Raw genomic sequence first — 144,179 nt, forward strand, 5'->3', positions numbered from 1 at the left:
CCAAAGGAGGGGGCGGGAGACCGGGCTAAACCAAACACCGCCCGCCGTCCCCCGAACCAGCAGCGGCGTTCCGCAGGCTTCCCACCCTCGGGCGCCGCCAGAAAGAGAAAGCGGGAGGGCGCGGAGCGCGGCGGCCGCAGCCGCGCGTCCTGACAGCCGGGCTCGCGCGCGGGGAGCGTCCCGCGGCCGGGGCTCGGCGCGGAGGGTCGGCCGCCGTCCCGGGCGCGCGCGGAGATCGCCCCGCCGCCCTCCCCACCCCCGTGGGTTTTGTTCACCCTGCTGTCATCTGTTTTTTAGACTTTTTTTTTTTTTTTCGTCTAACATGGTGAAGAAAGGAGCGAAGGGGACGGCAAAGTAACTCCTGGGGGCGCGCAGACCGCCGGCGACCGGACAGCACCGCCGCCACCGAGCAGCTCCTGCCGCTGCGGCCGCCCGCCCGCCGTCCCGCGGGGGCTGCAGGGGCGCACGGCGGGCCCGGACCCGGACCCGGACCCGGACCCGGACCCCGACCCGGACGGGAGCGAGGAGAGGCAGCGGCCCTTCCGAGGAGTTATGGATGGTGGCGCATCCACGTCCGGCCAGATCCGCGCACAGAGGGAGCTGAGCCGCGGCCGCCACCTCCAGCTGTCCCCTCGCCGCGCCCCGGGTCTCACCCGTCCAGTATGTTCCTTCTGATAAGACCATTCCCAGCGCCGAGAGCTTCAGTACAATGTGGAAATGGATACTGACACATTGTGCCTCAGCCTCTCCCCACCTGCCCGGCGGCTGCTGCTGCTGCTTCTTGCTGCTGCTCTTGGTGTCCTCCGTCCCCGTCACCTGCCAAGCCCTGGGTCAGGACATGGTGCCGCCCGAGGCCACCAACTCCTCCGCCTCCTCGCCCCCCAGTGCGGGCCGGCACGTGCGGAGCTACAACCACCTGCAAGGCGACGTCCGCTGGAGAAAGCTCTTCTCCTTCACCAAGTACTTTCTCAAGATCGAGAAGAACGGGAAGGTCAGCGGGACCAAGAAGGAGAACTGCCCGTACAGTAAGTACCGCGGGCCGCCGCCTCCGGGCGGCCGCGCACCCCCCCACCTCGCGGGGAAATCTGTTCCAGATGTGGCCGGCTAAATATTTACGTCCCCAACCCCTGTAAAATGATTAAGTGGGATACTTTCACACTAAATCAGCCCCCCGCCCCGCGTGCACATTGCGCGGCAGCCCCCCCCCGCGGGCGCCCCCTCCACCAGCCCCCCCAGTCACCCCACCCGCCCCGTCTCTGGGCTTGTCACTCGCGGCCCCGAGAGCGGTGGCTGCGCGCCGACGCCCCTCTCCGTCTCGGTCCCCTTCCCCTCCCTGCTGGAAGCGGCTGCAGTAAACACATTGTTTCTTTTCCCGGCGATCTCATTAAGCGTTTTGGAGACGGGTTCCCCAGCTGACGGGCAGGACCCGCTGTCCGTTCGAGAGCTATACGGGAACTTTATTTCAGAGAGAAGCCCGTTCCACTCGCTCCCGCCCCCGGCCCTTTACCCACCACCTCTCTGAGATGGGAGCGAACGCATTTTTCTGGTTTTGATTTTTTATTTTTGTTTTGCGGGGAGGGGGTGGTGCGCCCCGCCTTTGGCTTGAGCGAGCGCGGTGGCGGAGCGGGGAGCTGGGAGCTGGGAGCTGGGAGCTGGGAGCTGGGAGCTGGCTTTCCCCGCGCAGCGCCGCGCGCCGCGGGCCTGCCTCCGCCCGCCGGTAACGGCCCGCGCCCGGGGACGCTCCTCCCGGAGGCGCTCGCCTCGCCCAGCCCTCGCCGCCGCCGCAACATCTGGGGCTGGGCGCGCGGACCTCACACACACCCCGCTGTCACCCTGCCACTTTCAAAGTAAAAGTCAGCCTGTTTCCAAGGCTGCCCCTCGTGCCCCAGGGCGAGGGTTTCTCCGGGTGCAAATGCTGCCCTGGGTGTCTGCGTTTCTTCCCTGTTCCCCTTCTCTCTCCCCTTCTCCAGCTCTGGTTCCCCTCCCTCCCCTCTCCCTCTCCCCCTCTCCCCCCCTGGCAGGGGTGTGGGCCGGGAGGGGAGGGGAGGGGAGGGAGAGCTAGCAGAGGAGGGTGGATACTATGTCTCCCCTTGGATCAGCCCAGTAAAGCAGATCACCCTGTTGGCTTCCTTTCCTAGTTACTTTCTAGCGCTGAGACTGACTCATCCTCTGCTGAGGGCTCTTTGAAAGGCTCCGAGGCTCCCTAATGGCACACTGGGGACAGCAGACAGGGACGTTGGAACATCTTTAATGACCATTTAGCATTTATCTCAATGGCACTTTCAGATCCCCCTTTAAAGGGGCCTTTCTGTGTCAGTTGTTTGGGAATGGGGAACATTCTTTGCCAGCTCTCTGAAATACGGGGGGTCGTAGATTTCAAGATGCCTTGGCCCAGAAAGTATCTGGTTCGAATGGGAAAGGTGGTCAACCAGAAGCCAGCATTTTTCTTTTTACATGAAGATTGACAAGAATGAAGACTTGGTCTTCTTGTTTGGGGGTTCACATACATTCAACATTAAACTTCTGTCCCCTCAGCTGCTGCTTCCATTTACTAAAATTAGCAACATGTTTACAAGTAATTATATTCGAAGAAGGATTTTAAAGTATTCTATTCTATGTTTAATGCTAAGGATGGTAAAAGTCCATTATCTATATGTGGGGGTTTTTCCATTCTGATTTATAGAAAGTGGCTAGCACAACATCATTTATGATAAAGATTTTTTTTGTTACCTGAATTCATTAGATGCTATATAGAGATGTTATGGTTGGTTAAAAATGCAATACTTTCCTTCACTTCTAAAACAGCAGTTGTGGTGTCATCCAGGTAGGACAGTGGGGAAGAAATGGTCCAAACACTAACTGAAGAGGGAGCTGAGAGGTTAAAATAAATAATAAATAATAGCCATGGACTGAAATTCTTCTTTGTATTTTTAGTTCATGGAGATAACTCAAAGAAATGTCATACAATCTTAGAGTGCTACCTTGGGCAAACTTTCTTTCTTTTTTTTTGACACTAACTTGATTTTGCCGTTGCTATATTTTAAGTGTCTTTATGATGTGAGGCAGGGACCAATCCACACTAGTTTATGTATGCAACTTAAATTACTATTTTCTGAAATAATGATAGCTGTGTGATTCATGGCTTAGTAAAAATGATTTCCAGGGTACAAAGTGAATTCTATTTTTACCGTTAAGAATTATCTTCAAAGAGAAAAGTATACAACTTTCATTGCATAGAAACAAACGAGTGCGGAAAATGTTCATCCTAACTGTCCAAGTACAGTAACATCTCTTCCAGATGATAAAGCCCACTAATAGTTCTTGTTAAAATTGCTGCATCTTACATAGTCACGCAGTCTTAATCAGTGGTTGCGAGTGAAAGGGGGCGGGTCTTCCTGGGTTAAATAAAGCCGTAAATAACTTAGGCTTCCCAAGAACATCTGTATGAAGACACAGCCCGGGAAGAGCGGAGGTTGAAAAAGCCTTCATTTCGCATGTGGCCAGGTAATCAGAGCGCTGCTGCAAGCTCCAGCTGGACTGGGTCAGCTGAACTGCATGGTATCATTAAGATATTGTCTAAATGTTGCATAATTACATGTGATCAAACTTTTGCAATGCCTACGGGGTAACCAGCCAGCCAGCCCACCAAATGGTAGCCTGTTAAATATTAGGGTATCTAACCTCTGAAGAGTGTCAGTTCCTTGTCCAAAAACCACATTTCAGTAACATTTTCCTAAACAAGTTATTAATTATTCTCAACACTCAAAGCTGTTCTTTTGAGGTTTGCTTATTTGAAGCTTAATTTTCTTTGTTACTCTTGACCCTCCTGTTACTGCTGCTAAAATACAGTAACAGCTTATCTAAGAGGTTACATGTTTGCGATGTCCTGGGTAATTAAACAACTGTTTTACTGGCTTTTGGCCAGCAAAATGCTAACAAAAGGGAAGTAAGGAAATCACCCTTAAGCGTTGCAAAATCATTTTTAGCTTCTACCTCCAAAGCTGGTTCCCAGAAGTTGGATGCTTCTAAAAATATTACATGTGCTAAAGAAGCTCTTCTCAATTTGAGTGATGATTAAAATTTTTCTTTTTTGTCGGGGGGGAGGGGGTCTTCTTAGCCATTACAGGATAGTAGGATAAAGGAGAGCAGAGATGAATTACGTCTCTCTGTTAGAAGTCTGAGAAAGCTTGAATAATTTAGAATAGCTGTGGTGTATCTATCACTAGACATGCTCAGGCTCATTTAGGTTTGTTTTATCAGTCTTTACATCTAGAGCTTTGCCCTTGAAACATTACCACTCGGCTCCAGTTCTGGCCTCCTAGAAAGGCTGGATACAGCTGTTAGGCACCCCTGCAACTGGGGCTGCTGGACTTATTTCTGGACGTAAGTGAAACAGCTGTGGCCTTCTCCCATGGTTGTCACTTGTGGAAAGGGGAGTCTAGTGCAAAGAAAATGTATCCCTAGACTTGAGACAGTGAAGGATGGATATTCTCAAAATGGAATATGAGTCCTTTTGGGAAAGGAGTATGGGATACAATGAAGAAATCAGTATGTACTGACTATGTAGTACATGCCCTATTTCTTTAAATATATATCTCATTAGCATTCATAATAGTCCTATGATTTAGATATAACCATCCACATTTTTTGAATAGGGGGAAACTAAGCCTGAAAAAAAAGTAAATAACCGAAGGTCACCAACTAGAAACTGGCAGGGCTGGGATTCAAGACTATGTATCTATTGGGTTATATCGCTCCTTGTTTTTTCTGCCTCTCTGCTACTGGCAACACTGACAGCAATATATTAAAATGAGATACCCCAAAACCCCAAAAAGCAAATTATCCAAAAACATAATAGCTTCTTGGCTATGAGTCCCTACCGTTCTTCAGAATGAAACTGGAACAGTAGTAAAATGAGGGTGGAACAGAAATGAGCTACGTCAAAGGTATGACTGCAGGTGGCTGTGTGGTATCAGGCTCCGTTAGGGCATCCTCCAGCTGAAATACCTTTGGTGATACTATGTTTGGAAATATAATTGCTTCTGGTACACAAAATGTACATCCATCAATCTGGCTCATTTAAACAGAGGGCATTAGAAATACATGACTATTTAGGAAAGCTCCACAAATGTCATTGTATATAGTAATTGTTTACAGCTGAGGGCCAAATGTTTAATTGCTTCCATGTGTAATAAAATAATTTGATTGTAAATACCAGTGTAAAACTGGGCTGTTGCAGAAACTTCTGGTATATGACTCTAAATGAAAAAATCTTAGAGACCTAAAGATAGATAGATGATAGATAGATGATGATGATAGATAGATGATAGATGATACATAGATAGATAGATAGATAGATAGATAGATAGATAGATAGATGATAGATAGATAGATGATAGATAGATAGATGATAGATATAAAAAGCTTTAAAATGAGTCTGCAAATTAAAAAGGCACTTTACCACATACAAATGAAAGATTGTTGTCTAGGATTAAAGGTTTGTATTATTACTTTTTAATCAAGATGAGAGCTAATTGTAGGAAGTTCAATAAAGTGAGAAGATAATTGTTGAGGAAAATAGGGACTCGAATATCATCTCCTAAAAATAATACAGCAGTTTCCTGGGAAGAAAGCCAGTTACAACTGAAGGCTTCCACTGGTGTCTTAACTTGTGGTTGTTTCTAGAGTTTGGCTGCATGATTTATAACCAGCAGCATTTAATCACAAGCACCCAGGATTTATGAAGGTGGAAGGCACTGTATTTAATGTTTACGTGACACTGGTCCTGTTACCTTTACTGCATTCCTACCATATGGACCCTCCACTTTGATGGGTTTATCATAAATCCATTAAAAATGCGCAATTACAGAGAGTTTCCTCTTCATAAACCTGATTTATAACCATCTACCAGAAATAAAAAATTTAAAAAACCACAAGAAAACAGCAGAAATCACACGCCAATACTGGAGTAGGAGTATTCAGAGACACCATTCTCTAGGTCTTGGATAGGTAATCTATGACCCAAAAGTATGGACCACTCTTTCCAAACAGGTTTTACAAAATTACGTCCAAGCAAAGAATTTCAAAGAAGCATCATGTCTTATAGAAGGAAGGAAACCCCACTGTATGCTTATTTCTTATACATTTTTACTATCCAGTTCAGAGCAAAAAAGTCTTATTCCAGTTCATTTTTTTAGTGCTTAATGAACTTATAGTAGAACATGAATGAGCACTTTAAATTCCTGCACAATTACCTTAATGTTCAGAGGCAAACCTCATTTATTATCCCGAAGTCTGACTTTCCGCAAGCCAAAATGTTGGAAAAAGAGTTGACAGCTCATTTGAAATGGAGCTAATGTTCCTCCCATTTATGAGCTGCCTATGAATATCTATATCTCTCCTAAGCCTTAAACGTCTATATGCTTATCCAAAATTGCAGGACAAATGATAGTCCTTTATTATGCTTCAGAAGGAAGATGAATGCATGTGTATTAGTTCAAAGCGATTTTAATCTCTCTTAACATTAATTTTGCGAACTTTGCAATGAAGAGCAATTCGGATGACGTTTTTAGTATTACTGTTCCAACATTTGTCAGCATTAATCGTTGATGTTTGCTTAATGCAAGTCAGTAAAACATCAGCATTGCCCTCCCAGAAATCAGAGTTCTTTTTTAATTTTCCAATACGATGGTGCATGAGATTCATGTTTATATAATTTTAATACAGTTTTATTTGCCTGGAAAAGTAATGAGCCTCATTTTGTCTCAGGTCCTTTATGCAGAAGTAGCTCAGTTTTTCTTGGTATAGTGCAACGATTTAAGGTCATCTGCATTTGCCTTTTGGCCAGTGGTGTGTTTGTCACTTGGGTTTGCAGACGAGAAATGTTTATTTTTCATACTTGGCACTCTTCTTTTTTCAGTGCCTGTTACCTTTACTGTCTGTCAGTCAGTCTAACAAGTGATGGCCTAGAAATGTACCTTTAATATTCATGAAAGAAAATATAGCTGCATGTTGGGAAGCCACCGGTGACACTCTGATGCTGAATTAATAAATACAGAATGTTGATGCTCTGCAGAATCAGCTTAAAACCAAGCGTTTAATTAGTACGGATTTTACACAAATAGAAAGTTTCAAGATCTCTAAAAGGGAGCCAGGTCACCCACAAAATAGCGGTCTCCAAGGCTCCCTGGCTTTTAAATCAGGTCGGTTGTGTTCTTTCTTTGAACGTTGTGTTCTAATTGGCACAATAAATCACAGGCGACACACAGAGTAGATTCCCATGGAAGGTGGGCAACTGGACAGTGACTGTTTACGGCTGCCAACACGTGCATCCAATTACCATCTGATAGGTCCACAGGGCCGGCCCTGAAGCACTGCCTCGTTTTATAGCTCGCCTAATAATTCTTCACCCTAAATCTGTCCAGCTTCACCTATATCTAATCTGTCAGTATGTGTGTTATCATTAATGAGGAATTTTCGAATGGCTGGCATGCTTCCTACAATGAGTCATGACATGGAGATATTAATGAATCGTTTAGGTCATCAGAGTAGGCGAGGTGAAGTATTAAGTCACTATAGCCTCGGCTTCAAGTAATTGTCAGTGAAACATAACCAAATCATTAAACTACAGCCGTAACTTCATCACGAACAGTGCGGTTTAACTGCCACTTACACCCAAATAGTAACAGTTAACTACAAGATTAAGAACTTTCTTTAAAAAGGTATTTTTCTATAATCATTTTCTTCCAAGGACCTTGAGTTTACATGCGTTAACTGAAAAACATCCATGTTAGTTCAGGCTTCACTTTTTTTAATGTGTATTATTTATTTATTTACTTTTAAATCCTCACAAGAGGATATGGTTTTCATTGATTCTAGAGAGAGAGGAAGGGAGAGAGAGAGAAACATGTATGTGAGAGAGAAACATCAGCTAGTTGCCTCCCCTACGCACCCCGACCGGGGATGAACTCCCAACCTGGGTATGTGCCCTGACCCGGAATCGAACCCACGACCCCTTGGTGCATGGAACAACGCTCTAACCAACCGAGCCACACTGGCCAGGTCCCTCCTTGACCTTTGTTGATGCATGGCCCTGTTTGAGGATAACATGACATATTCATAGTTTTTATAACTCAAGACCCATCAACTTCTTTCTGATAGTTCTGTCCCGAGGCAGTTTTACTTCTGCAATATCGTCCATCTGTGACAGCCCTGCCTCCGAGGCATCGGGATTCCTGATATTTGTCACCACTTCACCACTCCTTCGCCTTCCCCTTTTCTTTCCCCTTCCCCCTTCCCCCGGCTCCTAAACCCCTTACACACCACTGAGGCCAGGGGAGGTCACCATTCTCATTGCTTAGCACCCCGCGTTACCCTAGAGCCAGCAGCGTACACGTGTCCGGGTGTGTAGCCTCCAAAACACATGGTGAATATTCAATGCATGAAAGTCTTCAGCGACGTAAATTCAATAGACTCCAACGGGAGCCTTGCCTCATTTTGAATCGCCAGCGAACTGTCCCTTCCCCCGGCACGCAGGCCAGTGTCCTCCAGCTTCGCCCTCTAGGGAAGCCGGCCAACCACGGATGAGCCCCGCCGAGGACGATGCTGCCTGGTTCCTGCCGTCACTCTGCGGTCACTCCGGGTTAAATATCCCGTCCCGGGAGCTCTCCCTGCAGGCCCTTCCTACCTCTCTTTCAGATGTTTCGGGACATGCAACACTTACCAGCCACCTGGTCAAAAATGTCCTTATCTTTCCCCTCTGTCTGGCTCCTGTAAGAGAGAGAAAGTGGAGATGACTGAGGAAACCAAGTCACCGTTCCTCTTCTGGTTTAGTCACAGAAGACGAATGCCAACGGAGAGGTCTTTGTGTTTCCCTCTTCCAGAATTTCACAGATTGTAAAGCGTCTCTCTACCACCCCGCCAGAGTGGCTTTTTAACCTAAAACCCATGTGCTCATTAACAGCGGTCATCAAAGGAGCGCCCTGTAAATAGACAGGCCTGTACGCTCGGGCGGCCACACACGGCCGTGTGAGCCCTGTGTCGGAAAGGCACCGAGGACCAGCTAAGCGCCTGCCTGTGTCACCCCTCTCAAGGGAGAACCCTGAATTATTTTTATTATATGATTGCCAAACTGTTTTTATTATATGCAGAAGCTTACTGTTTACATATGTAAAACTGGCTGCTACCGTAATAATAATTATTAAAAGCCAAGCTGCTGTTTACCATTGGTTTCAAATTATATAGAGATATGTCGATCTATTTCCAAAGCCTACATAGTTTTGATTTATTGATAGAATTATTAAAAGTTAATATTCTGAGACACAGAGAACATGGTCACACATGGATGCTAAATTACATACTATTTACGATGTCTAGGGAGATGTATGTACAATGCTCTCAATAACAGTCACCACCACTGCAGTAAATCAGATGTTGAGGGCATGTTTGGGATATCTCTGTGGGAAGATATGATTCCACAAATATGGGAAAAAAGTGCTGGGGATGTCAGTGAGGTTCTGGTACAAAGCGTGATGACCAGCACTGCAGAAGTGCTGTAAAGCCGAGCAGGAGCCACGGGAAGGCAGGACACTAGGAGGTCGGAGGCACAGGGAGGGCAGAGGAGGCCGCCGCACTGGGACGCGGGAGGAGGGAAAGCGACAGGACAGCAAGGGGTGAGGGAAACGTCCGGAGCCCTGGCCTTTGCCTGGCTGTTGAATGCGCCCCAGCGAGGCCCTGTGATGGGAGGGGCATCGGGGAAGCAGCCCAGGCGGTGTCAGCGGCAGGCTCCCAGCTCCCGCTGGAGGGCCGGGCGGGGTGGTCCCCTTCCATCCAGGGGGATCACGGGTCCGGGCCTGGCTTGAAAGCGGGCTTCGGAGACACAGAAGCGGGTGCAGCTGGGGCTGGGGCAAGTTGTCACCAGTAAAACAAGGATACTCACAACACCCGCCTCTTTCCTGCGTGGTAAAGGGTGAACGGGGTCTTTCATTCACTCAGCAGAAACGTGTGGGGTGCCTGCTTCATGGCAGATACCGTGTGACCCTTACATGCAGTGCCGGAAACAATGCTGGGGTTGCTCCCACGGAGCTTTCTGCCACAGGGTCAAAATAAACAAGTGAGCCCGCCCGGCTGTGGCTCGGCAGTTGAGCATCAGCCTAGGATCCAGGAGACCACGGTTCGATTCCCGGTCAGGGCACAGGCCCGGGTTGCGGGCTCCATCCCCAGCAGGGGGCGGCCGATCAGTGACCCTCTCATCATTGTATGTTTCTCTCTCTCCCTCTCCCTTTCTGTCTCTGAAATCAATTAAAAAACATATTTAAAAAATAAATAAGTAAACAAAAGGATATATGATGAAATTTGGGATCAGTGCCATGGAGAAACAGGTAGAGTACTCTAACAAAAAACTGGGAACTCTTCCAACCTCGTGGCTAGAGAAGCCTTTGGGGGGTGGGAGGGGAGGGGGAGCCACACGGGGTGAGCTCGATGCCTCCCCTAAAAGTACAGAAAAGGCAGACGGGGCCTGGGGCTGGGTGAGAAGTTTGAAGTCAGAGTTAATGCGTCTAATAGCTTAGTGGTGCCCGGTGCATAATAGGCCCCGGTAAGTGGATGCCGTAAAAAAAAAAAGTAACTTTGAAGGGGAGGCATCGGAAAAGCAACGGGGTGACTTGGTGAGGTGGGAATTGAAAATCCTGGAACTGAGGAGAGCTGCAGGAATGAGGAACACACCGGCATTTCTTTAGAAAGGGAACTAGTAGAGCATCTGAAATTATTTAAGATTTGGAATTGTAGTGTTTATAATGTTCTGAAGTTTGGGGGAGAGAGAAGTCTGGCTCGTTCAGAGCCCAGTGGAGGATGTTTGAAAATTGAAAGTAACCTGAGGAGAGAGTGAAGAACTGAAAATAAAGAAGATAAGGAATGTGTCCAAGGCCACGACTCTACAGGGGAACAAAGAAAGACAGCGAGACAGAAATAAGAGCAAAGCGGTAACTGCGGAGGCTGGGAGAAGCCGGACTGTTGCATAAAAGGCAGAAGGAAAAGTGATTCCATTTTAAAATATTTCAGAACAAATCTAACATTTCACGTTAGGACATGGTTTCGAAGCAGGACTGTCGGGGTTGCTCGGCTTTCGGTGGGTGCCGCAGCTGAGTGTCCTGTTTCTCACCCCATGGCTGCCACCCTTCTGGCCGGTGCCCTCCCTGGGGGTGCGGTCCAGAGAATTTCACGGGAGCCGGGAGAGAGTCTAAGGCCGTTTCCACTAAACGCCCAAGAAGCAGGGCTGGAAAGCGACAACCTGCGAGGGAGGGACGGGCGACGGCCTTGGGGAGGGTCCCGTGAGGATAGGGGACCTCAGCTAGACACAGACTCGGAGGAAGAGGGGAGGAAGACGACCCTAAAAGAAAGCCCAGGAGCTTGCATGGGGTTTTCTGGAAACAAGAGGCAGGCCAACGGGGTGGAGAGGAATTTCCAAACTAGTGGGTAGCCGATGAAACAAAAAGCAAAACAAACTGAAACGTGCTATCACGTGGGTGCCAGGCATGTAAATAGCCTTCGGTTTGACGATTTAACTTTTTTTTGCTAAAATATTACATTAACACGATTTTCACTTAAAATCCGCCTTTATTTATTTTACTTTTTGAAGTAAAGAATAAACAAAGAGAAAGCAGAGGAATACTGGAAAGGGGTATAAACTACAGTACAATTGACGTGAGCTAAATATATTAAAATTGCAGCCTGATCGGCAAACACAAAAACAAAAAACCCCAGAATGCACGGAAAAGGAGTTCTTCTGATATACACCAAAGATCATCACCTTTACCATTCCTGATTTGCTCAACGGTCATAACGTAAACATTTAAGAGTTTCTGCTGCAGGAGTTACACACACACACACACACACCCAGGTCACTGGAAAGAGGCCTGTCATTGCCCAGCAGGTTCCCAAAAGAACCACTGAGGCATCAGTTACCTGCTCCAGTTGTGTAGTTTTTCTTGTCATTCTTATTGGAAAGGGTCTCACTTGGTTTAGGTGAGTAGAGAAAAAAACACGGTGGACTTCATCTTGCAAAAGAGTGTACTTAAGTATTTATTTGTAAAACAAACTAGGAGCAGGATACGGGCAGCCTGTATGCAACTGCATCCACTGTCCAGACCTCAGGCTTCGGAGCCAAACTTCTCGAGTAGACTCTGGGTTCGAAAACTGCGTGGCTTTGGCCAGGTTACTCCCTCGGTCTTGATCTCTGGGACTGTTATGCGAGGGTGATAATATCACCCCCCCTCGATCATTGTTGGGAAGATGGGTTTGTAAGTTTACACATGAGGCTATAGAGTCCCCAGTACTGGTCCTGGCACCTGCTAGGAGCGCAGAAGTGTTAGCTCTCTTCCTGTTTTAGGCTGTGACTACTGTGTTGTTTTTAATTATACAGTTTGCTGAGAAGATATCTAAGTCATGGGATAATACGACATTTAGACGGAAAATTGATATTCTATCGCCTTACTTTACTTCATAGTTTATAAAACACTTTCATGTTTTCATCAATTGTTTGTCAGAGAAAAATCTGTGAAATGGGTAGAATAATCACTGTGACCGCCATGCTATATGCAGATGAGAGAAGCGAGTTTAACAGTCATGGTGCAGACTACAGTTACACAGTCAGCATGCGCGAGTCAGGATTCACACCGAGGACAGTCTCAGCTGGCCCGAACCGCTGTCCTGGGTGCCCGGGACAGTCTCAGGGGGCACCTCTTCTTCTAGCATATTATTAATAGCTCCCTGTTCCATCTCAAAGTGTCCCATTACAAAATCACCCCTGTCTCGGCCAGTCTGGTCTACATGAGGCACAAATCTGCATAAGCCAGTTTCCCATTAAATACCTGAACGTCTTCCCAATGTCCTCAGAATAAGACGACATTGTTTTGCCTGTGATGTGAGGCCCTCAGGATTTGTTCTCCATCGACCCCCTCCTGCCTCATTTCTGTGACTCTCCCCATGACAGACACACGGAGCTGATTTTAGGTCCAGAACATGCATGTCCCCTCATGTGCAGCATTTGCACACACAACTGGGTCTGGCTGGAGTGACGTTCCTGCCCTTGCAGCCCCCAGCACTCCTTCCTTTCAGGCGTCGGTTAGATGTCACCTCTAGAAAGCCTTTCTGTTCACTCCACTGTCCCACAGACCCTGCGCACCCCAACACCTGTATCTAATCGTTCAGTGTGATCTCACGCTTGATGAATTTACTCATGTGGTTTCCTCATATACAGAAAGTGTGTTGAGGTGAGGGCCGGATGTCTCACATTGGCCTTCGCATGCAGGCCCTTAATTCAGTGTCCCGTGTATAATGGCCCCTCTCTATGTATTTATCAGGTGAATTGCTCTTTATCACTGCCTGTCCTTGGCCCAAGTCACCTAGACCCTCTTTGGCTTAGTTATCTGGTCTGGAAAGTGTGTTTAATACACTACCTACCTGAAAAAATACATGGTTGAAGTAAATTACCTCTTAAAAACGTCACTGGGTTCTAAGTTCTACAATTTTGAGCACTTAGAAAATAAGTTAAGGCCATAGTTAGTGAAATGAGCTAAGTACTTAATTTCATACCCTCTCGTGAATGGAAATATTGTGTAATCCTTGACATGGACCGTTTCCCATATTTCTCTAACTTGCCTAAGGTTACTATTGGCTCTCTTCAGTGGAGATAAATGAGGACTTGACTCCATTTTAAAATTGATGCTGGCTGTGAGTTATTTATGGTCTCAGAGTTATATTTAGGTTCTGCGGTAATTTGGTAACAATTAAGAAATGAGCGATTCTTGGTAATTAGTTGAGAAAATAATGGGCTGTAGAGAGTGGGATTCGGTCATAGTCTCGGCTGTGTCGAAACATTTGCTGTGCGCTCCCAGGCAGGTCTTTACTGTTTCTTGCCCTCAGAGACTTAATCTTGGAAATGAGTGTATTGAACTAAATTATAATTAATTTTTCTGTTCAATATACTCATATTCTAGATTAGGGACTGGATTCCAGGAGCATACCTTTCAGGGGGTAATGAATATAATATGCTGAATAACAGCTACCCAGAGATATCAGGTCCTAATCCCTGGAGCCTGCGAATGTTACTTCATGTGATAACATTTGTGCAGATGTGATCAAATAAGGATCCTGGCATGAGGAGGTTATCCTGCGTGATCCGGGTGGGCCCTACATGCTATCACTTGTTCTTATTATAAGAGAGACAGAGAAAGATTAAACACGGAGAGGCAGAAAGGGACTTGATAGTGGAAGCGGAGAAAGAGAGATTTATAGATGCAATGCTTTGGCTTTTAAGACACATGCAGGAGCCACGAGCCACAGAATGGGGCTGTAAAAGGTGCAGGAGCCACGAGCCACGGGATGGGGCTGTAAAAGGTGCAGGAGCCACGAGCCACGGGATGGGGCTGTAGAAGGTGCAGGAGCCACGAGCCACGGGACGGGGCTGTAGAAGGTGCAGGAGCCACGAGCCACGGGACGGGTCTGTAGGAGGTACAGGCACCACGAGCCACAGAATGGGTCTGTAGAAGGTGCAGGGGCCACGAGCCACGGGATGGGGCTGTAGACAGTGCAGGGGCCACGAGCCACGGGATGGGGCTATAGAAGGTGCAGGGGCCACGAGCCACGGGATGGGGCTGTAGGAGGTGCAGGAGCCACGAGCCACGGGATGGGGCGGTAGAAGGTGCAGGGGCCACGAGCCATGGGATGGGGCTGTGGGAGGTGCAGGAGCCACGAGCCATGGGATGGGGCTATAGGAGATGGTGGACAGAAACAGATTTTCCCTCTAGAGCCAATGGAAGGAATATGGCCCTATTGTCGCTTTGATGTGGGCCCAGTGAAACTGATATTGGGCTTCTGGCTTCCAGAGCTGCGAGGGAATACATTTCTATTGCTTTAAGATACCAACTTTGTGGTCATTTGTTATAGCTGCCACAGGGAACTAATACAGACTTTGATACTCAAAGTGGGGTGCTGTTGTAACAGATACCTAAAAAGGTAGAAGTGGCTTTGGACTTGGATAATGGGCATAGGCTAGGAGGGTTTTGGGGCACATGATAGCAAGGCCTAGATTGCCTTCAGCGGGCTTCTGGTAGAGACAGGGACACTGAAGGCACTCTGGGGAGGGCTCAGAAGGAAGCGAAGAACACAGTAGAGAAAGCCTATGTTGTCTTACAGAATACGTATATCTTCATAAACACAATGTTGGTAGAAATGTAAATATTAAAGCACTTCTGGCGAGAGGAAATAGGGAGCATGTTATTGGAAACTCAAGGACAGGCGATCCGTATCATAATGTGTCAGACACTTAATTGAACTGTGCCTCACAGTTACGTGGAAAGCAGAACTTGGAAGTGATGAACTTTGAAATTTAGCTGATGAGATGTCCAGGGAAAATGTTGAAGGTGAAGCCCAGTTTCTTCTTGCTGCTTGTAGTAAAATGTGAGAGGAAAGAGGTAAAGTGAAGAAAGAAGTATTAAACAAAAAGAATCAGCACTTGATGATTTGGGAAATTCGCAGCCTATCCAGATTGCAAAAGAGGCTAAATTAGATTTACTATTAGGAATGTGTGCTCTGAAGAAAAGGCCAAGGATGTGGCTGGACGGCCTTATGCTGGAGCTGCTGAGAGTAGGCATGTGAGGACGGGTTCCCTCTGCCACCTAAACAAAAGCTAGAAGTAGAAATTGTCCAAGAGGGATCTCCGGAGGACCCTCCTGTCTACCGACATGAATGCCTGTGATAAAAACAGGAGACCCACAAAGTTTTTAGAATGTTAGATCAGCAAAAACACTGCCAGCTTGGACTGAAAGAGACAGAGTTAGGACAAAATGAAAGAAAGCTGTTAGAATCCCAAAATTCTATAGACAGGAAATAGGCTGATAAAACTCTTCAGCTGCAGACACATGGAGCTTTCAAGCTAAAGGGAGGGTCATCGTGACCGCAGAGCTTTGGGCACAGAGGACAGAACCACAGGTGCAGAAGCAGAGGATCTAACATATTCCCAGAGGCAGGACCCTCGAGCCGCAGAGGACTACGCCCAGGCCTTAGAACGTCACTGAGACTGTCCTGCTGGACTCTGACGTTGGTTAGGACTGGTGAGGCTTTTCTTCCCTCCGTTTTTCCCTTTCTGTAATGGGAATATCTATAATTGTTGTCCTGTGCCTATCCCGCCATTGTGTTTTGTAAAAGATGCCCTATTTGCTAGTTTTACAGATCCATAATAGACATTTTGCTAAGATGGATCACCCCTACCTGATCTACACTATTTAGATGATGAGACTTGGGTTTTTTGAGGTGATATTTAAATGAGATTTTGGACTGGACCTTATGCTATCATGTGTGGTACCTTCTGGGGATAGAGTGAATGTAGTTTACACACGGGATGGATGTGAATTTGGGGGTCCAGAAGGCAACTGTATTATGATGAGTAATGGAGAGCCAAAGATATGAAGTCCTAATCCCCAGAACCTGTAAATGTTACATAGTAAATTTATACTATATAAAACATTATATAGTCAACGTTTGCTTTTGTAATAAATTAAGGATCTTGAGATAAGGAGATTATCCTGGATTATACAAATGGGACCTAAAGAATGCCACAAATATCTTTTATAAGATAGAGGCAGTGGAAGACGAGACATAGAGGCAGAAGACACTGGGCGATTTGATGATGGAACCAGAGAGAGAGAGATTTGAAGATGCTATATTGTTGGTTTTGAGGATAGACGAAGAGTGGTGAGTCAAGGAGTGTGGCCCAAGAGGCAGAGACCGGTTTCTCCCCTAGAAACCCCAATATCGTGATTTCAGCCCAATGAAAATGATACCGGACTTCTGTCTTCCAGAACATAAAAGAATAAATTTCCATTGTTTTAAGCCACCAACTTTGTGGTAATTTGTTACAGCAGCCCCAGGAAACTAATACTGTAACCTATGACAGCTTTATGTGGCCCAAATTAAGGGTATTTGGGCCCTTCACTGGACAAAAAGAGTATCTTAGCATAGAAAGCACGAAGCAGGGAGGAAGTTCAGACACTTCATGCATCTGTTGCTCACTGTGTGGTGGAGACAGGTCCCTGAGCTTCTGAGTCTTCATCTGATGAGTGAAGATTGGACTAACTCATGTAGAAATATCTAGCAATGTATCAGGCTCATAATGGAACTTCAATTTTAGCTTAGTCTAAACAGTTAAGTTTAAATGACTACCTGTAAAACATTGTTTAAAAGTATAGTGCACTTGCACATGGTACCTTGACTGCCTGGCACGCCAAGAAAAAGGAATGACTCTGTGCAGAACCTGGCTGGATAGGTGGTCTGTTTTTCACTGGGTCATAAATTCAACCTGACTAAGGGCGTGTCTCTTCCTTCTCAACGGTCCAAGAGCCACTCCCCTGAGGTTGCATGCTAAACCCGTAAGAACCTTTCCAACTAAAGAGAACCCTTTACGGTTAAGGGTGATGGCAGCTCTATTTACTACATGGATCATTAGTACAATGAAAGGTGAGCGTCCTTTCTGAAGCATTTCAGTGTTTAGATATGTTGAAGTTGGTGGGCATTTGCTGCTTTCTTTGAAATCCTGTGAGCATCTACCCTCTTTCACGATGGGTAAAATTCACATAGCATCCTGTTTCAGCTTCTTGCATCTAAGAATGTTTCCATAATAGTGCAACTCTCTCAAAATTTATTATCATGGCTATTTTTGTCACTTGAATTTTTAAGGTCTGGAAAAAAGCATGGTTCTAAACCTGGCACTTCCTCCCACAGAGAATTAAGTTTCTCACACTAATAGGGGCCATGAGGTTGTAGACAGTAGATGAACGTCTTGCATTGTGGTAGGGTAATGGGGCTTTTTCCAAGCCGAGGTAGACAGTGACATCTCCTAATTTAGTGCTACGAGCTCACTCTTTTTTCTCTTTAACATTTGCTGCTAACTGAGTGCTGGGGCTGTACTAATTTGAGAAGAGAGGTGTTGGTGGTGGTACTGGGGAAGGTGGGTGCAGTCAGGAGCAGGGCTCTGCTGCAAGGGCCCAGGTTAAAAGATCTGACCCAGGAGTAGCTTGTGCACAGTGAGTGAACTAGAGATCGGGATCAATCCACCAGCCCTGGAGGCATCCAGAGATTCCCACTTCTGTTCTCTGAGACCAGGCAAATCACATGGGTCCATGCAACTCCACAGAAGGCTTTCGAAACTGTCAGCAACAGAATGGCTACTGAGACAGTTGTGAGTTCCTGTTTGCGATCCAGTCCCTACCCATTTCTCCAAACAAAAATCAGATTCCTCTAATAAGGACTTAGAAAAGAGGTTTGAAGCAAACAGAAAAAGAGGCCAGATTTGAAATAGCTGATAATACACGATGCCAGGTATTTCTCAAACTTGGGCCTATGGACGAAATGATCAGAATAACTAGGGTGTTTGCTCAAAATACAAATTGCAAGAGTCCCATTCCAGGAATACTGCCCAGGGGAAGAGGGGCGGGTAAGGGATGCCTGCGAGAAATCTGAACTTCAGTAAACACTCCAAGAATTTCTTAATCCCAACAAACCTCTAAGAAACAATAAAATTAAGGGTGACACTAAGTGAAGTGTGGATGTGATGGGATGAAAGGCCGAAGGTGTCTCGAGCTCCAGATACTCTGAAAAACTGGGCAGAATGAATCTCTGACACAGAGTCCATGTCTACAGATTTTCCATTTCTCACATATTCTGGCAAAGGAGAAACTGCCAGGATATTTTATAAAGAGGAAGTCATTTTTAAAGTTAAAACACATGCTAATATTTAAATACCCCCTGGTTGGTGGGAGATGCTCCAATGAATCTGAGATTAGGACAGTTTTCAAGTCACTGTTGTAAACGGGCTCCATCTGGGGGAAGGGCGGGAGATGCGGCCCCCCAAGCCCGGTGCGAGTCCCTTGCAGAGCCCTCCACGCTGGCTGCTTATGAGGCAGGGCTGGGATGCTACACCGAATGACAATGGTGTAAACAAATTGTGGAGATTCAGGGCTCCTCCCTACTTCTTTTTTTTGAAAAAGCCACAGGAATCTGTATATAAACGCCTCGAATCCCAAGAGTGTTGGCAGGAACCTGGGCCTCCAAGTGATCACTCAAGTTTGTGGCTCGGCTTCCGCAGCTGGAAGGAAGCCTGGAAGAGGGAATATCGATGAGATTCCATAGTTTCCTTGGGAAGAGTCCTTTGAACCCAAGCAGCTCCTTAATGTCTCATCTGCTATCAAGAGGAATTCCTCTTCGCTGTGGGAAGTTCTTCCTTTCCGCTGGGGAAATCATTTTTGTTTCAGTTCCTGTAAATGACCCTTTTTCAGGTACTGGGATCAGCCCTACAGTAAAGCTGTGACCATGTCCACCCGTGGTGTTCCCCGAGTATGCAAACTAGAGGCTCCCCCCTGGTGTCAGGGACATTTCTTCATACCTGCAGAAGACATCTCAGCCCATATAACTCAGGGAATGTCTCCTGCAAAGGCACAGAGAATATGAATCTGGAAATGTTCATGGAAATTGAAAACCCTTAGCACACCTCTGATGCATCTTTTCCTCTCTCCCTCTCTCTCTCCCTCTCTCTCTATGTGTATGTACTATGTATACATATAAACATATATGTGTAAACGTATATATATTAACAGATATATTTATTTCTTCTTTGTATTGAAGGTTTCAAAGTCATTTAAGCTGACCCGAATCTGTTGGGCTGAGCTTAGCGGTGTGTAAGCGCTGTGGTTGCCCGTAATTTATCCGTCTGACACGGTTCTTGTACTGGCCAACCTAACGTGGTGTGATGGGGTTTTTCACCATCCAAAAGGACTTCACGGGGTTTGAAATTATTTGTTTGATCCTGTTGTGCTATACGAGGCATCTGGCCAGGGGCATTTTGCCCTAATGCTTTGTGCTCCAAAGAATACATCTAATTATTTCAACTATTAAGAAATGTGAAATTGAACACTACTGATTTTGTCCACCAGAAAAATGCCATCCATCAATTGTCATATTATTTTTCCGTTTGGTGACAGTGATTATAGAGTAAAAGCATGCTGTTCTGGACTCTCCTGCCATCCCATGGCCTTCCTTAGAGAATGACCCTTTAATTGAATTAACAAAGTTTTCAACTAGGAACAGTGACATTTGCTGATGCAGTGGAACTGGATACTAAGAAGAGAAAATTTAGAACTTGGAATAAGTTATATTATTAAATTCATTCTTATTTCATATTAAAACAAATGAAGCATTCAGTAATTTCCCCACAATCTCTTAGATTGACTACATAAAAATCCTTGTTTTTCTCTGTTGATCATGGACATGTTTTGAGGGAGTTCAGTTTTAATCAGCATGTGGATTACCCATGTGCCATTGTTGATCATTTTAGATTTTGGCAGAATCCTTTGAATAAACAGGTAAAGTTTATTTATTTATTATTTATATATAATGAGGATTGTTTTAGGCAGCTGAGTGATTGATTTAAACATGGAGCTCCTGATCTCCAGCTCCATGGCTTTAGACACTGTTTCAGCGCTGTTTTTAGAATTGGATAAAATAATAATAACAAGCTAATGGTACTGAATGCTTAGTTACTTCTAAATACTTCATGTGTGTGCTCCTTTCATCTTCAGGCAACCCTAGGATATGAATACTAGTGTCATCCCAACTTATAGATGGAAGTCTGAAGCCGCTAAGAGACTAACCGAACTGAAGTCTCCCAGTTACTAAGTGGCAGAGCTAGGAGTTGAACCCGGGGAGAGTGTCTTTCATGCCCATGCACATAAATCACTAGGATATTGTGCCCTTCAATAAGAGAAAAAATGCAGAAGGTCTCATTTGAAATCCTTTAGTCAAGCAAAGGCAAACAGCACGTCAGCAAATTAAACAGTATAGCTGGAAGAGCCTTAGGTACTATTCTATGCTTTCCCCACTTAATTTTGCCTACAGAAAGACCAAAGAATATCACTTCTTGCCATTTACAAATTTGTATTTGAAGCTGCAAAAACCTGGCTCCTGATCTTTTGTCTTGATAGTCCTTCCAATGACTAAACACACACACACGAAAAAAAATATGTGCTTTTCCAGTAGTAACCTCTTTAAAGAATGAAAACCTGGACTGTTTAAAAAAGTTTCACATCAATATTTTCAGCTTAAAATTACTTGTCATTTATTTAATATCAAAGATGCTTCATTTGACCTAATCACATATTGAGGAGAAAATACTTCCGTTTTCTTTCAGTTTGGGAAATATTTGTCTTGATGCCAAACTGCCCAAAGACAGGCTCATTCACCAAGAAAGCGACGTTTTAAGAGAGTTTGCTTAGAATTGGCGATCTTTTTCCTTTTACTTAATGTCCCCATGGTTCCCAAGTTCAAGACCTGAAGCATTCTCTTCACTAAATTCATTCATATTAAACTCCAACATCTACATGGAGCCATTTTTAAGCCCAAAGGAGAACTTTAAAATGATCCAAATATCTAATCAAAGGTTTATTTTCTCCTCTTAGCAAATGTCTTTCCTAATGAATTTCAACCCAGCTATCCTAGAACCAGCTCTTGGCATACCTCATGCTAATGGCAGATTTGCTTTCTACTTTTGAAGGCAAATTGATATTCACAAATCATATGTCACAAGCCACTAAAAGTGTCAGAATCCCACAGCAGGCCCATGGTGGCTTGTTAATCTCCCCTGTTTAAAGGAAACAGACTAATTCACTTAAATATAATGAAAGCCATGCCTACTCCAGCCCAGTCCCTCAAAGAGCGTCAGCCCAGGCAGGTCCTGCCTTCTTTCCTCACCTCCTTTCTGGGCTCTGACAATTAAACGTGAACCTAAGAAGCAATGGTTTCCTTAATGTCGCCACGTCTGAGCTCTTTCAGATGTCACATATGGATAAACGTAGGCGGCTTTCCTATTTGCATTGAAAATAAAGACAAGGAGCTGTCCCTGCCCACCTTTCACCACTGTGCTCAACAGAGCATGAAAGACAAGCGGGGATGTCCCGTGGAGGGGCCAGATGGGCACTTAACCGTCAGCCCCCCCCATTCGAACCGCTTCCAGGAGGGGGAGGGAGGGAAAAAGAAAATAGCACAAAATGGGAAATAATTGAAAGGGAAGTGAGAGTGAACTTTTACACGGGTCGGCTAAAGCACAGACACATGATCGCGACGGAAGAGCAGTTTTCAAAGGATCAAATCAAAGACGATTGGTATAATAGGAACAGGAGGAAGAAAAAATTATCTGAATTCTGTGCACCCAGAAATTGTCCAACTGTGATAAATTGTTCCCAAGCTACGTTATTTTTAACGTTTCTCATGTTGATGTTTATTTTTGTACTTTGAAGGGCCAAACCTCCTCTGGCTTCTTTGCCTAACCCCCCACTCGCTCTGGGCTGATGGAGCCTGCAGTGAGGGTCCCCCTCTAACACTGATGAAGCCTGCAATGAGGGTCCCCCTCTAACACTGATGGAGCCTGCAGTGAGGGTCCCCCTCTAACACTGATGGAGCCTGCAGTGAGGGTCCCCCTCTAACACTGATGGAGCCTGCAGTGAGGGTCTCCCTCTAACACTGATGGAGCCTGCAGTGAGGGTCTCCCTCTAACACTGATGGAGCCTGCAGTGAGGGTCCCCCTCTAACACTGATGGAGCCTGCAATGAGGGTCCTCCTTTAACACTGATGGAGCCTGCAGTGAGGGTCCCCCTCTAACACTGATGGAGCCTGCAGTGAGGGTCCCCCTCTAACACTGATGGAGCCTGCAGTGAGGGTCCTCCTTTAACACTGATGGAGCCTGCAATGAGGGTCTCCCTCTAACACTGATGGAGCCTGCAGTGAGGGTCCTCCTTTAACACTGATGGAGCCTGCAATGAGGGTCCCCCTCTAACACTGATGGAGCCTGCAGTGAGGGTCCTCCTTTAACACTGATGGAGCCTGCAATGAGGGTCTCCCTCTAACACTGATGGAGCCTGCAATGAGGGTCCCCCTCTAACACTGATGGAGCCTGCAATGAGGGTCCCCCTCTAACACTGATGGAGCCTGCAGTGAGGGCCCCCCTCTAACACTGATGGAGCCTGCAATGAGGGTCCCCCTCTAACACTGATGGAGCCTGCAATGAGGGTCCCCCTCTAACACTGATGGAGCCTGCAATGAGGGTCCCCCTCTAACACTGATGGAGCCTGCAATGAGGGTCCCCCTCTAACACTGATGGAGCCTGCAATGAGGGTCTCCCTCTAACACTGATGGAGCCTGCAATGAGGGTCTCCCTCTAACACTGATGGAGCCTGCAATGAGGGTCTCCCTCTAACACTGATGGAGCCTGCAGTGAGGGTCCCCCTCTAACACTGATGGAGCCTGCAATGAGGGTCCCCCTCTAACACTGATGGAGCCTGCAATGAGGGTCTCCCTCTAACACTGATGGAGCCTGCAGTGAGGGTCCCCCTCTAACACTGATGGAGCTTGCAGTGAGGGTCCCCTCTAACACTGTGGGGTTGTCCTCTGTAATGGCCTGGACTCGCGGTGGCCTCCGCGCCCAAGGTCACCACCGCGAGGGAGGGAGCCCTTCCCATCCAACACCTTAGTGACAAGGCGGAGAGCCTGGCCTGGGATGAGACAGGCTTTCCCTGCTCACAAAGGTCTTAATCAGGGGTTAGAGGCATCAGAGTGAAAATCTGAGAGTCAGGATACTTAGGGGGGACACAACGTTCGCCGCACGCACACTGTACGTGTTAGTCATGGCTCAGTGCGGTGGGGCTTTTATGGAGCAAGAAGGGGGTTTTGAGTTTCCTTCTAAATGTGTTTTTAAGTAGCATTACAGAATCAGGATTTACGAAGAAAGGAGACAAGAACAAAAGGAAAGTTCTTCCCTTGGCAAATTATTTGAGAACTGAATTGACCACCAGGAAAGGGCATAAAAAGACCACAGTGAGATGACTGACGGAGGAGCTCCCGGTGCGGCAAAGTCTGGACCCTACGGGACAACCTGCCACAGCCTGTCGACAGCTCCTCCTGGGGCAGAAAGTCTGTGTGGAGGTTATAGGTACGGAAGGAGCTTTCCAGGGTCATTCAAGTCACCTCCACTCCTCCCCACAAACCACACTCCTTGTCTCTTGAGCTGTCTCCCACCCACACCCACACCGATATTTGACAATAACCATCACAACTGGAGTGTCTGTACTACTCAGTAATCAGTTCTAGTGTTTGGATATAGCATCCAGATATCAGTATATTTAAATTTTTTTACTTAACCCTTTGATTAGCTCATTTTAGCTCATTTTGTACTGGCTTCTCCTCATGAAAAATGAATACAAATAACCTACTTAAAAATCTTAACACTTTTCATTTATTTCTGTCTTAATTATTTCATTAATACCATATAGTTTTCAGTGTACAGGCTCTTTATCTTTTTTGTTAAATTTATTCCTAAGCATTTTATTGGTTTTGATGCTGATGTTAACAGGATTGTTTTCTTTCTTTTTCAGATAGTTGTTAGTGTATAGAAACACAACTGGTTCTGTATGTTGGTTCTGTATCCTACCACTTTACATTTCCCACATTAAAACCATCTACAGAAAACCATCCACAGATACTATATTCCTGTATTTCTACCTTAATTTCCTTGAATCAAAAGGATGCACATTATGATTGAATTCATTTGGATACCTTATTTGGTTTACTGGCTACTTTTACATACAGGATCATATTTTATTTCACAACAGCTCTCTCAGTTAGGCAGGGTAAGTGGTAATATCTTCATTACATATGTGAAAATACTAATGATATTGCATTTAAATGGGAATCCTTTCCTCTGATTTATAATTAATAATATTTCTGCTGTGCTACTACGTATCTCCTAGATCAGGGTTTCTTAGCCCGGCATTCTTGACATTTTGGATCAAGGAGAATTCTTTGTTGTGAGAGGCTGCCCTGAGCATTTGGGGATGTTTAGCAGGATCCCTGGTCTAGACGTCACTAGATGCCAGTAACACCTCTCTCCCAGTTGTGACAACAAAAAAATGTATCATCATAGGCCACGGGGTAAGTGATTGACAATCTAGTCATATCTGGAGAATAAGCATCTTACATTTCCGTTAGGTATTACGAAATTCCCTAAATGTAAGATGTGTCTTCCTATGAGTATACATGGGATTGTGGAGTTGTCACCCTTTTAATAGATAACAAGGGAGCCTGTCCACTCACAGAAGACATAATTTATTTCCTCCCCTTAATACTTCTGCGGTCTTTAGTTCCCCATCAGGAAGCAGCTTTACATCTGTCCTGTAGGAAATTACAGTAAGAAATGTTCATTGGATTTTCTTTACTTCTTTCAAGTTTAAATCGCAAGAGCAGAAAATGTAACTTAAATGAGTTTGGAAGGCTCCTAGCCACCTAGGCCATGGTCTACAGCCAAGGTCTGAGCTTGAGTCTCTCTCTTTTCCGCGCCCTAAGCCCTGAGCTTCTGAAACGTGCAGAGAGTTCCAGAAAGGATTTCAAACACGAGGGGAGGGCGCTCATGCCCAGGTGCTAAGGTGCTGCCTCCTGGCCCCCAAGCCGGGCTGTCGGAACTGGTAACGCCCGGGTGTGAAAGAGCTAGGGAGACAATCAGGAAGGAAAAATTTATCTGTGGAAACCAAGAAGATAACCGATGAGAACAAAAGGAATAATGAAGATTTCCAACAGACCCAGACTGTTTTCAAAATTAGGAGTGGCGTCAAGAGGGTATGTAGACAGTAACACTCCACTTTCTAGGTTAGTAGTAAATTTTCTCATGACAAAGAATAAATGCCAGGTTGCCAAAAAGTGCTATCTTCATATTGTAAAGAGGGTCTTGTTAATCAATGAAGAAAGATTTGTCAATAACCTTGTCGGAAAGTCACATTTAAAGTGGGCAAATCCTTCACACTCTATTTTCACTTTTCCTACAAACTTATCTTTTTTGGTAATTGTTGGGTTCATAAGACAATTTATAGGAAACTTGCTCAGTTCAAATTCTCACAGGAAATTTATAGTGGTCAAGTTTTATTTGAAATGTCTTTAAACCTTCCAATTTATATTTTTTAAAATTGCTATTGATTTTGAGAATACCCAGTGGCTGAATCTTACTGGGTCACTGTAAGTAGTAATTTTATTTCCTTATAAAAAATTAAATACCCATTTTATTACTACTATTTATCTAAGTTTCCTGATGACATCCACAATTAGATAGTAAAAGAAAATTATGTTTGAGATTCATCGGTTATTTTAATACAAGTTTTCACTTGAAGAGCCATTATCTTCTGCATTACAAATTGAAAATTATTAATAGTGCATGAAATGATGGCCATTTAGAGGTCTGAGCAAGTGAAACAAAACTTTTTTATACTGTGTCATTTTTGGTAAATTATATTCATCTGTCATTTTCCCCCAGAATGAACTCCAGGGAAACTGGTATTGTCGTAGAAAACTGAAAAAGTTACAGAGCACACTTACTGGGAAACGCAGTCATCATTTAACAAATATTAATTGAGAACCTACTGCGTAACCAGCCCTCTGAAATACTTTGTGGACAGCAAAATTCGTCACTCGCACACGGAACTCACAGTCTATAACCAGAGATAGACACCTAAGCCCATAATCATAATGAACAGAAAGAACAGGGCCGTGGCGGCACATAAGGGGGAAGCGTGTGGGGCCACACTCAGACAGCAGTGACGTCAATTCAAGGTTCTCTAGGGGGACCCCTCTGCAGCAGTGGAGAAAGAACGTACAGAATATCTCCAAGGGATCGGGGACACTGTGGGCAGAGGGAGCGTAGCGCATATAAGGCAGATTCTCATATCTAGGGAAGTAAAAGACACTTTACTTGGTATTTATTCTCTAGTATAGTGATTTTTAACTGGTATGCTGCAAAAAAATTAAAAATATGCAATACCTATTTAGTCAGGGACTGGCCTCTTTTCCCTTAGACTGTCCCATAAAATAAGGACAATGGCACAACAATAGCCGTGTGGTATGAGTGCCCTGTCTTGAGCCACAGATGTACAGGTCATAGAATAGAGTTGCATCTAATTGGTCCTGTCGTAAAATAAGGTTGCGTCTGTTTGGTTAAGTCTTGGTGCCAGAAATCCTTGTACACGAGTATAGGCACCTGAATTTTTAAAAAAACTCACTTTGGAGCAAAAAGGGTAGGTAATGTCTATTACTGTTTTTTTATTTTTTGCAAACCAATCAAGATTATGCCAATTTTTTGGTCAGATCAGCAAAAATGCACTTTTGGGAGTGCCACAGAATTTCAGTAATTAGTTGGTGGGCCATGAGGTGGAAAGGTTGAAAATCGCTGCTCTAGCACATAGCATCCGTTGGTGCTCGGAGAGGCCTCCGTAGGCCGGAAGATACGGCAGGATGCGTGAAGGACCAGCTACCGCGAGTGTGTCGGTGCCGTCCAATTGGAGGAAATATGAAAACAGCTTCTGTGCGCTGTGCTGTTACAGAAGCTTTACATATGTCTGGGCTCATTCTGTCAAAAATATTATGCAACAAGGTGATATTTTTTCCACTTTAAAGAAGAATTGAGGGGTAATTTGTCAAAGTCGACAGTGCCAGTGAGTAGCAGAGCCTTCTTGAATCTAATCGTTGCAGAATGCCGTCCCTTTTCTGTGTGCGTTACCTGGGGTAGCAAGAGTTTTGAGAGAGTATAGTCTCGTCAAGGGGCCTTGGGGAATGGAGGCAGAGGCATAAAGTCACGAGGTTTGTTTAGACAGAACAAATACCGGTCCACCTTTCTAGTAAAGGGAGCAGCTGAGAGAGCGGGAGGAGGTGGCTGTGTGTGTGTGTGTGTGTGTGTTTGAGAGACTTTCCTGCAAATGCACATGAAGGGAATGAAAAATGGTATCCAGATACTTAGGAAATGGAAACTACAAAACTGCTAAGCAAATGAACCAAAATCAGTGAAAAATTTCAAGTAAACTTACAGAAACTATCGAACGCAGAATTATTGAGTGCGATGTAATGATGCGTTTGTGAGGCACAAAGAATCTGTAGAAGCCTAACGTTCCTAAGTCCTGCCAGACCGTGCATGACAGGCGTCTCTCTCCTCCTTGGCTCAGCTCCTAAGCGGAGCTATTATCTGGAGAGATAATTCCAGATGCTCTGACCCCTTCCAAGTTCTTATTTGAGGATCAGTCATCTGGAGGGGAACTCTTACTCTCCACTGGGTTTCCAGAATGATGCAGCCCGCTTTGCTCTCCCAGTTCGCACTGCGGGTCATCTCCATGCGCCCGGTAGTTCTTGGAGACTGTCAGAATTCTCAAATCTATGACATTACCCTCGGGGAGGAGAGGGATGGGTGGACCCCTCGAGTGGCCTTCAGATGCTTCTGCATTAAAATAGAAGTCTCTCATGAGTGTCTGAAAAATCTCAGCTGTTATTTCTCCAACGTAAAAATTTTTTAACGCAGAAAGCAATAAACTACAAGTAAAAAGGCCCCAAGAGCTTCTGTGGGACAGCAGAAGCCATTTTTAGCTGAACTAGCAAACTCGGTGATGGTCATCATTCCAGTCAAGATTTCAACACTGAAGGGTAATCTTGACAAAGAGCTGCAAGGCAATGCTTTCCACTTAAAAGTTTTATTATTGCTTGAAAGTACATGGAGTGCCTTTCACATAGACATTTCGGGGCACTCTGGTCTGGGTTTTATATTGGGTCAATGAGATAACTAGGACATTTATTCAGAAAAAATTCGAAGTCTAAGTTATAAAACTGAGGAATTCGCCCATGCTTTCATCAGCAGAAGGCCTCCTTAGAAGATTCAAATCTTCAGATACCACTAAGACAATATTTTCTAGTCATGCCCTTGATGTTTTTTGAAAATCAGTCAGTTGAGGATGGAGTAGCTAAGGTGTCTTGCTACTTTTAGTGGTAATGATAATGATTGTTATCATGTGCTGCAAACATTTATTTAAGTACCTGTAGACTTGACATAAAGAGGCATAAGGTTCCAGTCCCCAAGCTTAAGAGTCTTTCAATCTAAATTGAGAGACAAGGCTGATAGCATCATGATAAGGGTCTATAAAAATTCCTAATTATTGAATACAAATGGAATGGTATATAAAATCAATACAGAGGCAGGCAAGAGACGTTCTTTGAAGGAATTATACAAATTAGAGAAGTGGCTGAGATTGCACAGAATTCAGGGTAGTGGCCACGGACTAGAAATGTGGCTAGTACGGTCAGGGATCAAGGACCAGATGGGTGTGGCAGAATGAATGGTCGCCTCCAAGAAGAGAGAGTGGGAAATTGGCAAGAAAAGCTAAAGGGGCCAGAAAGTTCAAGTAACACATTAAATATTTCACACTTCCAAACTATTTTTCTTGATAGAGTATATTTTAAACAATTAAATGAAATCTGTTTCGATTAAAGATGATTCTTATGTGGTTAAGATAATATGGTTTTATAGTGGAATGGTGAATCGTAACATTTGGACTTCAGAATTCTCCAGGTGTGTCTTGAGAAATGACACCTCATGAAGTCATGATACGTCATCATGAGCTCAAACATTGGATGAACACTGGTAGATGCAAAGCTTGTTGTGGTTTTCAGGAGTGTGAGGATTGGAATGATCTGAAAGAGCAACTTTTAGGGTTCCTAAAAGGGTACAGATATTCCAAGCAGGTGATTCGGCTCAGGAAGATGGCATCTTCTAAACAATCACAAGGCTGAACAAAGATCACATATTTTCATGATGAAGTCAGGTTTTCCAGTCCCATCAAATGAGACCACCATTGCCTAGCAGCACAAGCCACCTTGGCCTCTAAAGGGCCTTCTGCCGATGCTATTGTCTTGGTCCCTACTGAGAAGTCCAAGGAACACTTTCCCATCCAATTCAGTCTGTAGGATTGGCCCAAAAGATATTTACATAATTCCAACCTCCTCTCTCCCATAATGTGGAAGGTTTTGTGATTTCCCAGGAAAGCTCTACGATGACAAATGGTAGGTAGAATAATCCAGGGTTAGTTCCCTAGGAGATCCAGAACCACGTCACTGTTTTGGATATGTATATGATTTTTGCAATGCTATCTTCCCAGTGTGCGCCAGCATCATTTTTCCTTGCAAAAGCCCTCATGTGAAAATGTGCAAGTTCAGACCATTCCTAATAGCAGCAAGAAAACCCTCAGAAAATCACTAGAACATTAACTAAATTTAAGTACCCTGTGAGGAACTATGGATGATTCTAGAGAAGTGCACAGCGGTACCCAACGTTACAAGACTTGGCTTCTTGTTCAGAGGCTCTCACTGGGATACAGACTGCACAGGATGGCCTGCTGAAAGGCTGGGGCCTTTGTGCACTCTGAGGCCTGGAGGTCCGGGGCTGTGTGTATTGCATCACCCTGAAGACAAATGTACCACAAAAGAAGAGAGTCTTTCTTTGGGAAAATCATTCTGAAATCTTGTATTTTGGTAGGCTAATCCTATTAATTCTATCATTTCCATTTTTTTCCCTTTGGTTTTCAAAATAGATATATCAATCTAAGATACAATGTACTCACTTTGAGTGTTGTCATGGGTAGAGCATGTACCGTTCAAACTGATGTGTGGAGATAATATGCAACACATGGTTTCTTATGTCTATATGTCTGGCTTTAATCACCAATTCTTCATGAAATGTTGCAATCCTGGGGTGAGCTCGCTAGCTGTGAGATTCTTCTGGGGTGCAGGCTGGGCTGTGGATCATAGGTGGGACTGCATTACGAGGCTACTGAGGTTAATCACGCCTGAGGGTTTCCAGCCCAGTCCACATCTGTTGACACTCTGTGCGCACTACATAAACAATCTGGGGGGACGGAGCCTTTATTAGCAGAGCAAGAAAGCAGCTAGCTGTCTGTGCTCTATAAGGTCCGTTTGTTTTTTAGAGCTTCTGACTCAGCCCTTCTGTGTGCTTAATGTACGCGTAGTCAAACATCTGCTTACTAAGCCAAATAACTAAGAACTGAGAGGTCAAAACATTGAATGTAGATGCTCCACGGAACAGAACAGTTCCGATTTTAAGTTCCTGTGCCCCAGGATGGCAGTCCTGTGCATCTCTGTGTCTACCCAGAGCTTGAGAGAGCCTGTGTCAGGCTGGCTGGGAGTCCTTCTAGCCTGCAGAGGTTCTTTGCAGAAGTCAGCCAGCAAGCACAGGTTAAAGCTCGCCTTTGAGCTTGGGTGCCTTATCCATTGAAGCTTTTGCCGTGAGAAGCCTCCTGATTCTCAGTGAGTCACAAGACTCTGATCTGCAGCACTCTTTCAGTCTCAGACAAAAGAAGGGTGGACACACCCCGGGGCCCAGGGGTCTAAGGGGACCTGGCAGTGCCTTTGCCTTCCCTCCATGGAGCTCCTGACTCTGAAGCCACCCAGCCTCTGAAACACCAGCTCCATGCGTCCTCACCAGGCTCTGCCTCGTCCTCACGTGAGTTAGTGGTGCGGTGAGTTGTGGAGGAGACTGAGGGAAACGCACAGGTCCCACGGGGCCTCCTCAGCACCTCCCTGGTGGAAGAGATTAGAAAGCTGTGGGGTCCCGACACCTCGCGTGTGGAAAGGCACTGTACTTGGCCAGAGAGAGAAAAAGAGAAGCCTGTATTCACCAAGACACTGAGAAAGCAGGAGAATTCTGCTCCGGGTTGTCATCCTGTCATTAAACTCCTGGAACGGCCTCAGCCTTTAACAGGGTAAGAGACCTCAGGCAGGTTACTGAACCTCTGGGGAAGGGGGTATTTCTCAGTCAAATAAATGCTAACAGCGTCTCACTCTTACAGCTGTTAGCTGGTTAAATGGCTTCAGACGTGTCTCCTGGTTAAGTGTTCAGCAGAATTTCACCTGGAAATTCTCAACTGCATCCTCTGCTCTGATATCACATTCACTGTTAGTCATTTACATACAGGGTTGGGGGAAAGTAGATTTATAGTTGTAAGCAAAATGCATTTATTTTATTTTTTTTTCATAAATATACCTTTATTGATTTCAGAGAGAGGAAGGGGGAGAGAGAGAGAGAGAAAGAGATAGAAACATCAGTGATGAGACAGTCACTGATCAGCTGCCCCCCGCACGCCCCCAACTGGGGTTCGAGCCCGCAACCCGGGCCTGTGCCCTGACCGGGAATCGAACCCCGATCGCCTGGATCCTAGGTGGACGCTCAACAGCAGAGCCACGCCCGGCCAGGCAAAATGCATTTATTCTTATATTATTGTTTATTAATTATTGTATTATTTTCCATGCGAACAACTGTAAACCTACTTTTGCCCCACCTGTATAGATCAGTTTTTATATCTGTAAACCAAGGAGAAAAGAAACGCACACAGACTACAAGATTGTCTCGTTTCCGCCCTACCCCAGCCCGGGCGAGCTATGCGACTGTGCAATTACTTGATCTTTTGGGGTTCAGGTTCCTTCAGCTGCTAAACGAGGAGGTTGAGGTAGATTATTTCTTTGGCCCCTTTCAGGCCTAACATCCAATTTACTTCAACTCGAGTTTTGTTGGTGCCAACCAAGCCAAAACCACTCACCATGCTCCCAAATTACATTAGACTATATTCTTTATTTTGTTTTAATTTTCCAGTTACAGTTGACATTCAATATTTTAATAATTTCAGGTGTAGAGCATAGTGGTTAGACATTTATATAACTACTTAGAATGTTTTTCAATAAAACCTTAGGAAATTACAGGCAGTGTGAGTGATCTAAATGGCATCCCTCACCTACACATGCATTTTTTTTCTTTTTTTGGTAACAACTTATTTTTCTAAAAGTTTTGGCAGTGGGAGCAGGAAGAAGTGAAACATTAGATTTCTAAAAGTCAAATATATTGCGGGGAAAGGGCTGGAAGGTCACCTGCTTAGTCTGAAGCGTGCCAGTCTTTTCTCTCTCACCTCATCTTTGCTTCTCCAGAGAAGCAGTTGGGAAATAGTGCATCGGTCTGATAAGGCTCGCCTGCCCTCCTAACAACTAAAACCATCCTGGACACCTTTCCACGCACACTCCCTCCATTAAAGTATCAGAGGATTTTAGAACAGCTTTTTAAAACAGCGGAGAAATTAATGCTTTTCTTGAGAAGCACTTTTCACAAGAGGCGCTTGACTGAGAAACGGTCGATAGTGCTGTGGAAGATCCTTACCCCGGATAAAGACGTGGAGCATGTCTGCCTGGAGAAACTATCCCTGGGACACAGATATTAGAAAGGGAACAGACACCAACTCCGCCGCATTTGGCTGCCAGGAAAGAGCTCGTTCTGTTTACGTTATTACTCCAAAGAGACAAGATGAGATTGCCATCATCCAAATGTTGTCCAGTGTTTTCCAACTCAGTTCCTGAACTGAAGTAAGAGATTGCCAAAAATCATGTTTACAACACTGAATGCATTGTGTAATAAAGTGTTAGGTAGATCAGCTAATAAAATTAGCTATTTTAGACTTAAATCTAAGTTGAATTTGGGTCTAATTCTCTCCCCCAAAGAGAGTTGACTTTTCGATAAACTGAAACGTACCCAACTTTTTGTTGATATTAGGGGCTAAGATCTCTTTGCCAGATATTGCCCTTGGGAACCACTCCCTTTCAGTGGAAAAAGTTGGCCAATCTCAAATGAATTGCTAATGGTCATTATCTCATTGATTTTGATTCTCAAATTTGTTAAAACTAAGTTGGCAAGGAGTATTCTTTATGGTCCCTATTGGCTGACCTATGGACTCTGAGCTGGAAGGGAGTTGGTGAAAGTTTAGGAACGAACTGAAATTCAATCCTTAGATTTCCATCATTGATTTCCTAGGGGAAATTGTAACAACTTCACCTCCCACCCTTTCCTGACACTGAGAGTTGTATGATCAGCATTCCCTTGTTAAAGCATTAGTGGATCAAGCCTCTTGGGAAATGCAATGATGTGTTTTGAATAGTTGGCCCAAAGTACCACTTAAGACAATTTATCTCAATTTATTCTACTTACAAAATGCAGATTAGGAAAACTGAATCATGATGCTGTAATATAAATGCATCCTACACCCAAAATATCTATGTAGAGGCATATATAAGAAGTCTTTTATGGTAAATTGTAGTTACTGTTATTATTTTAGTGTTGGCTAGAGTATTGCAGAAAAAAGGGGCCACTGACTCTCCTTGTTTTCCTGATACCTTTGTACACTAACACCTCATCAGTCATGCTTTGTTTTAGTTTAGGAATCTGAGGTGCTGGTTAGCTCTCTGCTTTCTCAGTAAATGGTACCATTTTCAAGTAGATTGTAAATATAGAGATCTATAGGATATGTTCACACTTTCGAGTTCTCAACAAGCTTCCTCTTACACTGCAGTCTACTCCTATCAGATCCTTATACGTTGCCTCTCTTTCGGTTCAAACTTTCATCATGTCCACAACAAAGTCTATTATCCCAAGTAGAAAGGGAATACACTTTGACTTTTCTAAAAATAACCCCTTTGGAAGATTATCTGTAATATTAGGTTAGGGCCACGTACATCAGAGTGTGTGTGTGTTTTACGATTAGGCCTTTGAAGAGTCCAGGCGACAGTGGCTACGCTTCCCAACTCAATCATCTTCTTTCCTACCCCATTTTTTCAACTATTAAGTACAAGTAAAGTGCATGTTCTTGAAAATCTTGTTTTCTTTCTCATGCCATTGAGGCCATAGGGCTGCACTGTATGGACACACAACTCGGAGGCTGGGTACATTCAAGGGGGATGAAGTTACTGCCTTGTTAAGACCCAAGTTGACATCCACACTGCCCAGCCAGATAGAAAGCCTAATGAATGGAAGAGGGAGCTGGTATTGCCATGGTGGTGAGTCACGAAAGCTAATAAAACCAAGCTCCACATCTGGGAGTGAGGCTTTAAGGAGCAGGAAGGAATGTGCACTAATTATCAGATTGTTACTGTGTTGCATGTGTTTTGGAGAGGAGATAGTGTGACTCGGCAGGCCGCAGCTCACCCAGTAGCCTGGGTTTTATCCATCACAGATTTAGTAGGAAACGGCAGCTGCCTTATAACTTTTCTAATGGAACGAATTTCCATCCAGGGCCTGGTGGGGCAACCGGACATCCTACCACTCTCAGACATCTCAACAGTTATATGAAGACTGGGGTCTGTGGGACACCTTCTTTCCAGGATGGAAAGATCAGATCTACGCATTCGGTGATGTTTACGGCTCTGCTGTGACAATAAACAATATCTGAGGGCTCTTAAGGTCCTCAGATGCAATTAGATTTAAGAGCAAATTGATTATTTGACTTAAAAAAAAAGCCAATGTAATTGTGCTTCAGTGTGAGGTAGTTGGAGAGTCAGGGATACATTACATATAACATAATACAGATTATATTATATTTCTATTGAATAAACACTTCTAATTAAAAATATGCCTTCATCTTAGCTGATCCGAGGAATACCAATAATTACAATATTAAGGCAACATGTATTCTAAGCAAAAATATTTTAGTAAGAACGGAGAACATAGACATTCAACAAGTTACCCATTCTTTAATTTCTACTTAAGAGTTTTACTTGGGAAGGAGATGCAAACGTTACTAGAGATGCAGTTTAAGAGCCTGTTGTGTCCCCCGTTGAGAGGTCTATTTCTTTGTATTCTCCTAAGGAGAAGCTTTTAACTTTCAAAAGGTCAGGTAGCGCCCCCCCCTCCCCCCGATTCGCCTCCACCGGGAACGAACCCCAGAGCAGGGCAGCTCCTTGGTCGCCATCTCACGCTATGCTTTGCTTTATTGCCCAGTTCCATCGCTGTCTGAGAGGCAAAAATAGAAGAAAAAGCCTTCAGATTGTTTGTGAAATGAGTACATTTGTTACAATCTCATTTTCATTTCAGAAATAGAACCGTATGACCCAGCTGGAGAAATGAGAGGTGCTTTTTCAAGCTAAGCTGCATTCTAGCAACTAAAGCAGAGCCTTTTCTTCACGATAAATTACTGAGCTTCTCCCCATGACGACTTAGTAGACAATTCACTTCATCGTAAAGCTGATAGGAAGAGCCTGGAGAGACTAAAAATGTCCTTATTTCCCAGCTTCTTTTGCTGAAAAAATTTTCAGATACATCCAATCTGATGAACACAATCTTCCAATTTGGAAGGTGTCTAAGAAACTCTCATTAGGATATGTGAATAGTACCCTCAGAATTTCTTTTATTTCTACACAATTACTAAATGACTTGAGACAGCTTACAACAAAATACAAATGCGAAACAAAACCCCTAAAATAAGGAAAGAAGAATAGGGATCATATAATAAGGGCTTAGTTGCAATAGTTTTATTTGAAACTATACCAGGGTTTGCTAGTAAGCATAATATTAACCTCTAAGTTTACTGAACTGTAAAGAAAAAATAATAGAATGAAGCGTATAGTTCTCAACAAGAAAACAAAGCCAAAAAGGAAAAACTAACAACAATAGAGAGCTCAGCTGGTCAATAAAGATACATCTTGGTGCTGGATCTTTTGTGGCTACTGAAGAGGGAGGGTGGATTACAGACGGTATCGACCAGACACTGTTCTAAGTACTTTACCTGCATAATTTAATTCATAGTCATCGTAAGACCTCTATCAAATGAGTAGCATTATCTCCATAAGAAAGCTGAGAACACTGAAGCTATGTGATTTCATTCCACCTACGTATTCTACTATGTCATATTAAGGCAGTTTTCATTTTAAAACATTTTTGCTAAGACAGCCTCTCTCATCCATTCTTATGACAAGTATAGGACATAATATTAAGAAGCCTGAAAGTTTATTTTTAATAGTAACAAAACAACTCTTAGCATTTATTGAGCACATATTATACATTAACTCACTTAAACTTCAAAAAAATCCTTGTTAAATACTATTAATATCCCTATTTAACTGATGAGAAAAATGTGTCACAGAGAGATCAACTTGCCCTGGTCCCCAGAATTACAGAATCTGGAAGCTTCCCAAGGTAATGTCCATACCATGTACTCCTGGTGATCTAAGTTAGCACAGGGGTGGGTCTTAAAACACCTGGTTAGATAGACTCAGGCTTAGATTGCTGATCTGAAAGATCAGTATCTCAGCTCTGTAGGAGTGAAGCAGAGCTTGCGAAATGCATGGTTGATATTTTACTCCCCAAATTCAAGGGCCTGGCTTGCACCCTTGTCCAGGTAAGGGCAATGCCACCTCTGCATTGGTGTTGCGTCTGGAGGCAGGAAGGGTGAGGCATGAGTCCCCTCTGCAGCAGCATTTGCGCTGTGTGTACAAGCCGCTCTTTACCGAACCCCCGAGTTCCTACAGTAGATTCAGTGCCCCCGGCCTCGTGCATCAGCAGAGCCCCTCAGAGCCCTGGCCTGCTGCCTGGGTTCATGGCATGGTGTGATCCCTGTCATCCGTCCTGATGTGCCCGGTGCCGAACGACCGTCACCCACCCACATCAGGGCATCCACAGATGTGCTTCTCTTGTGTGGACTAAAATTCTAGTTAATGTTCAGCCTGCCTTAGCCTGAGATGGGATCACTACCAACAGAATAATTTATTTATTCCACAAATACCCACTAGTTTCTGAATTTACCATTGAATTCAAATTAAAACAGTTCCTAGTGATTGGAAAATTCACACTTTAAATCTTATCTACAAAGTGGAAATTTACTAAGTCCAATTCAGTACCTCTAAATACCAAACTACTAACAGTAGCAAAGTATCAATAGAAATGTCAGTACAGAAATGAGTCCTTGGTAACTGGAAGCCTTCCTCCCTTCCTTGAGAGGGTAAGGTTCCCACAATGAGGGGCCTGGACATCACGCGCTCCGTCCTTCAGAAGGAAAACGCACGTAGCGTGTGTCCCTGCTCAGTTAGGCACCACAGTTACTGGGGACCATCTAACTTGTTTTACTTATAGTTATCAAAGCCTCGGAGCTCTTTCTGTCTCTACATACTTGCAAAACCACTTAACTTTAAAAACAAATTAGATCTTATCAAATGGGATCATTCCAAGTGCATGGCCTGTCTTACAGCAAGCACAGCCTCAAAGCGCCAAGGGCCTGAGGACGGACACCTAGGTTGCTTCCGTATTTTGGCTGCTGTAGTAATGGTGAAATGGTCAGGGGCGTGCATATACCGTTTCGAATTAGTGTTTTCCTGTGCTTTGGATAAAGACCCTGAAGTGGAATTGCTGGGTTGTATGGTAGTTCTATTTTTGGTTTTTTGAGGAATCTCCATACTGTTTTCCATAGTGGCCGCACCAGGCTGCAGTCCCGCCGACCGTGCACGAGGGTTCCCTTTCCCCGCATCCTCGCCAACACTTAGTATTTGTTGACTTTTTGATAACAGCCATTGTGACTGGGGAGAAGTGCTATCTCATTGTGGTTTTGATTTACATTTGCCTGATGATTGGTGACGTTAAGCATCTTCTCATACGTCTGCTGGCCATCTGTATGTATGTCCATCAATAGATGAATGGATAAAGAAGATGTGATCATATATGTGTGTGTGTGTGTGTGTGTGTATCACAGCAATAAAAAGAATGAAATCTTGCCATTTGTGACAACATGGATGGACCTTAAGGATATTATGCTAAATGAAATAAATCAGGCAGAGAAAGACAAATACCATATGGTTCCATTTATATGTAGAATCTAAAACAAACAAACAAAACAAAACAGAAACAGACTCATAGAAACAGAGACCAAAGGGACGGTTACCAGAAGGGAGGGGGCGAAGGGATGAGTGAGGAGAGGAAGGGGAATACAGTCAGTAATGTGATACATTTACATGGTAACAAATGACTAAAATTAGTGGCATGATCACACTGTAAGGTATAAAAGTGTTGAATCACTATGTTGTTCACCTGAAACTAATGTAAATTGCATACCAACTATACTTAAGTTAAAAAATACATTTTAAGTCCTGGCCAGTATGGCTCAATTGGTAGGAATGTTGTCCTGTGCACCAAAAGGTGGCAGGTTCGATTCCCGGACAGGGCACATTCCTAGGGTGCAAGTTCCATCCCCGGTCAGGGCTCATGAGGGAAGCAACCGATAGATGTTTCTCTCTCACACTGATCTCTCTCCTCTCTCTCTCTCTCTCATTAGATGATAAATTAAACCACTCTTTTCTATAAGAATATTGATAGATACTGTCCTATCTTTAAGGTATGCCTTGTGCAGCTGATTAGTATATTTTAATTAGATAAAAAAGCTCGTATCATAGATGATTCTCTTCTCTCAAAACAGAGAGAGTAAGAGGCTTAAGCATGGTGTAAACTGTATGCACTGGTTTTTACTAATTTAACAATATCAGAGTAAGTAATCTAACCCGAGTAAGGTTGCCAGATAAAATACAGGACTCCCAGCTGAACCTGGATTTGAGATAAACATCAAGTGTTTTTTAGTATAAATGTGTCCAAAATATTGCATGGTATATTTATACACCAAAAAAAAGCCATTCGTTGTTTATCTGAAATTCAGATTTAGTTGGAGATTCTGTATTTTTATTCACCGGATCTTGCAACCTACTCCTGAGAACCTCCAGAGATCATGGGAAGGAAGGCAGGAAGGATCACTCCCACCTTAGCTCACATGGGAGTGATGGAAATTTGTGCTGAATTTTCTTTACAACTCAAGAGGATAAGGGGAACACAGAACGCACAGTTACTGTCAGAATGATTATAAAGTCCAGATCCCATGTTAAGTACCTGCTATGATCTAAATGTTCCCCCCAGATTCACACCTTGAAATCCTAACACCCAACGGCGATAGTATTAGTAGGTGGGACCTTTGGGATGTGACTAGGTCAGGAGGCTGGCACCCTCATGCAAGGGGTTAGTGCCCTTATAAAAGCAACTCCACAGAGCTCCGTAACCCCTTCCACATGTGAGGACACGAGAAGTCTGTGACCCAGAAGAGGGCTCTCGCCTGACCATGACCTCAGCTTCCAGCCTCCAGAACTGTGAGCAACACATTTCTGCTGTTTATAAGCCACCCAGTCAGTGGCATTTGGTAGAGTAGCCCAGCAGACCCAGACAGTGCCCTTTCTGTTCTCAATCCTGCTTCAATCATGGCAGGACTGTCCCATTGGTACGTTTCATTACTCTTAGCTTTGCTTAATACTTATAGCATACTTCATCCGACTCTTGCATCCTACTATTTGTTTCATAAAAGAAAGTTACATTTTTAGTAACTCACTGCCGGCCCACCATTAAATGTACAACTCTTCAAAACATTTAGGACATTTCATCAAAGAGATGCTGCAAGTCTCCCCATGCCTTATGAACCACTCATCCACGGAACGGCTAGAAGGCAGTAGGATCCTTGGGGTCTTCTGTTAATGGTCCTCATATTTATAAAATATTTTCACTCAGCCAGGTTCTATTTGTACTTTTACCAAATTATGACAGTCTTAAGAAAAATGACATGTTGCAGAATGACTGTATGGAAGACCCCTGTATTTAACGCAATAAAAGTAGATTATGGCTCCAACATAAATAAAGTCAGATTACACAGACACAAAAAATAACTGTTTTATATAAGGAAAATGGAGAAAAGGAAGGAAATTGTTTTTCTACAGGAACATTAAAAGCCTTGAGCCAGAACCCAAGGTCCCATCCCAGTACAGTGGAAGCCTGTGACAAAGACATGAGCCGGGTCTGATTGAAAATTACTGACGGAGCACGTTCTAAGTGCTAGGCCTTTTGCTCCCTACAAAGCTAGTCACCGCCCTGAAACCAAGTACAATATATTCACGTAGCCAGCAAAATAAGGATATGGTATAAAAAGTATATAAACAGAAAAACAGAAAACAAAGGAGGGATTCTCAACGAGAGAAGGAAGGTTTGCCATGGGTGAGCCACCGGACGGAGCGTTCCTTCGAGTCTTTGAAGGGAGACTGGAGAGAGCACTGTTATGACTGGTCGGACCCAGACGTATTATGACACAGGCCTAACCTCAGCATGCAGGGGGGAGAATTAACTCATCCACTTATTCATTTGCCATCATGTTTTACAAATATTTATTATAGACTATATGCTGGGCCCTCTTCTGGGCTCTCAGAAAATACAATCTTCAGTTTTATTTTACTTATTTTTCCCCAGTGTGTCTTCAAATACTCTCATTTTCTCATTCTATCATTTGTTATTCTTCAATAAAACAAACAATACGTATCAGTATTTCCCAACTTTTTGGCATTTGAAGATCACGTTTGAGGCTGAGATATTTTGGAGACTCTCACGTGGAATTGTTATACTTACATAGTGATTAAATCTAGTATGAATGCTCTTTAAAATTTATCATTTCATCATGAGAAAATATCCACATGTGTTTGAAAATAGTATATATGCATGAGATAAGATGCTTACTCGGGTGATAGCCAGGGAGTAATGTAACCATCGGTCCTTTAGGCGTCCGAGGCACAGACTGGAAGTCCATGAGCAACAGGAAAAGAGGCCAACAAATAACTGTATGTACTGATGTGGCCTCTACCAGGGGAGTTAGGAGGAGCATACAAGTGCTTTCATCCAAATTCAAAAAGTTATTTTTCAAATGGAATCCTTTGAAAGTCCAAAAACTTCCTTTCCTTTCCTGACCCCTAGAAACCACTGACCCAGTACATACCATAAAATCAGAAGAATGTTGAAACTTACTGTTAGTATCAGCAAATGTTTCACAGAAAATCATCTTGAAAGAAAACTTGTACTCTCTCAATTCTAAGTATTGAAAATACAAAATATTTGTAACTGGAAGCAGGACTGGGTCAGGAGTTAGTAAAAAGTAAATAAAACCCTAATTTTGGTTTTTTAAAAAAACACATTTAACATTTGCCCAAATTATAACTGTTTAAATCTGACATTTTTACTGTGTGGGTGTTTTTTTAAATTTTTTTTCAATTACAGTTGACATTCAATATTATTTTGTATCAGTTTCAGGCACACAGCAGAGCGGTTAGACAATCGTACACTTTACAAAGTGTCCCCCCCCGATATTTCCAGTGTCCACCTGGCACCATACGGGGTTATCACGGCATTATTGACTATATTCCCTTTACATCCCCATGACTATCTTGTTTTCAATTTGGCAAGCAAAAAGCATTCATTTAATCTTTTTACATTTTTCAATATATCCTGCAGTTTTATACCAACCTAATCAGAAGTACAAGTGCTCCAAATGCTACTTTGCTGGCAGTCTGTCTTTAATTGAACCTAGAGGCATCGCTACCTGCATGCGTCCCGGTGAGGCCGCGGAGCTGTGGTCAGGCCTCAGAACCGGCCTCGGTCAGCAGCCTGCACCGAGGGACCTGCCTCCGCCCGGAGCCGAGCCCTCTCTCGTGTTCTCAGCCTCACCTGTCCTTCTCTGTGGATGGGTGTCCCTTTGTTTGCTCTCTGCCGAGGTTTCTGACGGAACCCTTGTCCTCTGGGCTTGCCCTCGCGGCCTCTGCGTCTGCCTCCAGCTCTGTCCATCTCTCTGGTTCCTTAACCACAGCCTTGCCCCGGCCTGTCTGCTTGCAGCAGGATTTTTTACTCTCAGGGTAAAAAGTGACATCCTCACGTTTGCAGGCATCCTGCTGTAGGGAGAAACGGTCCCCAACCCAAGTCGCTAAAATACCTCAAAGTGTGGAATGGACCTTTTTAAAATGTAGATGAACTTTAATGGGGGCGAGGTTATAAAGAATTTCATAGGATCTTCATTTCCTTTGCTGTGGAGGCCCCTGCGCTCCCTTCTCCTGCCTGGGTTTTACTAGAGTGCTTGACCTGAAGCTGGCAGTCAGTAAATACTTGGAATAATGGATTCTGGTTTTCCATAAAACCTTTCGTAACTTTCCTAATCCAAAATCCCTGTCCCTTGAACTGCTATTGAATTTATCGTTTACGTATTTAGCAATATATACGTATATTATCGACGGATTTGCAGCATCTATATCTAACCTTTGTTAACTTTTCACAGATGTTTTGCCCCTTCACAGAATGCGCCTAGTACATTGTCCAGTGAATCTCAGCAGCTGAATTAAGAGCAAGGTCTAGATGCTAGAGGGTGGCTGCTACTTCTCTGTACCCTGCAGCAGATAATAACATATGCAGGACCTGCCAAGTGGCCACTGATTTGTCTATGGTGCATGTGAAGATCAGACTCAAGACTAAAATAATATAATTTCACATAGGAGACAAATAATGAAGGAGCAACTGGCGGCATGGACTGAAAATATAAATTCACTAACTTCCAAATAGGATAAAAGTCACAAATATTAGAGGTACAGCGGGGTTACTAAGGGACATATACCTAGTTTTTAAAGTTTATGTTAAAAAAGAATGTTGCCTTCCCTGCTTGCCTCCAACATCACCAAATGCTATTTCTGCAAAGCCGACTGGAGTAGTTAGAATATAGAAATAAGAATAGCTCTTATTTGTTGAACACTTTCCATGCATTAAGTAAGTTATTCCTTATATAAACCTTATGAAACAGGATTGTTTGCTATCGCCCAAAATAACAAAAGGCAGACCTGGGCCCGGGTCTATCTGATTTCAAACTCAGTGATCAATCCGCTGTCCCACGATTTTTCCCCAGTCGCTTTAGGTTATTTTCAGGAATGTTTCTGTTCTTACATTTAGGTCCTAAAACAGCTTTGCTGAGCAACCCTGGCAGGTCCCTAGTTGATTTAGGTCTTCAAATAATGGTGTGAAATCCTTCCAAGATGATTCCCTTGTAACAGCGGTGGCCAACAATGTGGACATTTACAGACTGATTGATTTTTTGGCCAATGTCCTGAGTTTCACAGTCACCTACTTGTAAACTCTAAGTTTTATGTACTTATTTTCTAATGATGGGGTGGTGGGGTGTAGGAATAGCTCAGGTCTTTTTCTATCTAAATACGTAAAATAATAAACTATATTATGTTGGTCTTTAACTGTATTCAGTAAATCAGATCCATGACCTAATAAAGTAGAACCAAGCACTTTATTTTAAATTCTTGCTCCTTTTTAAGAATTCCTTAAAAAGCTAAACTTTATTTAGCCCACATTTCATTACATATACCAAATTTCCAAGGTTACATGTTCAATGAATCTGCATAATATAAATAGGAAAGCAAATTCTGTTATAAAAACATGTAGTATAATATTTCTTACTATTTCACCAAGAACTTGGGTGCAGACTTTTACTCTGGGACCTAGTGACCAGACAGCCCCCAGAGATGCTCAAAAATAGGAACAAAGGAAGAATTTGTGAGAGCAGATTTCTCTCTTATTAGATGGACAGTGTTTTTCAGATGATCATATAAATCCATCCTTAATTTGGGGTGCTTCTCATGCTAATTTCTAGGATTTATATGGAAAGTGGGTTTTTCCCCTCTTGGGCTGATTGTATCTTTTTCTTCCACATTTGGGGGGGGGGGGCAGAGTGAGGGGAGGCGTAAAGGAGAATGCACCTGTCCTAATTCTCTCTCCTCTGTCTTTCTGAGTTTACCCAAAGTGATAGATTCTTAATCCTAGAAAGAGGGTTGGCTGTGTCTCAGAAACAGCTGTCCCACTGCAGCCTAAACGCTCAGAAGGCGCTGTCCCTCAGAATCCCCTGTGGACACTGTCCACGCATCAGCTAAGAGCCACGGGCCAGTGACTTCTTACACTAGTGTCAGAATCATGAGCAGCTCAGCGAGCCCGCTGGCAAAGGACAGTACCTGTAGCATCGTGATAGACGCACTGGGCTGTCCTGGGAGCACCACTGCTCTGAAAGCCTGCGGACACCGTGTTCTTCCACTTGCAGACATTTATCACGTCTCATAATATTCTGATATTGGGTCACCGCTGAGCGCTTGTAAGGAGTTTTAAAGGGGGCATCGGGAAGCTGACAAGGCGGGCACGTCCTGGGTACAAGGGTCGATGTCCAAGGTCCATGACTCTTGCTCAGGTCAGTGACTCTCAGCGCCTCCTGGAGGCCCTGGGAGAGAAGCCTGCTCCTCGGTGGCCTCCACCCCGCCTCCCCAGGCCGTGCAGACGCGTCTCCGGCCCTGCCCGCTCCCGCCCTGTGGGGCTCACCGGCTGTCTCGCTGCCCACATTCCTGTTTTGCTGTGACTGCTCCTGAGCCGTCCAGAGGGGGAGGCCGGCGTGAGGAGGGAGAGCTCCCACCCAGGTGGGGCGGCCGGCTCAGTCCCCTCGCCTGCCTCCCAGGAATTCTCCCTCCTGACCGAGTCCTGTCCCGTCCACCAAGCAGGGGGGGAGGGACCCACCGTGAGGGAGAAGCACAGGGCTGCGCCTTATTCCAAAGACGTCCCTGAGAATGGAGGCCTGAGGCCTCAGAGGCAAGAGATGGGGTGATAGGAGCCTAAACAGAAGGGGGGCGGATGGCCTGAAGTGCTGGTCCTTCGTCCAAGATAATGAGGAGACCATGGGGGGGGGGTCCAGCCAAAAGTGAGAAGGTGAGGAGAGGAAGAGCACAGAGCAGAGAGCAAGATGTTGGAGATAGGGGTCAAATGGCCAGAGGGAAGCTTTGAGATAAGAGGCACCATTCAGAGACCTTCAAAGTGGAGACAGTAAATAAGTGGCAGTTTCTCAGATGGGCCTCACAGGTTACTGTGTCCCATCTAGGGTGCTGATAGGAGGTTATCACTGCGTTTTAGGTAATTAGCAGATACACAATATGGAAAATTCTCCGTAGGAAAGAACATGGCCCATTTGTATAAAGGGGTAATTTCTCTCCTGGGATGCCTGGCGCCAATTATGTTCATTTCGCGTTTTGTGTTTTGTTTTCCTCAACCTTGCATTTCTTTCAGTATTATTATTTGTACGTTTAAAAATTAAGCATCGATAAAGTTTTAATAGGTGTGACGTTTTTGAAGGGTGAGTGAATTTACACTTGTGTTACTAGATTCTTAAATGATTTAACTGCCCTAATCACTGTACAACACTTAGAACCTGAGATGCACAGGCTTCAGATAAAAATGAGCACGTTTTAAAAATGTTCTTTGTGCTTGGATTTTAATTCCTGTTTTGAGACGTTAGATATTTGGGAGATGTTTTAAAAACACCCGCTTTAAATCATATTCATTGTCTGCTTTGATCACTGTTAGAAAAGAAAATAGCAAAAGGAAAGGGGCCTTTAGACATTAAATATACTTGGTCCCAAATGAACAGGAAATTAGAGTCACGGACCTGACTTTCCATGAACATAGATCCACATTCTGACATTCGCAACGTGCTTAAAATTCATCTTTAAGTAGCTGGCGAGGTGATCTGGACCTAAATACAGTTCACTTTTCTACATTAATTCTCTCCGTTATCTTCTTACATTTCTTGCTGAAAAACAACAAAACGTCTCTATTGTCTTTGATACTTGAAACAGCACATGGGTCACAAGTGGCTAATGAAATGCAAGAGCTTTAACGCAGCTGTCCGGGCATCTCCGATAAGTACAGTTAGGGATACACGTCCCATTGTGATCCAAAGCTGGGGGAGGCTTTTGTTACCATTTAGCTTCTTCCAAATAAATGTTTCTTTGAACTTGTACCGCAATGAGCGAAGGCAGGGGGAAAGCTTCGCTGATCTTTTCAGCACATCAAAGCCTTAGGAAGCTAATGCCCTGGACAGATGCCTTTGTCAATCTGAAGGGATCTGTGCCCCCTCTTCCTATGGAGACACGGATTCTCGCCTCCAAATGGCAAGCGGGGCTTCTGTCACTGAGGGAATTCCAGGAGAGCTACACAGATCTTCATAATTTCCACGTCTTTTAGTGTCCCTCAGCTCTGGTTAAGTCATCTTTTCTGAAAATTGGATTCAGAAAAAATGTTCTAAATACTCATTGTAGAAAACATAGATGTTTATAATGAAGAAGAAAAAATCACCAAGAAAGCCAACACTCAGAAATAATCAGTTTTAAATTACCTTTCTCCTTTCTGATATATACCATATGCGACATATAAGATTTATGTTGAATTGCAGCTTTAGAATTGTGATGATCTAGTATCCTATTTAAGGCTTACATTATTAGCAATTTATTAAATAATGTTTTTTCTAACATTTTTATGGTGGAAATATAGCAATGATATGTTACAATAATCATTTACTTAAAACATACTTTTAGTTGGACATTGAGGTTTTTTTCAGTTTGTCAATATTACATATAATGATTTCTGTGTACTTTTTAATACATAAATCTGTTTTTAGCATCTCTCTTTCCTTGGCGTAGATTTCGAAAAGTGAATTATTTGGTTAAAGGATGTAAAAGTTTTAAGGCTATTCTAGCAAGCTGCTTACTTGCTTTAAAAATGTTACAATTTACAGTCTATCAGCAATTTACCAAACCCGTACCAATGCTGGTTATTATTGGTTCTTTTCATCTTAGCTAATTTAATAAGCAAAATGTTGTTCTATTTTAATTTGGATTTCTTTTACTAATTAAAGGGTTGAATATTTTGTTTGCCTAAAATGGTACATTTCTTCCCTTGTATTTTTCTCCTTTGCCCAATTTTCTGTTGAGTTTTAGTTTTTTTTCTTTTTTCATTGATTTATGTACTGGGGTTACCTTATCAAAATTGTAGTATAAAATGTCCTCTTTTAAAATACTTTCCTTTTGTTTATTTATTATGTATTTTGATATACTAACATGATTTTTATATTCAAACCTATAATTTTCACTTTGAGAGTATGTCCTTGTGTTTTGTTTTCTCCGACCCTGAGACTGGTTATTTCCCTGGAATTTTACTTCTGATTTATATTTTGGTGTTATTTTTTTAAGGGTAATGTTTTCATCAACTTGGAGTTTATTAACGATTGGATGAAAGAATCCAAACACACAAAAAAAGAGACCTGGAGACTTCTCCAATCTAGTGGCGCTTGCGCAAGGGAAGGTGTGGTAGGGCATCTCTTCCCCTCATTACGATGCATGAGTGGCGCTTGGCGAGTGACCATTGTTGCACATGATCACTGTCATTTTGTGACCCACAGACTCCCACCTGTAGGCCTAAGTCCTTGTAACTGATGGTTAGAAAAAAAGACAAACTGTCCAGATTGTGAACTTGTTCACACTGTTACCCTACTTCACGTTGCAGTTAAATTCTGAACCGGGCACTATGTGAGAGAGATTAAATTAAACCAAATACAATATTACATCTTTACAAATCCTCTCGCATTAATGGGGGGGAAATGTTCAAGTGAGAATGAGTTAGAGAGAGAGACAGAGAAAGTCCTTCTGGGCTCCAGGGTTTTCCTCATGCTCGGGTCTGGTCCCCCCGCCCAGCCTGTGTGAGCACTGTCCCCTGAGCCGCCCTGGGGTTTACGACAGTGTGTCATTTCCCAGCACACTGAGCAATGTCTGGCACCAGCTCTCTCGTGCTCTGCTCACGACCATCTCAGAGAGAAGCGACTTTGCATAGTGTCATTTCTCTAGGCCTCGTAGAAAGAATATTAGGCTGGGATTGAAGAACCCCAGGCAAGCCGGCAGCTGCATAAAGCAGGGAGGTTCATTCAGCCATTCTGCACCCCCCGAATCGCTGGCACCTTTAATAGGCCCCCTAAAGGCGCCCCTGCTGATGAGCGTCCAGGGTCATCGGATACGCAGGTCATCCTGCGATTGGGAAGTGACCAGAGTCCTCTTGGCAGTGGGGCGACAAGGCGGCAGGCATTTCTCCGTAGGAAGCACGTCGGCGTTGGCCTGTACTGAGTCTTGTAGAAGAGGCCGACGCGTGTTCCAAACACGCTTGAGGAAAGGGCTCGAGGAAGCGGTGTTTATCCAGTGGGCTCCCCCCTAGAGGGCAGGGCCGGTGGAAGGTGGAAGACCCGAAGGCGAGGCCGTCGGGGCAGGCAGGGCACGTGGACCCTCACGCAGAAAGGCGACTTGGGGCAGCAGAGTCCAAGACGGCGGGGGCTCGCTGAGGCCGACGCCGGGGATGCGTCTGGAATCATGTTTACCGGTGCCAGGAAGCGGGGGGCCATTCCCAACTGTGGGAGCAGAAGGGATGAGCAGCGCCCGAGGCAGCTGTGGCCACTTGCTTCTGGGGAGGCAGAGAGTGGGGCGCCCTGGAGTTTGGGGATGGGAGGGGAAGCTCTGGGGAAGGAAGCCAGACCTCAAGCACAGGGGCCTCGCCTTCCCCCGCCAGCCCTGCTCCCCACCCCAGACTACAAATGCGGGGACCGTGGCACCCGGACACCCACCACGTGCTGCTCAGCCAGGCAGTCCCAGCATCTTCTCCTTCAGTCACGCTGAAGGGGCAGCTGCCGAGAACGCGAAGATCAGGGTGCAGCGAGAGAAAGCTGCCCCTTCGACGGTTAGTGAGCTATGGGGGGCCCTGAAAACAGTGAGGTGCAGCACAGCTGGTGATTAGTGTGGGAGCTCAGGGAGGGGTTTGGACCGTGACTGAGCTCTTTCAACTTCACCTTCCTCTTTAGTATGATGGGTTTACAAGGGGGCCGTCGAGGTAGTGACCACACTGTGCTTAGCTCGGGGTCCAGTCCAGAGCGATAGCCCATAAATTGGAGCTACTGTTAGCCGCCTACACTTTATCATATTCATATACCCATTTCCTCTCTCCGCCTCTGCGAAGCGACCTCATGGCGAGACATCGCTTTTGTGTTCCTTGTCTAGGTCTATGTCCTAGTACCTAGCACGGTGCTTTGAACATACGCAGGTAGCCGGGTTCCTTGGTGTGTTTTCTGCTAAAGTTAAACCACTCCAGCTATGCGAGAGTTCCGTGCACCTGGCCATAGGTGCCCACTGCTCCATCGACGGCTTGCTTCTATAATAAACTATACAAGTACGGTGAATATTTTGTCTACAGTGATTTTAATCCTGACTTAGGTCCAACTAGTTCTAATTTTTTGTAGGCCACTCTGTTAATTAAATTTTACTAAAATATAATAAAATAGTAGAGGGGCACTATGTAAGTCCAAATGCATAGACCGTCACAGTAAGCCCAGGAGCGCACGCTTCCTAGAGGGGGCCAGCGACCAGAGCAGTGGGCTCTGCCCCAGAGCCTTTCAGTCTGTGGACTGATTTCCTCCCCTCCCCTCCCCCTCCACTCCCCCTCCCCCTCCCCCTCCCCCTCCCCTTCCCCCTCCCCTTCCCCTCTCCCCTTCCCCTCTCCCCCTCCTTTCTCCCCCTCCTCTCTTCCCTCCTTCCTACCCTCCGGCCCTTCTTTCTGCTCCTGTTCCTTCCTGTTCTACTAACTAGAAACCTACTGCTTGGCACATGCTGAATATATTTCCTCCCTTCCTTGAACCAAGTATGTACCGAATAAACTGGAATTACTTCAACTCTTGCCTTTCCAAGCCTGGCCCCAGGACCCGCACCACGGAGCTCAGGGGGAGCCTGCCATTCCGAGGCTGAGACCCCCTCGGTGCCTCGCAGGGAGCCCGAGAGGCTCCACCTGAGCCCCCCTGGGGAAGACACGGGTCCACCCCCTGGAGGGCAGTACGCAGGTGCATCGCCAGCATCGCCATGTATTTCGAGCGTGATAAAGTTCTTTTAAGAGCCACCCACAGATGCCCAAGCGATGACGTGCTTAGTCCCTTCAACGGGACAGCAGCAAAGTGAACCCAGGTCACACAGAGACAGCCCCTGTGGGATTAGGCCACAGGCAGTTCCATGGCCCTGCAAGGCGCAGAGCCGGGCGCGGGTCCTACACTGTAATGCTGGCTCTTGTTCATAGATCACAGACTTGTGAAGCGGCGAAAGGCTCTGACGGTCACCTCTGGGGCAATCTCCTTGTTTCAGAGGTGACGAAGGGGACTCTGAGAGGTTAACTGGCTCTTCCGCGTGCGTATAGCTCGCCGTTTGTGAAGCCAAAGCTGGGCTGCTCACCAGGAGCACAGAGAGATGCTAAACACACCCCTGTAGTGTCCTCAGCAAAACGGAGTTCCTACGTGCGCTTTACACATGTGGAGGGCTTTAATACTGTCAGTTGTTGTTTCCTAAGAGGAGGGAGCTAGAAACAGAGACATCTGTCATTTTTCTTCTTCAGTCACTTTTATTCAGCTGCACTATCGTCAGAACACGGCCTAGGAGCCTCCAGCTCGAGCCCAAAAGCGTGCACATGTACATCAACCAATCACTAAGGATCGCGTAACCATGGCATTCAGGGCCCCATTTCACATTCCTTTTAGCATGATGCTAGCATGATTCTCATTCTTGGTGGTCTTTGGTTATGTGCATTACAACAGCGTGGCTGTTGACTGCTTTTAATTCTCAGCTCCACATGTCTGTTGTGTGCAAAATGGGATCAGCAGCATTGGGTCACAGACTCAGCGATACAAGGCGATGAAAACTGAGCTGGTGGATCTTCATTCATCTAAGAAGCTGGCGACGCTTTTCCAAGACAGGAACCCTAATTGCACATACAACACCCTCAATACAACTTGCTCACATGTCTTCGGAATGACCTTTGAAGGGATGTTTTAAATGTCAATGATTTTTTTTTTTTTTTAGAAAACACTGAACCAAACATGGAAATCACATGAGAAAAATTTCTAAATCTCCAAGTAAGGCCACGTTTTCAATTTCCTCTTCTGTTTCTCTTTCTCTTACTTATCGGTGCAGTTATTTAATAAACACTGAAATCACATAAAGTGAGTAGGCAAGCACTTGCATGTTGGTGGATATAATACAAGCTGTTTCTTAGACTGAGTCGCAGTTGCTGAGCAAAGCTCCAAGATGAAAAAGGTAGTGAAGCCAAGTCCTTGCAGAGTGACCCCAGCAACAAAGAAGCACCTAAAATAAGTGCATATTTTTCTTTAAGGGATAGCTAATCTTACTTAACTTCTACAAATTTAAATCTAGCTCCCAAATACATTTTTCAGAATCACTTCCCATTCTCCCCTCTCTGGTTACTTTTAGCTCCAGTGTACAGATGATGCCATAACCAGTTGTCATAATTTTACCAGCCATAACTGACTATGGTGAGTTACCCACAAGCTCACTTTTAATTATGAAGAAAGTAAATGCAAAAGGCAGTTGCTGAGGTTGGATTAGGGTCTGAAATAAAAGATCTAGTATTTTTTTTCTATTTTAAACTAAATAGGCAATAATCTTAGCAAAAAACAAAGAAACCCACGATGTCTGATGAATTGAGCTAGTAACCATAATCTATAATTTAAACAATTTAAATTATAAATTTGGTTTTCCTAAGGGATAGGCCAGATTATATACTATTTATATAGAGTATGTGTTTTTTTCTACCATAACAACAGTACAACAACCATAAAAAAAAACAGTAGCATTTAATACACTTTAATTTTTAACATTCACATAAAATGTATATGCAGCTATTTAGCAAGTGTAATATTACCACTTGGACTTACTCTATCTATCTCATCTGATAACATCCCCTTTTCCCCCATTGTAATAAAAGAACGGCTCTCAATTATTGCCAGTAATATTAGTGGCATACTCATGTTTATATCTCAAATATGCTTTTAATTTTCTGAAGCAGAGGCAAATTGCTGGTGATATCTTAACGTTTTGAGGTAGTTAATGCCAAAGGCTTGGACCTGATTTTAGAATGAATATTTCCCAGATGTGTGGCAGGGTGAAAGGTGGACCGGCTGACAGAAACCAACTTCCTATCCGTGTTAGACTCACCTGGGAGAATGCTAAGTAAGGATTAATTAGGCAATGCGACCCTGTAAGCAGTCAGCCTCACAGCTCCCAGAGATAAAAGCTGGGGATCAGCTCAGTTGTAACATAAGCCATATGTTGAGAAAGAGAAGTATTAGCTACCACTGTGTCCTTGCACTTTACCAGGTTCTTTCAGCCAACTTTCTTTTGAAAATTCAATACTTTGGGAAATGCTGAAAAGCTACTCACTTAAGGATTAAAGAACTTAGTCTTTGAATACGTATCAGATAGATATTGAAGTAGCAGAAATATATGCCAAAATATTTAGCTCATGAGGATGTGCTTATAAATATAAAGGGACAGCTTAAGAAATGACAAGAAGACACAGTTCTTAATGTGGCTTATCCCAGACAAGCCTTGTGCTGGCAAATCCCTTGGGGACACAAGGCTCTGAAACTCCACGTCTCTGTAGGACGCCAGGCTACCTGTCTTAGGAAGGGGAACTGGTGAAAATTCACAGTTGTCTGTTCAGATTCAGTAGAGACTGAAGATGCTTTGGAGCAAGATCTTGCCAATTATGCATTCTTAAGGGCTGGGCGCTTTAGCGTGGCAAGATTTTACCACCTAAAACAGCTATTTTTTTATTGGACACTAGACGGGTAATCATGCCAGAACTACTTAGAAAGTCTGAGCCCTAAATGTCAAAGAGAATGTTTCCGATACGGTGCATGCCCATTTTCTGATATTTTTTATTTAAATTATCACGTGGATACGAGCGGCACTTTGAATTGGAGGTACTGTCAGAGAAGACAATGATGTCAAGATAGGAGCCTACGATCAACATATGTCAGCCAACTGAGAAGAGATCTGATTCAACAAACACAGCAAAAACCAGAACTGGTGAAGTCAAAAGAAATCAGAGATGTACCTCTTTGCCAACCGTAACAGCAAAATCTTTATCAGTAATATCAAGTCTTCAGATATGTCAAGGTATTCTGGATTGGTGTCTACGTGAAATAATCTGCCCTACACGGCTTCCTCTTTGTCAGACTTTTTAAAAGTATTTGTTAACATGTGCGAGATTGTCAGGTTATGATAGGGGTAAGGGGAATGTACAGTGTCTGGGAAAGTATCTTGCAAAGAAAAAGCTGATTATATACTTTTTTAGCTTACGATAAATTTGCCAGAAAATTTTGTCTACCGAAAGAGTTTCGTGTGTCAGAATTTGGCTTCATTTTCAAAGTCAGAGCTCTCTCTGACTTCCCAGTGTGCTTGCCTTACACAGTAGTTAGCTAGCAAGGGCGACTGAGAGAAGAAAACGGCCAGATTCCCAGGAGCAGTGCGTCCTCGCGCCACAGGGGTGCCAGGATTCTGGGGGGTGACTGAAGGGGGAGGAAGAACGAAGCGAAAGCAGTCGTCAAGTCCAGCCATGGAACAGCACAGTGCGCGTCCCTTGAAGTTCTGAGTGTGAAAATGCCTCCGGAGCTCTCCTTTTGGACTCCGAGTTGGTGTAACGGAGTAAGACATGTGGCACAGGCCTGTGCAGTTAGATCACCAGCCTCCCACCTCAGACGTAATCACTAGCGGCTGTTTTAGTCAACTGGCAGGTTAGAGGAACAATAAAACAGAGGAGCTGACGGCCACGAAAGAGGCCGGGCGTGAAACGGCCTCACTCTCCAGTAGCTTTTAAGTCTCGACATAAAGAAGAGAGTTTGTCATCCTGTCCTACTCAGAGTGTTGCCTGAGAGAGCAGAGGGCCACAGGGCTGCCTCCTGGCCGCAGGCATGGAGACAGGATCTCCCAGCAGGGCAGGAAGCCCCCAAGCCCTGGGGATGGGAAGGCCCGGGTTCCAGGTCAGCAGGCAGTTGAGCTGCTGGAGCGTCGCGCCAGAGCGCAGGGCCTCGGCGGCCCGCACCGCGTCTCCTGGGCGCAGGACACCCGGGGCACCCGCTGACATACTGGACTTGGTGGGGAGGGGGCTTTTTTTCTTTAACCTTTTAAAGCGGGTTCTTATGACCGGCACACCTATGTATAAAAAGGGAACAAAGTGGCCCTGGAGTTCTGTTGTGGTTGAAGCAAGTGGGATTTCGTAGGAAAAGACTGAGCAGAATAATTCTGGATTTCAGCTTGGGACTCTGATTTATTCCTATAACACGCAAGTCACAGTGGCTCTTTTTATGCTCAGTCGGTGGCTTTCGCATAATGCGAGTTGCACTGGGCCGCGTGTGGTAAGCAGTCCTTGGGGCAAGTGTTCCTAACGCTGAGTTGAAAACACATGCACAAAATAACGTGAGGCGTCGGTCTGCAGGCGAGAGGTGGTGCTGGGGATGGAAGGCCAACAGGGCACGGGGGTGGGGGTGTGCTCCTGGCTTCTGATGTCACCCCGCCGAGCCCCTGGCAGAGCTGGCACATCCAGAGCGCCTGCCAATGGAGACGAGCCTTCCTTTGCGCGTTCCAGAGGAAAATCCACCTGCCAAAGCTGAGAGAGGGACTTAGCACATTGCTTTCTTCAGGTACACTAATAATTTTTGTCCCGTGATTGTACATTGGTTACCTGCTAGGTGCGGGTACAACAAATGTGGTCCCAACGGAGAAATGGAAGAGTCATGCTTTCAATGAACTAGGGGCGAGCTGTCTCTTCCCACCTCCAGCCAAATTCTCCCTGCTCTTTCTTTGCCATGGGTCTCACTTCTGCCAAGTGCTCAAAGATCAGGCTTTTGAAAGAATCTGAAATCTGCATACTGGACATTTTTCCTTGGCATGAAAATATAACTAGGTCTCGTACCAATGCATAAGGAAGTAAGTTTGGCTACACGGTAGCCGTAAGCTGTCCGTAAGTAAAAACTGCTTAATAGACTCCTGTCTCTGAGTCCCATTGCCATGGTCTACCATAGTTTAATCAAACTTTTTAAACTTTTTAAGGGCATGTCTATTTTTATTTAGTCCTTTGTGATTATGGTTTTTTAGTATTTTAAATAGTTTTTCTAACCAATTTGTTTGTATAAGACATATGTGCATGTTTCTGTGTATGTATCTGTTCAATAACAGTGACTATGAAATGAATACTGTATTATGGATCCTGATTTCTGAGTCTGTTTTTGTAAAATATGGAAACTCCAAGTATATTCCCTTTTAAAATTATATGATGATACTACATTTGACATCTATTTGGACACCATTTATAAAGATCCTTATATGAAAACAAATAAACTGGATTTACTTTGAATCTTACCCAAGAATAATCTACACTGAAATATTTCAGTGTTTGTACTAATTAAATTATATTACAATCACAGGTTTTTTCTGACCTTCTAGAGTCAGTAGTCGAGAAGGAAACATTTGAAATAGCAATTAAATGAAACTCCTGAATGTTGCTCCTTCATCTTTATAGATATTTCTATTAATTTATTAATCTGACTTCATAAAAAGCCAACCACTTCACTGAGAATTGTCGCTGCCATTTTTTAAATTGAATTTATTGGGGTGACATCGGTTAATAAAATTATATAGGTTTCAGGAGTATAGTTCTATAATCCATCATCTGTATATTGCATTGTGTGTAAAGGAGGGATAACTGGTGATGGAGGAGACTTGGCTTGGGGTGGTGTTTTTGCCATTTTGATATCAATTTGACAAATTATTTTTGAATTTTTATGGTCCTTTCTATCTTTTCCCCTTTCTCATACCGATACACCCAAATTTTAATCACCATAAATTATTGTGACTTAATCATTTTACCTCAGATGAACTGAATTATTTGACAATTCAAGCTAATCAGAATTGAGCATGTCCGTTCAAGTTCCTTTGTGCAGCTGGTTATATGAATTAAATTATATTGAAAGACTATTTCCTTTGGGAGAAATGCTTTCAGATTTTGACAAACAGATGTAAATGGAAACATTTCTTCCAACTCTAAGTAGAGTTTTATCCACTAAGGTAACATTACAAAGAAGTCTAAGATAATTTTTCTTTGTCACTCCCTCTCTTTCCAAATTTTAAAGGCTTTAACAATTTGGGGGGGACACTGAATTGAGTATAAGGAGACATTTGCAGTTAGCATGGCCCATGTGTGTTTTAATGGGAGCTACACGAACTCAAGTACGTCCAGGAACTTTCTCTCTCGGTTTCCTCGCTGCCCACCTCTGGGGTTTGCTTCTCGCGTTTCTCTCTCTCTTGCGGCCTGGATGCCAGAAGCACCGACACCCACGAGAACTCCAGTCCACAGGAGGTATAACCTGCCTTCTGCTCTTAAATGCTGGCCTTTCAGCACGTTTTACTCAGAACAGTTTACTAAGCATGAACCAAGACTAGTGTGGAATGATGTTTGTCTGAAGCATATACATATCTCTCCACTTATTTGTCTCAGCGTTTTTAAAGCTCTCCTAACTGTTCCTAACACTAAGTGATTATTTGAGGCCGCCACCTACATATAATGGTCCCTTATCCATCAGTTTTCCCTTTCAAAACTGGATCAGAGAGAGATTTTCTCTTAAAGCGTTTGTGCCCTTTCTCAAGAGCTTACTATTTTAAACCCATTTAAGCACTGGTTTTTAAATAAGACGTAATATTGACATCATTCCTGGTCTTTGTTCACCATGGGAAAACAGATATAGTATGTCAGATAGAATTCATCTTGTCTAGTGATATCTTTAAAGATAGCTTATCAACTCAAGAAGTAATGAAACAACAAAAATGTTCACTGAGAGTTAAAGCACGGTAGCCTTCCATTTCCCCTGCACAATTACAGAGAACACTAAAGGAGCGATGCTGGGTCTCATATCAACCAGAGGTTGCTTCTCAGCGAAGGAGTGACACCCTCCTTCCACCCACACGTGGTTAAGGGAATAGCATCTAGGAAAATCTCTTCCTAGCCCACTGTTGCTTTTCATGTTTTCTGTGCTCGAAGGTCTGACTCTTATATGGAGTTTTAATCTTTGTTTTTGTACAGCCTCAAAGTACAATCTTTAAATACCAGAAAAAAACTTCACACTAGTTTCTATGGAAGTATCCTCTCCGACGTACTCTGCAAACATTGGCTGTGTGATTTACTAGTGACTGGAAGTCAGTGTGATCCTGTCTTCTTCCAGTGCCAACCTCAGAGATCCGTTTTCTTTGCCAGCTGTGTGCTGTGGCGATGGGAGAGCAGAGCACCTCCGTGAACTTTAGGGATAAAGAATCACTCCCACCTTGGTGTTTGGCCAAAGAAGGGCTGTCTTCAGTCCAGAGGACCATGATCTTCATGAGTGTCTTGTTTAAACTTCCCTTTCCCAGCAGAAGGCAGAATTTCTTATTTCAGTATCATGAGTTACAGAAACATAGAGTTTTAAATATGGCAACTTAATCAGTGTTTCACTTTGGCAAGTATATAGGTTACTTGTCTTTTGCACAATTAAATAAAAATACACATACCAATAGTAGTATTGATATTTCTTACAAAGTAGTATAATTACCCGCTCTCTAAGTAACTATGGAAAGAATCTTCGAAAGAGGTAAGAAGCTGATTATATGTTATTCCATGCCTTGTTGGAAGCTTGAGATTCACAATATACATGCGCAGAGGGAGCTTGGAGCTTGCCCCTAAGGCTCGATATACATTAAGTATTTGGAACTCCTTAGGGCTGTTCATGCTTAGCTAACGTGCGAACACTTCGATGCTCTACTGGCCCACTTTATTCTTTTCATTAAATTGAGGAGAAAAGACACTCTGTATTATATTTGGTTATCCTAAAGAAGTTCATAAGAACTTGAGTAAACGTGGTAGACATTCCATAGGAATAGATTTAAGGCAATTATCTGTATTGAGGCGATGATCATTTAGGGAAAGATGCCAAGGAGTAATTCCCCTGACCCTTTATGTTGGCTTTTGGACTTCCAAAGGGGGGGTGGGGGCAAGAGCTTTATAAAACTTTATATACAAATATATTTTCTGATATAAGTTTATCTTTTAAAAAAAAAAACATTTTCAGTAATTACTCTCTGCCTCGCTTCTGACCTTATTACCATTAAAATGAATTGTGCTGGGTTTTTCTAAGTGTATATTCGCCCTCCCATTCTAACCTCTCCTGTTTCATGCCGTTTCTCACCATTATCCCACTGTAAAATGGGATCCAGAGTCACTTATCTTGGGTCACAGCAGATGACTCAAACATGTATGTATTTCCAATATTTTTTCTCCTGGTGACTGGTAGCTGGGAGTGGGGTAGAGTTCCTATCTCCAAGGCATACAAGTTTTTCTAGGGCTTCATTTCATGCAAAATGAGACATACAATCTTTTCTCATTTTGCAAGTTAATTAAATTTATATCAGCACTTACAGTGGACAATTCTCAAGAATTTCAAATAAATTCTCATCTTCAGAAACATGTAATTTATGTCTCATTGTGAATACAATCTAAGAACACAGAAGGTAATGTTTCCAACATGGCACTGTTATAATATTGACAATTATCTATGTCCTAACAGTTAAACGGATTTTTTAAAAAAATCTCTGCTGGTGAGGAAAAAATAAGAAGAAAATGTTGAGTTTACTAAATCTGTTGACCTAGCAGGGTGTCATGAAGAGACACATGAGACGACCATATGCAAACATTTGTTGACCAATGATCCACAGTGAAGAGCCCAGAGTCACATTTCATTTACAATGACAGTGCTGTAGGATATTAATCTTTAACACACTTTAACAATTAATTTACAGCAGAGGAATATTGTTCATAGATTGTGTTGTTAGTTTCTGATACTCTTAATGTTAGATCAATGTTAAATTACAATACTGGTCAATTAAAATAGCCTTTAAATTGAGACAAGTTTCGGAATTTGGCACTGTGCACATCAATAAAGCCAACTTAATCACTGCATTTATTCTGTGACTTGAAGGACCAGGTGAGAATGTAAAAGGTCATTTTGGTCTTTCGCATATTGGGGAAGATATTCCTTCTTATAGAGAAATAATAAGGGTAGTGTGAACGCAGGTCCTCTTTCCACGGCTATCTGAGAGGCTGGCTGACAGAGACTGAGGGGCTCTGTTGCATTATGCTGCGCAGGCAGCCAGAGCCCCTAACGGTCCCAGGCAGGCCAGACAGACATTAACGAGTAGCCCACCCTGGTGTCTTCCTTTCAAAGGCGGTGAGGTCATTCCCGAGCAAGTATATGCCTTTAACTCTGGGTGGAGGGTAGGCGATCAAGTGAATCCCTACTGATTTTGTAGCAATGTCTTGGCCTGAGAATAGTTTTAAGGGGGCCTTACAGACCTGTAATTCGTAGTGTCGGCACAATTAGTCCTATAAGAATGTCTATAACATACTTAGAGTAGCTGAAGGAACTTAAGTTTCCACACTCTTATTACGGAGAAGACAATAAAGATTCTGATAATAATCTTAGAGCAATCTGAAAAACTGACTATAGACAACAACGTAGTATATCTGTAAACAAATTCCAAATCCACGTATCACAATTATGCAGATGTTAAAAGTCCCATATTTATCAAAAACAAGCAGAAGAAAAACCCAGTACTGCTTTCCACATTCTTTACAAATTTTTCTTTGATGTTAAGCTGCTCTGATCACTGTGTCTATTCCTGTCGGTGGCTCTGCTTCTCTGCACAGGTTTTTGTCAATACTTTTTTATATCAAAGGCCTGCTCTATCTCTGAGTCATAGTGTATAGGGCAGTGTGCGGTCCCTGGACCAGCAGAATCATCGTTGCCTGGGAAACTGCTGGAGAGTCTAATTCTCTGGCACCTTCCAGATGATTCTTACACATGCTCAAGTTTGGGAACCACTCATATGAAAGACTGACGAAGTCGCCAGCCATCCTGATTCAGCAGATGGTAAACACCTATGTGGTGTCCAGGACTGAGATTCTGTGCGACCCTGTGAGCAACAGGCAGCTAGCCCCAAGGAACCTAAGACTCGGGGAGTAAAACTGACTTATCCAAGGGGACACAGCTAGTTAAGTAGCAGAGCCGAGATGTTAAATCCAGTTCTCTCTTAGAGCAACCACTTACTTCCTTCTCATTCCCACCCAAGCTCCTCCATAAATTTCATCACAAAAAATGAGACTTTGCTGTTTCCTTTAAAAATCTGTATGTGAGGTTACCAGGTTCATTGTGTGGTGGTGGTAGTGGTGTGTATATGTGAGAGAGAGAGAGAGAGAGAGAGAGAAGACGGAGACAGACAAACATGGGGCAGCAGGGTGGACAGAAATGAGACAGGAAAATAAAGAGATAATACAGTAATTCCTTAGGTACATTTTGACACTCTTTCAAGACAGTTAAGCTAGATCTGGATGCAATGTTTGAAACTGTCGAATGGAGCAAATAGGCAGTCCCATATAGGTGTGTGTGGTGGGGGGGAGTCCTTAAGCTTAGAGATATACACATAGTTCTCTTACCCCAAAGCTCTGTCACCCCTCAGCCAGGTGCTTTCCTTCCCCAGCCTTCAAAAGCCCATTTTCCTTCCTTTTTGCATGCACCACTTATGGAATATTTTTCTGGGCACGTGACCCATGAATTCGGTGACAGTTTTCTACTCCATAATCTCCATATTTTTTGAGCTCTTATAATTGTCAAGCAAGCAAGCAAACAAACCAACCAAAACCCAGCACCAGATGCTTGTTAAAGGCGACAAAGCAGATTTTGTTCAGACTACTGCAGGAAGGGCCAGAGACTGCGGTAGTAACAGGGCTCAACTCCAACTAAGAAAGAGTGGCTCACATTTTTGAGGGAGAACAGATAGGGAACCAGGGGGGGCTACAGGGAATTGACAAAGGTGGGACAAAAGAGACTAGAGGCTCTGTGGAAATGAAAAACTACAGAATAAGGTAAGTCAAGAATGATGGGATATAGTTTGGCAAGGTGGGTTGGGACAATGCACAATCTGCTGGTTGGCGGCATTGAATTTTCTTTAGTAAAGGCTCAGCATGAGGGCTGGGGGACCGTTAGGGACACAGCCCAGTGCACATGGAAGCCAGGCTAAAGGTTGGTCCAGTCTCTAAGCACAATGTCAGGAAGGTCCTCTGAGCTGCGTGGGAGTCCAACAGGTCACATAATTTTTTGAGGCTTCATTTAATTTAGTTCTGTTTCACACTAAAGAAAGGTGAAAAGATTTGTTATTTTAAATATTTCTAATTGGTATGATGGAAATTGTTTAGATATTGAAAACTGTATTTTTTTCTGGACATATAAACCCAGAATCTATTGAACTTGATAAATGTAAAGTAGTATTGTACTGTCAAGAGCCATGAATGAAATCATGTTTTTAACAAGTTCAAGGGTGTAAATGAACTAACTACCAGCTGAAAAAGTAATTATTGGTTAATTTTTTCAATACCAGTGTTAATGAAGCAAAATATACTCCACTTGATCATTTGCAAATTATCTATTATAATTTTTACAACAGGAAAAATTACTACATTTATTTTATCTTAGACATGAAAGATAAAACTAATAGAGATTGTGCTAGACATAAAGCTAGATATTTTTGTTTCCCCTGGAATTTTAACATCACATTTGTGTAGATGTTCACTCTCTGAATATACCTGAAAACCTATAAAAAAAAATTAGGGTTTCTACACAAAGCCTCGTGTCCTGTATTCAGAAAGAATGTACTAAAATGTGCCCAGATTTGGACTCAGTTCTAACAAGATTACATATTAATGTGTCAGCCCTGAGAGCTTCCACTTTCACAGCAAAGTCATCAGACCGAATTTTGATGCCTCTGAGTCATCAAGGAAAACATTACATTTTGATAAGCATCTCTATATGTGAACAAAGAAGTGAGTGAACTTGAAGACTGAAGCTCCAAATTATTTTTAATAAAGCCTACGAGCTGTAATACTTTAGTGACCTAAAAAATTAACCTCTATAAAAGTTAATCCCTTTGGGTTGACAAAAACTCTATGCTTCTCTAAAATACTTTTGAAATGTAAAAATCAAGTGTTTGCTAGAAATGGAGAAAAGTATTTTCAAAAGGTAAAACTATCTTCGTCATTGCTTTTGTCATATTGCAATTTTCAACTTTATTAAACAAAGCCTGATGTAGTGGAAAGAGAATGGGCTTTGGATCCAAACACCAAATCTACTCTACTCCAGTGTGTGTGTGTTCTCCAATTCACTTAGTTTCTCCAAGGCTCAGCGTCAACATTTTAAGGACATCATATTTACCTGATATAGTTTGTGAATAGTAAATGAGACATGAAAATATATGATACACGAGAGTCACTCTATATCAGTTATTGGTTTTTGTGCTAAGACTGTCTTTAAATTCAATTTACTCCAAATGGTGCTTTTCTTAACTGAGAATGTTGCCTTGACTAGAGGCCTCACATCCCAGATGGCCTTCCTGATCCATGTTTGAGAACCCCTTTCCCACAGTTTTAATAATAAATAGCTGCAGAGCCATAAGCCTATTATTTAGAAAATTTAAAGGAGTTTCAGATTTATAATAATTTTCCTAGAAGTAATTTAAAAATACTTATATTTTATAACCCACCCACTTTTCCTTTGAAGCATATAACATTTTGACATTTCAGTTTCATTTTCATTGGATGTGGAGCTACTTATTCATCTCAAGGTTTTTTTACAAATATGGGTCTAGTGGGTAAAGGAAAAAAATTCTATATTTAACGAATACCCAGTTTTCCTGTACTCAGCCAGTCACTGGATCACTCACTGATTCATTTACTTATTCAATAAATATATACTGAGCATACTGTGAACTATGCACTGTTCTAATAAAAAATAAACAAACAAAGACCACTGCGATTGCTGTGGTTCTTTGAGAAAGATACACAATTAAAGAGATAAAACCCACAGCGATTTGAATGAAGACCGCATTTGGAGCCATTTAGCCCCAGACTCTTGGGTGTGGCCACATAATCTCTGAGGTGTAAGGTGTAAATGTGACAACAAGCTCAAGGAGCTCGATGGGTTTTTCTATATTAGAATATGATCTTTTTAGGACACTGACAACAATTCATAAGAAAGAAAGAAAGAAAGAGAGAGACTTAATTTAGAGAGGTTAGGATTTGTGTATTACATTTTACTAACCATGATATATTTTAGCACACTAACTAATAAAACTATCACACTACATAGCATTATAATCTATTTTGAGTTAAAATCTTTAGAGAAAATAACAGCCATGACTGAGTCTTAGTTCATGAGGCTCTGACATTTATTGAGTTGTTTCCAAGTTTCACAACTAATTTTTTGAAAAGTGGATTCGTCACCCGGGAAAGCACCGCTGTTGCTCAATAAAGCAGAGCCCTCACTTTAAGGAGAGTGGCCTCGGGAAGTACAGTTGGTGGGAAAGCCAGCTGTGGCCCAAGCACACCCTGGGCCTCTTCCCTCCTCCTGCCTGTCTTTGCTTATTTACTTTCCTCTGCCCAGAATATTCCCTTCAACTTTAGATATTTCCCCTATTAAAATCTTACCCCTGAAAGACTCTCTTCAGGCACTAACATCTCTTTCAGGATGGCTTTACTACATTTTCTCTCTGACATAGCACTTCGTATATTTTTTGTATTGTAATTACTTCAGTTACTTGTGTCATGGCCCCACCCAGTTTTAAACCCCTTGGACGCAGGCTGAGTCTTGCCTGTCTTTGCGCCCTCCGTGGCGAGAGCCAGCACCGCCCCTGCACGTCTGTGCTCACCCCCGTTAGCCCAGCCACCTTCAGGTTCCTTCAGGGGGTCGGTGCTGTTTCTCCAAAAGAGGATGACAGGACTTGGCATTTATTTTTTACACCCAGCTTCCCCATCCATATCCATTCTATTAAATATTTGTCTTTTACTTTCGCCTGTTGTGTCCATGAAACAATATTTCAGGGGAACGTTCCTACCCGGGACAACAGCTAATAGCCTGAAGGTGGGTCAGCTGCTTCTCTTCCGCAGAAGCGCGAAAAGCATAAACTAGGAAGGACACTTGGGAAGGGCCACCTCCGCCGCACTGCTCCTCAAAGAGCCACCAAAACACAGCACACCCGCAGCTCAGAAGAAAAGATGACTTACATGAAAATTATTTGGAAGAGTTTACAAAACCCTCCCCATTGCCATGGTGATGATGCATCATTAGGTAGAATTTGCCCATTAATCGGAGCTGATTTATTTCACAATCACTTTTGTAATGTTGGTTATCAAACTTTATGATGTAGGATTTCAAATACAAATTCAAAATAAACTTCACGGATTGCTGTTATTTACTTGAAGGAATCTGCTAAATGTTGGCTTTTTTTCTAATATGTTGTTTCAAAAATTACACATTTTTAGGTAAAATGTTTTCTCTTTGCCTAAATCCTTATAGTCCATACAAGGTGCCTGATAACTTGAGTCTGACTAACCCCCAACCTCACTTCTTGCAACTTCCTCTCTCGTTCCCTTTACTGTAATTGATAAATCAAACTTATAATTCTTCTGAAAACACCATATTGTTTTGCTCCCCCTTTCCTCTTCCCTGGATGCGTCTTACTCAGCCTACAAAACTCAGCTCAGGTCTCATTCCCAGCAGTTAGTCTGCCCCGGAACCCTGGCCAGCATGGACCAACTGCCTTCATCTTTGCCCCCTTGTCTTCCACTCGCGCACTCACTGTTACTTCCTATGTTTTATTGGGATTCTCTCTGCATTTGTCTTATGTTCTCAATAAAACACAGACTTTGCAAGAGGAGAGCCATAACTTGACTTTTTATTATCACTTCCTAAAAGGATGCCCTTCTCCCTATAGGTCTTCCTACATGTCTGTATGAAACTGTTCAAAAGCCCTTAAATAGATTTACAATGCCACCTGGCATATTCATCTTTTGAGAGATCTCAAAACTGACATGGTTACAAGTTAATAGAAATAATAGAATTTCACTGCAAGAATATGTCTTTAAGTTTACAAAATATCTAAATTATATGCATGGGAAATACACTTTGTGTTTCTTTTCACTGATGATATAATTTTCGGGTGTTATTTCTTTTAGTAACAAAACAGTGCTTTTTTTAGAAGTTTAATTTTGAGGTAATTGTAGATTCACATAAGTTGTGAGAAATACAGAGAGATCCTGTATGCCCTTCACTTAATTTCTCCAAGGAGGCTGTCCTTCAATTGGCATTTAAGTTTGCATCAAAGTATACACATACAGAACTATAAGTTATTAATCTAACAATTGTCAAACAAAATTCTAGTGCTCTTTTCCAAAAATACTGTGTAGACAAACTTGCTCACCAAAGAACAGAGAACACTGGAGATACTCTTTATGAAAAATAGAGAAGTCCTCTAGACTTGAGTTTCTCAGAAAGTCACTCACATTCACAAATATTGATAACAAAGGCAGTCATTGTCCATTGCCCACAAGATTATCAAATTAAGACTTACTGACATATGATGTATCCAAAAAAGTATTTTCAGAATTTGGAAGGATTTTAAATCACCTACGTCTTCCCTCTATTTTGAAGCATGTTGAACCTTTCAAGCTAGCTTTAAGTAGCTGTAGAGTGGGACAAATGGTTAACTGATTGCTGGATTTCTTGAATATTGAGTTCCTATTTTGTCCAAAATAGAAAGAAACTCACGGATTTCTATGATCCACCATGTGCAGTGCACTCTCAGAAATAATCAGTCAAGGATCTGGTAATATTTGTATCGCAACACCTTTCCTGTTCCCAACTTAGTCTGTTACTACAGCTTAATCCCACTACTTCTCATTCACCTTCAAAAGTCTTGGGTGATTCTTTGCTAAAAATCACCCTTCATTCCTTTTCATTCTAACAATTTCCAGTTATACAGTCATACAAAGGGAACACCTTGAAATTTACTGTCAGTGTTTACTTGCCTCTTAAGCAAGCAAAGTAAGTAACAGCTTAAATATTTTGCCCCAGATCCCTACCATCTGCTGTGCTCTATATATTCTGCTCATGGCATAAATCAAGCCTATTAGATTTCCTTCTCGGAAACTCAGACATTGTCCTCTGTGGCATTCCTGTGAAAGACTATTATCTTGATGAGTCATTTTGTCAGATGGTTTTCCAACAGGATCCCCTGTGGGAACAGAAATGCTCAAGGAGATAGGAAGCAGAGGCAAATTAGTCAGAGATTGAGAGCAAGATATTCCAAAAGCTGAGGCTTAACTGTTGGATCCGTCATTCCTGATCTGTGTCGCTTTATCACCTTGTGTGTGAGTTATACACCCTCAGAATCCTGCATTTTTTCACCTGCAGTTGAGAACAGCAACACCTCCTTTTAGGACTGTTATGAATTAAAGAAATAAACTACAAGAAAGTACCTCTTACAATGTGCAAATGAATGTGTGTGTAGGAGTTCATACCTTGAAGGCCACTACCAGCATAAAGAAAATGGGTGTTAAACGTATAGATAATGTCTCCTGCACCCGCTACCATCTTCCCTTGGTTTGAGCCTGCCCATCAATATCTTACTCTACTAAGGAAAGTGCGTGCTGTGTCAGGTCAGAGACTTCCCGCAGGAGACCTGGACGGAATGGTCCATGCCTGCAGTCCTGGCGCAGGTCTCTCTGGTTATGTCAGCCTTGCAGTGGGGAAATTAAAGCATTTTTACCGGCCTCCCCACGGCTCCTCAACCTGTGAAAGAAAGGGAGCTTTTCATGTCTTGAGAACCAGCTCCTCTTTTCCACTGGGAAGAGTATAAACACACAATTTGTCACCCACGTTCAGGATGGTATTTCTTATGCTAGGTGCCATATGGTAAATAAAAGCTATGATCAACTTCCAGACTTTAGGGGCTCAATCAGTGGGAATTTGCAGGTTCCGTTCAGGGTTGTACAACTTGGTAAAGAAGTTCCAAAATCTAGAACGCTTGGAGGAAAACTTCCCTCTAAGTGTAACTAAGAAGTCACTAGGCTCTAGGCAAGTTCTGATGATTTAGTACGTATATCTGATTTAATCCTCACAACAAGGCTCTGTGGGAGGTATATTATGTTGCCCATTTTACAAATGAAATTGAGACACAGGCAGGTCAGTGGTTTCTGCTACAGTCATTCACCAAAAGATGCAAAGCCAGGATTCAAACCCAGCCACTCTGGATCCAGAGCCCTTCGATAATCACAATGCAGCTTCCCACCCCGAGAAAGCTTTTCCAGGAGTTACGAAACAGCAAGGAAGTAGTCAGCACCCAAGGCCTTCTTAACTTCAAATAGGTGGGCATTTTGAGTAGAATGTCAAATGCCTCTTCTCTAGTTACCTACAGACTTTTCAGAGAGGCATTATCTCTAAATGCACCAACAGCAACTCGTGTATTAGGGGAAAATGTCTCTTCTCTACCAGTTACTAATTCCCTCAGTTTTCCATTCTTTCCAAGAAAAAACACTAAAAAATGCTGATGGATTTTCTCCCAACCCAGCATAGCGACCCTGCTATTTTAAAGACCATGTGGATGTGGGATTAGCCTCTCTGTACCTCAAAATGTCAACGCACTTGCCAAAAATAAATTTATCAGTTAAATGTAGCCAAAAGATTTCGTTTATCTAAGTGTCCTACAAAGAAGAAATAGTTTACCACTGTTTTTACAGATTGAGGTAAATCTGACATATTATTGACATATGCTCTAGATTTAATTTAATACCATAGTACAGATGTGCACTCTGATAAGTTTTGTGAAATCTAGACTAAGATGAGTAGAGTAGTTTCAATATTTATGGGGTTGAAAATGCAGAGTTAGCAAAGGAAGCATTTTAATTAAAACAATGTTTCCCTTATATGCTCACAGTGAAATACCGGGGATGCTCTTAAAGAACTACTACCTGTTTCCAAACAGCTTCTGGGTTTTCAGGCGCATTGAAAGAGGTTGGGGTTTGAGTTCCAATTTTTTTTTAATCTTTTGATTTTAGAACCATCAAAAATAAACTCAATAGTTTCTTCGGATTTTTACTTCTCTCAGCTGAATTTATGCGACTCTCTTAGAGCCCCTGTAATTGTATGTTTCAGGTATCCTGAAGATAACTTCAGTGGAAATCGGAGTTGTTGCCGTCAAAGCCATTAACAGCAACTATTACTTAGCCATGAACAAGAAGGGGAAGCTTTATGGCTCAGTAAGTATTCTGCTTTCACGTTCCAGATTCACTGCAGCAAATGACCACCACCGTTTCGGAACGGTTCCCCCAGACACTGACTAGCTTTGCTGCCGTTCCGCTGCTAGTAAACAGAGCCACAGCGGGCGCGCAGCAGAGCTTCAGGGGCTGGCAACCCTGCCTCCCCCGCTGCTCACCATCAGTCCACCACACGGGCTGTTGCTGGCATCCGTCAGTCCACGTCCCGGACTGATCGCTCACCAGTCAGGCTCTCACGGAAGCATCTGCTCAGTTGGCAGGGGCACTGCAGACAACTTGGGGAGGAATCACTGGAAACAAATATCCTGAACTGAGCAGAAAACTATATAATATGCGTGTGTTACAGCTGAAGATACAACAGGGACTCGGGTGCTTTGTATTCTGTTAAAATCTGAAATGGGGAGGAGCTGGTCATTTTGTGTGCCATTTGGTCAACTCCAGAACTGTATTTACCTACACAGAGCGATGAGCTCCGTTCTGGAGCTGCCATCCAGCCAGTGCTTTACGTGCATACACCCTGGTATTCCACAGCAAGGATCAAGAAATGTCGCTTTAAAATGTGTAAATGAATTTTTTTTGTTGATTGACATAAGATGGGAGTGCCAGCAGCTCTCAAGCTTGAGCATGTGTGCGAATCACTGGATTTATTAAAACGCATACAATCCAGAGCTGTGCAATGCATAAACCTAACTACCTCTCCAAGACCATACTTTGAGGTCTTGCTCTAGCCTACAGTTTTTTTTAAAAAACTCTAATACTTATGATTTGCCTAAATGCTATAAACAGCATGGATTATTAGGCTATCCTGCAGAGACTCTGATACAGCATTTGAGCTATGGTCTAAATATTAAAAAAACGTGAGATGAGGAGCCCACTACAGGTGTACCTCACTTTAAGAAGCATTGACTTATAAATTTATTTCGGGGAGAAAAAATAATTAAGTGTCCACTGCTACTTTTCTATACACAGCTTTGTTTCAAATATAAAATCATCTAAAATGATCTCAATCCTCCCAATCTCTAAATTGCACCCCATTTATTGAAACGAATATAATTCTCCATGTAAAATATCATCTCTCCTTTGAAAACCATATAGTTTTAGACCAACTAAGATGAATAAATGGGGGGGGGGGGGAATCCTTAGCCTATACTAAGGATTCAAATTCCTTTCTAATGCAGAATTTTTATTATATTAAAATCTTTGCCTTAAATAATTTACCTTTTCTTTTTACTTTTAACCAAATAAATGATTTGAATGTTACATTTAAGTATTACTGTATAGAAGAGAAGCACACAGGATAAATTAATTCCAGGTAACGGAGCTTAAACTAACCACATTAACATAAACTGTACCTGTTTATGATGGTTCTTAAAATGTTCAAAATTATGATCTAGCCCACAGAAACCTGTATACTTAAACATACACGTATTCAGGAATTGTAAACTACGTAGAAATTTCGTAAAAAGTCCTGAGGTGAGAGAAACTATGTGAAATGCCCCGTGGAGGCCTGAACCGAAAGATGCCTACAGTGCCACTGGTTTGGATGAAGGAAGAACCAGAAGAAAGGCCCCAGTTCTCTTGCTTCTTAACTGCTTCAGTTTCTGCAGAAGGGCAGAAGGGCACTTTGGAAGCCAGAGTCTAGAAATTAGTGAGGTACCTCCCCTTCCTTCCTAACTCCAGAGTGAGATCCTGGATGTATCGAATGAGTAACACATCAGTCCTTGTCCCAGAAGATCCCCTCAAAAACACATGGTCCTTTGAAACAAAGCCAAAGGCACGATAGCTCTAGAGTGGAATTTCCCAAGATGAAAGTCCTCAGGCTCCTAGACGCAGGCGGTGCTAAGCCACCGTATCTATAATTTCTTTGATATGACAATTCACAGAGGAAGGCGGCCCATGTCCTAGTTTTCCATCACTCCTAGATCTCAGAGTAAAATCTATCAAAATTCCAAATTATGGGATAATTGTAAATAATTTACAAAATTGAGAAATCTGGTATTTAGAAGAGAGGAGGCCACCCCTGCGTCCCCCGAGCTCATGGTTATGGAGACCCGCGATGGCCTGCTTTGAGATCGGCCTTCTCATCAGTGCGGCTGTATTTATTGTGGATTTATAGGTGGATAAAGTTCCCTTGCAACTCAGTTTACCCCACGAGGCACCCTAGTCATTGCTCTGAAAGAAAGGTGACAGCCCTCTGCTTTATCACTGACTCGTCCCAGACATGTGCGCGGGACGCTTGTTTCATGACGGTCCTGCGGCCGCGGAGGCCAGGTCCTGCCCAGGGCGCGCCGCTGTGCCCACGGGCCGCAGTGCGCGGGCGTGAGGATCCCCGCAAACAGTTCACGCGCCTTCGCACGCAGAGCCTGTTCCGCGGGCCCAGCGCCCAGCTCCAGCGCCAACCCCGACGGGCGGCAGGGGCGCCGGGGCGGGGCCTCTAAGGACGGCTCCTGATCCCAGGGGCGCCGGGCGGCGGCCCGAGGCTAACCGATGCTGTGTTCCCTCTGCAGAAGGAGTTCAACAACGACTGCAAGCTGAAGGAGCGGATAGAGGAGAACGGGTACAACACCTACGCGTCCTTGAACTGGCAGCACAACGGGCGGCAGATGTACGTGGCCCTGAACGGAAAGGGGGCCCCCCGGAGAGGGCAGAAAACGCGGCGGAAAAACACGTCGGCCCACTTTCTCCCGATGGTGGTGCACTCCTAGGGGCGCGCCGGGGGCCCCGCCGGACCCGCGCAGGGCGCGCCCGCAGCGCGGCGCTCCGACGGCCGGACGCGCAGCCGCCCGCGCTGGGGACGCGGCCCGCACCCACCGCGCCCGACGCTCCCGCGCCGCTCCCGCGCCCCGCCTCACAGCCGCGGGGCCCGGGCCGGAGGAGCCGCGGCGTGGCCGCTGCGCCCGTCGGTTCAGCGTCTGTGGATGTTTTCCGTTCCTCAGCCTCCCAGACGGCGCTGGAAGGACACGGAGCGGCCTGCCCGACGGTCCCCGGAGCAGTTACTGACGCAGCGGGGGCTCCCCGCGCGCACCCGCGGCTCCCCCGGGCTCCCCCGGGCTCCCCGGGCGGCTGCGGGCGCGCACGGGCCGAGCGCTGCGGGGCGGTGTCCGCGCGCGCGCGCGGGGTCTCGCCGCCCCCACGGAGCCGGGAGTATGGTATGCTTGTGCGTTCTGCCGCCGTCCCTTTCTCTTTCCTCCTAAGTTATTTATTTAATAGGATGTTAAATATCTTTCGGGGTGTTGAAGGGTACCCCCGGCCGCCGCCCTCCGATTTGCCTTTCCTCTCTCGCCAGCACACCACACGCACGCCCGGGACACACAGGGACCTTAGGCCTTGGCAGACGCCCGCAGGGTAGGACACGAGGCCGGGGCGCCGGGCGAGGGCCCACGCGCGCCCCCCCGCCCCCGCCCCCGTCGGCGCGCCCCGCACCCCGGCCGTGGGAACCGCCCCCGCACGCGCCCCTGCGCGGCGGCTGTGGCTTGAGTGACAGATGCCCGCCATCACTTAAACACCCCGTGTCACTGCTAAGGCTTCCTTCCCTCAGAAACAGACCAGAAGGCTAAATTGTTCTCTTTTCAGCGCACCACCGGGTCTCCAAGAATATGCTGAAAGAAGGAAAATATTGTTCCGTACACCCTAGTAGCCGTGCCTCGCTCTTCCTTTCCTAATGATCTTCTGCCACGTGTCGCGGTGGCAGGCGACCGAGAGGCCGTCTTGGTACAGAAGAACCCTTTACACGCCCCCCATCGTGCGTCCCCCCAAGGAGCGCTCTAGGAGTTGGGTGCGCAGGGCAACTCTCCCAGGGGCTTCCTCTGAGCAGATACATCCTGGTATAGGAGTAGCCCCGTGCCGCGACCTGTTCAAGCTGTATGGTCTAGTCTTTACAAAACCAAATGAAATGTATTTTCTGTAAATTTAACGAGCTTTGGAAGGTTCCACAGTGTACCCGTGTGGAAACGCACTGTGTTAGAGCAGGTAAGGAAACATCACATTGTACTCCACTAAATAAATACTTAAGTCTTATTCGCAGTGTCTGTAGTGATTTTAAAAATGTAGAGAAACAATATTTGTTCTAACTGTTTCAAGCGGTAACTGTAAGAGTATGTTGATGCTGCGGTGTTACCTTCAATACTTCTTGTTTTGAAAAGGTCTGCTTATTTTACTGTTTGGACATGGTATTTTGGTACAAGAAAAAGACTCGCTAAATGTGTCTTTTGACTAAAGTTTAACTTCCAGAAAGGCTGGTGTTCTGTGACCTTCTCTTACACCTTAATTGTGTCAATGCTTAACCACACTTCCAGTTAATCTGTTATTTAAGAATTAGCTTTATTAAGAAACTTCCCCATAAAGTAATCCTATAAAAGGTCTTATTTTTCTCACTCCTTAAAACTGTTGGGATTTCCAAAGAAATGCATTGGAGGCAGTGAACTGGCTTATGGCTAACGTTGCATTTCATGGTTCCCCAGCTTCCAACTTGCTTTTTGACAAATGGGATACTAAAAATGTTTCAATTTTGTGGTTGGAATCTGTATGTTAACATTTAATTGGTAACCAAGCCTGAGAGCTATAGTGTAATACATTCCCATCAGAACTAGATTACCTTGGTTCTTTTATTTTAAAATAATAATTGCACCTGACACATGAAGATGGACCACCCACCACCGGAATTAAATGTTTGATCAGACAAATACGGTATTGGATGACCAGGGTAACAACAAATAGGGCACCAACTGGATTCGTGTTTCACATAGCCGTTTAGATTACCGAAGGGCCTGTGTAAGCAGTCATCATCAGAGTACTCAAAACACTAAAACAGCTTCTAGCAAAATGCATCAAAGCTGGCAGAAGCCAAAAATAGAAAACATCTCCCTTACCTCTCCCCCCCCCACACACACACACTGGCAGAGAGACAGAAAAGGTTTGATAAGGGGGTAATCACATGTAATGAGATTCTCCTGCATTTATAAATGGCATCTTTGCTTGATACTGAGAGAGAATTCTGGTCCCCTTTGCCAGCTGGATTGTGCTACTGAAGGAAAAGCAGTTCCAGCCCAGAATATTGTATATTTTTTTAAAAAGCATCACAATTTCGGGAGCTCTGCCTCTGTGGGAATTGTGGCCCCCACACACAATGTCGAAGTACATCAGCCAGAAACTTGTGTCCATCTGAGTGCTGGTTCTGAGGAGACTCCTCATAACGATATAGATTCCCTCCCTCCTTCTACCTCCCAAAAAGCTGAACAGTGTATAGCATGTTACATTTAAATAAATGAATAAAAATGCTGGGAAAAGAACATCAAAATAGCGTCCTTGTTTGTTTTATTAGCCTAAAACGATACCTGGTGATACAGAGAGGAGCTCGAGTGTGCAAGGCAGGATGTGGTTAAGCGCCCCACGGCCCCAAACAACAACAACAGAAAAAAACATCACTCGAACATTTGTAAGATTTCTCTAATGTTTTACATGTGTGAGTCAGCTATCCTCACTCTAATAACAACCAAATGCGCTCGACTGTGCCTAAGGACGCAGGTCCACCTAGTTTACACAGCGGATAAAGACGGGTGAATTGGAAACAAGGATGGCTTGTGAAACACCGAGACTTTTGGAGGAGAGCCAGGGGGCTGCAAAATCTGATTTCAAGGGCATCGAGGAGGCCAATGAATTTGATTTGCAAAGTAGAGAGAGAGAAAAATACATAACTTGGATCCAAGGCCCAAGCAAGGTTATGGACACTATTTAAATAGGTAAACACAATGCACAGATCGGATAATTTTGATGTTGTTAATTCAGGGTTTATGCTTGTTCACAAAAGGGAAATTCATCTCTTCCTTATGAGTGGAGTCCAGACTTTGTGTAGAGTGATCTGCAGGAAGCCCTGACATATCTAAGGGAAGATATCAAGTGTGTTAGAAGCAGCACGCTCACATGCAAATACCACGTTCATTAGGAATTCGTGTCCGTTCACTAGCCAGGATTTCTGCGACTTGAACTAAGCAGTAAGGAAAAAAGGGGCGTCCTGGAAGGGATACTGGAAAGCAAAGGGCGGCTCTGTGTTTCACCAGAAGTAGAGCAGGAAGCGGCTGAGCTCTGCTTCCTCTCGGGCACTCACTCTCTCTTACCTCTGGTTGGCTTTATTTGCTTGGCTACCACCTGGGTGGGTCCGATTTACTTCTTTCCAACTCCAAAACCCAACACCTTTTCTCAGGATCCTAAAATGAAAACATCCTGGGTATGACTCATACTGGCCAAGTCTGAAAAACATTCCAACCTCTAGAGCAGTCGGCATGGCAAGCAACGGGCCATGGTGATAGACCGAGCTTCGGTCACATGGCCAGGGTGACAGGAGACAGACGCTGGCACCCCACACAGCTGGGACTGAGAAGCAGTGTGCCACAGAGCAGTGCCGGGCAGCCCAAAAGCAAGACGGCTCTTAGCTTCACCTGTTTCCATGAGACCACTGACCTAGCCAGGCATCTTTTAATCTTGCATTTTTTTACTAATTCTAATCAGCCTTCGCCCATTTATTCAAATCAGAGATTGCAAGGTCTTACTCTACAACACATTTTTTAAAAGGGGAAGATTGTATTTGTCTTGTCTTGTTTCATCTAAAAGCCAAGAGTAGGGCCCTGACTCTAGCCAGGCTGAGTATAATTCTGCAACCTTTACAGAACGAGGATTGAGACCAATGCAAGTGTTCACCAAACAAAAAGGTGGTCCTCCTACTAGATAACAACCTATATCACAACATGACACCATAAGTCTTTAAGTTTATCCCAAGAGTATGCGCTAGTATTTTCAAGTATATCAACAAGTAGAACAAAATCTAAAAATGAAATGCCATTCATTTTTCTAATTGTAAAATAAAAAAGAAATAAAAAGGGGAAAAAACCTGCTTTATATCTTTTACTATGTCTTGTGAACATCCAATGAGACCAAAAAAAAAACCACTTTATAACACACATTTCTCTTTTCTTTTGCTGATTAGAAAATCATAAAACACAGAAATGCCCCTGTAAGTGATAATCTACTAAAAACGCCTTTGCAAACGCTGTCCGTTCGTTCAAAGGGCATAATCACCATCAAACTGACGAGATCAGAGGAGTCGACCTCGTTGCTAAGTGACTGATAATGAACGTGTCCGAGTGTCTTTTCCACGACGGCAGCTAAGGGCAGCAGTGCCACACTCAGAGCAAAGCCACACGCCAACCACACGCGCCCGTGGCGCGGATCACCCTGCGTGGTTTACCGCGTGCACAGGAGTCGTGTTCAGGTTTTCTGGAGGCGGCGCAGCAGGGGAGGCTCGCAGCACCCAGGCCCTCCCCGCAGCCGACGCTGCACACCAGGCCCCACGCGCCTCCACCGCGAGCCCAGCTGCAGGAGCGCCACGCGCGCAGTTTGGTTTTAATTACCTTGTACACGTCTTCAGTGCCTAAAGGATCTTACAGTTTTCTAAATGAGTTGGTTATCACTTCTGCGGTCAATTTCAGCTGCTGACAGTGCAAATATTCTCAGAGGTCTTTCAAGGAGAGTGAATTAAAATCCGTGTTTTACGAGGTGCTATCAATCCAAAGACATTGCTTTTTATGGTTATCGGAAGCGCTCAGGTTAGGGGTCACTTATCGATTCAATTCAACGTTAAAAATATTTTAACATCTGGTATTTAAACACCAGACTTCTCAATAGCCTTTTTTTTTTTTTTCAGGGGCATGATCGATATGTTCAGACATCGATGGTATTTAAGCCTATAGCTATAAAACTGATACAAGAAAATGTGTTTGGGGGGGAGCTTACCCACTAAGAAAAACAAAAGAGAAACTGAAAAATGACACTGCATGTAAGTAAAGATACAAACAGTATCTCATTTGTTTTCCTGATAAATTGAATAGCAGATGTAAAGTGCATTTTACAACGCGAGCTTAGCCTCATGCAAGAAAAAAAGAAACTATTATTTTTTAATAGTATTTTTAGGTCAGTATTGGCAACCATTCCTCCTTATCTTCCTTAGGAGAATTCTGCCTTCCACCCTCCAGGGTCCCCTAAGAAACAGTCAGATCAGCATATTTCAACTGCAGCAGTTTATCTTTCTCCGTCGCCTCATTTTTAACTCCAGGTGATATGAACTAGCTGCGTGAAAGCTATTTCCTCATGGGGCTCACAAGGGGAAGACAGACTTTATTTAGGCCAACACCTACTTGAGCTACTTCAAATGAGTAAAGGCCCCACAGTAACGTTAGCAGAGATTTTGTTGGAGGCAATTAATTCATATCGGGTGCCTGGAACTATTGTTACAGCCTCCTGTCTATGCTTTTGCCACGTTTCTCTCCATGTAGATAAACATTCCATAGTGATACAATTCATGGTTTCTAATCACTTAAGTTACTCATGCCTACTACTGGGGAAAAACAAATATAATATTTAAACGCAGGGCCTGTTGTGTGTTCAAGTCCTGCCCCTGTCATTCACGGAGTTTACAGGAGAGAGTGGTACTTAGACTCACACTGATTTACAAGACAAGCTCCATCTTCTAGTTTTAATTTCCCAGCAGAACTGCAGAACCAGCTTTTGAATCCAAACGCCTTACTGAATTCCCATAATCCTACTATGTGAAACCACAAAACAGGTAGATAATAAGGGTCCCCTTCTCCAAAAACTTTAGTAAATCCATTTTTAAAATAACAAGGATCTTTTGTAAATATAGGCATATTTGTCAAACATTCGGTCTTCATTTATTTCTCTGATCACCGACTGGTGAAGCCAATAAGGTCCAGGACTCCGATGGTGCTCAGGGCTTTATCCCTCACGCTTGACCGTCTCAGCTTCCGTCGTCTTTTCTACGACGGGTAGGTAACAAGCAAGGAGCCAGCAGGCCTTCGCCAAGATAAAACTCCTCTGGGGCAACCCCCCGCTAGTCACCGCTGCATGAACCACAGCAACACCCAGCATCCGTAATATCACGGGTTGGTTCTGGGACACACATTGCCTGTCACCGAAAACTTGATCAAGATTTGTCTCTTATTTCCAATGCAGTAAGTTAGCTAAAATGTTGAGCTCTTTTATTTTAATTTTATATCCTAATTTTCTTTATGATAAAATTAAGGTGCATTTTCTTCCCAGGGCTCAGTGCCAGGTAATGAATGCGGGTCTCTCCATTACATGGGCACTCTGCCAAAAAACCTAGAACTACACCACCTACAGCCCAATATCTTTCAATTTTTCAGAAATGCAACTCTAAGGATAATGAAGGTCTTTTATTTTAATGACACTTTTTTGGGAGAAATAGCATGTATTTTTTCTATCAGAAAGATCATTTTAACTCTGGCTCTGCCACTCCCAGCAGTAAAAACTTATCGATTCAATTCAGTTTAAAATAAAAATGAATAACTGAAAACCTTGACTATTCCTGACACCTGGGACAGAAGTAAGGGTTGAACGCTCTCATGTTTATTAACTGTTTTGTGTAATAACGAGTGAGCAATAAGTGCTCAATGCATGTTAATCTTCTGCCCTTCTTTTGGTCAATTGTATTTTTAAATGTCTTAATGTGACAAAGTGATGACTGAGTTTCCTTCAATGCCTCTACATTTACTCAAGGTTACTTTATTATAGGGATTTCAGGTTTCATTTATGTAGTATTTCTTACCCCCGAAACCTTTTCTAACCATTGACTAGACCGTCACTGTATATTAAAGCCATTCTTTTCCGCAGGGCAGGTACCGGGCTCTGGGTCAGCTCCTAGGGTGGGGCTTTGCTTATGATCCTCAATTTCCCCCCTGGGAAGATGGGCTTTCTGGACATCAGAACAAAGGGGGCAGAGATTATGTGAAAAGAACGTCAGCGTGGACACAGTTTCCTTACTTCAGGCACGGAGGTGCATTGTCTGTGGACAGATATTTACAATATTTCCGTGAAAGGAAGGGCCACACACTATGAGCGTGGTGAGCATTTCTAGAAAAGCGATGTATGTATCAGTAGAGCAATGGTTTGGCAATAATTCAGCTTTTTGTTTTTATGCCAACTAATACAGAGCATCGTTTTCATAAAAAGTGAGAGAGGTCGCTGTCCAGCCCACAGGAAGTAGAGGGCAGGAAAAATGGGCAGAGATAGCTTGCGTCTTCTGCACTGTGGGGCCACCTTCTACTAAAAGATTAATTCTTAATCCTTTGGCAAATATATTGAAAAATAGGGGGAAATGTGCCTACATCTTTGTTTCCAAGAGAACAATTCAGCTTTTAGAATCCTACCTAGAAATGTGCGGGACACAGACCTGGTTGCCTTCTCAGGACCTGCACACGCGTCCCCCAGCTGCTGAAGGCACGGAGCACCCCCTTTCCCGCTGTGGAACCCACACCCGATGACAGCTCAGCGTCAGGGATAGAAGCCCTGCCCCTGGCTCACTTGGGGGTAATTCAATGGGGTGCCCCTGTGGGATGGGCCGAGACATCTGTTGAGGCTGCATCTCCGATCACTTTTTCCCTCTGCCTCACCCTGCTTCGTCACCCCCCCCAAGAGCAGGCTCCAGGAAACATCCTGCACGCGGTTCCCTGTCACAGTCTGTTTCCTCTGGAGCCAGATATAACGCATCTCTTATTGAAGTTTGCTTGTTTTCAAGGTGGAGATATTTTTGACAAAACTAGCAAACCAGCTACCCCTTCTTCTGAATGGTGGTTGCCTCGGTCCTCGCTTAAACAGCAGGCGAACTCAACACGTCCATGCAGAGACCGAGGACACACAGCACCTCCCAGGAACAAGCGATGCGGGAACCATGGGGACGGGCTGGGAGCGAGCCCACGGCAGCGGGGAGTGAGGGCGGCCTCCAGTCTGCTCCAGGACGGGAACCAGGGGCCACGGGCTGAGCCGAGCGCCAGAACTAGGCAGAGGCAAATGGCAACTGCCTCAAACCCCTCTCTTACTTTGTGAAGGAGCCAGCAGAGCAGAGAACCTGCGGCAGCCGGCCCTGCTGCGGTGACCTCAGGGCTGGACAGGTCCACCCAGCGTTCCAGCGGGAGCCGCCTGTGCGTCCTTCCAGGAAAATGCCAGGAGGAGCGGCACCGGGACAGCGCAGTGCACGCGCTCCGCTGAGGGAGTTCACTTCCATCTACCGTGAGTCCAAAACGCAAAGGGTAATACTCTCGCAAGGGAGAAGCTTAGAAAGTGTCCCCTCCGCACGGTTTCCGGGACCTAAGGATGTGTGTTTTATAAAGAAAATCACTGATAACAATTTGCTATTATTTTCCCCCAAAGTGCTATGTTGAAATTCCATTACTGGGAACCTCAAACATCATTCCCCAGGACAATTCCCTGTTATTATGCTGGAAATGGAACTTAATTTTAGGTTTCCAAACCCAAGTCCCAAGTGGGAACTAAATGTCACAGAACAAAATGTCACGCAATGAGATCGGATACTAAAGTATGTGACAGTAAGCAGATGTTTCCCTAACAATTGCCACATAGCAAAAGCCAGTCGAAAAAACGAGGTGCAGCACTTCTCAAGAGTCAAAGGGGACCCACATAATAGCTATTTAGCGTGTGGTACTTGCCAGTTTCTATTCTGATGAGCACAGAAATACGGAATAAAATGCAAAGTATGATTATTTCAGGAAATACATTTGTAAAGAAGCTATTCAAATAGGTCTCAAGGGGACAACTCACAGTATCAACAATAAAATCCAAGTTCTCATTAAAACATGAAGTAGAGGGAAATAGGTCCTTAATGAGTCTCCTAAAAACCTCATCACCACCATTCCTGCCTAAAACCCTCCCATGAACGACTCTGCCATCTGTGACACATAAGAAGACACAAAGAGAAGAGAGAAGGGACTTAGGAGACACATGTTTAGCTCCGAGATAAAAAGGCAAAAAGAGGAAAGAACAAAGCGCCACTCCCCTTCCCCTTAGATACTCAGCATGACCGGATCCCTGAAGCTCAGGCCTTGGATGGTCCCTCCACAGCGACATCAGATTGCCAGTTTCAAGAAGAAAATTATTTGCTTCAGGGCAGATGTCCCTTTAGACTCTGCAGATCCACTTTCAACACTGAGGCAAAATGACAATGGCCAGTAGTGAAAGCAAAGAAGAAAAACAGAAATGCTCGTGAAGCCCCACGGAGATCGAGCTGCCCAGACCTCCATGAGACAAGGTCAATGTGAGCTGAATGGAAATACTTCCATAACCAAAAGTCAGAAATAGATATAGGGATTATAAAGCCTTCTGATGTAAAAATAAACGTAGGATAAAACAAGTCTTGGGTGTAATCAACATGGTATAACTGTTTCACACAAGACAACTTAAAATAATACATATCTAATTCACACTATATGTACAATGTTTATTTTTTCTGGAGGCTCTAAAATATTCTATGAATGAGTAGAGTTTTATATCACTATGTGCGAGTTTAACGTAGGGTAGGATAACAATTCGGGGAGTGTTTTAAGTTCTAAAATATAGCCTTGAATTTTTTCAAAGACCTCACTATTCATTATATTTAAGATATCATTTGGCAGCTAAAATCCAATATACTATAGACAGGTTATTTTTTTGAATTCTGAGTTTGCTAATAAATCCTAAAGTATATTATGTTCCTCTTTTCTCACTTTCACAAAAATATTCGTTGTTGAAATGTGCATTTGTCTTCAGCAGCCTCCATGTGTAGAATGCAGGAAGCAGGTGCCCAGGCAAATGTGGCGAGAAAAAGGCCGAAAGCTGCCTCTCCATGATTTCGTGCAAATTTTTATTTGGTGTGTGTGTACGCACCATTGAGTCAGCTCTGACTCCTGGCGACCTTATAAACGAGTGAAGTCCATACTGTTGTGTTCTCACAGCCCTGCTCAGTGCCTGTCGGCTCACACCTGTGGCTTTTTTTTATGGAGTCAGTCCATCTCATATTCGGTATTTTCCTGCTGCTTTCTATTTCCCCCAGCATGACTGTCTTTTCCAAAGGACCCTGACTTCCCTTGATGTAACAAAGTAAGACACCTTCAGTTTTGTCATTTTTTGCCTCCAGCGATGCTTCAGGCTTAATATGCTGCAGACCTTCCTGTTCACTTTTCTGGCAGTCCAGAGAACCAGCAGAGCTCTCCTGCAACACCATGTCCAAAAGAATCAACTTTCCTGTCCGCCTTCGTCCCTGTGCCACTTGCACATCCGTACTTAGTAACTGGGAATGCGAGAGTGTGGGTGATCTCAGCCTTGGTCTCTACTGACACAGCTTCGCTCTTGGTGATCTGCCTAATTCTTCCACTGCTGTCCTTCCGAGTCTCAGCTTCCCTGGGTGTCTTGGCTGAAGTCTCCGTTTGAACCGGTGACTGGAGCAAAACCTTGAACAGTTTCAATGTCTTCACTGTCTACATGGAAGCTGTGTATTTCTTCAGCAGTCATGGTTTTTGTCGTCTCAATGTTCAAATGTCGTCCTGCTTGGGCACTTTATTCTTTCACTTTCATCAGAAGTCGTTTCACATCGTTGCTACCTTCTGTCAGTCAAGTGGTATCATCTGCATATCTTAAGTTATTGATATTTCTCCCACAGATTTTCACTCCCCTTCCTCTGAATCTAGTATGTTTGTCACATGATATGCTCCGGTACAGATTAAACAAATAGAAAGATTAAGATGCACCCTCGTGGGATATCTTTACCCAAAGAAAACCATTCCGTCCCTTCATATTCTGTCCCCATAGTGGCTTCCTGTCCCCAATACAGGTTAGCATCAGGCCTATAAGAAATATTCTGTAAGAAATATTCATTTCTTTCAGAGCAACCATAGCTTTTCATAATCCATGCATTTGTTTTAATGGCTGTGTGGCATACTATTTTATGAAAATAGCACAATTTACTTATCTGTCCTCAAACTGATGCACATATAGGTTATATCTTAATTTTTATAAGCACTGATGCAGTAAATGTCATATATGTCTCTTTGTGTACAAGGTCAAAGGCCTCTTCACTCTGTAACTAGAGATGAGTATCTTTGAACTTTCCCACCTATTGTCAAGATGCTCTTCAAAGAGTCTCCAAATGAAAAGTTTTAATATGGTTTGTGTTTTCTTGCCATTTTAAAGATGTTCTTCCTCATCTTAAAGATTTCCTCATAATTATTTCTACAAGTTTTGAAGATTTTTTTCATCTTGACATTTTCAATTTACGTGAAATTGATTTTTGTTATAGTGTAATATGTGGATAAATTGTATTATTTTCAATATGGGTAGCCAATGGCATCCTTCTTTACTTCTGGGTTCAGCTCTGTCATGCATCCAAGATGAGAATATTTATTTTTTCATTCAAATCAAAAAGCTCTTAAAATTGAAAGGGGCATATTAATAATCACTCTCAGACAACAGGCATAAGGAATAGTCCAGGCAAACTGGGACATAGAGACATTTTACTCATACCACAAATTCAAATATGTGTGCGGGTCTGTTTTTCAACTACTTAGTTTCCTCTGTTAAAACTTTTGCCTGTTCCTAAAGCCACAACACACAGTTTTAATGATGAAAGGTTAATAATGCCAGATACTTAGGGCAACTTTTAACAAAATTTTCAAAAAAGTAAAAATCTTACAGTGTAGGAACTATTCCATATAAAGTTCAGACTGGGAAGTATTTGCCACACACATCACTGAGAAAGGTTAGTCGGCAGAACTCCTGCCAATTTCTAAGGAAATAAACCAATAAGAGACCACTTCACATCCATCAAAATAAGAAAAGTCAGAAATCCTGATGGTACTAAGTGCTTGAGAAGATTTGTTACAATGGAAAATCTCGTGTTCTGCTGTCTTTTGGCAGAGAGAGAGAAAAGAGAACAGTCTACGTAAGTCCTTCCCCAAAATGCTCCAAAATGATTCCTGGCCCTTTTCTATTGTATATGAGTTCTCAGATCATTTTGTCTTGTTCCTATAAAAATCATTTTGGTTTATTTCAGTTGTTTTTCTGCTCTCAACTGGCTACATCACAGCTTGCTTGTCTAGGAGAATACCAATGAATTTAAATTATTAATCATGTTGCTTTACTGCACCTCGGGATAAATGTGCTCTACGACACCAAGGGGTAAAGATGCCGTAGGATATTCAATGCAAAGGTCGCCTTAGCAGAAAGATGCCAGGGGAAGTGCACTGTGAGTGGGGGAGTTCAGTGCAAGTTGTGCTCTAGTATCACGATGGTCATTATTTTTTAAACGTTTAAACTTTTGTTCTGAGATGCTCATAGATCCGCATGCAATTGTAGAAAGTAAATAGATAAACACTGAGACCCTGCCTACCTTTACCTAAAATTCCCCTAAGATGTGGTAACATCTTACAAAACTATAGTACAAGGCCCAAACCAGGGTATTGGGATTAATAGGTAAACATGTGGAACGTTGTCCTTGCCACAAGCATCTCCATATTGCCCTTTGATAGCCACCCCCACTTCCTTCCCACCCCCATCCCTTTCTTACCACCAGGAAACAACTAATCTGTTCTCTATTTCTATACTTTTGTCATTTTCCAAAATGTTATATAATGAACTCATACCACATGTAACCTTTCCAAAGGAGAGGAGAATTGGAAAGGAAGGCAAGAGGAGAGAGGATTTGGAAGCATCACTTGGGGGTTGGACTGAATTGTTCAAAATGCATAGCTTTGCCCAGCCAGGTGTGGCTCAGTGGTTGAGCGTCGACCTGGGATCCAGGTGATCAGGGTTCGATTCCCAGTCAGGGCACATGCCCAGGTTGCGGGCTCGATCAATGACTCTCTCATCATTGATGTTTTTATCTCTCTCTCTCCCTCTTCTTTCCTCTCTCTGAAATCAATAAAGATATATTTTTTTAAAAAAATGCATAGCTTTATTAGGGGAAATAAATTTTGTCCAACTGTCTCCTTCTCTTGTTTAAACAAGCTCTCTGCCTCTTCTTATATATTTAGGTTTCCTCCTTTTTAATTACATCCCTGCCAGCTGTCCTGACAAATTTGGGGAAGGGAAAACTCTGAAAGGCTAAGCTCCAACAGTAGAGCCTAGTTTTGTACTCCTAATCATGGGAGAAGAGCAACTATTTCAATGAATGTGCTGGATACTATGTCTTCCATATATGAGCATGTACCCTAGACCTGGGAATTGAGTATCTCTTTCTTGCTAATACTGTGAACACATCTCTGACCACTGTCTTCCATGCCCAGTCTCCTCCAGCTCATTGTTCTCACTGCTTATCACACCCACAAGCATGAGGCCACCTCAGGACATGTGTACTTGCTGGTCCTCCTTTGTTGGACTCCTCCCCCAGGGTATTTGTATGACTCACTCACTCATTTCCATCCAGTCTCTACTTAAAAGTCACTTTTCAGAAAGGTCTTTCCTAACTATTCTGCTTTACACAATAATAGATTATATATTGATTTGTTTAATCACTGGAATTTAAGGTCTATAAGAATAGATATTTTCTCACTTTATGTCCCCAGAACTTAGACAAGCTCCTGACATGTAGTTGGCAAACAAATATTTGTTGAGTGAAAGGCATCTGCACAGCCTTGGAATGCCTGTGTAGACCTACTGATTGGGCCTGGGGAGCTCCTACTGCTGCGTATTTTTAAACAGGAAAATTCAGTGGAAAAGCTTGAAAACAGTCACAAAATTAATGGCAAAACAAAGAAGGGCACCCAAGTTTCAGGATCCAAAGCTTCAACTCTATCCCTCACCCCCAAGAAGCCTCTGACAATGCCCTACTTTTGCTTATTACCTAACTTCAGTTTTATTATCTGCAACTCTTACATCTGTTCAACCCCCTGGACATTTTACAGACAGAGCCTTTTCAACATAAAATTTACAGCAAGAGTTGGCTTCCTCAGATCAGGTCTGCATTACCCCAAGAATATTCTTTCCCCATAGTATTTTGGCATTTCCCTTCCTGGCTCCAGTCAGATCCCAGAAGCAAAAAGGTGTTCCAAAGGGAAAGGAACAGGAAGGAAAAATTAACCAAACTCCCAAAGCCCCCAAAAGACTGGTTTCGAGTTGTATTTGCATTTTGGTGTGAACAGCCATGAGCAGTGATGGGGAAGGGGAACTTACTCAATCTAAGCATTCAGGTTGGAGATACTTCTCTGTTAAGCCATTCTTGGAGTTTGTTTAAATCTCTCCTGTTTCTTGCTGACAATTCATTTTTAACCAGGTTCCCCTTCGTGTCTATTTAGAGAATTTTCTTAACGGGAGCCAGAACACATTTAACATAATCAGGATGGACCTAATTAAATGGGGGACAGATGCTGATCTTTCCATAATACACGGAAATCTCGTAAAATTTCTTTTTAATTGAGCATGAAATATACAACAGATCCGTTGCCACCTATGTAGAATTACATATTCAAGAATAAATATATATGATGGTGTACACACACACATACAATAGTTTATTTTAAAGATTCAGGAAAATAAAAAAATTAACACCTGTAGAAAAGATTTTACATGTTGCTTGTTATGCAGGTAGCCTAACCCCAGATTTTCCAGACAAGTTTGAGGAAAAACTCTCTTCCATTCCTTCCAGTAATATAAAAGCATACAGTACAATGATGGAAGTCATTATCATTTCTGGCCTGTCTCATTTTTGCCCCACCCTGCAGAACCCAAGGGAACACAATACCTTTTTTCCATCAGTATACTGGAGAAGATATGGACATTGGGGTCCAACATACCTGCATTCAAACCCTGGCTCAGTCACTTATTAGCTGAATTTAATGTCAGGTTACTTCGGGTATCATGGGGACTAAAATTCTTTTCTTGAAGGTTGTTATAAAGATTTGAACAATATGAGCAAGGCTCCTAGCAAAACTCCTGGTTTATGGGGAAAGTTCAATACATGAGAAACCAGCTGAACTCTGAAAGAAAACCTAAAATTTCTTTCAAATGAAAAATCTATTTGCCCCCTAAATTTTTCAGACACATACACCTTATATAATGTTAACACTGGAAGGGATCCTAGAGATCGACTAAGTAGACCCACCCGTTTTAGAGATGATAAAACAGGCTCTGAGAAATTAAGTGATAGAAGGGATGAGACCTCAAGCAGCCTAGCTTCAAAGTAGTAACAACAATTTCATAAAAAATTAAATTTGTAATTCTACGGCCTGTCGCGTTCATTTTCCTGTTGTCTTTCCCGCCACCTCTTTTCATGCGGATATTTCTTCCCACATGTTTGAATTGTAGCCTAAATATAATTGTACATGTTTTTAAAAGTCTCTGATTTAAGATGTGGGAGGAGGAGAAATGGAGTTGAAGAAATATAGAAAAAGAATCCCCTGTTGGGAAATGACTGCTGTTTATAGTCTCACATTCTGGACAACTGTCTTCACATTTACACTCACTCCCCTGGAACTTTCTCTTTGGAAAGGAAGGGATGTGTTTGTGTCGACTGTCAATAAGTTTCTTTGGTGATTCTTCATTTCCCCCTCCTCATGGACAAGCACGAGATTAATTCAGAGGATCAAAAGCAGGGTGTGCAAGCCACAAAATTCTGTGTTCTGCATGAAAAACTGTGTTATCTATTTTGAACATTCCTAATATCTGAACAAACACAGATGCTGTTGACCTCTCACAGCCCTTCTGTCCAAAGCTTATGAGCACCCGAGTAGCCGAGACAACCCAAGGGAAGAGTAGGGTCTACGTGAGACCCTCAAGAGTTGTTTGCTTTTACTCATACGGTGGAATTCACTCGTGGCCGACTAAGTGGATTTACAGGTCATATTATCCAGTTTTAATGAAACTGACCCTAACAAGAAGGACGAGTGGCTTGAAAGGGTTTCTATAAATATTCAGAATAAGGATAACATTACTAATAGAAACATAAACAAACAACAAGGAAATAGTAGAACTGGCACTTCTACCCCGAGAACAAGCTTTTAGCCACATTACAAGGTTCAAAATGGTAACCGTACAATCTGATCCGACATGGTAAGCTACATGTAGTTCTTGTTTTAAATAAACACTCTATCTCTTCAAAGTAAACTTCAATCAATGAGCTTGAAAGTAAAGCTTTTTAAAAATATATATTCATTTTATAGTGAGACTAATTTGAAAATAGAGGTTTTGAAATATTTCTATTGTTACACAATTTTATGTTGAAAATTATATACATTTATTGCTTAAAAATTGGTCGTAAAAATTAAGGACTTATGATCTCTGTCTTTGAGATGGAAACAATATCAAAGGAATCATAGGCAAGAAGATAAGTCTTGTACAAAGTGTAATGTGATAAATAGCATAATAAGTCACATTACAGAAAAGGCTGGAAAACAATCACAGACAAAGGGCATTTTAGTTCGGCTGTTACAAACAGGATAAGATTTAAAAGGTAATTATTCGATGAGGGGAAGAGGAGAGGCAAAGAACAGACCACGTAGTAACATCATAAAAGGGGGTGGGGTTCTGGGGCAAGGCTGCCGGGCCTGGCACAGCCCGGCGTGCACACGGTTTCATCACCTCCCAGTGGATCCCCGAGCAATTTGTTCAGTTCACCTTCCTCCTGAACGTGAGATAAATAGGCTCCCATTCCATGGACTTTCTCTTCGTTTTTTCCCTAAGCCTGGGTGTGAGACTCCTCCATGTTGATAAATCGGTGGTTCATTTATACTCACGGTCGCACAGTTTTGTAAAAATATCACCAGTTAGTTATTCAAGGATTAAAAGATCTAGAGGTTGTGTTCCTTTGTTTCTCCTGTTTTGGTTGTGCTGCTATAAACACATCTTCGAGTGTGTGCACACACCTAGGAATCAACCTCCTGCGCTACACACACCCTGCTTCACAAGGGGAGTGAAATCCTTTCCACGGTGATGGTGGTGCTTACACTCCCCTGGCGCTCCCATCACAACCCTCACCAACATTTCGATTTTCAAAACTTAAATATATTTTTAGCAACCTGGTGCTTTAAATGGTGACCAATTTTAACTTTCATTTCCTTGAGTATTAATAAAGACGAGCATTTCATAAGGTTATATGTTATTCTTGGCTTAAGGTCTGGTCCTCAGTAACTGTTTCTTAAATTAATAAATAAATAAATTCTATTAAGTTATAGTGTTAAGCAAGATTCTACTATTTTTCTTAGGGCGCCAAGGATTTTGAAAACCAAACTAATGTTATTTGGAAGATATTGCTATATATTATCTTTTAGGGGTTGAAGTTGATTTAATAGAAACTATGTAGAATAACATGTTTCTTATTTAACTCTGATTTCTCTTATCATTCGCACAGAATTTTTAAGAATATTTGCTTCTATTTAGAGTAATGCCCAGGTATCATTAGCTTGCCCTTAAATATCTTAAAGTGTTTGATAGGCCATTTAAGATTAGATTTACTAAGCTTTACCCAACAGGTCTCTAGTTACAGATTACATGACTACTTGCAAACCATGACCACAGGCCAGTTGGAGTTACCTGCTCTGTGTCCACTGTAGAGATTCTCCTCATGCTTTAAGTCAAACCTAGTTTCCAGCCATAGTGAGCTTGTATCAGGTTTCTGAATGTGCCGTGACCTGTGTTACCTCCAGATCTTTAAATAAATATCCAGTTCTTTCTGTTATTAACGCCTCCATCCCAACCCATCTTTCGGGCTATGGGCTCATGATTGCCTTAGATTCAACAAATACAAAAATTGTTTTCCAATATTGACACTAGAATACTGCGGTACATCCTTGCAATTACTTCTTTCCTGTTTTCACACAATCATATTTTATCTTACCACCTTTCCTCATTACTCTGAACTCATAACAATCATGTAGAAAGCTGTTATTTTGAATTCACCTTTTTCAAATAATCTTTGTATGTTTAATAACAACCATGGAGTCCAAGAAACCCATATATTTTTTTTATTAAAGACATATTTTAAAATAAAATTAATGGCGTAGTCATCAGAATCTTTTTTTAGTATTTTACACTTTTAACATTTGGGAGCAGTTATGTTCTTTCACTACAAATTTTATATATACTTTTAGAATGTTATTTTCATAAATGTATGTTTAGAATCGAATTAATCCCATTTGAGTTTTCCTGCTGTGCTTAATATGTGTGATTTAAATAAAGAAGGAAATGTGTTTAATTAACCATTTCAATGATAGTAGTAAAAAAAAATTAGCAATTTCCAGAAAAACAAAGAAAAGAACCAAGTCACTGGAATCATGCTGACACCAAGTGAAATATTTTTACCTATTCAAAGATTATCATATCATTCTTTACATGCAAAAGAAACTTCTCCTCTGAGGCAAAGTGGTTTTCTGGATGAGCCCCTCGCCCCGTGAACAGCAGGACACACAAGTGGCCCGCAGCGCTTCCCCTTGCACTGGCGTGTCATTTCCACGTAGACAGCGCTACGAATCTGCGCCTCCAGAGTTTAATATCAGAAATATTCCATTTTGAAAGTGTTTCTATGCGCATATCATTTTCCACTTTATTCTCGAAGCATTTTCCTGCACATAAAGGAAAAATCAGTGCTGCACGCCGGGGGCAGAAATGTGTTTCATTTCCATCCTCTGGCTCCTGACACCCACATTCTGCCCTGGGTACCGGGGAGGCTGCCCAGCCTGCCGGCGCCCCGAGGGCACGTTTCCTGCTACCTTGACAATTCTTGGCGTTGGCCTCCCTACGACGCTGGGCATCCCATGCAAGGAGCGGTAACTAGGGTCTGAATCCTGGTTCAGCAACACCAAGGTCAGCCCTCACCCCGAGAGCTCCTTCCACGGGGACAGGCGGGGATTCTGGAAACCCAGCGGGTTACCCCGGGTAAAGGGGCATTAGAAAGAAACAGATGAGGGTAAGGCTCTGCTCTGCCCCGAGTACCCAGTGTGAGGCGCTGGTGTGTGGCACTGATGACGCCCTCAAACTGACCACCCTCACACCCTCTTTTCAAAACTCTAGCCCCCTTGATATCTTCCTTATGTTTAATTTTAGTCTGACTCCAGCATCCTGTAACAGAACTCGGGCTCTCAACGTTTTGAATGTGTTGTATTTCACTGCAAATTACTGAATACTACCAATTAAAATGGAACTTATTTATTTTACTTAATATTGGGTAATACGGGTATAGATGTTGAAGGAGAAACAATATTGTATGTACTTTTTATACTGATTATGTCAATACACCTTTTTAGAGCAAGTATTTTGTTACTTCATGGTTTGATCTTCCTTTATATGTGTGTCTATAAATTATAGTAATTTACACACAATTTATACACACACATACTCACATAAGAAAGAAATCCTATCGATTGGGCAAAACCTAAATTTCTACATGGTATGTACTATTATAATTCTCATTGGAGTAATTTAATTACTTGGATTTTTAAATTATTTTATTCTGCTGGTGTTCTTTAACCCCCGAAGGAATTTTATGAATATTTTGTTTTAAGTTATCACGTAACTTTGGTGATTATCAAATAACTTTGCTTTTGTTCTTGTGTCTATAGTGACTAATTATCTTTCTTTCTGCAGATGAGTAGCCTGTAAAATGAATTCAAAATTTTTTCAAATACAAGACATCACATCAAAACTTGGATGTATAAGCCCCAAGAAAGAAGGAATTCAGCTGCATCGCAATAGCTTGCAGACTAATTAGGTTTTGTAATTTCACTGGATCAATTCTATTCACTAGTTAGAATAGTGATAGGAGGTTAATACAGTCCAGTCCACCTATGACCAACAGAAAGACAACCCACTATTTAGGGGGAGGGGTCAACTGAGCACCAACTGAGCAGCAGACTTGACACAAAGGGTTCTTATCTGATTACTAACCATGTCTCTCTATGAGTTTCTCTAACCATTCCTATTTAGGAATATGCCTAAGTAATCCATTTCAATTTCCTGAAATCGATCTAAGTGACACAAGGATAGAGTGATAGGACCGGCAACAGCAAATTAAGAACCTACTGTCTCATCTCAAATACTAGTTTTTGTCTGTTTTGCTTTGCCCTGCGGACATTTGTTCCTAGCAAAGGTAAATGCTGTGGAAAAAGTATATGACAATTTTCTATTTTCATGGAACTATGGTCTTGTTGGGAAGAGAAAGAATGAAGACAAGATTGATGCATGTGAAACAAAACTAAATGTGAATCAAGCCTCAGCCTAATGTTAGCACCCAAACTAGAATGTGACTCGGCAGCAGGCACCTTAGCTGTCTCGCTCAGCTCTATCCTCAGGGCCTAGGACAATGCCTGGGACGCAGTAGCAACAAACTCTGAGGCCTGGACTGTCTTGACCATGACCTTGCTTGTGAATGTGACAGCATGTGAAAGGGGGAAAGTTCATCTGGCCTGGAGTCCAAACAGTCAAGCACATCTTTGCTTCCTACAGAGCTGGTAACTCAGAACTAATGAACATTTTTCGTGATTGATAAACAACTCTCCTCAACCATACCCACTGGCTTCCAAATACCTTATCACATTTGAAAACAATTTCTGATTCTCTTTCCACCAGCAATACTACTACTGTAACGGTACCAATAATGCTTAATTTTAACATGCTTATTTTTGAAATAGTTTCCTTCATGATTTCCCATGCACAACAGCTTTTTTACTTCTATTTAATATTTGTGGACTCCGTTATCACCAGGTATGTGACAAGGTGCTGAGAGTATAAATATGAATGAGGAGACATGGTTCATTCCTCAAGGGCCTCACAATCCAGCGTGCTTAAGATATAATTGCCATGTTGAAAAATGAATGCTACAGCAGGGAGCAGGAAAGCAAGAACTTGTACTCCTGGGATCCACATTTCATTTTGCTGACTACACTCCTACTCTTGAACCCAAACTTCACCGTACTGATTACCCCACATCGAGCTGCCTCTTCCATCAGTCCTTTTGCTAGCCCTGGCATACCCTCTAGCACGAGGTCAAAGAAATACGAAATTACCTAAGCTTAGCTACTCTTTAGTAAGATCTGTTTAGTCTTTTACATCCTAAAGTTTCTTCCCATGATCAATGAAACCTTACAATTTGATATAGTGACCTCATATTCTGTGTTTTATGAAATTCAGAATTGCTATTGTGTGAAGGGAGATCTAGAGCGTAACTCAAGGTGATTCAAATAGTGTTTTTACCAAAGATGCAATTAACTAAACAGGAATGTGTTCCCGTAGTTATTACAAGACTTCTGGGTCTTTAAATTCATCCCCTTTGGCCACACAAGAGACTTCACCAAAGACATAATATCAAAGTGATATTTTCCCCTTAATTCTGCTACATGGCTCAAATACTTAATCTGTAAACTCCTATAAAGATTTACATACCTTTCTATTGGTTTTGTCTGAATTGAGATCACCAGATTGTAGGTTTTTAAAAATGTGCGCTGCTAACTAGACCCCCAAACTTAAATTGTGAGTTCAAAACAACCTTGTAAAAACTAATAGATGCCATTTATGTGCACTAAGTCTTGTCTCTGATTTCATAAAACTTTTTCCAACGGCATCATTCATACAAAAGAAATATGTTTGCTGCAAGTTCTTTCCTCTCCACATTTGTGGTAAGTAGTCACTACTCGTTATTAATGTTACGGAACGTGTACTCCTCTGAACAATGGTGTGGCTACTGCGGCTGGGAAAATATGAGACTTTGCTTACAGAGAATTAGCCACCAAAGCAGTAAACTGGTTTCGAACTACACAAGCTGCCCACAAAATGTTTTTGGGCTTTTTGGCCTTGTTTTTCCTCTGGGTAAACAGAGTTGAAGAACATGAATATTGACTGAAATCATCTTTTCCCTGTCTCTGAGCTGATGCTACCCTTCCGTATTCTAAAAACAATCTGACAGCAAACCTGCAAGGTCAGTCTCACTTTCTTGCAGCTCCAGTGCATTTTAAAGTTATTTTGACAGAGCAGCTGGAGGCATATCCTCTTACTTTCAGGCATCATTTTATATTTTAGATGTTTTATATATTTAATTTGTCATTTTTCTTTGAAACAAAGTAGTAGGAAATAAAATCGGCCATGGAATTCAAAATCGCATAACAGCTATAGTCTTTGGCCATGTGACAATAGTCTTTTAAATAGATTCTCTCCCAGACAGACAGCAGAATAGAAAAGTAACCTTATAAATACAGGGAACTAATCTGAGTGTTCTTTGCCTCTGAATTTGGAGAGTTCATTTCTTCTGCGTTGACTAGTTCTTAGAAATAATTCTGTATAATCTTGTTTCACTTTGCTTCCTGCACAGTTACATAAGTATCTTGGTTGAATGTCTGACACATACTAAATTCTCACATATTTGAAGAATGAACAAATGAATAAAATAATATATATATATATATAGGGACATATTTGAAGAAAATCATATCATTACAGAATATATAAAACCCCCTAAAATAACTATTTAATCAGCAAGTGGGTAGCTTTTGGTGTGGCTAACTCTCTACCAGAATAGTGGGTGTAGAAACACCACCAGATGTTTTTACTTAGGTCATTGTGGTGGCCTGAAAATAATTATTTCCTCTTTTGAGGGCCTTGAAGACATGTGGTCAGGAAAAAAATTTCAGTGCCTTGTAGCTCTAGTGGAGACACATATAATGGTACATCTATCATCAAGGCAGCTTGAAGTAAACACCTCGGCAGCTTATGAACGTGGCAATGCCATATTGTACAATGCACCTTGTAAAACATCGGCTGAAAAAACTATATCAAAGAGATAGGAACCCACCATGTTTAAAGTCAGTGGTTTGAAAAAAAATTAACATTTGAGTTAAAAGTAAACAAATGCTGACCATATCCAGACCACATCTATGCTTTACTTGCAAGTTATTACCTATTAAGAGGTTCATCCTGTAAGCAATTCAGAAAGACATTTTTTATGAAATGCATAGTGACATGTTGGGCTCCAAGAGATCAGAAGGTCTTTTCAACAGAGACCTTTCACAGTCCTGTTCAGGAAATCTTTCACTTTCTGCCTCTTCTTTATAATTTATTAAGCATATGATTTTCGGTGATGACATGCCATGGTGCAGATCTATTGTTGAAAATAGCAGATCTTGTCAATAAGCGCTGAGTTCTGATTGCATTATCAGAGATGTGAACTATGCTGAGCCATGAGGAGTCCAACCCAATGAAAAAATTATTTCTTTGAGGGGCTCCAAAACTCCAAGTCAAATTCTGAGCAAATGTCTTAATGGCATACTGTCTGAGAGAAAATAAAGTTTACTAAATTAACAAGAGGCCAGTCATTAAACTTTTTTCTAGATTTTCAGTTCAATTTCAAATTGTTCATTAGTAGTACAAACCAGTACAACTGATTTTTGTATTCTGACCTTGTATTCTGTGACCTTGCTAAACTCACTTTTTAGTTCTATTACATTTTTTGTAATCTCTTTGTAGAGTTTTCATAGACAATCATATCTTCTGTGAATAGAGAGTTTTCACCCTTTCTCTCCATTCTGGATGGCATTTATTTACTTATCTATTTACTTTTACTTTCTTCTACTTACTTCACTCACTTTTAATCACTTACTTTTATTTACTTACTTGTACTGACTTGTCTTATTGACTGGTCAGGACCACTGTGATGATGCAGGACTAGTAGTGATGGTGAGAGTGTGTATATGTTCCTCTTTCCCAGGCTTTAGTGACTCTGGTTTCATTCCTGAGCATTGTATTACTATACTGCGTAACTTTTATGTTTTATATATATGTCCTTCGGCCTATATCAAGTACATAATTTAACACTGTTTAAAGATTAAATAAGGTTATGTGTGTGTATGTAAGCCTTTCAAAAGGTGTAGTTCTTATCACAATACATGATTTAATCCTATGGAGAGGGAATGAGCAGGTGGTCACATTTCCAAGATTCTTCCATCCCCTTACACTAAGTGACGGGATAAAGAAGTTCCATCCGGATTAAAGGCTCAATGAACACAATAGGGTTCATGCCAGCACCACACCACTGCTGCTCAAAGACCCAAACCCTCTAGCTTAGTATAGCCTGTGTAGCGATTTTGCTCTCTATGGTTAACTCAAAGAATCAAAGAGAAAGCTTATCTACAGGGAATGAGCTGTTTTCCTATCTTCTTAACCCTTCCCCGGAGAAGACAACCAAATAGAAGACCAAATCAGTTACAACCCAAAAAACTAGCCCGTCCACTGCCTTCTATAATCCTATAATCCATCCACTATCTTCTCTACAAGAATAAAATTAAAGAGGTATATTTTTAGCTTTCAGATAATCTTGCACAACAAATGGATTCAGATAAAATGACAATATATTTCCTCTTGTGAGACAGTTTTGAAAAACTCCCCAATTTTCTAGAAATACTTTGAACATTCTATTGGTATCTTCCTGAGGTCAAATTATTCTAGTGATAAACAGGATGCAGATTATATGTCGCGTGCAGTGAAGCAGTCTTTCCCAAGAAATGTTTCTGCCATGCCCTTTACCAAAACAAATGGAAGCATCCTTTAATCTATCATAGTTCACACACAAAACAAAATTTCCATCCATATCAATTATATGATTATGGAAATCTTGAGCATGTGGTAGTTTCAACAAACTTGGAGATCTTGTGAGAATTATTGCGGAAGACATCTTTATTATAAACTTACTGAAGCCCTACCCCACTGGACCAGTGTTAAAGCAGAGAGAGAACACAGAGAAATAAGTAAAAGGTAACTCATGGACTTGTGTCATTCAAAAATACCATTAAGAGGATATATTCCACAGCAACAGTCCTTTTAAAATTTCTTCTTTGCCCATAAGTTTTCCTCATGTACTGCTGTTTTCATTCTAATTTCTCACTTAATGGATCAGACTGATGAATGTCAGAGGGATGGAGGAGGGCAGGTGGGTGAAGGGGGAGAGAATAACCGAAGAATTTATATGCACATATGCACAACCCAAGGACACGGGCAATGGTGGGGAGAGGGGTTGGGAAGGGGGGTAGGACGGGGTGGAAGGGGTCATTGGGGAGAAAAAGGGACATTTGTAACATTTTAAACAAAAACAAAAATTAAATTTAAAAAAATTAAAAATAATAATAAAATTACAGCATGTTAAAAAAAACGTGATAGAAAAAAATTTTAAATTCCCTTAATGTTAATCAATCTCACTCTCTATTGTCTCTTTCTTTGACTTTCTGTTAGGTAGGATGCTCCTAAAAGGGAAGAAAAGGGAAAAACTGAGTTTACAAAGTCAGAATCCTCTTCAGTGGTCAGTGAAAAAGAAAGAACTGTGGACAAATTTAAGCTGAAATTTTTGACTAAAGCTATTTATGAAAATCATTACATATTCTTGAAATCTAAGCCACCTTTACCTAAACTTGGCTGTGGTTTTGAAATATGTACTTAAGGAGCTTTCATTTCTCTTTCACTTCTGAAGGATAATTTTGCTGGATGTAGAATCCTAGGTTGGTGAGTTTTTCTTTCAACATTAAATTTTCATTCAAATTTCTTCTTGCTTGAATGGTTTCTGATGACATATCTGAGGCAATTCTTACCCTGTTTCTCTATAGGTAAAATGTTTTATTCCCTCTGGCTTCTTTCAAGATTTTCTCTTTGCCTTTGGTTTTTTTGCAGATTGAATAGGTTATGACTACGTGTGTATTTTTTGGTATTTATCCTCCTTGGTATTTTCTGATCTTCCTCAATCTGTGGCCTGGTGTCTGTCATTAATTTTGGAAAACTCTAAGCTGTTATAACTCTAAGTATTTCTTTTGCTCAATTCTATCTTCTCCTTTTGCTATTCCAGTTACACATATGTTATGCCTCTTAAATTGTCCCACCATACCTGTTTTGTTTTGTTCATTTTTTTTCTCTTTGCTTTTCAGTTTGGGGAGTTACTATTTTCTTATATTCAAGCTCGCTGATTCTTCTTTTGACTGTGTCCAGTCTCCTGATTAACACATCAAAGGCATTCTTTATTTCTGTTACAGTGTTTTTATTTCAGGCATTTCCTTTCTAGTCTTATCTAGATCAGTCACCTTATCCATTCTGAACTCTGCTATTATCCCAGAGAACTTCAAAATCAATATAAAAAAAAAATCATAATCTCCAGTCTCATAGATCTATGACTTTCTCAAGTTTTGAGAACTTTGCTGTGGTCCTCTTAAACAGCCAACCACATGGTTGCCCTCTTATCTTACCTGACCTTGATGACACTTAGGATTATTTGTCACTCTGTCCTTAATGATATCTCCTCTCCTGATACTTTTCTGGCATATCTCCTTTCTCTTTGGCTATTGCTTCTACTCTCCATCCTGGGCTTCTCTTCCTCCCTTCTCTCCTAATTGTGTCTTTCAGTGTTCCTCTTCTTTCACTCCACTTTGTTTTATTTCCCGTGGGTGACTTTATTCATGTTTTTGGCTTCAATTATCACTCATCAGTGAAACCAAAAAACGGTTCTTCTACTTTCTCTAAGAAAACATGTTTAAAAGGAGATATTTTTACTATTTTGGATATATATATATTATGTATCATAACTTAAAGGTTCATAGTTTGTCTTATTTTTAAATTACACATATAATAAATTAAAATATATTCTTTTTACTAAAGTTCCAAATATTCATCAAATTCAAAAGGGGCCTACCACCAAGAAAAAAGTAAGCATCACTCTTCTAGTCAAGAGACATATCATCTCTTACTGACTGAATGAATTTTAATCAGCTACTTACGTCACCAATACAAAAAATAGGAAGTATCTTTTATAGCTGGAGAATTATAAACTGTGATCAATTACTTGCTATTTTTATTTTCTGTGTAAAGGTCTAGTTTCCTAAACTATATAGTAATCTCCTCCCCCTCTCCAGAGTGACTTAGGTGCTTCCCTTGTTTAGGATAACCCCCCCAGAACAATGAACCTCAAACCGGGTTAGCAAGGTAATTATGGTGCCTGTAGCATCTGAATTTATAAACTGCTCTATGATTCTGTCACCAGTCATACCAGATCTTCTAGTAGTTATTGTTAAGTGTTTGTTAACTGATTAAATCATTTCTATTCAACACTGTCAATTTGATTCCATATTTAACAAACAGAAATAATGCTAGTTTTCTAACAGGTGAACACATTTGTTTTTCTTGTTTTGTTTTTCTTTGCTTCTCCTTTTATTTCCTGTTTAGCACTTTGACTTTGGATGCGAGTAGGATAACTTTCCTGCATTAATGGGATCATCATCCCTCAATTTTCTTGACACATCTACTATAAAATAGGCTTAGTGTTATTATATGAATATATATATATGTGTGTGTGTGTGTGTATATATATATACACACACCCCCTCCAAAAATTCTCATTAGTTTGTAGCGTATTCCCCTTTGTATGAAAGAAAAATGATGTATTCATGGCTATTAAGCATAAACCTTAAGATCTTCGGTTATTTTCTTCTAATACTTCTTTCCATTTTTTTAAGTTAGCAGTCACTCCATCATTAAATATCATTCAAAACACAATTATATCCAGAGAAAATAATTTCAAATATGGAAAAACATAAAGTCTAGATTTAGCACCAATCATGAGCCAAGTTTATCCAGGGGGCACACATTCTGAGAAGAGAGATGTTACATTACTTTAAATTTGACCCTTAAGCTCAGTAAGATGTTTAGTGGGCTGTTATTTTCACAGTTCGTCATAATGAGTAGCTTTGCCTCATTTGCTTTATAGGGAACATTTTATCCACCCCATAAAAAATCTTGTTTCCCTCCCCTCTTCTTTAAGCAAGGGTTGATAATTAGACATTGAATTTTAATGAGAGTAAGAATATACAAGTTCCCTGAGATTAGAGGCTTTCGTTTGCAAGGTCCCATTCTAGCTTTAGGAAAACTTTTCTAACACTTTCCAGCATAGTATATTACCACTGCTTTGACTTCCATTCACCAAATAACTCCATTAATTGCCAGCAACCAGACTTCACTTCCTTGCGATGTTTTGTGCACCTGGTTTGCAGACGGGTTACAGTAACAGAGCAGACAGAGCACACCCAGACTGCAGTACAGGCCAGAAGGCTGGCTACTCTCAACTAATTTTATGTGTCTGTGGAAAACAGAGCTTTGGATTTCAACCAGCGGAAGGTACTGTTTGCTGTTTCCTCTACTCAACACCAATGCTGTACTGCACAAGGACAGCACAGGAAAAGCGAATTTTCAAGATGCTGATCAAGTCATCATTTAGTTGCAGCTCTACTCAAGTAACTGTGGATTCCTATGTTGAAAGAGAAACAACGTGGATCAATGCCTCTCAATGAACTGGAGCTTTGTCATTGATTTTGCATACTAACAGCATGATATTGTTCTAGTAATAATTTCATAATAAAGGCTGAGGGTGCCTTTGAAAAAATAAACAAAAAACACTTTCATATTCTGCATTCTTATTTACCATTCTGTCTGTATTAGTCCAAGGAGTTGAAATGCCTCCTTTCAGTGAGTCTTAAGACGCCTTTGCACGTGACATGAGCTACATGTCCACCCATGCCCAATGGACATTGGGTTAAAGAATGAGGCTTGTTTTTATTGTGAAATCAGACTCTCTTCACATCTATTTCTCCCACATTAACATGTTTTGCCATATTCGGGGGAGGTTTTTTGACAAGCAACTAACCACAGGAGCCTGTCTGGGTCTTACTTTCCCAGGATCTCTCTAAACCCTCCAGGTGAACCTAGTGGTGGTGCTCTAGTGAACTGTTCCAGGACAGGGCTTATTGGGTGTGAGCAGCAAGCTCCCTGCAAGAGTATGGGAAGAATACGTTGCCTTCTTTGACTGGTAGTGGGGGTGACATGGGGCTAAGGATACATATGCGACAGAGAGCAGGGCATAATTCCTCGAAGATCTCCAGCACAGCTCAGCTAAAGTTGATAATTACAGAATCCTCGCGGGTATATTACAAAAATCGTTACACTAACTTCAGCATTCCGAAAAAAAGGCAAAAAAATCTAGGAACTCTTGTAGGAGTTTTATATGCTGTCTTCGGACCCTGCGGACCTCAATTTAGGGAGGTCTCAGATTACATAAACCATCCCCAGGCTGCCTTCAGGGCCACTGTGCGGCACCCCAGGGAGCTACCAGAACCTTCCCATAATAATAACAACACCCTGTTTGGCTCAAATTTATTTTATCTTCCATAAGGTCAACAAGAAAAATGGATGAAGATATTCAGGGTGACTGATTTCATAAAAGGGACAGAGAGAAAAGGGCCACATGATAAAGATGTTTAAAGCTAAAGAAATCTGAAATTTAATTTTTTTTCTCTTTTGTAGATATGACTACTTCATTTTAAAAATAAGTAGTTTGGGTCAAAAAAGATTACTATTTTTTTAACTAAAGTAAGAACTATAGAGGTAGAAAAGTTGCTTGGCTATACAAGAAAATGAAATCTATAGCATTGCCTCTAATATCAATTTCATCATTGAAGAAATAATTGGAATTTTTCTTCTAGAGAACAGACTTTGATAGAAATGTCAGAAGATTTTTGCTAACTTTATCTTTTAATCTTAGTCTTTGTGGCAATTATTCCCAGACCTTATTGTGGTTTCCTGCACAAAATTATACCCTTAAGCATAGCAGCCTCAGATTTACTACAGACACAAGACAATAAAAAGTCAACAGCATAAGAAAATATGTTTTATATGTTCAGTTAACTTTACACAGAACTAGAAAATATTGGCAAGTGGCACTTAATTATGTTACTCTAGTTTCTTTAACAGATCTCAGAAACTGCCAACCTAAAAAGAGATTACTAATTTCTAGTTAGTTAGAGGTAAAATAACTATTTCTGTTACTATTTAAGGACTTCAAATAAATCTCTCTATGATTTAAAATGTTTTCTCCATTCAATTTTATGGCATTATCATTTTGTATTTTTAATTTAAATTGTCTTCAAATATAAAAAAAGAGAAAGTGATTTTATTTGAGACACATGAAAACATAAATAAACTAGACATGAGTAATCCTAGTTTTTCAGCAGTTTGATTTGGGACTTGTATTTGTTTAAAATCATTTAGATCGGGGACCTTCCCACTGCCGGTACAGTATCTATGCATTAGTTATGCGTTGCTATGTGAGGAATTACTCCAAAATGTGGCTGCTTAAAACAACGGACATTTGTTTTGTACAGTTTCTGTGGGTCAGAAATTCAGGGGTGGCTTCGCTGAGGGGTCCTGGCTTAGCACCTCTCCTGAGACTGCAGGCAAGACATCAGCTGGGGCTGCAGCAGTCTGAGCATTCGGCTAGGCTGGAGGATCTGCTTCCAGGATTTCTCACTCTCATGTCTACTGGCAAGAGGACTCAGTCCCTCACTGGTTGTTGGGCTTCTCCACAGGGCTTCTTGAGTGTCCTTACAACATGGCAGCTGGCTTTGCAAAAGCAAGTGATATAAGAAAGCAGAAGGAAGACACAATGTATTTTATCACCTGGCTTCAGAAGCCGCATTTCATCATTTCCACCATATTCTATGGTTGCACATGTCAGCTCTATTTAGTGTGGGAGGCTGTGAATACCAGCAGAGATTATTGAGATGAGCTGCAGCAACAGAGATTATTAAGATGAGATGAGCTCCAGTCCAGTAGAGAAGACAAAAACACGATGACAGAAAGAATCCCACACACCTGACAGATGGACTGAAAGGCCACAGATGGTAAGGATTTCAGAGCATGACTATTTGGCACATTTTTTGTATTAACACTTTAAAATGAAGCCCAAATGCAAGTGACCAAAACCACTCCATGTTCTAAGACATCTACCTGCCTTTTAGTCATTTAATTTCATTTCTCTCCCATCTCTTAATAATTGATACTAGTGATTGTTCCTTGGAATCCCTACTCCTTCTAAACACTAAGAAGACACAGAGTAATAGGTATAAGAAGGACCTCATGAAATTTTGCAAACAGGAATTAAATTCCAATGATATAAATAGTAAGTTGTTACCACGTGAATTGTAAACTGACGCCACGCTTTGCTATCAGTCTGTGGCTACGTAACTAAAAAGTAAGATTTGTAAACCATAATCTGAGTTTGTACATATAAAAATGAAACCTCAGCTGGAAATACCATACACATACCTTGCAAATAATAGAGACCACAAAGAGATATAAACAAAAAGCATTTTTGCAGTTTCTCAAAGTCCTACTGGGTGACCAACTCATTGGTCCCACTTCTTCTTTAACAAGAAATGTTCAAAGAGAATATCGTGGAACCTGGATTGGTTCTGCTTCTTCAGGACAAACTTCTGGCTGCCTTCTAGGACACTGTACCTCCAGAATGAAAATGTCCCGTGATGGAATTAAATGCTGTCCCACACCAGCTCAGAAATGACAGTGAAGAAACATGCTAACAGTGAGGTCAAATACTTTATCACCTAAAGTCTCCCCTTAGTGACAGATGGCCAGGAAATACACAGTCTTAAATTGAAGACAGACATTAAATTGACGAGAAACACGGGGAATGTAAGTGCAAAAGATGGGAACTGACCCCAGTAGGATAAAAAAAGACGTAGAAGGGAATGAGCTGAAGGCTGGAAGAAACCAGCATTGAGAAGCTGCATCACATGGAGCAATGAATGTACAGTATGACTTCAGGTGGGGAAAATGCAAAACTTGAAAATCAAGAGTGGGAGAAAAGGCATAAAGAGCTTTATTCAAATATGCATCCAGCACAGCAGTTACCAAGAACTATATCGCAGAACACTAAGTATATCTAGAGAGATACTCTACCCACACAGAAAGGTCATAGAAGAGTCAGGGGATGGTCCTGGGGCTATAGCTGGCTCAAGAGTGAGAAGTGGGGAGTGAAGTGAAAGAAACCCAGGCCTGCCTGAAGGGAGTGCTAGGCCTCACCCAGAAGGACATCTTCCAAGGTGTGTGTCCGGGGCAGAGGTAGGAGGGGGTTCGCAGGTAGGGTTGGAGCTGGGGGTAGAGTGTGGCACAAAAGGTCAGGAGGTCCCTAATAGCATCAGTTGTCAATAGCATAAATTAGGCAAAGGGGTTTGACGAGCAGGGCCCAGGCAAGTTGTAAAGATTATAGTCTCCTAGATTTTATTTCCCCAGATGCAAATGCCAGAGCTCTAGTGCCAAATTCACCCTCTGGCACAGAGCAACTATCACAAGAGAGTGAGCCGTTAATCAAGAAACCATGAATCAAACATCCATTATCCATGACAAGAGACTGTGGCACTCACAAGGCCAAGGTGGCCTTGCTGAAATTCTGAGTTTTCAAAGTTCTAGATACCGAGGTACTATACAGCATGTTCTCAGGCACTCTGAGGATACTAATTGAACTATCCTTTCATTTGTATTTCCTGTGACTTCAAAACTATGATAAAAAAGTAGTGCTACCTTTGGGCATTTTTAGTAGGAGGCCAAACAAATGTGAGTGTGGTGACCAAGCAGAAATCAAGGATGTGGCTCAAAATACAGAGGTGGAATCACTGGAAGAGCCAAGTAGTTCTACAGACCTGTGGTTCTGTTTACCACATTTGCATTCCAGTTTATATAAACAGTGCAGTTTTACTCTTTTGAAGTATTTCCACATATTTTCCATATTCCGTTTCATATCCTTAAGACAGCTGAGTAGGTAGAATTGCATCTGTTCCATTAGCTGGAGAGAGAGACTCACAGAGAAGAGATGACTTGTGCAAGCTGGTGACAGAGCAGTGGCATCCAAGTGCCCTGAAGCCAGGCTGGGGTTTGTCTCACACAGACCCGCCTTCTGGGAATTAATACAAACCACTGGGAGTCTTGTTAAACAACGGATTCTGATGTAGCGGGTTGAGGATAGAGCCGGAGATTCTGCATTTCTAACAAGCTCCCAGGTGACACCAATGAAATCGATTGTTCTTTTTTAAACATGGACTCAAGAGCCCTCACCCAGAGGATTCAGTAGATTTGAAACATGGCCCTAAGATCTGCATCTTTTGCAAGTCCCATGAGTGATTTTGGTTCATAACCAGGGCTGAGAACTTTTGTGCACTAAATTATAGCACCTGTGCCCTGGCCAGTTGGCTCAGTCGGTTGGGTGCTGTCCCTTACACCAAAAGGCTGCTGGTTGACTCCCTCTCAGGGCATGCTCCCAGGTGACAGGCTTGATCCCCATTAGGGGTCATGCAGGAGGCAGCCGATCCATGTTCTGCTCTCACATCAGTGTTTCTCTTTCTCTTTCCTTTCCTCACTCTCTAAAACTCAATAAAAATATTTTTTTTAAAAAAGAAGTTACAGAATCTGTAATGTACATGTTAAAAATTTAAAGTGAGAGTCTTTTCATTGCAATTATATTGGCTCTGGTTCCACCCTAACTCACAATAAGAAAACTATACCATACATTTATAGAATAGTAAACTTTATTTCTTTCAGATTTCTATCCCTCATCTTGTGATCTTAAGATCTTAATATATCTCTAGTTTCCAAAGTACAAAATATCATGGCACTCTATAATGTCACAGGATGTCAGTTTCACTCATTTTTGTTTAAAATAACATCCCTTACAAATTTCAATCCCTATTTTCTTTGATCTTTTAAGATGTCTGTTCTTCTTGAAGAATTTATCATCAGGTGTGATCTTCATTATAAGGCATAGCTGAGAAGTCTGCACAGAGATAAGGAGGAAGTGTTCAAGATATAAAAATCGTTTCAAGAATTATGTTTTGCAAGGGGGAAAAAACTAACATCTGAATGACAATTAAAGGGACGGCAACCTCACTGCCACAGTTAAGCTTCCCAAGTGAGCATATGGCAAAGGCAGGTTGAGATAAGAGTCAGCACAACAGAAAGTGTGGGAACGATGGGTCACGCTGGTCTTAAGTTATCTTCCAGATCTCCCCTCATTGATCTGAGCTGTCTGTGGATACACATAGCTTTCTTTTCTTCATAAGGATGACCTCAGCTTTCCCATCTTTACTGTAGCCCATGTCTACTCTTCCGACAAAAGCAAACAAAGGTGGTGGTCATAGCCTGTCAAATTCTAGAGAACAGTCCAAGGCATTGTGAGTTCTCTCTACCCCCAACTGCCCTACCTCACCCACAACCTCCATGTCTTTGGGAATGGTAGGAGTAGCACCCAAATTTGAAGGCCAAGACTCAGACTTTTGGTCCTGGCTGATGAACCTTTGGCCATGTTCTATGGGGAACATGTCTGTTAAATACTCTGACCTTTGATTTCTTCATTTTAAAATAGAAACAATAATTTTTAGAATTTTAAGAGAAAACAAAACCAAAAGCACTTTTTAGGTAGAAATACTAAAGATGTAGTGTTCTCTTAAAGTTGGTTTAGTGTAGTAAATTTTAAACTTTTTTGAATATAGAATCACTTTTTTCAAGTAAAACACCCCTAAATGCACAACACATATATGAGATCGAACACGTGGATATCCCACTGAAAAGGGCCTGCTGGCCACCGTCCTGAGACCCGTTCCTCACCCTCTTCATGCTCTGCTCTGTTTTCCAAGGGGAATGGAGTCCCACTTTGTTTCCCAGACTTTCTTGCAAATAAATTGGCTTCCACTGGGCTTGCCTTGTAGGATACTGGAAGGAAAATCCAAGGTATTCTCCTGACTCTGTCTCCCAGAAGCATCTTCAGTAGTTCTGTTTTCAGTCCCCCATCAAAGGTCCCTTCCCACAAGGTTCCCATTCCCATCGCATGGCCTCATCTCCTCCCACCTCCCCTCCAGCCCTATGGGTAGTGGTGAACTTTCGCACTTGCCTATTTTGGTGTTGCCTCAACTTCCAGAGCTGCTCTTTCAAGCTCCTCTAACCTACAGATAATTTTCTGTATTAAATTTCCAACATCAAATATTTTGCTTTTGATTTTGTTTTCATACCTAGTCTTTGACTGATATTACGCTGTGAATGGCCCACAGATCCCTACCTCCCCGCCCCAGGTCCCCGCCTGGTCTTCCTTAGACACACCTGAAAAACTCTCAAGGCTCATTCCTCACTCTAGCACAATATAGCTGTGTGACCTTGGGGAAGTCGCAGAACATCTATGAGCCCCACTTTTCTCACTCTGTAAGAATCATACTAACCTTTATCTCTCATAATAAATAAAAAATACTTGGGGGATGATTTAAAGTGCCAGATTGACCTTTTACTACATCCCAAGACTTGGTGTATTTGGAGGAAGGGTCTACAATAAACAATAAAGGTGTTGGTTTGCCAGGGACCCAAAAATATGCCTCCTCTTTCCTCTATAACCTAGCCTGGCTTTGAAGACAGGAAATTCTGAACTGTTCTTTAGACAGTTAGTAAAATTAAATGAGGATTAGTGGACTTCTATCACATGTAGCGAAGTTACAACAGATCTTGGTTACAGCTACTGATTCATGTTTCTATTCCGATCTCAGTGTTTATGCCTCACAACCCACACTGGCATTGTGCAGCAACTTGTACTGTGGTTTCTGCCCTTTCAGAGAGGTTTTAGGCCCTCTGAACCCACATTTTAGGTTCATGTACTCAGAGATAATTGCCGTCGGTTGCAAGGAGGATGCATACAGATGACAGCACATGGAATTAGACAATTATGGTTTGAAATTGCTGCTCCAAAAAGAAAAGTTGAAATGTATATGTTTATAAATAATTGTGACCTAGTGTGTATTGTAGGGTTTTTTTCTCAATAAATTTTTTTTATAAAGTTTCACTTTCTGAGTTGCTGTAACTTCAATTCTGTCCGGTGGAAAGAAGACATTTGGGTCAATGTCGCTACCACACATAGTCTGATCCGTGACTGAGAGCACGAACTACACAGACTAGAGGAAAATTTAATGCGCTGCATTGTGACTGCCTCTTCACCGATCAGCCTGGCCCAGAGGCTGTTATAAACTGGGAAGGGAATTCACCATGTATTCCCAGTGCCGGCACAGTTGCCTGGCACAGAAGACATTTTCAAAACATACAAAAAAGTGAAAGAATGAATGTAAGGCTGGGTTAGGACCAATGCCCGCAGCACAGTCCAGCAGTGGTGCCCTCTCAGCACTTCCACTGCTCAAAATAAGGAGCTTACGGGTCATTTACACAACCCAGCTGGTGAGTTAAATGCTTGCCAGACTCACCAGCTATGTTTTCATTGGATGTAAGGAAACTCTCTAGCCATGAGATGGAAACAAATGAGACATCTAACAACATTGCTAGATATTGTCAAAATCTCTATGAAGTTTTTTGACCAGTTAGTAGTATATGAATGTCCTCATTTTTCCACACCCTCAGTGACATTTGGTAATATAATTTTTCATTTTTGATAGTTCGGCAATAGTATCTTTCCTTTGTTTGTATTTATACTCTGATAATTTGTGAACTAGCACAATCAGTTCTTTATTTTATTGGTTGTTCCTCTCCTGTGAATTGCTTATTATATCCTTTGCATATATTTTAGTTGTTTTATTATTTTTATGTTGATCTATAGGAAATAAATACCGTAGGTAATAATATCTTGCTGGCATACGCATTTCAAAGAATAATGCTGTTTATAGGATCTATGGTTGCTTAGGATTTGTTCATTTTGATAGAGTCAAACTTGACAATATTTTATATTGTGGTTTGGGAGTCTTGTGTCTTCTCTAAGAAACCCTCCCATATATTTGCTTCTAAAAACTTTAAGAAAATTTAGATCTTTAATTCACCTATACCTTCCTTTGTATTGTACAACATAGGAAAATAACTTTTTTTCCTATACAAACCACCAATTTTCAAAACACTACTTATTGTCACTGTTTTATCATTCTGCCTCTAATCTATTCCTAAAGCAATCATTTCAGAAAATTACAGCACATTATACAGGATATATTCTCTCTTTTTAGTCCAAAGTAGGCAGAGAAAATGTAATATATTACTGTGTGTGTGTGTATGTGCATGCACGCACCCTCCAGAAGCATTGAACTCCTGGAAATCAATATGAGATAGTCCTGGACTGGAGAACAAACAGAGAGTAAAAAATACTAAAGATGCCAGGGTGCCTTAGGTGTCAGGCAGCTACAGATGTCATCCCAACCACATCTGAATCCTAGAACCACTGTGGTACAACCAGTGTCTCCAACTCATGCTTTGGGTAGACCTCAGGCCTCTAGGGAGTGTCTGAAATGTTTGTCTACGTCTTAGACTCTAAGACCTCATCTTCGGTCTGAACTTATCTTTGGTTCACAACCCAAGAGTCCATGACAGGAAAGTAGGGAGAGACATTTTGCTGTTGTTTTCAGCCTGCCGCCACCTTCGAGGTGCCCTGGTCCACCGTCAATGCATTGCCCATGGGATGGCAGCTCACTGTAGTGTGTCACTGAGGGAGGTTGACCATAAAATGCTTTCTTTTGGGAGACACGGGTCATCTATCCACGAAAGAGAAATGACCCAGGCTGCACTGCTCCCAAACCCTCTCTAGCAAGCATCTCTGAGGAAGGACAATGGACATCATACAAATGAACGTCACCGAATTATCTCAGGGAGTAAAGGAGAGGCTGTTAAGCAGAAGGAACCTGCAAAATCGCTATTTTAGAAAAACCAAAAAAATTCTGAGCCAGGTTTTAAGAGACAGATATGAAAGCAGTAGTTTCTGGGTATGTGTTATTTCACTTTAACACTCCTATAATTCAAAAAGAATTTAACTGATTTTCATTTTCAAACCTGGAAAAACAAAAGTCCTCCTAAGCTGAGAGCAAGTGGTTGCCCGAAGCCATTCTTTTTATTGGGGGAGTTACAGCCCCTTGAGAAGAAGGGGTTTATAATGGAAAAAATAAGACAGCCTGGGCCATAACAAAGCTCGAAATACGAATAATAAAGAGCGTGTTCATGTCTGACATTTTATTCCTCTGCACACAACTCCTGCCTTTTTCCTAAAATCAGACAGTTGCTGTGGAGGTGGGTAAAGACCAGGCCCCCTGCCTGCAGTGGTCATTCACCCCAGAATTTCCCTCAGACAAAAGACCAAGCGTTTAATGAGAAAGACAAGCACATATTTAACATTTCTTTTACTTCACCTTTATTACCCTGCGGGGAAACAGCCCCTGGATGGATGTTAGATTTCCTTCCAGCTCGGTGGCCCATGGAAATGCAGCAGCCACCCTCTGGGCCAAGCGTCCAGTGAGCAGAGGACCGCGCCCCTCGGCTGCATTCTACAGGCCCTGACGTGTGAGGCACCATGAGCCAAGCCCCAGGGCCCGGCTCTCCCTGCCGGCGACAGATCTTGCGTGGACAATTCCTCCACGAAGGGCGTGTGGCTTCTGGCGGCGACAGTGCTTTTAAAGCAGTATGTGAACTCCCGTAAGCGCCGAGGTGGCCTCTGACAACGGCTCGCTATTCACGCGACCCAGAAGACCCCACCGCACAACATCACACAAACGAGAGGCTCAAATCTTCACGTTCACTTGAAGGACACTCAAGAAACTGCCCGGACCATCGGGGCACGCGCATCTGAAAGCCACCAGGCATCTGAAGGATGTCATTCCAGAAGCAGCGTGTGCCACTCCGTCATTACAGAGGGAGGCTGGAGGTGTGCTCAGGCCAACAGGGGGCTGGATGCAGGTGCGGTGGCCCAAAAGGACAGCAGAGTGCTTCACACACGCTTAAAAGTGCAGAGCGACGCTGAGCTTCAGGGTTAGGGCAGAGGCCCTGTCGCTGAGCGCACCCCGGTGACCAAAGCCCCGCGATGCGACGGGGACCTTACAGAGCTGGGGCGGGTTAATCTCCCTGCCCCTCGGAGCCCGTCCGACTGAGGAAGAGCAGCTGCCCCTCAGCAGGAGGCCAGGCTGCAGAGGGAAAGGCTGCGGGGAAACGTCGGCCGGCAGTAAAGTCAGGGTACAACAAAGGCTAATCAGAGGAATGGGGAAAGCGGCCTGTGAAGAGAAGCGCTCAGCTCGTGCCCTCTCGCAGCTGGGTACCAGCAGGGTATGTGGCACTGTCCCTGTCCTCAGGGACCTCCTAGTCCAGGGAGGCAGCGTTGGTCAGGACACACGGTTAGGGCAGTGAGTGAGCTTAGTGAGCGCTGCGTGCCTCCCACGGGGCTAACTCTCCACACTCACCATGGCCCCTAATCCAATCAATCTCAGTCATGGAGAAACTAGAACTATCACCACTTCTTTTCACAATATTTTTAAAATTTTATTTCTCAATTATAGTTTATATTCAGTATTATTTGGTTTAGTTTCAGGTGTACAGCATAGTGGTTAGACAATCATCTACTTTATAAAGTGCCCCCCCCCCCCCGGTATGCCCAGTACCCACCTGGCACCACACATAGTTATCACAATATTATTGACTCTGTTCCCTGCGCTGGACTTTACATCCCGTGACTGCTCTGTAACTGCCAATCTGCACTTCTCAACCCCTTCACCTCTTTACCCAGCCCCTCAAGCTCCCCTCCCCTCTGGCATCCATCAGCCTGCTCTCTTTTATCTATGAGCCGGTTTCTGTTTTGTTTGTTCAATTTGTTCATTGGGTTCGTCGTACAAGTGAAATCATATGGTATCTGTCTTTCTCTGACTGACTTATTTCACTTAGCACAATACCCTAGGTCCATCTATACTGCTGCAAATAGTATTTGTTCTTTTTTATGGCTGAGGAATTTTCTGTTGTATATATGTACCATAGCTTTTTTTATCCACTCATCTTATCACCACTTTTTAAGATGCTGAAATAGTCTTCAAGAGATTAATAAGCTTCCTCAGAGTCACAAGAATATAACCCAGGGGTTATGCTACTTCCCTGCTGGGCACACTGAGTTTATACAAGTGCCCAGGTCCACAGGCTAAAATGCGTACCCTTGGCATTTTCAGTTTAAACATGGTAAGACCAACAGCTATAGTTGGATCTGAAACTTTACACCCTACCAGTAAAACCTGGTGAGTGATATATATAATTTATATACTAGTATATAAGATATCACTATATATTATTAATATATTACTATGTGTTATAGTAATATGTATATAATATTTAATATGGTAATGTATATAACAATAATGTATTACATTAGGAATATGTAGTTATATATACTAATATATAAATTATATATATTAGTGATATAAAAAAATTATATATATTATTACTCACCAGATTTTGCTAACAGGAAGTGAAGTTTTCAGGACCAACTACAGCCATTGGTCTTATCATGTTACATTAAAAATATAGTAGATATGTAATATATGTTGAGGCATCCTGCAGTACTGCTACTAGGGCTCATACCAGGGCAGCCTTTGATCAGAGTTTTCATAGGACACACTTAGTAAATAATTTTTCTTAACGCAATACGAGACAAGCTGACATTACTCTGATTTTCACTCAAATGAATTCCTATTAATAAAGGTGGTGATCTGTGTGTTGGTCATAAGACAGTGGGAACCCCTCCTATCATTCATCAGGTGAGCTGCTATTATCTCTCACGCTCCTTCTTGTATATCCCAGTGTTTCTCTGCTTTAATGTTTTACCACATAAGCTTTTGATATAAACTAAGTTGGTAGTTTTTTAAGAATTTGGACACATGCCACATTCTAAATCCTGGTGTTGCTGTTTATCAGCTGTTTTAGGATATGCATCACACTGCAGCTACCTTTGGTATTGAATTTATTCTTCTATTCAACTTCAGGCGCCTTGAAGCTGGGCACGATTTTCACTCATTGCTGAGTTTTGGACAGGCAAGCTGCCTGGCTAAACTTTTAATATGTAATTATTTAGGAAATTCTTGTTTGTAATGAGGGTACTTAGCAGTCTCACAATTATTACACAAGTAGTTCGACATTATTTTTACGATTGTGATTAAGTATACAGAATAAAAAGAGTAAGTCTCTCTCTTCTCCCTCTACTCCTACTCTTTCCCTTGGGATTAACTTATATTACAAGTTAAAAGTAAATCCTTCAGCTCTTTATCTGTGTATACACATGCACATATTTATGGTAGTAGTATCAATTAAAAATAAAAAGTACTCATCAACAAAACAAAAAGACAACCTATTGAATGGGCGAAGATATGTGCCAATGATACATCTAATAAGGGGCAGATATCCAGAATATATATAAAGAAATCATACAACTTAACACCAAAATCCAATTAAAAAATGGGCAGAGAACCTGAATAGATACTCCTCCAAAGAGGACACAGACATAATCATCAGGGAGATGCAAATTAAAACCACAATGAGCCCGGCTGGGCATGGCTCAACAGTTGAGCATCGAGGGTTCAATTCCTGGTCAGGGCACATGCCCAGGTTGCAGGCTGCAGCTGATCAATGACTCTCTCATCACTGGTGTTTCTATATCTCTCTCTCCCTCTCCCTTCCTCTCTCTGAAATCAATAAAGATATATTTAAAAAATAAATAAATAAATAAATAAATAAATAAATAAATAAATAAATAAATAAATAAACCACAATGAGATACCACCTCCCACCTGTCAGAATGACTGTCATCAATAAGTCAACAAACAAGGGTGTGGAGATAAGGGACCCTGTGCCCAGCTGGAGGGAAGGTAAATTGATGCAGCCATGATACAAGCAGTATGGAGATGCCTCAAAAAATTAAAACTAGAACTACCATATGACCCAGCAATTACACTGCTGAGTACCTATCTGAACAAAATCAAAACACTAATTCCAAAAGGCACGTGTTCACTCAGCATTATTTACAATAGCCAGTTTTTTAAAAGGAGACATCTCTTTGCTTATCCATTCCCGTGTTTCTCTTGACATTCCCTGCCTTTCAAATTGTTGGATGAGATGATGATGAAAAAGCTTTGAATTCTCAGAGAAATGTCTCTAAATATAAAAAAAGTCAATATTCAAGCTTGGAAATGCAAAGCTATTTGGGTATTGTAGACCACAATGAAAAGAAAAAGAATTTTTCAGTCACATTTAACAGATTAAACTCATTGATTTCTTTAAAATCAACAACCCCTTTGTGATTGGCGTTTTATCAAATTAAAATGTATTCCAGTTTACACACTCAGTTTTGTGTACACTCTGAACATCAGAGCATAAATAATGTACACACCAAATGTTGACTTCAGAGCTCTGTGTAGGCAGAAATTTCTTTTCTCAAAAATAGATGTATAACAAAGGAGGCATGTTTCAAATTCTCACATGAAACCAACTTAAGCTTCTGTTAGGGATTCCAATAGACACTTAGATCCTCGTTCTATTTTTGTTGTTGTTGCAGTTTATCTTTTAAAAGAAGACAACTGAATAAACATTTTCTAAAGATTTATTTTCCATAAGACTTTGCTCATGAACAACCTTTGTGAATCATATATTCTGTAAAACTTTTGGACTCTTCAGCTTTCACCCTGATCAAGTATAAAAATCAGTCCTACTGAAGGTGGCCTCGGAAGCACAATTTTATTCATTGAAGTTGAATAACAGACATTTAACACCATTGATCGACCTCTTATAACCTCCCGGGGCCAAGTTCAGAACTTCAGTTCATCCTTCCCAACTTTTCTTACTCTTCCAACATTCTCACACCACCAAATGATGGCAGGATCTGCACTCTGTGCCAGGTAAAAATAGAACTAATTGTTCTCACACAGCTGCAATTCACAAAAGCTCCCATATGCGTGTCCTACACTACGGTCATCAATCTCAGCTCCAGCTCCAGGATGCAGAGAGCTCCGAGTTCCAATTCCTAAAAGAGGAAGTAGTTTTATGAAACAAAAGCTACTCCTCTTTTGTACTTCTCAAAATAATATTCTTTGGGAAGAGTCTGGAAAGATACTGAGCTTGCATTTGCAGGTATTGTGCACACGTGAAGAATTATATATGTGAATATATACATACTATATATGATGGATATACACACATTATATATGTGAATAATATGATATAGAGATAAATAGATAGATTTTTTTGTATCTAGATCTCACATCACTCACATAAGAAGCTTAGAGTAGAAAATATTTGTAATTCAACCTCTCCAAAGGAGACTGGTATTAAATTATTCATGATGAGAACTCATTCAAAACAGTTTAAATGTCAAAACAATGGACCTTTTACTACTTTCATTTAGCCTGCTCCCCAAGATATTTAATGAATTGGAAATCTGCTCTAGCTATTTTCTCTAGGTATTAAGTTTGGATATAGGTATTCCTCATTTTCCCTCAAAAGTTTTTAGACTTATGCCCATCATGTTCTTGGTCTTCCATGGTGATCATACTCCAGCCAACAGATATTTTGCATCTCACTCAACTAGACTTAACAAAATCACGACAGAAACCCAGGGCCAAATTCTACCCCACTTACGTCCTCACACTGAAGTCAAGAGCTCTGAGCAGGCCACCAAGAAAAGCAGAGAGACAGGAGTGCCTTTCATCTCTCTTCAGGGACAATAGCTTCGGGCTTCTTGTTGCTTAATTCCTCTCCTCGGAAATTCCTGGATTGTTTTCCACTTAAAGGCCAAGCTATGCTCCCTTTACCTAACGTCAAAGGCAAGAACACCGTAGCTGCCAAAAGACAAACCATAGACTCACAAACCAGCCAACACAGAATTCTCAGCAGCATCCATTAGCTTGCTGAGTCACATGTCACTTACTCCCACTTTGAAACACAAAAAGTTATGCAATGGGAGACCAGAGCCCACTGAACCTGAAGCTTTGAAGTGTGCGCTGATGATAGCAGTGCATGAAGTCAACACAGGAAATATGAGTTCAGAGCTGTGGCAAGCTTGGAGAGTTTCTGGAACCACAGATCTTAGTTTGACGGTCACAGCCATTTCAATGAGCAAAAGTAGCAGTTGCAGAGGAGAGAAAGGAATCAGACAACTTACACGCATTTCTCAAGAGGGGTTTTCTTTCCTTTGAGAAATTCCTTTCAATTTATTAAATTGTCTATCTCTTTTTTCAGAAAGCGTTTTAGAATGTAAGAATTTACCAAGTGACAAGTAATCTACTGGGAATTAAACCAAAATGCAAACTTAGCTGTTGTCTTTAAAACCACATGTCTTTAAATCCCTTGGTTGTTAACTTTTACCCCCAAAAGAAGAGGTCTTAACTTTCATTGACTTTCACTAGGTAATAATCAGACTATTTTGAGTTGTATTTCCCCCTACCTTGACAACTTAATTGACCTGTTAGAAGTATAATTTACTAAATAAAAAATGCTTCCAAAGCATTAAATAATTTTATATAAAAGTCACAACATTATATATCGAAAACAGAGCAGAAGGGAATAAAAATTAGACAAAAATATTTTTAAGAAACCCAGAAGTATTATTATGGTGCTATAATTTCTATTCAGAAACATTTATTCCAAAGTCTGAATCCAACTATCTACTTCAGATGTATCATGGACATTCACACAGCAACTTTCTTTGGAATTAAACTTTGGAATTACTTGTTTATACAAGAAAACTCATCTCAGATGTAGCATCTGTTTCTCACTAAGGCTTAGCTTTCACCTAATTCTCCAAATGGGTTGACTGAGGTTCAAGAATGTGAGGTGACTCGCTCAAGATCACACAGCGAATCCAGGGCAAGCAGCCCTCTCCCCCGTGTAGACGGTGAGTATCTTGGTACAAAGCTCCACTGATGCTGTTCTCGGGGCTGTGGCGCATGCTTATGTCCACTTGCAAACCTTAGCTCCTTGAGTGAATCACTGGATGTCTCTATGTTTTTAACTGTGTCCGAAGGAAGGGAAAGGTCTCATGGGATTTAAATATGTTCCCAGGTCTTCTTTATTAAATTACGTCTTGATTCCAAAATCAGCCTAACCTAAAATATTTTAGTATTAGATCCACAGGTAATATTATATTCCTTGTATAATGCAGCAAGAATGTAGTAAAGGAAAAAGAATAAATGTGAAGTATATTAAAGGGTAAAAAAACCTGCAAAACCCTGTTTACACAGCCCTGTGTATTTCATATAAAACATTTTACTGTCTCTATACTACGAAAGGCTGTAAGTGCAAATTCTTGTTTGTATAATTTATTATCTTTACATTATTCATTGCAGAGAACCTTAAATCATATTTAAGTTCACAATAAACTTCAACAATTATGTGGAAGGAAATTAACTGTGCCATAATACAAGTACAAATCTCCATACACTAAGCTGAAATAAAGTAAATACTCATGATTTGCCCCTATGTGAACTTATATAGTTTCTTATCATAAGCTGTATATTTCAACAACTTTCATTTTAATCATGACTTTCCTTGAGTTAATTGTATGCATATAAAATTGTTTCATCCGTTTTCTAATGTTTCAGGGCTGTGATGCATACTTATGTCTACTTGTAAACCTCAGTTCGTTGAGTGAATCACTTGATGTCTTTATATAGAATTATTCAAATTCTTTTTTTCCCCCAGCATTTTCCAGAGAGTGAAATCGTGTGTCATTATACGAACAGCTTCAAATCCAGCAACATATCCACAGAGGTTACTTTCAGACTCACTTTTCTGCAGAGCTGAGGTTCTAAGTTCAGATGTTTCTACATAACTGTAATTATCCATGATTAACTCAGTGATTTCTAATGTTGGCACTGTCACTAAAATGTTCTCTTTTATGACCTCCAATGAGTATCACGTAATTCTTCAGACACTCCTCCAGTTGCTCAAAATTACCTACTACTTCATTTTAAATAAAAATAAATGAGTTATGTAAGATGTGAACATGAGGGAAACGTAATCTAGGGTGAAGGCTGCATAAAAACCCTCTGTACTCTATTTGTAACTTTTCTGTAAATATAAAAATTGTCCTTAGATAGACAGTGTAATTTTTAAAGAATTTTGCACTGTGTTGTTTTTAGGAGGGATGAAGAGCTGGTCAAAGTTAAAATAAATAATCAGGTTCTGAAGGTAGAAAAAGGTAGGTAATTCTGTGGAATAACTTCATGGTTCTTTCACGCAATTTCTCAGCCCTTACCAATTTCTCTTCCTCTTCTTAAGTTCTCTGAAATATTGCTAGTTTATTTTAAAAGTCAAAACATCCTTAGTGACAGCAAATCCTGAAAGCATGCCAGTCTTTCTACAGTGATGACTTGTCATGAATGTGCTTCAGTCCCCTCACAGTCAAGAAGGCCTTAGAACAACACCTGTAACAACAGCTTTTGATAAATCATTCAGCAAACACGTGTGGAGCACTTGCTGTAATGCCGGGCACCGGAGATACCAGTCCTGAGGCATGGTCCCTATGCTTGCAGAGCTCGCCCCACAGCGGGCAGACACACAACTAGAAGCTCGAGCCCAGAGAGGCTGTGTTCCCGAGCACTCAGGAAGGTCCACACACCAGGTTATCTTTTAACTACCTAATAGGCACAACTCTTCTATTTGGCACCCTTGTATAACTTACAGACTGTCTCAGAGTCTTCCTCATCGGATCCTCATCACGGGCTTGCAAAGCCCGATGGGCAGCCTGCCCGCCCCCACGCTGCTGATGACAGTTCCACCCAGTTGCACCTGAGAGCCAGAGAGTGTGGCTCGTGTCCTGCGAACTCCTGCTCTGGTGCTTTTTAGGCTACTTCATAAACTCCTGGGCGATTCTTGCCAGCAGACATACTCTATGGAGATTCTGTTCCTCCTTGATGGTAAAGTGAGCGTCCAATACATTTCCTTTTACTTGGCCTTTATTCTCTTATCTTGGCCTTTATTATGTATTTCCAACACAAGGTAAATTCTGGTTATTCTTATTTTAAATCAAATCTTTCCCAGAATCAGAAGTTTACTTTTGAAAATATGATTTTTTTTTAGAGTCAAAAGCCCTATAAGTAAATTAGACACATTTTAGAAGTTAATTCAGTCTTTTCAAGCCATTCATTACTTCTTAGTATATCAAAGAAGCTTGCTCATGAAAAATAGTTCCTGCATTATAGTTCCTTCACCAAATATATTGCTTTGCCTTTTTTTTTAATCTATCTTTATTGCTTTCAGAGAGAGGAAGGGGGAAAGAGAGAGAGAGAAAGAGACAGAAACATCAATGATGAGAGAGTCATTGATCAGCTGCCTCCTGCACGCCCCCCACTGGCGATTGAGCCCGCAACCCAGGCAGGTGCCCCAACCTGGGAATCGCACCTCGATCTCCTGGATAATAGGTCAGTGCTCAACCGCTGAGCCACGCAGGCCGGGCTGCTTTGCCTCTTTTATGTGCCAGGTATTATGCTGCGCCCTAGAGATGCAAAAATAAATAAGACAGGGCATCTTCCCTACTTAGTCTAATGCCGTAGGAAGATGGATGATTATAATGCATGTGAGGATTGCTGGGATATATGTACACCCAGGCCTTAAAAGAAAACTTGCAAGGGGTTCCTAGCTTAGAAGGCTGGAGGGGAGCATTTTAGGCTGAGAAAGCAGCAGATGGAAAGGTTTGAAGTTGAGGGTGTAGCTGCTCAGAAGAGTGGGCAGGAGTTTACAAATGGTACACAGAGAAGGAGTCGAAGGGCTGGAGAGAGATGAGCTTACAGATGAGGGGCCTGCTTGTCAGACTAAGAATCGCAGGCTTTACTCTGAAAAGGAGGAGTCATGGGATTTGAAGCATGAAAGATGTGGTCAGAGATATGGCAGGAAAGGTATGAAGATCACTCTAGCTGCCGTACAGATAATAGGTGACAGGACACTGGCGGCGGGAATGTGGGGGACAGAAGAGCCAAGAGCACACTGATGGAAGAAGACACTTGTCCGGCCAGGTGACCGCAGCTGCTCTTGAGAAAAGCGGAAGGATTCGGATGCCATCCAGGCGGCCAGCATGATTCGACGGACAGCGGGGTGTCGTGGAGTGGAAATGTGATGGAGGGGAGGGTGTCAAGGTCTCCCAGGTCACTGGCTTCAGTAACTGGGGGAGGCTATTTATTAAAAAGGCCAACAGGGAGACTGTGGAGCGGTCGGACTGGGGGGGGCTTTGGAGAAGGTGGACACACCCTGAGTTAGAGGCGCCTGTGCATCTTCTGTGGGCCTACACTGTCTGTGATGGTAATATTTGGGAGTTACTGTCCTCGTATTTGGGTTTCTGGAAACTGCATGTACTTTGAATTGAAGGGCTCAGGTTTTAGGGACAGGCAGACCAAGACTGCATTACGGGTTTACCTCTAACAACCTACCTGTCAGAGCCTCAGCTCTCCCACCTGTTACTGTCTATCATACGTGATTTTTGCAGGACAGAAAAGAGGGGTGGAAAGCAACAAGCATGGTGCTTAGCAAAGGAATACAATAATTTTTCAAAAATGCTGAAAGCAAATATCTTAAACTAATGCATTTTATAAAAGTTTTTTTATAAGGGAAGAGAGTAAGTACCTCTCCATTCAATTATTTGATAATTTTACATATTGATACCATGATTCATCAAGGTTTTTATAGCTTTCCGTTGCTATATATTAAAATTACTTTTGAAATTTAATATACAAATGAGAAACATTAAATGAGAAACATTTAATTCTACGTAAGCAAATGAAACCTTTTCACTTGATAAAAGATAATATCTCATGGTGTTATTAATGTTATAATTCTCACCGCTTGTTATTTTCTAAAGGTTAAGGAGACTGTGGAAAAAACATGGAGATATCCCGACTTTTAGTTGCCGATAGTAATTTTTTGTTGGTAATTTTCCTTTGTAAAGGAGACAGAAATTATAGTCCAAGACTTTCAGCTGGATTTAATAAGCTCACGCTCTAAAATATAACGAGGTAGAGCCCCCTCCCATCTTACTTGTTAGCTCATCCTTAAGAATTCCTTTCAGTCATTCTTTCTATGAAAGGTCATTGGAAGGAAACAGGAAAGACTGGTGTTTTTGGGGTTTTTTAACCAACATTTGTGCTACAATCTAAGAAGCCTGGACGCAGCACAATCAGAACTCCTCAACTGCAGGACATAAATTTTCAGTACTTCTTGTCCTGGAATTCAACAGAAAAACATCTGACTTTTGCTTGGCGCTATCCCATTAGCACTAATAGGCTGTTTTCATTGGAGTTGTCTTCAAAAAAATATGGATACAAAATATGATAAATTTAAACACTGGTTTTCAAACTAAGGTCGTGAAATAAATGTAGCCTTTTAAAAGAAAATAGAATTAAAAGTAATAGAGTAGATGAGAAAAGAAAATATCAGACTGCACCTACTGTAGAAAAGATACTGTTTTGTGGGGCCCTTTATTTTCACGTCAGAGATATATGTATATACACATCATATATATTATGATATATGTATGTGTCTGTGCATGTGTGTTTACTGGGTCATATATGTAAATTGAGGTTAAATGTTCAAAGACCATAGCATAGTGAATGATATACTATGAAATAAGCAAACTGGAAAAGATATACGTTCTTGAAAAATTCTTTACCTTGCAAAGTTATTCCCGCCTTGCTCTCCAAATCTGTCTCAAGTTTTTAAAATAGAAATTTCCTGTGCTCACATACATTATACACCTTACCTGAATGATGATCATGACAATGACAATAATAACCCCACTATTATTTATATAATACTCTTCAAAAGGATATCAAACCAATTATTTCATTTACTTCTCAGCAATATTGCAAAACCAACTTGAGAGGCAGTGGTTGCTCTGTTTATATTAAAGCACAGAGAGGCCAAGTGATTTGCTTCAGGTAGCTCAGTAGCAGGTCATTTAAATTTAAATTTCAAAGATGCTTTTCCTCCGATTGTGCTGGCCCCTGCTACACAGCTGTAATGAGTTCCCACTGTTTATCTCCTGCGTCTTTGTCATTTGTTTTGTGTTTAAAACTTTGACTACAAAAGAGTGCAAAATACTGGAGGAATAACAAGGAGGAGGAACATACAAATGAGTTGATGATTTAGAGGGGGTTGGAAATTCCCAACTGTACTGTCACCCAAGACGGAGGCTTTAACGGCAGCTAGAGGCCAATCTGCTGTGTAGAGGTCGCTGTTATTCCAGAACTTTCACAGGGCCTGGGATGCAGTAAACTCCTCAACAAATATTACTGAAAGGTAAATTGCCAGGAATTTTTAATATGAGGATGCGTGGTCATATGAGATGGACTGGAAATTAATATAGAGAGAGAGGGGAGGGAAAGAAGAGGGGGAGATGCAGGGAGGGGTCCTAGCCACCTACATTGAGTTAGGGAGCTTCCCTGCTTTTCCAGCCTCAGGAACAGGGACCAGGAGCTATCTGACCTGTATATGTCTAAAGCTTCCTGAGTATGATACATTTTTTTCTTTTAGTTCTTGCCCCAGGATATTTTTTATTGATTTTTAGAGAGAGAGGAAGAGACAGAGAGAAACAGAGACAGAGAGAGAGAGAGAAGGGAACACTGCCTGGCTGCCTCCAGTACGCGCCCCAACAGGGGCTAGAACCTGAAACCTAGATATGTGCCCTGAGTGGGAATTGAACCTGCAATTTTTTGGTGTACGGGACAATGCTCCAACCAAATGAGCCGCCTGGCCAGGGCCTGAGTATGATACCTTCTGATGACAAGTTTTAAAAGTACTGATTTGATTAATGGGTTTATAGGTAAATTGCTAACTTACATTTGTCTAGCAAATTGTCCATTTTAGTAAAATTTCCACTAAGGTTTTTCACAAAATTCATTTATTATTTGTTCAGTCACTCTGTGTCTGTGGAATTTTCCCCTTTTCATTCCTAACGACTTATTTATTTTCTCCCCATCATTCTGCTATAGCAAACGTAAGTTATCAATATGTTTTGAGCACTCTCTCTTAATTTTATTTATTATCTTAGTGCTACTGCTTTTATATTTCACTAAAATATGTCTATGATTTTCATTATTTTGATCTTTTGGGGTTTATGCTATTAGATTTTTTTTTCTTCTTAAATTCTAGAACAGCTATTAAATTTTGAAATGTTTTGTCTTTTACACCTTTTAAGGCTATAAATTACTTTGAAAGCACTCTTACTGCGTTCTGGAAGTTTTGATGTTGTCATTCACTTCTAAATATCCATTGAAAGATAAACTACTTACAACTGTGTTTATTGGAGACATATAGATTCTTGGTTTGGTTATTGATCCCATTTTATATAGCACTGATAGAAAAAATGGCTTATTTTATATTTGTTTATTGGGCCCATTTTGCAGGTTACAAAGAGTCAGCTTTTGTAAAGTTTCCATATGTGTTTAAAATAATGTAAATGCTCTACTTTGAAAGTTCAGACTTCTATAATTATCCATGATTTAGAGCTGGCTAATTGTATAGTTCAGTTATATATTTACTAATTCTTTGTCTTTTTGTATATCAAACACTGACAAGTGTGTATTTAAAATTCCACTATAACTGGAGAACCATAAATTACTCATGGTACAATATTAACTTGTACTTCATGGTTATGTTGTTAGGCACATATACCTTTAGAATTATATGTATCCTTATAAATGTTGCCTTTTACCATTTTAGTATGGTCCTCAATTTTCCTAATAAGGTTTTTCCCTATAAAGTCTATTTTATATAACAGAAATATTGCTACAGCAGATTTATTTCGGTTATTATTGTCCCAATAAATATTTTTCTATTCCACTATCCATGTATTTTTTCACTGTTTTAAAGCATTTCTCCTGTAAACAGCATGTGGTTGAGGTTTTTTCCATGTTTTTAAAAAAATATTTAAAATTTTTAACAGAAAATTTGGAACTACAGTCAAAGATTGTTTTTTTCTTAATGATTTGAGAGTTGGAGACATCATGCCTTATAACTCCAGAATGCTTCAGTGTGTGATTCATACAGAGCATTTGCCTACATACAGACAATAAAGTCTTTCAAATCAGGAAATTAGCATTGATACAATGCTGTGATTTAATCCATACACCCTATTAAGATTTCAGTGGTTGCTCAATAATGTTCTTTATAGCAAAATTATCCAATCCAAGGCCACACATAGCATTTAGCAGTGTCTTTTTTTCTTCTTTATTCTGAAATAGTTCTGTAGACTCCCCTTGATATTCATGACCTTGACACTTTCAAAATTAAAACCAATTATTTTGTAGAATGACCCTAGATTTAGATTTGTCTGATATCTGCTATTCATTAGATTCAGGTTATACAAATAACTACAGAAGTGATGCTGTATTTTTTTTTTTTTTCCAATTACAGTTTACATTCAATACTATTTTGCACCAGTGTCAGGTGTACAGCTTAGTGGTCAGACAATCATATGGCCTACAAAGCGCTCTCCCTGTTACCCCAAGCACCACTTGGCACCACACACAGCCACCACCACGTCACTGACTATATTCCCTGTGCTGTACTTTATATCCCGTGTCTAGTATGTAACTACCCATTTGTTTTTCTTAATCCCTTCACCTTTTTCACCCATATTATATTCTTCCAGATGGTACACAATTTTAATTGGTCTTGTTACTGATGGTGTGAACTCTAAAGTTACTTTTTCCTTGGTAATTAACAAATCTTTTTTACTAAGTTAATATTACATTCCTCATCAACTTTTCACGCACTAGTTTGAGCATCCATTGGTGTTCTGTGACTGAATTGTGGGTATAATGGTTGTCAAATGATGATTCTTAGTTCTGTCACTCCACCTGCATTTCTTAATTGACATTTTATTGTAACAAAGAGCTTTTTCATCTCTCCACTTATTTATGTATTTTTTAATTATATCTACATGGACAAATGGCTTCCTATTTTATTTAATGGATAATAGTCCGTTAGTCTCACTGTTTTTATGTTCAAAGCACGTCAATATCTGGGTAACGAGGCCTTTTCAGGCTGCTCTTACCTGCATCGTTTTCTGAGCACTTCCTCATTTTCTGGCTTAATCAGATTTTCCATGCTCATCTTGTACTTTGCTAGCCCCAGCCTCGAGGCAGGCATTTTTTCCAAAGATTCACAGTTCCTTACAGTCGAGAATTGTTTTTAGAAACCAAGATCTGTGTGTTAGGTATGCACATTACTGTTGGGATTTCATTACTCAGGCCTCTCAGTGGACATAACCAATGAATATACGTAAGAATATCCATACACATTTATATCTATTTTCTATGTATATATGCTATTTTCTATCTATATTATATAGATATATATGTGATATATATACCATATATATAAGGTACAAGATAATCTATTGTGAGCCTGAGTATGAACATGTTAAATATAATGGGGGCCCCATTTTACCATATACAAAAATTAATTCAAGATGGATCCTAGACCCAAACACAAAAGCTAAAACCATAAAAATTTTAAAAAGAAACATAAGAGAATCTTTTTGTGAGGTGGTGCTTGGTCTACAAATTTTTTAGAGAGGTCACAGAAAACAATAACCATTTTTTTAAAATCCAATAAATTTGACTGTACCATATTTTTAAATGACTACTCATTAAAAGATATTCTTAAGGAAATTAATAGGTGAGCCATGGATTGGGAGAAAATATTTGCAAAACGTATGTCTGACAGAGTACTAATATACAGTACAAATAAATAACTCTTCCAACTCAATAATAAAGCAGCAGCCAAAACTAAGATAAAAGAATGGCAAAGAGCCCATGAAAAACTGCTCCGCATCATCAGTTACTAGAAAAGTATCAATTAAAATTAAAATACCACTACACACTGACTGGGATAACTAAAATTAAAGAACCTAACAACAACAGATATTGTCACTGGAGCACCTGGAGTTCTCATGTATTTTTGGTGTTACTGTGAAATAGTACAACCACTTTGGAAAGGGTATGACAGTTTCTTATAAAAGAACCATATACATACTCCATGACCCAGCAATTTTATTCCTCGATATTTACCCAAGAAAAATGAAAACATAAGTTCACCCAATAAATAAACTATAGAAACTTTGCTGATAATGGTGAAAAACAGGAAAAATCTGTCTACCAATAAGAGACCAGATAAACAAACTATGGTACAGTCAGCTCTCTGAGCAATAAAAAGAAACAAATACTGATGTACCAAACTTAGATTAAACTAAAGTATATTAAGTTGATTGATGGATTTTTAAAAAGACAACATCTGCATGATTCTATTTACATGAAATTTTAGGAGAGCATCATGAGAGACTTTCTGACTGGTGATAATTCTGTATGTCTGAAAATGGTCTGGGTTACATACATATGTGCATTTGTAAAAACCCAGCAAACACTCACTAATAATTGTGCATTACATTGTATATTAATTATTCATCAAAAGTAAAAACTAGTAAAATGTGATATTAAGTCTGATACTAACAAATATCAAAATCTAGTTAAGTATGTTAAAGTATTTTGGAGGAAATATATCTGCAATTTACTTTGAAATGCATCCAAAATAAATTAGATGAATAGGTACAGAGAAGGAAAGAGATGGGTACATATATGTTTGAAGAAACATAGTAAAATGTTAATGGTAGGCACTCAATGTCAAATTCTGTCAATTTTACTCTCAGGAAAAACACAATGTGAGGGAAGGGACCCCTGTTATACCTCCTTAAGAATTGTTTCAAATGTTTGCCATTAGTTTTAAAAAGAGAAATTTAAAACTAAAGATGAAGCACTGTCATATTTACATAACTAATTTGCGTATTACATTGAATTAAAAATTATATTCAGAAAACTATGCTTGGCTAACAAGGTGTCCAATTACTCGTTTAGTGCAAATGAAAGGCAATTTTTCCAAACTGAACTTAGAATTGCTCACTATTTGAAGATTGTAGAGAAGGGTAAAAATACAGGAAAAATAGCATTCACAAGTTCCTAAACTTCTTAGGTTCTTCTATATTTATTAATACTTGAGTTTTCTAAGTTTCCACTAAAAATTAAACAGCAAACATATCCCTCAAACAAAAAGCCAGTGATTTATTTCTTAGAATTCCCTTCTTTTTTCCATCTGTCTCCACTCCTACCATTTCCTTACCCCTTCTCTGTAGCTATTCAATTTCACCCCGTTGTCCGTTGTTTCTGAAACATTTTCTTTGTGTGAAGGCTAAATCCCTGTTTCCTCCTTTTTGATCTCCGCTTAGTCTTGATTACAAACCTAACTGAATTATGGTCAGTCTTACTGAGCTCCTTCCTCCACCCACTCACCTTTGTGAGACTAGTCACATCTTCTGCTTTTCAAAAACAGTTTTGATGATGGCCCATTTTACATAATTGTTTTAGCATGGATTTTTCAAAATCCTATATATCTATGTTCCCAGAGTAAGCCAATGCTAAGGGAGGAAACTCAGGGATCCCTGAGCATTGTGGTAGTTCGGGGTTTAGTTAAATATGTGCTAATGTTCTAGACTAACATTCAAGAAGAGCTCTAAGATAATCTAAAATCCTCTGTTCTTTTTTCCATAAGGAGACAGACCAGTGGTCGGCCAAACCAGATAATGTTAATTTTTCATTCTTTTTCGATTTGGAAGTAATTCCCTAATCGGAAATAACATTATTTAATATCTTTCAGATTCAGGAAACAGAGCTCAATAAACGGAAAGATACCAACTCTCCCCATCTTTGACAGCCAAAGGACCATTCCTGAAATCCCTTTCCCAGGGCTATTTAGAGAAGTTCTGTAAACGGTAAAGGGGCCTAAATTGAAACGACATGAAATCTTTTCTGATTTAGCTACTGTATAAAAATATGGAATCAAAGGCGTTAAAGCTAAACAGAGTGAGCATCTATTCCACTATTTTCTAAAGAGCTTTATGCAGATCTTTCGTCCTATAGAATGTTATATGGTGTGGTTCCTTGATTAAAGTAAGGTGGGAGGTGCTAGATTTAATCAAATCAAGCCTAGAATAAACTGGGGTAATTTTCAGTGACCACTTCTAAAAAGTAGCTCATCTCTTCTGCTGTCATTTTATTTGTGAAGAGGCAAAGGGATTCGCCTAGATTATGAAGAGCACAACTAGGGCCGTGAACTTGGTCTTCCAATTCCAAGACCAGGGTTCTTTACACCAAACCCCGATACATCCAATTAATCCATAATTTAGCACTGACTATTACATCCAGAAATGTTTGTGGACTATAGCCTCGCACTACATCTGACGGTTCCTTTTTCCTCCTGTGAGAGACCAAATCAGACAGTTTATCTTCTAGGGTGTTCTGGGGCTTATCTACCAAAACATGAACATTGTCGAGCAAACATTAACACAAAGATTGTTAGAATAAAAATGTCCCACTTTCTGTTCTCTCTTCCAATAAAATAAAAAAAAAGCCCAAGTAAAGCAGCTCACAAAGTTCCTACAAGTAGAAAAGATCCTCTTTTATTAAAATATATATATATATATATATATATAGCAACTTTAGTTAGAGTTAAGGCTTCAGAATAAAGGATGGATTCAAAGGTAACGGTTGGTGAAATTTCTCCTGTAGCAAGTCATCATAGCGCATGAAAAATCATCTGGTTATGTCCCTCATAAGTAGCCGACAGGAAGATCACACTCCCACAGTGTCTGCGGGCGCATCTGCACAGGTACATCCGAAAGCGGTCGTCAGGACCAAGCTGGCAGAGGTTACTCCTAAAGAGCCCAAGGCAGTAAAAGCCAAGCCAATGAGACAGAGCGGGACCTGGTTGACACGGCGGTAATTGCTCTAGCAGCTTTTCTAGTCCATAAACGCCAATGAATTATAAAGGAATAGAATTTCTCTCTTTTCTTTCAGTAAGACATTTTCCTAATCTACACCGCCGTTGTACTCTGGCAAATAAATGTTACCAGAAACATTATCCTCCCAAAGATATCACTAAAATGAACTCTGACTTGGTCTAAGACCCTTTGCAATTGCTGAGAGCTGTCTCTCGGGTCCCTCGTCGCCCCCAGCACCGGGGGTAAAAACATGCACTCCGCCTCCGCAATGGAACCCTGCCTTGGAGACCCTGGAACACAGCCTGGAGGAATTCAGATGCATTCTGACCCTAAAAATTATTCAGGAGCAGTTTCCACTGTTAAGATTAAAAATGTATGCCGTATCATTACAAAGCTAACTGAAAATAGGAAAGGAGATGTGGCTATTTTCATGAGATTGTTACTCTCTTTTAAAAAAAATAATGTTCGTGTGCATATATGCATAAGCCATGGACACAGATAATAGTGTGGGGAAGGCCTGGAGGAGCTGGGTGTGGGGTGGGAGGGGTCAATGGGGAAAAAAGGGAACATCTGTAATACTTCCAACAATAAAGATGATTTTTTTTTAATTAAAAAGATAAAAATAAAATTAAAAATACATTAAAAAATAATGCTCAAGTGCATACTGACTCCTGTGCTATAGTCTTCCAGGTAACCAACTAGAACTGGATTTTTGCTTAATCACCAGGCTAATTAAGGCTTCTGTTCTGCTCTTTGGATGACAAGGCACCGTGTGGCTTCAATCAAATTGCTGGTTGACTCTTCCATGGGCCTAAATCATAGCCAGTAATGTAATCAAATCAGTTTGGCTAAATTATACACCATATATCAGTAAATGGCTTTTCTCAGTCACTAGCCTACACACAATCTGGCATAAAGTATAGCAGATAAAAAGAAATGTTTTAACATTTCCAAGAAACTCACATGCATTACTTAAGGTTTTAACTAATAAGAAACTATTAGAAGAAAAAAAGAGAGACATGAAAGCATAAGGAGGCTGTGTCCATCCCCAGCGTCATTAGCTGCAATCTGTAATCAGGCACTCACTCCGGTGACTGGGCGGCAGCCACCCTCCCAGAGGGAAGTCCGCCAGCCGCAGACCGAGAATGAGAAACCCAATTTGCAAAAAAAAAAAAGAAACGAACCTGAATGATAACTGGGCCCAGATGGGGACAGGAAAGGTTAACTCTGGAAGAGGTCTTATTTAAAGGCCACCAATAAATTTAAGCGACAGGAAAACTTGCCCAAGCAGGGAAGACACTGTATGGACCCCCTGTAGTGAAAGGGGAAGTGAAGGTCCTCACTGGCCGCACCAGCAGAGTCCTTTCCCAGGCTGAGTGGGACATGAGGTCCATGAGCAGGAGTCGCAGGCTAAGCACCGCGCCAGGCGGTGGAGGAAAGAGGCAGCTGTTTCCTATTATTTGCGTATATTTTCTTACGGGTAAAAGTGTGGGCGGAGTGCCATGGGCACTGCTGTGCAGACCTCCCAAAATGGCCAAGGCAGAGCACTGCTTGCCTCTGCCACCATCGAGGGAGTGACCCTCAAGACCTTTCTCCAGAGCAGCCCAGCAGAACCAGGGCCCGTCGCATGGGTGTGAGCATGAGCCCTAAAGAAGAAATAAAGGGAGGGACAGCTTTTTAAAAGTGTGCTTAAATTTTTGGTTACAAATAATACCAAGGGGAACTGGACCTAAGTATGATTAAACACGTTCAATCCTTAGAAGCCTATTTTAGTTACTGAACTTTTTAAGTGACGTGAGCTGTGGCTAAGACAGACACTACCAAGCACACAGCTTGGCAGGGAGGACAGCAGAAGAGATAAACACCCGAACCTCTCTGTCACCCTCACCGACAGCCCTCCCAAACCTCCTCCATACACCCACTTGGAAGTGGGGGGCAAGGCAGCCCGCAGGACATAGGACAGGGAAAGGTAGAGAACAGGTCTGGAGGGGCGTCTAGTCTCTGCGCTGCAGGAAGAGGGAGCCTGTTCAAACCTAGGTCAGATGTGCCAGCCCCTCCCCTGCTAAAACCCCTCCAGGCCCTCTCACTGTATCTAGAGGAAAAGTAGAATGAATGACTTAAATTTAAGAACTGAAACCATAAAACTCCTAGAAGAAAACAGGCAGTAAACTCTTTTACATCGGTCTTACCATTATATTTTTGGATATGTTTCCTCAGGCAAAGCCAACAAAAGCAAAAAGAAACGAATGGGACCACATCACACTAAGTAACTTTTGCACAGTAAAGGAACCGTCAAGGAGAAGAAAAGGCAGCCCACTGGATGCGAGAAGATATGTGCTAGTGATAAATCCAGTAACGGGTCAATAACCACAATTTATAAAGAACTCATAAAACTCAACCTCAAAAAAACAACCAAACACGATGCAATTTAAAAAACCGCAGAGGACCTGAATAGACATTTCCCTAAGAAAGACATACGGATGGCCAACCGACACATGAAAAGATGCTCAACGTCACAGATCCTCAGGGAAATGCAAATCAAACCAGGGTGAGGTGTCACCTCACACCTGTGAGAATGGCTACCATCCAAAAGATAATGCAGAACAAGCGTTGGAGAGTGCGTGGAGAAAAGGGGGCCCTCTTACACTGATGGTGGGAATGTAAACCAGTACAGCCTTTATAGAAAACTCTATGGAGATCCCTCAAAAATTAAAAATACAACTACCGTATGGCCCAACAGTTCCACCTCTGGGTCTTTCTTATCTGAAGAAAATGAACCCATAATTCAAAAAGATATATGCACCCCTGTGTTCACTGTTGTACTGCATACAACAGCCAAAACATGGGAGCAACCCCGGTGTCCATCTATAGGTGAGTGAATAAAAAAATCTGTATGTACAATGGAGTATTACTCAGTCATAATAAAGAATAAAATCTTGCCATTTGAAACAACATGGATAGACCTAGAGGGTATTATGCTAAGTGAAATAAGTCAGGCAGAGAAAGACAAATTCCATACGATTTCACTTATATGTGGAACCTAAAAACAAACAGCAACAAAAAATGAATGAACAAAGCAGAAACAAACTCACAGATACAGAGAACAAAATGATGATTGCCAGAGGGGAGGTGGTTGGGGGGCGGTTAAAAAGGGGAAGGGGATAATATTGTGAAAAGTGTCTGCAGTGACAGACAAGTACTAGAATTAGTGCAGTGATCACACTGTAAAGTGTCCACAGGTCAAATCACTATAGTGTGCAGCTGAGACTAATATAATATTTTATACCAACTATACTTAAATTTTTAAAATATTTAATAAGTAAAGTGGCACTGCTATAGAGACCAGCCTTAGTCAAGAACAGTGGAAAAGTGTCACACAGATCATTGCTTAAGTAATATATTCTCTATAAAACTTTCATCAATTTCCACAAGCAAATTTTTCTGTTCTGCGTTCTTTGATCATTTTCTATTTGTATGGCTCATATAAAATTACCAGTATCCAATCATTTTGACCACAAAAAGATAAATTTATGTATCTATTGTACCCCCTCATGCTTGGTTATTTCAATTACTATTTTGTATGTCTGTCTCAGACTGTGATTTCCTTAAAATCAGAAAATTTATTTATATATGCATATATCTCTAGCACCCAGGTAGTGCCTAGCCCATTATAAGAGCATAAAATATTTTAATTATTTAAATACTTTTTAAGTATTAAAAAAATGTATGGCTCTAACATGTGAGCACACCATTTTTTAATACATACAAACATCTCCTAGAAATCAAGATTGACACTGAACTCAAACCTGTCTTGAACAATTTTATTATAGATGAAATATCTGATAGAAATTAAATGATGGTAAGAAATTAGAGAAACCAAAACAATAAAAGAAGATCAGAGATAGAAACTAGGCTCTTCATCTATAACTAGATAAAAACATATCTGGACACCAGAGCCTTTGTCATGTGCTTCATGTGACAAATATTTTATAAATAAACTTCAGATTTTCAATTGAAATAAAAGTTTATTGTTAAAGATATTAGGAGTTTTTAGCAAAATGTATAATTAACTTGGATGTTTTAAAGTATGAATCATCACTGCTGCCATATCTTTTATTTGGAAAAACATAAACCCCATAAGCACTCCTACTAAGGAAAAGAATTTAAACCTCAAAAACCCAATTGTACTTAAGCAACATTAAGGGAAGGAATTTTTCGACTTAACAAACATGAAGATAATAAAACCTAATTTTATAGAGGTATATTTGGCCTTGAATCTTATTATATCAAAGAAAATGAAAACTTAATAAGATATTACAATAAAATCTACAAGATTATAGACAATCATTTTGGCAAGAAACAATTGTGTATGTTTGGTTAGGCAACACCAAAATAATAGCAAAGTGATATCCCCATGGCTACCAACCCCAATTCCATATTATTTTAATGTCTGTCTCTTCAATTAAAAAATTCTTTTATGTTAATGGAAGTTCTTCAGACCAAGTTCTCATTCTCTTGACCAAAGAGAATAACCACAGTGTGCTACAAAAACCTGAGTGAGAGTGTAAAGGGGACTTATAAAAATGTCACAAATAAAACTGTCATTGACTGTGCTTAAGTTTTCCTTTGATAACAGAAACCTAAGAAATAATTTCCTTTGCACATAAAACTGGTGGTGATTTAATAATTATTATAGGCACAGGAATTTACAAATTGTACTAAATGAATTAGTTTGTTAAAGATGCATTCAGAAAAGAAACTGAATTTTAGAGCCCAAACTTGGATCATAAATCCCTGCAAATATATCTGGATACTGGTACAATGCATTATATAATAAAATGTGTATCTCCTTCTATCCTTAATCTTTATTTTTTTTACAAAAGGAGAAGATCTTAGAAGAGTTATTTATGGATCCCCACCTAAAATAAGTGCTCTCTGTGAATGTACCTATAATAAATCTGGAAATAAAATAAATTGCCAATGTAGAGAAGACACCATACGGCCTGAGGCACCAGCTTGCTGTCCATTCCCTCTATTCTGCACAGTTCTAAAGTTAGTTACAAGCTCCAATTAAAAAGAGAGAGAGAAAAAAATACTCCCTGGGACACTGGGTCACAGAGCTTCACAAGGCCACCAGCTATAACCCCAAAGTCTTTGGTTAGAAAGGGCGCATTTTTTTTAACTTTCTTTATACTGTGCCCAACCCAGTGCAGTAGACATGAGAATGTTTCATGAGGTCTTCAGTGAGCAAAATTAAGCTGTGAAATAACTTCTGTCTCCTATAGTTCAATTTTAACATGTAAATTTTTTAAAGGAACTTCAAAACATTAGCCAATATTTGGTTGTCATTTTGACTAATTCATCTTTTTTCCTCTAATGCAGCTATGTAATGAATTTTGTAGTATAAATTACACTACAGAATGAAATGCAGTACACATGCCACATGTCCATGTGAAAAGGGTCTTACTGTTTCTCTGTGAACCTCTGGAGACGGTGAATGAGGCAGATTCTAAGCTCCAGCCCTACACTCAAATTGTTGTTATTAAACGTTCTTTTCAGAGTCCAAAAGTCCACCTTATAACCCCGAGCCCTTACGTTTCCCTTCCTATTTTAGCTCTAATAATCTGATGCACACAGTACTCCTGTCTTGGGAAAGGTGAAATGGAATTGTTGGAGAGGAAATTCTTAAAATTAACAACCCCCAAACCCTAGACCTTGAGCCCATGAATATGAAAGAACACTGTTGCCAAACTGACAGCAGTCACCAAAGACTTTGAAAATTAATTCAAAAAGAGTCTGCACATGTTGCCCTGATCCGCCTGAGCCCTTACGAAGGAGTCAGAAATCTCCTACGAGAGGCAAATGATTATGGGTGGGATGAGCTGAAGCGATTGCAGGGGACATCTGACATCTGGGCAGCTTCCCCATGCCTTGAATAAAGAGATAGTTCATGTTTTCTGTAAATCCAACGACGATTTCCTACAAGAACTTTCCCTCTCGCAGCTTTACCATGGAGGGTGGGCAGCCGAAGACCATCTCTATCAGGGATGGAGCGTGTCAGAGGCACGCTGTGAATGGCCCACAGCCACATCGTGAAGGTGTGCGCAGAGTCCCACACGAAGACAATTTGAAGACTGGAGAAGGCTCAGACTCCTGCTTCTGAACTGTCTGGAAGATGACAGCAGTGGTTTCCACACCAAACATCAATAAATAGATCTTTTTTAAGTATCTGCTGATTAAATTCCCTCTTTTCCTTCCCAACTACTCCCAAAATATGGGCACAAAAGTGGTTCTTGTCATCAGCCATATCCGAGGTTTGCTTCTGCCAACAAGCCTACAACTTTTCAGCTATCTCACCAACCCCCTGAAAAGTGGAGCAAAAAAAAAAAAAACAAATAAGACCTCACTCAAATATCTGGCAAGCCTGCCCCAGCCGTCCCGTGGCCCTCGCCTGTGATCCTCGCATGATCAGTGCGCAGTAATGCAGGCAAGAAGGCCAAGGGAAGGAAAAACATGCTCTGGCTTTGAAATTCAGATAAGGTGGTTTTATGGTTTTAATTACATTGTAATAACTACATAGAAGTAAATACACTCTTCCTGTTTTAAGTTAGGTGAACATCTGTCGTAAATAACTCCAATGCTCTTTCTTTTGTAAACTAATTACACAATAGGCCCTATAAATTTATGGAGTGTTGGGATGCAGAACTTAATTATATAATTCACTTATCCAAAGTTTTGCTCTTACTCAGTGCTGCTCACAGTTCCCCATGTTCACAAGCTGTAGCAGGAGCACGTTACATAAGCCCGTGTAGATTTCGGTTAGAAAGGAAAATAAAGAGAAGCTCTGGGACTCACTTTTCTACCTCTCCCTTTTTACCCGAACAAAACGGACTCATGCTGTTTATTGTGAGGGGAAGCTAAAGTAACCCCTCAGGTTAAAATCTAGGTCCTCTCTTTAAGTCACTTAACCTGGAAGTGATGTGCTTTTCTGAGTTCTGTGGGAAGGCTAAGCAAGAATTCATCCATTTATTCATTTATTATTAATAAACCAGTACTCGTTCATCAGCTATTATATGCCAGAGAATAGATTACATGCTAGAACTACAAAGAAAAACAGAACTTCTCATATGCTGGGAAACTGATATAAATCATTAGAATATGTTCAGTAGGGGATGTACGTGCACCATATTCTAGGACCCCAAAGGAGCTACTTGTGGGGGGGCCAGGGCGGGGGCAGGGGCAGGGAAGTCTTCTGAACCATAGCATTGAAGGTAACATATTAGGCCCATTTTCAAGTTGCCATATAAAGAAAATTTGCCTCAAGTTCAGTTGTTTCCTACATTGAACCTTGAGGCTAAAAAGCCACTGAACCAAAAATAAATATTTTTCCCCACAATTTAAAATCCTCATTCTTATAATCTTCTCTTTTCTAACCCCTCACTCCCCAACTTCTTTAACTTGTACCTCTAATTTTGACATGATTTTATTTGAAACAGGGATAAAAAAATAAAATCCTTTATAGTGCCAAAGGAATGAATGAGTCCTGAGTTTAATAGCAGAAGTCCATTTCTCTACTGCTACAGAAATGCAAGTACCATCTATATTCTTTTAATCTACATTTCATTAATATGTATATTTAACGTGTTTTATTTATGTTGTATATGTATGAATATTATAAAATACCTCAAGTATCACATTAAACATACATAAAATACACATATTATTAATGATGTTAAACAAATATTTAACATGAAAATATAATATTTAAACATTTAAAGCACTACATCTTTAATTAATGGATTCTCCTCACAGCTGCCATTTAACATTAAACAGTATGATTATTCCGTTAATCTCTCTCACTATTAGAATAAATTTCATTAGAGTAAGGACCATGTTTGATTTCTCCACCACTGAGTCTCTGACTTATTCCACACTAGGCATTAAATCAATATTTGGTGAAGAAATGAAGACTGAAGGAGAGGTTCCATGTTGACCTCGATTCCGTTGATGCTTCAACTGCTCAAAGCATTTTTGAAACTCTCCTACAATCGCTTCGAGAATGTATACTTCCATAGAATTTTCTTAGGCACTTAACTGCCCTAAGCCTCTAGAAGACTACAACACACTATACTACTACCAAATTAGAAAGTACACACATGTAATCATTGCATCTGTCAAAATCAGGATATAACTGATAAAATGTGAAAGTTTTAATGTGAAAAAACTCAATGATTTTAAACAAGGTTTATTTTGCCAATAGCTTTTTGTTTTGATTAAATGGAAGGAAAGAAGAGATAAACTGTATTGAGTTCACACAAAGCGTCAGGCATTCTGCCAGGTTTTACATATTGTCCTATATTTAATTGTGCCAAATAGAAGAATTTTTACAATTTTATGGATGAGAAAACTGAAGGTTAGAAAATGTAGGTAACTTGTTCAAAGTTGCATGACCAATAACTGATCAGTTCAAATTGTGACTTAGAATTATATAATTCCAAAGTTCTTAATCTGAAAAAATATTAGGATTTCCCCACAAGGTACAATGAAAGGAACTCTGACATAATGAGGTTTATGAGTCCCACACCATCACTTAGTTTTCAAAATGAAATATATTACTTTGTCCCATGGATCATTTCATCTAGCAAAATATATTAAGCAATTACAACATATTTGGAGTCATAAAACCTCTTCAGAAACAGAGAGAAGAAGAATGGCCCCAAAACAGACACATAGACCAATGGAACAGAATAGAGAGCCCAGAAATCAGCTCACTCATGTGGTCAATTAATCTAAGACCAAGTAGGCGAGAATATACAATGATGGAAATACAGTCTCTTCAATAAATGGTTTTGGGAAAACTGCACAGTTACATACAAAAAATAAAGGGGGGGACCACTCTCTTACATTATACGCAAAAATAAATTCACATGGATTAAAGACTTTGCAAGACTTGAAACCATAAAACTTCAAGAAGAAAACATAAGCAGGAAACTCTTTGACATCTGCCCAAATACTATTTTTTTTATATGTCTCCCTGGCAAGGACAATAAAAGCAAAAATAAACAAATGAGACTACATCAAACTAAAAAGCTTTTGCACAGGGAAGGAAACCATCAACCGAACAAAAGGCAACTCAATGAACAGGAGATATTCACAAATGATATATCCAATAAGGGGTTAAAATACACAATATATGAAGAACTCATAAAATTCAACATCAAAAAATCCCAAACAATCCAATTTTAAAATGGGCAGAGGATCTGAACTGACATTTTTCCAAAAAGGACATACAGTGGCCAACAAACACAAAAAAATGGTGCTCAACATCACTAACAGGGAAATGCTAATCAAAACCATGATGAGATAGAACCTCATACCTGTCAGAATGGCTATTATCCAAAAGGCAACACAGAAGAAGTGTTGGAGAGGGTGTGGAGAAATGGGAACCCTCACATATTACTGGTGAGATTGCAAACTGGTGCAGCCACTGTGGAAAACAGTATGGAGGCTCCTCTAAAAACTATAGACAGAATTATCATATGACCCAGCAATTCCACTTCTGGGTATCTATCCAAAAAAATTAATTAGAAAAGATACATGCACCCCTATGTTTATTGCAACGTTCACAATAGCCAAGCAATCTAAGTGTCCAGAGATAGATGAATGGAATATATATCTGATGCAAAATATATGTGTGCACAATGGAATATGAAATCTTGCCATTTATACCAACATGGATAGACCTACAGGGTAATATGCTAAGTGTAATAAGTCAGAGGACAAATACCATATGATTTCACTTAAATGTGGAATTTAAAAAAACAAAACAAAATACAAATAGACTCATAAACATAGAGAACAAACTGATGGTTGCCAGAGGGGAGTGGGGGAATGGGTGAAAAAGTGAAAAGAAATAAGAGGTACAAATTTCCAGTTATAAAATAAGTGAGCCAGAGAAATGTACTGTACAGCACAGGGAATACAGTCAAGAGTGTCATAATAACTTTGTATGGTGACAGGTGGTTACTAGACTTACTGTGGTGACCACTTCATAAGGTACATAAATGTTGAATAGGTATGTGTTGTACACCTGAAACTCATAACACTGAATGTCAACTATACTTTAATAAAAAATTTTAATTTCCCTAAAAAAAAAAGAATGACCACCAAATTTTGGTTTATGAGCAATATCCTCCCTGTGGCCTACATTCCTATTCAATAACATATGGTTTGAATTTGGGCTTTCCAGTGAATTATAGTCCAACTATATTCAACTATCTTCTCAATGAAAATTAGTATCTCCTATTTTCAAATACTTCAATGGGGAGAACATGTTTTGATGAGATCCAAAAGAAACAAAGCAATTTTTTTCTATTTTCATAAACTGTGGTACTTTTATGGATGTAAATGTGTAAGGCTAGGATGAGTTTCAAGAAAACTGGCATTTTTGTACTGCTGTTTTCCAAACTTTCTGTTTCTTGTGAAAACTAAAAATGAGTGATGCAAGAAAAATACTAAATAACATTTTCTTGGACATCTGAAAGTTTTACCATGTTTAACTACTAAGTACAATTAATAATTCATGGACTAACTCTTCAGAAAATAAACTGGTAACTTGGATTTTATCTAAAGTAAAAGAATAGTTAAAGGTTTTTTGAAATATGTGACTAATCTAGTCTTACACAACTTGGAAAATACCTAGAAAAGTTTTCTATTTCTGATGCCTCTCAAGACCAAAGACATGTCCACTGATGACAGGAAAAGTTACTGGCAGGGTGATACAATACCACTAACATTTTCACATTATAAAAATGATAAATTCATTGTACTATAGACAAAATACTAAGTCATAATATTCAGTCAACAGAGAATGTTAACTTTTGAGTTAAAGGATAAATATTTTTCTTCTTACTTATTTTTTAAACTACAGCCCATAGCATGGACCCTGAAAGATGGAAATTATAAGCTGTACTTACCAAGGGATTACAGGAAAGAGGAATATTCTGACATTCAGAAGACATTTGGCACGAGGTCCAAGGTGACACCGATACATGGAGACCCAAAGTGTCACTACTGCACATCTGGTAGAATGGGGGCTTTGGGGAGCTATTTAATAAATGGGATCCCAGTGAGTAGAACCACTGGGTCCACAGACCCAGCCAGGGGTTACTTCTCCATCCCCAAATATATCATTGCAATTCACATACAAGGACACATTGGGTCCTTAGCTTACAGGATAAGCATCGTTATTGTGTATAAGGCCAAGTAAAAGCCTTTGAAAATGCCCATGTACACGCTGAGTCTAAAGAGTAAACAAAAGCAATATTATATCCTGAGAAGATGATGGAGATTAAAGCCTCCTTTAAAGATCTAAAGGATGCAGGGTAAAAGCCATATTTCCATTTAATATTCTCATTTAATTCACCAGTCTGGATCCTGCAGACAGCAGACGGTTCCTAAAGAATGACTGTGCATTGTCGCAGATTCAACCAAGTAGAGCCTAGTCACCGCTGCCAAGCAGACATGGCATCGTGGCCAGACCAGATTAATACGACCTTCAATCCAGTACATGGTATGTGGCCCCTAATACAATGAACACATTTCTATCCGAATCAGGAAACAGGATTAGAAAGTTTGCATACACAGGTAATGAACAAGAATATATATTTACAGTTTGGCCAATATTGTCCTCTGTCAATAGAGATATGGAGCCTGTCGACATGTCACAGAGCCTCATATTAATCCATTGCATCAATGATATCACACTGATCAACAGTATAAGCGATAAGCTATAGCACACTGGAGGTCTTGATGAGAACCGTGTGTTCCAGACTGTAGGGATAAACTCTGTGGAGAAATAGGCCTCTGTCATTTCAATAATTTTATTAGGGTTCAATTGGTCAGCGGTGCCCTCCATAGTAGAAGACAAAATTGTTTCATCTTTAATTCCCTTTTTGTGTCCTGTAGTAAACACATGCCAACACTTAGAAACACTGTCCCTGTCCATATATGGGTATCAAAGAAGGCTACTGGCTTTGAGTGGGGCTAGTAGCAAGAAAGAGCTCTGCAGAAAGTCCAGATGACATTGAAAACAGCCCTGCCACTTGGACCAATATTATCCAGAAGACCCTATGGTGCTGGAGCCATCGGGGTGGAAAAAAATTTAGTGTGGATTTTATTTCCAGCCCCAGTGAGAGAATCACAAAGAAAGCTCTGGGGTTTGGAGCAAGGCCATGACATCTGCAGTGGAGAGTTACGCACTGTTAGAAAAACAGCCTCTGGCATGCTACTGGGCTCTGTTGATGATGGGATGCTAGAACATATGGACACCAAGTGACCATGCATCTGGAGCTCTCCTGTTGGACCCACCAAGTCAAAAAGCCAGGCAGGCCTAGCATGATCCATCATAACATGGAAATGGTGCCTGCAGGACCAAGAATGAGCAGACAAGAGGGCACAAGTAGCTGTAGGAGCAGGAAGTCCAGATGCCCAAGTCACCCACCACAGTCACAACAGTGCCTCCGTCGCAGTGCACAGGGATGGACTAGCAGGGACCACTGTACTGCCACCTTACAGAGCATAAAGACTATTAAAAAATTAAAATAGAGAGAGAACAAGATGGCGGCGCAGGTAACAGCTGCCCCCTCTGCCTCCCGCAGCCACATCAAAATCACAACTAAAACACAGAACCACCAGCACTCAGAGCCTCCTGAGATCCAGCTGAACAGAAGCCCCACAGCCAGGGAGCTGAGGAAGCACCAAGACCGGGAGGAGGGGCGGGGACGCGGGCGGGTCAGGGCTGGATCCCAAAGACAGGCCGCGGGCCCACACCCGGTGCCGCGGGTAAACCCGGGAGGACATCTCAGCCGTGGGGGTTTCCTGGAGGAGTGAGGGGCCCAGCCCCACAGCAGGCCCCCAGCCCAGGGCTCCAGGCCGGGAAGAGACGTCCCCACACCTCAGGCTATGAAACCAGCGGGGACTGTGGCTGAGGGTCGCGGAGGCTGCGGGAGCTCCAGCAGCTCCTCTAAAGGGCCCGGCGCGGACTCACTCGGACGCTCCCTCTGAGCCCAGCGCCGGGCAGCGGCCTGAAAGGACCCGGGACACTCGGGGGGGAACTAACCTGCCTGAGATCCGGGCGAGAGGCGGAGGGCGGCTTCCTCCCGGGCAGAAGGGCTGGCTGAGGCCATGGCTCCTGTGGCGAGTCCTCCCCGCACAGCCGGCAGGCGGGCGCCATGTTTGAATCGCCAGCACCTGACTCACACCGTTGGCCCCGCCCCGTGATTCCCGGAGGCCCCGCCCCCCCCACCTGCAGCTCATCCGGGCCATTTCCAGGGGCTTTTCTGTGCAAGCGGCCTCTCGAGCCCCATGCTTAGGACTTTCCTAAAATCTCTCAAACAAGCAGCAGTGGACCCCACACGGCTTGATAAGTGGCCCCAGGCCTGGCACTAGCGGCAGCTGCATTGGCTCATAGCTGGGCCTCTCCTGGGCACCTCCAAGCCCAGCACAAGGAGCAGCCAACTACGGTTTGCTGTGTAGCTCATGCTGGGTGGCCCTGGGCAAGGCACTGGCACAGGCTGACTTTGCACCTCCAGGGAGGCCCCAGAGACAGTGCACATGGTGGTCAGACTCGACCATGCTGGATGACAACCCTACCACATCCACGAGTGACACACTCAAGGGGTGCACTTGGTGAACACCAAAGCTCCACTGAAGTAAATCCTGATCCACAGGGGTGTCTCCAGCACAGCAGCTCTTCAGCTGTAGCTGCAGCTGGTCCTCACAGCTGATTGGCCTGGGGGTCAGTTCCTCCCAGTGAAGCCAACAGCAACCAAGGCTCAACTACAACAGGACAGTGCACACAGCCCACACAGGGGAGCACCTGGAAGGCCCAGCTCAGGTGACTGGGGAGGCTGACCCACTGGGTCCAACAGGACACCTACTGCATAAAGCCATGCTACAAATTCCAGGAGACATAGCAGCTCTTCCTAATACATAGAAACAAACACCTGGAAGCAGCCAAAATGTGGAGGCAAAGAAACAGGTCACAAAGGAAAGAACAGAACAAATCTCCAGAAAAAGAACTAAATGAAATAGATCCAAGCAAGCTAACAGATACAGAGTTCAGAATTTTGTTTATAAGGGTGTTTTAGCAGACTATTAGGGAAATAACCGAGAAAATCGATAACATAATAAAGTACCAATCTGAAATAAAGGCTACACGAACTGAAATGAAGAATAATTTACAGGGAGTCAACAGTAGAGTAGAGGACACTGAGAATCAAATCAGCAATTTGGAACATTAGGAAACAAAAAACACCCAACCAGAAGAGCAAAAAGAAAAAGGAATCCAGAAATATGAAGATAGTTGTCTGGGACAACTTCAAGAGGCCCAACATTCATATTATTGGGGTGCAAGAAAGGGAAAAAGAGAGCAAGAAATTGAAAACCTATTTGAAAAAAATAATTACAGAAAACTTCCCCTACCTGGGGAAAGAAATAGACTTACAAGTCCAGGAAGCACAGAGGGTCCCAAACAAGAGGAACCCAAAGAGGCCCACAGCAAGACACATTGTAATTAAAATGCCAAAAGTTAAAGAAAAGAGAGAATCTTAAAAGCAGCAAGAGAAAAGCAATTAGTTACCTACAAGGGAGCAACCATACGACTGCCAGCTGATTTCTCAACAGAAACTTTGCAGGCCAGAAGGGAGCGGCAAGAAATATTCAGTGATGAGAAACATGGAACTACAGCCAAGACTGCTCTACCCAGCAAAGTTATCATTTAGAATTGAAGGTCAGATAAAGAGCTTCTCAGACAAGGTAAAGCTAAAGGAGTTCATCACCACCAGACCAGCACTACAGGGAATGTTGAAGGGTCTTCTTTAAGAAAAAGCTAATGAACAAAAGAATTTGATGAACTAAATAGATCCAGAGACACTGATGCAGGCAACAGATGATCATATTTCAGAGGAAAGACGGAAGCGGGGTGGAGGGTGGGAAGAGATTAACCAAAGAAGTTATGTGCATATATATGCATAACACATGGACACAGTCAATAACAGGGTGAAGGCCTGGGGAGGGGGTGGGAGTGAGGTAGAGGGGGTCAATTGGTGGGAAAAAATAGGACACCTGTAATACTTTCAACAATAAAGATAAATTTTTTTAAAAATTTCTAAGGCTGTGAATAGTGAAAATATTAACAGGTGATTAACAAACTTATAGATGAAAGCTACAAGTATAAAGACTATGTAATGAGCCAGCTAGAAGGTTCCCAAGAAAAAGATTTTGCACAGAGTTTTATCATATGGTCTGAAAGTCAACAATTGATAAAGTAAACATATTGATAAAATATCACCATGTACTTATTTTTAAATATCATATTTTTGGTAACAATTGTACATTTTAATGAAAGTCTGGAAAATAGATACTTTGAAAATAAAAATTACTCAATTTTCCTAAGCCAAGGTTAAAAGACATTGTGAGGTGTACTGTACACTCTTTTTTGTGGTTTAATTAAATCAATGTTCAATGGTAAAGCAATTAAGATGGACACTGAGAAATGGACTCTGAACGTTGCAAAGGCCCTCGACATTATGTTGACACGTAGCCTTTGGGCGTGAAAATGTTTGCTAAAGGCAACAGAGCTCTACAGGGAGTTTTAAGCTTTTGCAGATGGAGAGAGACAATTTAGTTTTCTGTTAATATCATGTATTTATGATGTATACACAGCATATGTATTTGCTATAATTATATTCATGATATACACTATATTTATGGTGTATCTGTTTATAATATAGTATAGTATAGTATAGTATAGTATAGTATAGTATAGTATAGTTAGTATAGTATAGTATAGTTAGTATAGTATAGTACAGTATAGTTAGTACAGTATAGTATAGTTAGTATAGTATAGTATAGTTAGTATAGTATAGTTAGTATAGTATAGTATAGTATAGTATAGTTAGTATAGTATAGTTAGTATAGTATAGTTAGTATAGTATAGTATAGTATAGTTAGTATAGTATAGTATAGTTAGTATAGTATAGTATAGTATAGTATAGTATAGTTAGTATAGTATAGTATAGTTAGTATAGTATAGTATAGTATAGTATAGTTAGTATAGTATAGTATAGTATAGTATAGTTAGTATAGTATAGTATAGTTAGTATAGTATAGTATAGTTAGTATAGTATAGTATAGTATAGTATAGTTAGTATAGTATAGTATAGTATAGTATAGTATAGTTAGTATAGTATAGTATAGTATAGTATAGTATAGTATAGTATAGTTAGTATAGTATAGTTAGTATAGTATAGTATAGTATAGTATAGTTAGTATAGTATAGTATAGTTAGTATAGTATAGTTAGTATAGTATAGTATAG

General features: G+C 41.6%; 1 protein-coding gene across 1 annotated transcript; it reads left to right on the forward strand.

Annotated features, from left to right (window-relative positions):
• The first annotated feature begins 487 nt into the window (after nt 1-487).
• FGF10 (fibroblast growth factor 10) lies at nt 488-71,269 on the forward strand. The gene is made up of 3 exons (XM_016198672.2): nt 488-1,025; nt 68,406-68,509; nt 71,035-71,269. The coding sequence occupies exons 1-3, from the start codon at nt 710-712 to the stop codon at nt 71,230-71,232; spliced, it is 618 nt and encodes a 205-aa protein (XP_016054158.1). The 5' UTR covers nt 488-709; the 3' UTR covers nt 71,233-71,269.
• Nucleotides 71,270-144,179: the final 72,910 nt, after the last annotated feature.

Source organism: Miniopterus natalensis, chromosome 3 (assembly GCF_054644295.1).
Source record: "Miniopterus natalensis isolate mMinNat1 chromosome 3, mMinNat1.hap1, whole genome shotgun sequence".
NCBI classification, from domain to species: Eukaryota; Metazoa; Chordata; class Mammalia; order Chiroptera; family Miniopteridae; genus Miniopterus; species Miniopterus natalensis.

Excerpts from the sequence above, each read along its gene's own strand:
- FGF10 (XM_016198672.2), top strand. The coding sequence starts at position 710 with ATGTGGAAATGGATACTGACACATTGTGCCTCAGCCTCTCCCCACCTG. Across the intron at positions 1,026-68,405 it reads GAAGGAGAACTGCCCGTACA|GTATCCTGAAGATAACTTCA; the intron begins GTAAGTACCGCG and ends TGTATGTTTCAG. Across the intron at positions 68,510-71,034 it reads AGGGGAAGCTTTATGGCTCA|AAGGAGTTCAACAACGACTG; the intron begins GTAAGTATTCTG and ends TTCCCTCTGCAG.